The sequence below is a fragment of the Tubulanus polymorphus genome, chromosome 3 (genome assembly GCF_964204645.1).
Source record: "Tubulanus polymorphus chromosome 3, tnTubPoly1.2, whole genome shotgun sequence".
Lineage (NCBI taxonomy): Eukaryota > Metazoa > Nemertea > Palaeonemertea > Tubulaniformes > Tubulanidae > Tubulanus > Tubulanus polymorphus.
Window position 1 is genome coordinate 18376703 of NC_134027.1, and position 129590 is coordinate 18506292.

The window sequence follows — 129590 nt, forward strand, 5'->3', positions numbered from 1 at the left end:
GCGTAATTATTATGTGATTGATTATTAATTATACAGTTTGGGGATTCAATAATCTTAAATAACAGTTATAGCAGTTAATATTATTGCAAACAGTGAGGTTACTATAAGTGGAGATGAGATAGGTCTTTGACATACATTTAACGGATGATTTACTTAGAAGGTCGATAACGTTACTAATTGGTAATGTTCTCCATATATTAGCAAGATATTCTTTCGGTGATTTTGTTTCTTTAAAATGTGGGTTTGTAAGTGAAGAATAGTTGTGATCGAGGTGAATGCTTTTAATGATTAGATAATTTGTTGAGAGAAGATCTGCAGTAAAAAAGTTTTTGAAGTATTTTGGAGGGTTGTTTTTGAGTGTGTCATAGATGAAAAGGGTGGCTTTAAGTGTGTAGAGATCATTTATTTTGAGAAGATTAAGTTGTTTGAAGAGTGGTTCAGAGTGGGCAGTAAATTAGACTTAGTAATAATTCCAGTTATTTGTTTTTGAAGTAAAAGACATTTTTGCGTGTGTGGTGAGTGACCCCATGATAATATACCATAGTTTAAGTGAGGAAGGACAAGTGCATTGTAGATGAGGATGAAGTGATTTTGATTTAGAATTTGACTGCATTTATAGATGATACCCAGGCCTTGTGAAATTCGTTTGTGAACTTTTTCTATGTGGGGTTTCCAGTTAAGGTTTTCTTGTAAAATAATGCCTCAAACAAATAATCGCAACAAACTTAATGAGATAATTAAACTTTCGAAGAAACTTCATTTTCAAAAAGCACTATCTCTTTCAAATGGGAATATTAAAAATACCTGGAACATTTTCAAAACTATCATCGGTAAAACTAACTATAAGTCTGACATTATCCACATCTTCAACATTAACAATGAAGAAACCTCGGACCCTCATTTAATCGCTAACTCATTCAACAAACAGTACAACAACATAGGGCCAAATCTTGCCAGAAAATTACCTACTCCAACGCAGTCATACATTGACTATCTAAATCGTACACCTAGGCACAATACTCATTTTCTCACGCCAGTCACAGAATTGGAAGTTATTCGCACGGTTAACAGTCTTAAATCGAAACACAGTTACGGCGATGACTCGCTATCCACATTTCTGCTACAACAAATTATCTTACTAATTTCTTCCCCGCTAACTAATCTTATAAACCAATCATTTAAATTAGGTATATTTCCAAACTCTCAAAATATCAAAAATAATTCCACTTCACAAAACAGGGGATAAATCGAGCTTGGAAAACTATAGTCCAATATCTTTATTAAACTCTCTGTCGAAGGTTTATGAAAAGCTCTTGCATAATAGATTAATTAGCTATTTAGACAACAAGCTTTCCTCATCTCAATATGGTTTCCGAAAACGCCACATAACTGAACATGCTATAGACTGGTCGCCTGTCCAATTCTGCGCCACCTGCATTCGCAGTCAGAATAGGACAGCTTAAACCCGTCCGCCATCTTCCGCGGAATATACGGATCCAATCAGATTTCAGTATTTCATCACGTGACCAATGTAACATGGCCGCCTTCAGAGTGTCTCGATTTACGTTCCATGGAGCTCTTAAAAGTCGATTTTTACATCAATGGAAGAAAGAAACTTGACCAAAACTATCAGGTAACGCTTTTGCGAGAACCTGTACTGCGTTTGGCCTCGAAGATATCGACATACAAGGCAGTATGTCTCCGTTACAGCATCATCAAAATCTACCCTGCTCATAGGAACGGTCGTCAATCGACAACACCGACGAACTTGAGATGGAAAAACCAATTTCTACTGACTGACCTACTGAACTGAACCAGCCATGCAGCAGAGGCCACGACACTGGCAATTTGTTTGTTCACTTAAGATGACTGATTGATTGTGTAAAGAGCTGGAATTTATTAATAACTACACGAGCGAGCATGCAATTGGAATTGAGATTGGATTTAGGCCTACTTTCTGGTCAAGACTTGGTCTTTGTGATTCGAGTTAAGTTAGAGATATCAGTGTCGTTCTGTTGTCACACAATTTGCCATGTTACAAAATACGTATGTCACCATCTTGTCAGGCAGTCTGTATATTGAATAAGATTTTGTACTAGAAAGTGGACAATAAATATAGAGAACGCGTTCTCAAATGTTTTGATACTTTCTCAGTTTGTATCAAAAATATTGCTGATTTTAGGTCCTGAAAGTCCTGAAAAATGATAAATCTACAGTGTAAAATCGTCAAACGTGTCATCTATACCACAAAACACTTTATTTCCTGACCAATTTATGATGTTTTGTGTGGGCCATAGACCTCAATATCTGCCTGTGATCTCAACTTTCAATTAAGATTACGTAAGCTACTCGTGCCCAAAACGCGGCAGGCGCACAATAGAAAGTTACGCGCAGGGTACTTTTATTGTCGCCGACATAGAGGACCGATATTTTGCTAATTGGATTCGGGAGGTTTAAACCTCCCAAGGTCAATTTACTAAAATTGTGACCTTCAGGGAGATTCTACGAAAGGCCGATCGTAATCAATTTTGGTTGAACTTGATACCATAATGCTCACTGGTTTTAATGTCAAACCATGAAGTCCATATTTGGTAAGTTGTAAATTACTTAAAACCAAAAGAAAAACCCATTATTGGATCGAGTTTTTCCTAATTACACGAATTACTTGAAATATCTAATAAATGAAATGTATACACAATACCAATAAGAACAACCTGATTTGATTCTGTTCGGAATTCATTCCTATATTTTCGTCATAAAAATCGGAGGCAGTATTTCTCATTGATTTTTTCAATAGCGTCATTTCAGCCATGGACTGTAAAAAAAACGTTACTGAATCCATGGTTAAGCTCGTTTTCGAGTCAAATATTGCATTTGATTCATTTCTCGTTGTGGTTTTGTCAAAGCTATATTTTCACATCACAGTCCGATCAGTAATACAAATAGCTATTCAGTTACCAACGGTATAGCCAATAATCTACAGAACCACCCGAATAGCGAAAATTAGCAAATTGTACCAGTGATACCAGTTTTTGTCATGATTTTATCGAACATGTCATTCAATAATCGATGTGATCGGGTAAAAACTCGCCCCGTAAAGGTCCCTTTCAGTAAAAATCCCCTAGTTAAATATACCCCAAGGTAAAGGCCCCTGGTAAAAAACCCGAATAAAGATTTTTCAGTGTCTAGTTGGATGTTCTTTTCTTGTTCCTCTGTATACCTGTATACCTTCTCTATCAGATAGAAATGTTGTTAACTGCAACTATCCGTTAATCAAACTGTTGAATTATTTTTGATAATCGGGAGTGATGAAAAAGTTAGGAATGAAAATTAACGGTTTAGCTACTTATATTTAGTTTAAAATCATGTGTTCTGCTTTAACAAATGCACTGTTGTATCTAAAAATATTATTTGACCCGAGTGCCTCAATCAGGGCTACATCAACAGTCCATCTCACTGATTATTTCATCACAAATAATCACTAGCCATTGAAATGTTTAATCCTCATACAATACAATACAATTATCTCAAATCTAAATTTCATGAGATAAATGCTCCTAGATTTCATACGTTTTATTCCAACTGTTGCGACAGTCATATCAAAACTGAACTATTCATATCAATAGACGTTAAACTGGACTGTTAATATATGGAAAGTCTTTAAGGCCATATCATATATCTGAAGTGCGCTATGTTTTGCCTTGCAGTAATAATTTGATTTGTCACATGATTACTCCATATCTTCATATAATTTCCAAATAAACGAATACATTTCCATTGTTATGTTAAATGACATCAGCAAAAGCAAATAGACACAAACTACTAAACTACTGTGTTTAGGATGGTTTAAGAGATTGGACGCCGATTGATACGAAAACTAGATTTCATGCAATCATTTTCTTTCTTTAAAATCGTTGCGAATTAACCCGCGAGTGTTCGACCCTGGACGAACGGTTAATGGAATTTTATCGGGTTAGTCTTTCTATAGCCGACTAGCTATTGAATACCAGTGATTAAGCCATAAGTAAATAACGAAGTTACTTGGGATGTTTAATTAATTGATGACAATGTACAAGTAAAACCAGGCCTATGAGACACCCGTAATGTAAAATGATATCATGCAAGATATTCATATAAGCGTATTTTAGTCCTGATTTGAATGAATGTACCCACATTTTAGGCAATGAATCGAGACTTGGTTTTATCCCATAGCGTCAGCGCTAGTACATGCTTGAGATGAGATTGTTGGTTTATATTTTGAACTCTGTAAAGAAGTTTTGTACATTTAAGCGTGATGACGCACTGTGATGAACTATTGTACGAAATAACATATTAAATTCAATGAAAGAATCTTAATGTTCCAAAAGGAATAAAATAAGTGTAGTTAAGATTAATAGTTTTTTTTTTTTCTTAATGAAAACCGATGATATAAAATAATTTAGGTTATTATCCCCAAAGTGAAAATCCCCCGGTAAAATATTCCCAATATTTGATTTAACTAACATAAAATCAACACAATTTATTATGTTTAAAAAATCTCAACTCATAGATTCTAGATTTTATTGCACTTCTATTAACTGAAGATGATAGTAATGATGTATAGATGTATAATATGATGACCGAACGTTTGATGAGGAATAACTACTGTGGTTAGATACAATTCTCATTCTTAGGATACGAATCGGTTGATTGAATTCGGTCATTTAAACTACTGGCTAATTTACAGTGGTCACTATTGAAACGATTAATTGAAGTGCCCTTGAAATCAAGATAGATTCCTGTTGCGTAAATTAACTAATTTTCAAGCGACCACCTTCTATTGTCGGAATTCGGCTAGCTCTTGGTTAGCCAGAAGTTTTACCATAAAGACTCAGACTAGATGATTGAATTAAATCTTTGAATAAAAATATTGTCACTGGAGTAAATATATATTCCTTATTACACTTTCAGCAGTGATCATATGTTAAATGTAAATTGAAGGTATTACTGTCATCTAAAGTTAATAAGGTATTAGAATCGCAAAATTTAAGTTGTTCAAAACCAACATGAAAATGAGAAGAAAATACACAATATCCGTGTATGGTGAATAATGAGACAAATCCCACAATGAATTCAGCTAAAAATCAAATGTTCTACGAGCAATGTTTCGGCTAATGCTATTAGCCATCATCAGGCCCCTGTCAACATGAACATATTGATACGTAAATCGAATCCATATCATAAGCATACTATACCACAAGTAAAAAAGAGTTATTTATTTCGAATTAAAAGATAGTATGAATAAAAATATGAAAAGATAGTATGAATAAAAATATGAAAAGGTAGTATGAATAAAAAGTTCATTAATTTCATTTATTCTATGAATTTATTTAAAGATTTATTTCAACAAAATAGTTCAATGCACAGTTCAAATATATTGCAGTTGTATGTAACGAGGTCCTATTCTGCCTGTTCCACAGTAGAAGTTTCCTCCAAATATCGACTCTGAGAGCCCAAAAACCAGTAAAAAGGCGGACAAAAGATATTAACACAATCACCTATTGTTCTGTATTTTCGAGAGAGAGGGCAGCACCCTCCAGTTACAACATAGAAAACGACTGATGGACATATTCCATCACACCACCCCCCCTTCAACTTGTTCAAACTCCTATTTGAACAGGAATATATAGTCAAAATATCTACACAAATTAAATTATAGTCCTTATTATAGTATATTAAGCTCCAAACTTCTCGGCTCTGGATACAGTAGACATCTAACATGGCGTAGTCGTTGTTTCGCATTAGGGTTGCATCTCAGTGATGATAATATATGCAGCTTTCGATCTCCACTAATGGTTTGTGGTTTGTTTTCGGGGCGCACCTAAGCGTAGTGTCTAACCAAAAATATCTATACCATCAAAAGGTAGATACGGCCAATGGACACTGCACTTGGCTTGCCCCTCTGCCACTGTTCCTCGTCCTGGGAAGCTGAAAAATACAATCAAAAGAAAACGGAAAGAAACTGTTCGCAATGGGGTGTGCTACATCTGGGGGGTCACGTGTGGTAGTATTTGGACTGAATGGCTTTTTGTCACTAACATTACAAAGAATAAGCGACTCCAGGTGAACCATCGTTAGGTACCGAAGGAAACACATTCAGGCGCGATCTACCACACGGATTATTTCCCGACAGACATAGTGCATGGCCGACTTTTTGTAGTGGATCCCCACAAAATCAGAATCCGGGATATCTGGATGGTCGGCCTGTTGGAACCCGGCACGGAGGGCGAAGACGTTAACCCGGTTGATGTTGTTTACCCGATTGTGGTCACCACGCCAGCAAGGAGGGACAGGGGTCTGTAGGTGGAAAAGGGGAACAGAAGGGTGCTTGCCCTTGAGTAGCGCCAAAACTTCCGCCAACTCCTCTGTCGTCCTGCCATAATCGCCGGCATGGTTCATACCATGCGTGACCACAATCGCTCTTGCCCTAAAGGATACATGTGGGAGGTACTCCAACAAATCACCGAGTCGTTCACCAGGGTGGCAAATTGGAATCAAACCGCCGCTGGCCTTTAGCCCCGTAAACATCGAGTCTCCCAGCAACACGATTGGTAAGTCCTCAACTGCCCTCTGTTTCAAGTCTCCAAGTTTCGACCAGATGTACGAGGAGTCACCACCACATTCGGCCAGGGCGTTCACTAGTTCCTGGCTGATGTACTCAAATGCAGCTGTGCTCATCTTCGGCCGAAAACGTCGGGTCTTTGTCGTCTTGAGACCGGTTACTACCGCACCGGTTACTATGCGACCAGGATCCTCCACAAACGACTGTTCTACGGCAGAGTTATAAAGTCTGCCCATCTTGGCTCTCAATTCGCTGAGGGTCTTGTCCTGTCTGTGAAGGGTGGAACAGACTTCTTTCGAGACCTGCCGTTTAAGGGTCTGTGTCGCCTCGTGGAGGCTAGATAACTGGTCTAACTCGATACAGTCCATGCTAGAAACGATAAATAGTTCAAAACATGAGTTGGCTGCAACGACAAGACTAAATGGCGGAGATTCCGTTCATTCAGATACCACCCGAATCATGCAAGGTGGGTGGTCCCAAGCATACCATCAGGAGGTGCAAGGGGTCTGAAATCCTAGTCACCACCAGTTACAAATGATAATAAACTGTCTACTAAAACTAAGTAAATATATAGGCAGGGTTATATACAAGGGTACTAAATATATATATAGGATTTAACCCTTTGATTTAAGGTACCGGCCCATTTCTAACCAGTAGCCTTTCCTCATGTTAATCCGGGACCGAACTTCGCGACATTTCTGGCAATTTTGGATCAGTTCTATATCAAAAATGTTGTTCTGCTCAATCTTGTCCGAGGCGACTGGAGGTCCTATAAGTGTGTTTGGATCCACCAAAGGGTCTGAGGCCCTATTTTGGTTGGCTAGCGAATCATCGTTATTGACTGTACATGAGTTTACGAACCGACTAGGGCGCCTGATCCCTACTCTGGGCCTGAGTCTTCTGTGCCCCTCAGTGTTTGTAATGTTCAAAGGCCCAGGCTTGGAGCGGTTTTGAGTAGGAGGCTCGCGATGGTTTTGGGTAGGGTTTGTTACAAGAGGTTCTTGAATAACTGCCGTTGTCTCGGGGTGTGACCGTGTCCAGACACAGTCTTCATCTTCCTCCCCCTCGTCGTCATTGAGGGTTGGTTGCTCCTCGGGATCGGTCATTTTAACCGGTTCCTGTCTAGGTTTTTTATGACCTATGGTCACGGTCTCACTAGACAGGAAGCACGGTTTCATATCATTGAAGTGCACAACCCGCTTTCTCTTCACCGCCCTCGGATCGGCGCCTGGTTCCAGGACAACCCTGTAATTCACCTCCGATAGTCTCTCGGTCACGACGTAAGGCCCTTTCCATTTCCGGTGGAACTTAGATGCCTCGTCCTTCTTCAAGAAATGGCTCATCAGCCACACGCGATCCCCGACCTTGTAACCCCCGCGTTTTGCGAAACGGTCATAGTCCATTTTCTGACGCCTTTGTGCCACCACTAGTCGATCACGAACAATGTTGTGTGACTTAGTGAGGCGGTCAGAGAGGTCCATGCCATACTTAGTCCTTGGTTGGTGGTCCTCGGGCAAGCCTACGCTGATGTCGATTGGTAGTGACATTTCCTCGGCGTACATCAAGTAGAACGGCGTTTCAAGAGTGGAGTGCTGGACGCTTGAACGAAATGCCATCAAACACGCTGGTAGTTCCTCGTCCCAGTTTGTTCCACACTCATTGACGGCTGTAGTCAGCATGGCCTTCAGGGACTTATTGAAATTTTCCACCTGCCCATTGCCCATAGGATGGTAGGCAGTGGTTCTGGTCTTTTCAATAGCCAAGATCCTACACATCTCCATGAAAACTTTCGACTCGAAGTTCGTGCCTTTGTCCGAGTGGATGGATTCAGGGCAGCCGTAACGGGTGACCCACTCGTTCACAAGGGCACGTGCCACCACGGAGGCCTTTTCCGTGCGAATTGGCCATGCTTCGGGCCACTTAGTGAATGCATCTTGAGCCACTAGAATGTAGACATTGCCGCGGCGGGTTCTCGGTAATGGGCCCACGATGTCTATATGTACACGCTGGAAGCGTCGCCCTACCGGTGTAGACATCATTGGGGCTTTTGGTAGTTTGGACGGGGACTTGCACTCTTGGCAAGTTTTGCAGCCCCGAACAAAATCCCTGACCCTAGCTGAGAGGCCTAATACCCAGAATCTTTCCCTAATTTTGCACTCTGTCTTTTTGGTACCGAGATGTTTCCCGGCAAATCCCTGATGTATGACTCCTATGGTTCCATCAGTCAGTGAAATGGGTAGTACCACTCGGTGTCTCGTTGAGGTAGCCCCCGGAAGTGGTTTAAGCGCAAGAATGCCATCTAAAAGCTCTAGTCGCTCAACCAGACTATAGAGGCTCCTCGCTGTTCTACCACACCGTTGCAGCCGTTTCTTGTCCTTGACCCCATCTCCGGCCAAGAACTCCCTAATTTCTGATATTTCGGGGTCATTTACTTGCGCCTCGATTATTTTGTTCCTGGACAAGCCAGTGGAGTGCGCTGTCAAATCGCCCTGATGTTTTGCAGTCACCTGGTATATAGATGGACCAGTGTCACCACAAGTTGGGCAGTCCCCATGTTTCCTCTGTCTCTTAGGGATGCGAGACAGGGCGTCTGCGTTCAAATGTTTGCTTCCAGCTCGATGTTCGATCACGAAATCATATTCCGACAGGCGTTCAAGCCACCGAGCCACTTGGCCCTCAGGGTTTTTGAAGGTTTGTAGCCACTTGAGTGCTGCGTGGTCTGTGCGAACTTTGAATTTCCTGCCTAGTAAATGGTGGCGGAAGTGATCAATCATGTCAACCAAGGCCAACATTTCGCGCCTGGTGGCACAATAGTTCTCCTCTCCACCTTTCAGCGTGCGGCTACTGTACTCGATCACTCTCTCAGAACCATCGTGTTGTAGTTGTGACAGCACCCCTCCGATAGCCCAGTTAGAGGCGTCACAGTCCAAAATGAACTCTCCAGCACCCTCCGAGAAATCTGGGAATGCCAGGATAGGGGAGCTGGTCAGCTTTTCTTTCAGTCCGTCAAACGCTAGTTGTTGCTTGAATGTCCAGACGAATGGTTCATTTTTCCTCGTAAGGCGGTGTAGCGGGGCTGTCAAGTCGGCGAAATCCTTGATGAATTGTGAGTAATATGTCACAAGACCAAGGAAACTACGCAGTTCGGTAACTGACGTTGGGGTCGGCCAATCCCTGACTCTATCGCATTTGGCACCGTCGGTTTCGACACCGGCCTCGCTTACTACATGCCCCAAAAACTTGAGGCGCCGCTGGAAAAGCGAGCACTTCCTCGGTTTTAGCTTGAGACCGGCTTTCTGAAAGCAACGAAATACCTCTTGTAATCGCGTCAGATGGGTTGGTAGATCATGACTAAACACTACTACATCATCCAGGTAGATAAGGCATGTTTTCCATGCAACATCATCCAGTACCATTGCCATCAGTCTGCTGAATGACGCCGGGGCATTACAGACTCCAAACGGCATGACATTCCACTCAAATAGATGGTTTTCAGTCGTGAATGCGGTCTTATGTTTGTCTGATTCCTTTATTGGGACCTGCCAGTATCCGCTAGTTAAATCGAGGGACGAGAACCAGGTTGCGCCCGATAAAGCCTCTAGGGTACTGTCTATTCGACCTAATGGGTGAGCGTCTTTGACTGTTGCGTCATTGAGTCGGCGGTAATCGCAGCATAGACGCAGGGAACCGTCGGCCTTTTTCGCTAGAACTATTGGGCTTGACCACGGGCTGGTGGATGGCCGGATCAAGTCGTGTTCTAAAAGCTCCTTGGTCGTCCCCTCAACAAAAGCTCTCCTACCGGGGGGTAGCCGACGGGGATGTTGTTTTATCGGTGGGTGGTCACCGGTGTCAATCTCGAATTCAAGCGAATCTGTTCGACCAATGTCAAAGTCTCCCATCGAGAATACTGACTTTAGCTCCCGTATGATGTCAACAAGCTGTGTTTTCATGTCAGTGGGGATTTCAAGCTGGTCGATTTTCAATTCTCTCAAGAGGTCCTTGAATTCAGTATTGTCATCACCCTGCAGCTGGATTTTTGGAGTTGACGGGTTTTGAGCATGGTCGTCGACAGTCATGATGTCAACTGACTGTAGGGGGCAGAATAGACCAATAGTCTGGCCCCTGTCGACTCTACAAGCCTCATCCGAGAAGTTAGCCAGCCGAACCGGTATCTGGTTTGCCTCCGGTACCACCAGTGTTTTCCCAGTGCAAAAATTATTCCGTCCACAGCTGCTGATCATCCCTGAGGTCGAATTATTATGAGCATAACTCCGTTTCATGTATCCATTTACCACCACCTCGGATCCAGCTGGAATGATTTGGCTCTTACTGATAAACACCCTGCAAGCGCTCGCGCGTTTGGGGCTCTGGCGGACAGGCACCTCGCTGAGGCTTCCGAAGCGGAGCACTTTGTTACGGTAATCTATGTTGCAGCCATATTTCTCGAAGAAATCACTTCCAAGCAAGCAGTCTTGTGCCAAATCCTCACTGACGATCATGGGGACATGAAATTCTTCAGTTCCAACTTTCAGACATACATCAGCTAATCCACGTAACTCCATTGGCTGACCGGTAGCCGTTGTCACGATTCCTTCGATTGGCCTCAGTGCAGCGGCTTCACCAGTCGGGCTGCTAGAGTCCCATACCGAACCTCTAATGATTGTGCAGGAGGCACCAGTGTCCAGGAGTACCACCGCTTTCGAATGGTCATTTACTACGGCATCACAGAAAAGGCCCGAGGCGTGGAGCCTCACTGTTCCGATGTTTGTAACTAAGCTCGTCTGGGCTGGTTCTGTCCCTGTTGTTTGAACCTTGGTGTCGCGCAACTTGTGACAAGTGTTTTCCGTAGCCGGACTGGGAGCCTCACTGTTCTCCGAAGGGTCACGTCGATTTTCTTCTATACTTTGGGTATGTTGTGGTGGTCTAACAGTGATGGTTCTAGTAGGATGCAGACCATCAGTAGGTGTATCTCCACTAGAATCACATGCCGGGCCAGCAACCACATATCCATCTTGAGGTGTCGTTTGAATATGGTTTGATGGTCTCACGGTGGTGGGGCTAGTATGATGGTAACCATCAATAGGTGCATCTCTACTTGCATCGCACGTTAGACCATTTGCCGTATTCATCCGATTTTTCCTACGTCTTGCGGGGGGTATATACAGCGGTACAGGGGGGACTATTTCCTGATGGGGTTTCCACTGCCCCCCTGAAAACCCCGCTTCTCGTTTCCCTGGTTTCCCTTAGGTAGGTGGCAGTTACTTGAATAGTGACCACTCCCCCCGCAATTATAGCATTTAACTTGTGGGCACAAGTTTTTGGGGTGGTCTGCATCCCTGCAACGCCAACATTTGTCATCGGCGGGTGGTCGACGATTGCCATTACCAGAGACAACTGCTTCCAAATGGCCTACTCGAGTCATCAGCGTTCCCATCATCGACTTCAATTCGTCGAGTTGTTTGGTTATGGCTGAGCTAGTCGAGTCGAGCTGGGTCTGGTTAACGGATACTTTTTGTTTATGAGTCGTGCCCTCAGTCAACCGTCTCGCTGTTTCCAGAGTCCGTGCTTGAGCGACTGCTGCAGCCAACGAACTTGGCTGGGCCGCATACATTGACTGCTTCGCTGAGACGGGTAGGCTATTACCTTTAAGGAATTGGTCTTTGGCCAATTCATCCTGCAGCTCGAAGGCAATGCCAGGGTATGCGTTCCTTGCCAGCTCTGCTAACTCGTCGGCATAGCGTTCCACAGATTCAGTTGTCTTTTGGTCCCTCCCTTTCAACAACATCTTAAAGTCATCCACAGTCTTTGTTTGTTGGAAACGGGATGATAGCCGCCGACAGAAATCATCATACGACAGGCTCGAGTCGAGACGTAGGTTCGAGACAGCCTGGTATGCCTCATGGTCAAGTCGCATCATCAGGTGTGATTTACGCTGTTCGCCCCCGTTGATGCGGGAACTAATCTGGGCCAGGTCAGCGAACGCGTCAAACCTTTCGAGCCAAACGCGGAAATTGTGTCCCATGGTATAGGGCTTGGGTGCCGGAATATTGTGCATTTTCGGGGTGGGTGCATCTCTCGTCACGACCCTCTCCATCACTTCAGTCAGTCGCTGGAGGATGGAATCCTCAGATGTTTTCAAATTTTCGGCTTTTGTCTTCGTTGGACGGCCACGTTTTGGTTTTAACGAGAGGTTACCCTCCCCACTAACCAGGAGGTCATGATGTGCAGCTCCGGCCGTTGGTGACATAGGCCTAGATAAGGCCAAGGGCTCACACACATCATTCTCAACATCCGACATAATTACTATTCTTTTATATAAATGACACAGAAAATACAGGACCGCAAATAAATGTAGGGGAAACAGGCACTTAAAAATACTAAATATGTACTAGGAATTACGAAGTAGGTAAAAAAATACGTTAAGTACACACAAAAAGTAACAGTAATTTACACAGACTAAACGGAGAAAAACGTGTTCACCGCTTCAACTCAATTTCAACTGGTTTTTTCACAATCAAATCCCACTACGCTGCCACCAGATGTAACGAGGTCCTATTCTGCCTGTTCCACAGTAGAAGTTTCCTCCAAATATCGACTCTGAGAGCCCAAAAACCAGTAAAAAGGCGGACAAAAGATATTAACACAATCACCTATTGTTCTGTATTTTCGAGAGAGAGGGCAGCACCCTCCAGTTACAACATAGAAAACGACTGATGGACATATTCCATCACATGTATTGTGGAGGAATATGTTTGAATAAATATCGTGCTTTCAAATGTTCTTGAAAAATCGTCAGGTGAGGATTTTACCTAGGGGATTTCTACCTACAACCATCTAAAATGCCCCAGGCTCTAAATCCAGTAGGTTTATGGCGAAAGGTTAAGATTAGGAATGTATTAGCAATATAATTTTTTGAAACAGTATTTTGTCTCCCGATGATTTGATTTGCAGGTCAGACTTATTGTTGACCAAAGTTCTTAAAGTGAATTGCTTTAAAGTAATAAATATCAATGAAACAATATCATAAATTTTGAAGTGAGTTATTTTGTAATAATCCAATTTAAGTGCACTCCGATGCATGCTAAATTCTTATAAATTCATTTATAAATTTAATTTATACATTTTCCCTCCTCACTTATTCATTCTATATTAGTTTTACTAATGAACATAACAGTGGCTTGTGCCTAATGTCAATAAGCAGCGATTGGGTGCCGCCTCTCTGTGTTAATCTATCACGAAAGATTTAACTCGATTAGAGCCGCTGAAAACGTATTTCTTTGCAGCCTAGAGTTTATGCATACATGTTCTAAATCAAGACAATATGCTCTATATCAGAGCCTATACTAAAGCATGCACTCATAATTCGTTTAAGAGTCCGAGGCTTAATTGTGAGAGTTGTTATACAATGAGTAATTAAATGGTGGGATTACAATGGGAGAGATCATTTCATCAGCCACATCGTTGCCCCAGGGAGTTAGTTATATTCGTTATAGCCAAAATACCTTGACCATGGACTCTAAAACGCTTTAATGTCTAAATCGTTTTAGAGTCCATGACTTGACAGAATATAGAAATTTGCCCAGAAAAAGTTATGCATATTCCAACAAAAAAGAATCAATAAAGACTTATATTTTGAATTTAAATGAAGAGACGAGTAGTAGTTTAAAGGTTAACTATTTATTCCGACGCACGAGCTTTCGCTTTTTATATATAGAAGCTTCAATGAGTGAATTATTAGAATTGGTACATTTAGTAAATTTCGGAAACAAAACCTAGTCTTAAGAACTACCAAGTTTCAAAGAATTTTGTTCCCTTATGATATTGAATGGTGTGAAATTGAAGTGTCCCTAATGAAATATCTTTATGTAAGTTCAACTAACTTACCCAATTAGTGATGATAGTTGAATAATTAACAAAATAATAGTTGGAATATCGTTTAGGACAAATTAGGATTTTACCGGGTAAGTTTTTTCCTAATAGGCTACCTTTTTGAAGAGCATGCATCCTGAGATACGTATACAAAAATTCGTTTGACGCTAAATGCAGAGTTTTCACGGTAGAAGATATTTGGACATCAATTAATCACGTGCAGGGGATGAAATGACAATTTGTCACTGCTGAGCTTATTTTCCTTCACTGAACTTTTTCTAAGTTTTTTCAATATTCTCTAATCCGACAGTATATACGCTGCGTACTAACTGTACACAATTTCGGGTTTGGGTTGTTTTTGAAAAAAAAACAGATACCCAGAAAATTTTTGGGTTCTTGAAAACGGTCAATATGTTATAGCAGGTTAATGTAAAACCGCATAGAATAGCTACAATAAACAACATGTATCCAGGAAAATATATATTTCAGAACACGATCGATTTCACTGAATTTAGCCTCATCATGTAGGATAAAATGAACTTCTGTTGATATTGCGATTGTGCTGTCGTTAGCTGTCCCATAGCTTATTCGACTCGCTATCGAAAGTAACACAACAATGGTCACATGTGTCAATGAACTTATCGCTATTCGAAGTAATGTGCGTATTGAAAAATTTCTCAAGCACTTCGAATTTCCGATTGCTTAAACGCCAAATTTGCATTCGAAATATTAAGCCGATCTATTCTAATTCATACCTGGTCGTGTTATAAGCAATTCAAGCGTTTAGTTTGTACTTTAAAATAAAATGAAATAGATTGATTGATGAAATACAAATCAAGTCAAACAAACTCAACTAACTGACTACTGCTGAGTTATTTGTATTTGATGAAAGAACATATTCTAGTTACTGACATTGGCTCGAACCTTGATTATTGTCTAAGTTGTACTATAACTAACATGCCAATGGATGTGTACATGCGCCTCTCTGATTGGCTAGAATCCTTGCATTCGATAGAAACTGACGGCATCAGTGAACTAACGGGGAAATTAGAATTGTATGTTTGACCACGGATCCTTTGTTTTTGAGTCAATGGTTTTGGATCTGGTTTTATCGTGAGTTTGATTAACGTACATTGTAGAGAACAATGGTGGGGATTCGAATAACGTGCATCCTTTATTCAGAAAGAGTATCATTACGTATATAAATATAGAAATTATTACAATAACTTTAATCAGAATTATCTCATCACGCAGAACCAGTGAAATAGCCGTTGTAAAGCCGCAAAGTAAATTGAATGAATGAGTAGGTGCTCACGCATTTGTTTCCATTTCATAAGAATCAATTCCAAACAGATGAATCAGATTCGAATTTTTGCTTCTTCGTTATGCGAAGTTTTTTTTATATCAGAGACTCTTATACGATTTAGGTTTTAGAGTCCATGGCTATATGAATATCTTATGATTTCTCAACTTTCATCAAATACTTAGGAATGCCATTGAACGTTTGGGTAAAAAGTTATGCTAAATTTGATTACCATCGGCTTTTTAGATAATCTCCACGAAGGTCACAATTTTAGTGGTTTGACCTTGGGAGGTTTAAACCTCCCGAATCCAATTTGCGAAATATCGGTCCTCTTTGTCGGCGGTAATGAAAGAATAAATAGAGCGTTTCTAGCGCAAGTTTCTATTGTGCGCCGACCGCATTTTGTTCACGAATAGCTTACGTAATAAATTGAAAGTTGAGATCATAGGCGGATATAGCGCTCTATGGCCCACGTTCAATTCATAAACTGGTTCGCAAATAAAGTGTTTAGAAGTATAATTGACACGTGTGTACGATTTTGCGCTGTAAATTTATCATTTTTCAGGACTCAAGGACCAGAAATTGGCAATATTTTTGATACAAACTGAGAAAGTATCAAAACATTTGGGAACGTGTTAGAATTGCCAGTAAAAAAGAGTTTGTCGTGATGGATTTTATACTCAATTTCTAGCAAAAATCATGTAGGCCTATGGTCCATGAGGAGAGTAAGATATTGCAAATATCCAGTTGATCTGAATTACTGGTCTAGCCCAACTTGCTGTCTGTATATCATCAGGAATATATGTAGAGATGCTGCGTTGGATCCAACTGATATCAAAAATTGACAAGGAGTTCAATCAACTGTTGTAAACTTTATTCAGACTTTAGTCATTTTCACATCATCAGAAACACAACAATTGAGTGAATATATTTTCAATATGGTTGACAAAGAAACCATGTCGCCCTTCAGCCAAGTTCCCTCAGAATGACTATCACAGCTGATCCCTTTTTCTTACCCACAAAATTAATAAGTATCAATTCAGTAGTGGCTTGAATTCCGAGTAATATCAGCGAATTAATTCGATACTCACAGCAATTAATACCTTTTCTTCGGTCTTTAAATTACCGTTTGTTTGCTGATTACATTTATGATTCATAGATTATCAGCTGATTTACTGTAATCAATCATTCAAGTGCGATTTTGATATTACTCTTAGTTTCGCTTATTCGATGAGACGCCATTTTAACCCGGAAGTAACTCGATACTGACATGTTTGACATGCATCGAAAATGTCAAATGGAGGATGGGATCAACCGAGGCGTTTTTATGAACCAGCATTATCGGAATAGATTAGCTATTTGGAGTATGTAGCCGATTAGTGTCAATTATCATAACCGAGTATGTTGGTTGATAAAAACGCCAGCCATAGAAATTATCCAATATGGCGCTGGTGCGAAATTCGAACCGAAGAAAAAAGATATTAACGATTGCATTAATATTAATGCAAGACAGCCAGTTGGCTTCGCTACCGCAGGTTTATCTGGAGAAGCAAGTGGAGGAACTTTTGAACTATACCGCATCTGCAAATACCGTTCTTACTAATAGTGAAACGATAAAACATTTGATATTAAAATGCAAGCTGAGAGTTGAAAATTACTGTTGCTACACTGTTGCTAAATATTGTGATGACGAATTTCGAGCGAGATTTAGGATGTCGAAACAAACTTTTAAAGTGCTTCTTCAGTTCATGATTCCTTATATCGATGCAGAAAATGAGATCCGAGATTATAAACTTACCATACAGAAGGAAAAGCAGTTATTAATTTACATACATTATGCAGCCACATCAGATCCTTTAATGAGAATTGCTGATCTGTATGGAGTATGTGAAGCAACAGTGTTCAATATTATTGGTGAGTTGTTTTAATTAATGTGCATTAAATTTATAAAAGAATATTATAACTATGCCAGTCACTAAAATGATACAATACTCGGGGTCTCATGACTGTGAATATGTATTGCTTTAATTATGATACTGTTATTTCAGGGTTTATTTCGTCGGTAATCGTGAAGCACATAATGGATCGAGTAATCAAGTGGCCACAAGGTGAACGTCTGACTCAGGTGATGGCTGGATTTGAAAAGAAAGCAGGATTTCCAAAAGTAGTGGGTGCAGTAGATGGAACGCACATACCAATTAAAGCACCTATCAAAAGCCCTGAATCCTATATTAACCGGAAAAAGTTCCATTCATTAAATGCGTGCGCTGTGTGTGATGATGAATATCGGTTCACTCATGTAAATGACTCCAGAGTCTTTAAAAATACTGAAATTTGGCTTGCTGCTGAGGACATGGTTAAAAGGAGAATTCTATTCCCTGAGAGCTCACATCTCCTTGGAGATTCTGCTTATGAACTGAATGACTTTACTATGGTACCATTCAAAGACACTGGACATTTAACTCGGAATCAAAAAGATTACAATTACAAACATAGTATTTCACGTGTTGCAATTGAGAATACCTTCGGAATCCTTAAAGGGAGATTTCGAAGATTAAGGTACATCGATATGCATAATGTGGATAGACTTATTTACTTTGTAATAAGCTGTTTTGTATTGCACAATGTGTGTCTTGCAACTGAAGATAATATCGATGAACTGTTGAGGGAGGGTCGCGGACTTGTTGCGGATCACGATATGCTCGATATTAATGAGGCAGTTAGGCCCAGTGCAGATGGCAAAAGGCATGCCATTGCAATTATTTTGTCTACTTTGTGAGATTGCTGGGTAACGCACAGCTCACTTACTGTTTAGATAGATTAATTACAATGCAGCACAGTCTGCTCTGGTCAAATCTTAAAAACCCGAAAATACATATGTTACTTGCATTACTAAGAATCCTCTAGGTCATTTTTGATTTTCAAGAATAAATTTTTTTTCCATTTTAAGAATCTTTTGTTCACTTTAGTCAACACGTGAGGTACCAGTATAGCATCGGTGCAGTGGATAGCAAATGGTTAAAGGTTTTTCGTGCCACATGACAGGATGACCAATGCCGTGTGATATGACATTCTTTCTGCTCGAAGTTAAGGAAAACAATCAAAGTATGCAAATTTAACAACTGATTTATTAACAAAAAGTAAAATCACTAATGATATAGCTTTATCAAACAGTATATAAACAAATGAACCAACATGTCCCAACATTTGGATAAGCACATAATGTAATTAAGCTTTACAGCTGTATCAAGAATATGCAATTATAAAAACATACTCCGAGAGCTTTCTGACAATATTAACGTTTTACACCTTGTCAATTAGACACTTAGGTAATTCAAGTTTTTTCTGCTCTGATGCCTCCAATAATTCTCATTTTTCCTGGCTCTGTTGACGAGATGCTTCCATGTCCTCCAACACCTTCAGGAATTTAGACTGTCGCTCTGACATACGTTGCTTTTGGCGACATCGTTTCGGAAGAATATTTGGGACGGGGATCTCTTCCTCATCGCTAGAACTTTGCATAAATGAATTGTTAACGATTGGCATGTCACTTTCTGCAGTTGATTCAGTCTGCGAAGTTGATGACAAAGGAAGTTAAAATTTTTTCACTAAAGCTGGTCTGCTATTAGGCCTAGTGCCCAAGTAACTATCTAGTTCTTCATAATATAGGCAGGTTTTCGGTTCTCTACCGGTTTTACAATTGTGATCGCGCGTTTTCCTATATACTTGAAGTATGTTGCCCCATTTGGTCTTCAATTGGAGCCATGTATAATCGAAACCTTGCGTTTTCATTTTCTTTGCTATGTCCTGCCACAGAGTTTTCTTTTTTGTCTTGCTGTCATTGAATTTGTTTTGGAGTGCTTTGTGGTGATCTATCAGAAGTAAGACTGCTGCACGGGGTATCTCCTCAGCTAAAACAAAATATAAATTAATGACATATTTTTCAAGGTTTTGTCATCGCTCGAAGCAAATAAAGTGAATCAGTCTATTTACTTCAAGTGATGACACAGGTCTTCCATAGACACAGGGACTACACGCCTGACAATTGTAAACAATGCGCTAAATGAATAATATATGGTATTAACATTAAAATACTGATGAAAACTAAATAAAATCTTACACTTGACACCATTAGTGGCATCATGAAATGTTCTTTAGAATGGATTTCCTGCAATTTTTTATAAAACTGCATACCCGTTTTTCGAGCAACTGAGTGGCCTGGTGGAACTGATGTGCTAGCCTCTCTTTCTTGGATAGCTGTGTCGCGTTGCTCGCTTTTCGGATTGATTTCGATTCCTAAAAAAAATCAATATTTTCACAATTTTTCAAAAATCAGATTGTAAAGTCCATTGATAAGCATGATTCCAACAAGTTCCCTAAACCTACCTGCTGAGGGTACTCTAAACGCTTCGCTATAATTTTCAGCTAACTGGTTTATAGTCTCCTGATCTGAAACACAAAATCAAACATGTCGGAATGCATGCAGTACGGTCCCTAAAAATCGATTCGCCAATTAGGCCTTATCTGAACCGGGTTCCTCGGGTGACGGCATTGATCAATATCATTATTTTTTTCTCTATCCAGATGCAGGCCTACACGACTAATAAGCACGTGTTTAATAAATCCTGAAATACTTTTTTACTTACCGCCTTCCATTACTTTCTGATATGTTGCATGATCTAAGGTAAATTTTACCATATTACTATCAATTTCTAATGAAAATTCATAGCATGCCCTGCAAAGAACCAAACACATATGTAAGTATGTAACCCAATGAAATAACTAATAAGCCAATCTTGATGATATAAGTGTATATCACCAGTGAGTAAACTTACACAGACTACCCAACTAGCCCTGTGTGATGAATCATTGAAATTAATTTGAATTTGTGAACCAACAACACAAACCTCCCAAAATCTTTCTTCGGATTGACTAATTCCCCGAAAACATCGATTGAAAATAAAGAAACACTCATATCTCAAGACCACGTTATATAAATATATTGAAAGTCACGTCTGATGAGAAAGTTCACGCAATTTACTGTAACTGAAGGTAGAGACCGGCAACCAGTCTAAACATGCTCAAGTTCAAGTTCAAATTTATATCACAGAAAGCATGACAGGCTATCATTATGAGAATGCCGGTTTGCTAGCGTATCTATTTAACACCCGTATTGCTCGGGTTAGTTTTACTATCAACGGGTGGCGCTGTATGTAAATTTCACATAAATCAACGACTTTCGGCTATTAGCGGTACTTAAGACCACTTGAAAACATCATAGTCAATTACGGTAGTAGTGAACATAAAAAGATACAGTACAAAGATACAGTACGGTGTACAGTTAAGGACATGATTCCATAGGACCCATACCAGAGACATTTTGTTCAGACAAGGACTATTAGTTAAACACTAATCTTCATTTTCAGCAATTAACGATCTGGTGAATTAATTAGTGATTCGGTCTTTCGGTGGTTCGAGATAAAATGCCCGCAAAATAAGAACCTAACGAACCAGGGCTGACCACAAATTGCCCAACAGATAAATTTTCGAAACGACACAATCCAATCATGTTTGGTAACAAATGTGGCGTGGACCATGGTCTTTTAACTGACCAATGCATGACCAGTACTGACCAAATAGTAAATTATTTGTTTGCAAACGATTAAGTTGTTTGGTGTCAAATATGATGTGGGCATTAATCTAAAAATTGTTTAGCTGACCAATGCTTGACCAGTACTGACCAGTTACCAGTGCTAACCAGAACCCCCATAAGTAATTTATATGTTTAGTGAATCCTTCGTTGGTACTACTAGCTCTTACATTTAAATTTGTCGCTTGAAAAAGTCTTGTCCGATTTTTGTTGTAGGTAGCGAGCTAACTTTGAAATTCCGCTAAAATGCATAAGATTTTTACGTAGGGTTTTGAACGAACAACGTTTCCATTTGTAATTGTAACGTGCGCATTTGAGCCTGTAACGTGCACATTTCACTCGCGTGAACGTGCGTATCGGTACCAACATGCGAGACTTGTCAAACTTTTACGATCAAGACTTTTAAACTGAACAAAGAAGATATCATATCATATTATATATACATGAATAGATGGAATGATAATGTAGTAGTTTTAAATGTTTCGTAGCTGCTGTCCACTGACCACAGATCAAAGCTAATTGCCTGATATGAAATATATTTTTGTTATAGAGATGTAGTAGATCAGTGAGAATTCAAACTTATGGTTAATTTTGAGTGATCACAACGCTAACCTATAGAGAAAGCTGTAAGTCCTAAGAAAATATGCATTAAGTATAACATATCTTTCAATATAATGATGAAGTATTCAACTAGCCATCACAACAATAGTTTGACTTATCTTATTGAAAAAACCGGAGTGTTAATGGGAAAACCTTGAATTCGAAACAATTCCACACTCAATCGTTTACTTTGAAAACACAATTTGCATTTCGTGGACATGTATTTTTTTCTGCACCAAAAGCATGAAGTATATTATCTTTGCTTGTAAAAATTTGAAATTTTGGGGAAGATTTTTGGCCTCGTTAACCTGTGAACACGTCCTTCGTATATTTTCTAAGACCGACCCTTGAAATAATGCTGAGAGTTCCGAGGATAATTTTGGTAGGATGTAAACCTAGGCTGCTTCGTATCCGTGGAGGGTTGCTAATACACAATAATCATAAGTACCATGAGATTCGATAGAATATCGTTTTTCAATCATACGTACACGAATTACGCGATATAAAGATAAATAATATGTTCATATACTTTTTACGTCTTACACTGTATATTTCTTTAGTAGTATAAATAAAGAGTGGATCAGCAGGCCACCTGAGACCATTCCACGATCTAAGGTCAGTTGCCAAAAGTTAGTAAGTTTACCAGTGGATAGTTTATAAATGTTATATAACATTTATAATGACAATTAAATTTTCATTGCTAAAATAACTTTGTACTTGTTGACTCAAAAGCAGAGAATTGAAAATACGATAATACGATACGAAAACTCAGTGTACAAATTCAAAAAGATTATCTCTAGTGAGAGATCGAACGTTGTGTCGTAATTTTCTAATGATAAAACATGGTTTGAAATTTGAAATGTGTACATAGTTGATCTTTTTCAATGTATTTAGTCATGTATCATATTGGATGATGGTTAATTTAAACTATCTTTTGAGAAACGGGTCCCAGAGCTGTATCCTTTACTCCTGTAATAGAGGATGCAATCTATTTGCGACAAACAGCTAGTGCAAATAGCTAGAAAAGGTAACAATAGTGCATTGGCAAACTTAGAGCAAGCGTACATTGGTTGTTTAGGTTTTTCGAAGGGGAGAATTTGTGGGAAAATTAATCATTACTGAGATATATCCGTGGCGAGCTTTTCCAGGGATTTAAAAAGTTGAGCTGTACACAAGGAATTTTGTGTAGTCCAATATCCGTGATTACCTCTGGCGTGGAGAGATACAATCTAAAACCAACCCTAGAGTCAAATATTTTACCACAATTTTTTATGATCAATAAAAAGATTGAGTAATAGACATTCAAACAGTATTATCTAAATTCCACTCCATTTTAAACTCATTCATCTCTTCACAAACCCCAACTTGTTGAACAGTCCACATTAAAATTAGGGACCACTTTTCTTGCTCATCTACACTGGCTACCAATCTAACAAAGGATTAAATTTGAGTGTTTGATGTTATAACAATATCAGACTGAAGTATGGATTCGGTTTCTACTTTTAATTGAACATTTATATCACATATAGGGCATCATTTTTACCAGTATATATTGAATAACCTATCCATATATCATCTTCAATTTTATAAAATCTGACTTTTGAGATGTCATTCAATCAATGCATTCGCATGCGGTCGTCGCTTTCAATAGCCACCACGGACTGGCTCCTTATTATTTCTTTGGTGATACCATTGGCGGACGATCCCACACGTTTCTTGCTCCAGCCCTAGAATGCTCAATATTCGTCATGAACCCCGATTTGAGTTTAAATTCAAAATACTCCTAAAACACACCTGTTAACTAGATTACTCTAAAACACCTTTATGTGCAAGAATCAGTGAAATTGGCGCTTTATCAGTTGTATTCATCATTCGTACCCACGAGTCTCGTATCGTATCCTATTAATGTGGAGACCCATCCTCGTAAAGAGAATGAATAGGCTCTGTTGCGTTCATATCATTTGATATGAGGCTACGTGTCATCTTCAATTGAAATCACGTTGTTTTTTTAAAGGGTGGGCGAGAATATATTCTCATGTTTTTGTTTCTCTGAATGTTGCTATTTAAGAGTTCAATAATTTCAGTCTACCAAACAAAGGATTTTCCGTATGTTTCGTGACATGTTTTTCCATAACCCTAGGAGAGCATTTTAGGTATTTTTTTGCGGATGACCGAAAGCTGCTGTCCCTTTCTAGTAATTTGATGATATCCGTCGAAATCTAAATTCTAAAAAGGAATCAGGCATATCTTCTTTATTGACTAAATATGAACTCAACAACAAGTGACACTCCCTTCAAAGGCGCCGAAGTAAAATCATGTGTCGAGTGGAGATGATATTGTGTCAGAATTTCTTCAAAATCGGAGAAAATTGAATATTTTAAAAATAATCATTTTATATGTATATTTAAATCCGTTATAACTGGAGCAATTTTCATGAAAAAAATATCTATGGAATCAGCGAAATGTAATTAAGAGGAATACTATGTTTAAAAAGTTATCAAAGACATTTGAAATAAGTTTTCTGAATTCGTCAACTGTTAAACTAGTAACAACCAGATGTGTTCCCATTAAACCACCGACCGCGAGCCGAGTCGATGTGAGATGTGCCCTACACTGAAAATCTCAAGTGCTATACAACCGGTTTTTTAGGTGCCTCTGAATGTCGGCCGTTAAAAAACTGAACAATTCCCATTTGGAAAGGGCCTACGTAGTTAGAGAAAATTCAAGATGTGTATATCGTATGAGATACAGGCTCCATATTTCATGTGCGTTTGGAATTTAACCTTGTTTATAACGAAACACGCATGTATTTATGCTATTTTAGATTTAAAAAGAGCGCACGAAAGTGTTTCATGAGACCCGCAAATAACGTCAAGTTATTTATGCATTTTTGATTTATATGAATAAATTTCGCTTCGAAATCTTAAAATTTCTCAGGTGGATTATTCAATAAATTCACAACAGTCCATTATGGATTAGTTTGACGCCAATCGTTCTTTTAAAGATCTTTCTTTCTCGAAGAAAGATTTTCTTAAAAACTTTGATTATGGCGAATCTTTTATGTGTCCGATAGTTAAACCTTCGGGTATTATACTAGAACACAAATTTTTAAAGATATTCATAACGTACTGAAGGATATCACAGGTTATACCCGAACATATGGGCTGTTCGAATATCACGGATACCGGATACCGGACACCTAAATACCGGATACCGGATACTCGAGATTGCGGAGTATATAGCGCGTCGGGTCTAAGGATTCGTTTCCGTGCTGTTGTAAGTAGTACTGCCGCGACACACAATTCATTTATGTCAAATTGTTACAGCGGCTACCCAACTTATTTGTCTTAATATACAGCCTGCTTTCACGTTTTTAGTGTCATCATCGATCTCAATATTATACATATTTCTTTCTGAATACTGTTTTTCTTTGGTTAGGTGAAGTTAAACGTTATATTCATTTTTTATTATCTTACTTCACCGGTGATGGATATGTATTGGTGGCCCTTTTTGGTTTTTCTGTAAAATCCTTGAATTAATAGGACTGAGTACTGCTAGGCCCTATATCTCAAGTTGGAAGGCCATAAGCGAGTCTGGCAGTTCCTACCATAGTTCGAAGTGACTATTTACCCTGATGTTAAATTTGATTCTAAAGATCATGAAAATATAGATCGTCAATAACGCTTGACTTGATTAAAATGGCCTTCTTCGTGAAACTGAATGATAAAGATATTTTGTATTGTACAGTACCTCTGCCCAAAACGGTAACGGTCTATTCGGTAATCCGTTCAAATTGGCAGAATGATAAAAAATATTTTCTGTCCACTGTGTGTTACCGTGTCTGTCGTATGTAATCGTGTTATTACTCGGAAGCAATAAATCGGTATTGAATTGTCTAAACCGGTAACATTTGTATGCTACTGTACTTGAAAAGCATAAACCGATGTATTATGAAAATAATATAGGCCTTTTATTCTTCTACTAGATCTCACACGAACTGCCGTTTACCGCTGATCATTAGACCCGATGCGCTATATACTCCGCAATCTCGAGTATCCGGTATCCGGTATTTAGGTGTCCGGTGTCCGGTATCCGTGATATTCGAACAGCCGAACATATTGATACACCGGTCACAATCCTCTCTTTAATCGTTATCTATTAAAATACTTGAGTAAGGCCCTGGCGAGAGAACGTGTCCGTGCACAAATCCGAATGAATAAACTGAAATACCGGATGATGATATTGAAGATAATATATTTTATTTACCTTGAACCTGAGAATGATTTTCCTAATCCCTATCATATGAATCCCTATCGTTCCGAAGCTTCTCCTGTCCTGCTGTCGACACTCGTCTTACTAAGGTACAGATTCTCCCGATTGACTGCTCTCTCAAGATGCGGGTCCCTTTTATAGAAAGAATCGGCATTCTTAAAATACCGACTCTCCCACTCGACTTTTGGCAAGGAGCAGCAACCTTATTGTCATGACTGTTTTGGTCATATAGAATTTGGCCTTAATGATTCGCTGATCTAAAATTATTTTCAAAACTGATTTGCTAAACTAACTTTTTCCTTCCAACCCTCCTGTCATGACGCGTTGTGATTTACTCACTCCTTGCTAGTCGTTGTTGAGAGAGCAGCTATTGTCTGTGAATTACCAACGAGCGCATACAGACAACAGAAACTTCAGACAGCTAGTTTTAACTTTTAACACAAATTAATTTTTCTAAAACATTAGCGATTATAAACAATTTGTTCTTAAACAACATCTAGATTGCTCAAATTAATTATCTTTTCAAAACTTTGTTTTCTTTTCTAATTACAGTACAAATTCATTGTTTCTTTTTTAATTACTATAATTAACTACGATTCGGAATACATTGTGATTGATTATCAATTCTTAAATTATTTGAAATACTTATACTAATTATTTTATCAACAATTTAACTAATTCTATTTTAATACAGGATAAGCAAAACAACCACATCTTCCTAAACTTCCGGATTTTCCTTTTACGGAAAGTAGCCGGGAATATCATCAAGTATCAGCGTGATCCCTTCACGAGCCTCATTATAAATACACTCCATTGTTCCGACCCAACCAAATATGGTTCCAACTATTTAAAAGTTTTATATAAAGATTTTCTGAATGTTTGCCAGATCCCACAGCAGAAGAACCGAGAAAGAATTGTTGTTTATAGACTGATTTATGGTTTGCGTTGGTAGATGAAAGCATCAAACAAGAACTTTCGTAATTCTTACTACTAGTACGTTCTTGTCTGACGGCTTTAACGTAACCCCCACGCATACGGAAACAACATTAAGAACATTTCTAAATACTACGAAACATTTTTCAGTTACTACGAAAATCTAGCTGTGGATCAATATGCAGTTGGATAGATCTTTTTGTTTCGACTCGCATGCGACAGTAAAAACGGTACTTGATATAATAAGTGAACTTCATCATTGATATTTTCACTAATCTACTTGAATTCCAAAAAAGAACTGACAATGAAATAGGGTTACAGACTGATATCGCTCCAAATTTCAATTCCTATGAACACTTTTAATATAAAGAAAACTATTAACGAAACAGTTTTTAGAGGCGAAGAATCCGCGTTACCATCGAATTTTCAAAACTTGAAGGAATGGTTAATGCCTCGGTGACCACTGGTCTAGTACGCGGTTTTCTGAAATGAAAGTGGCCAAGTCTAAAGAACAACTATTGTATCACATGATTACAAATATTAGGAACTCAATGCGTTTAATGATTTAATTAATTGGTATCGCGCAGATTGGTTGAAAGACGGGTGTTAGTCACCTTGTGATTTAATTGTTTTTCATGCATCGATTAATTAATCTTATTATAACTTATTTGTAGGCGCATCCCGCAAACATTTTCTATTCGTTGAGTTTTCAAACGCGGTACTGTTCAGATGATTCGAGTCAAGCAGTAAAAAAGTTTATGTATTAGCATTACTATGCAGTGAAAATAACGCACTGCGGCAAGTGAGGTGCTGTGATCCAGATGTGTAACCCATTTATGGGTAATAAATTTCCATCATGTCAACGCCATTCAAAAACAGTAGCAAAACTTTCTGCTGGTTTCTAGAAATAGCAATACGACGACAAGCACTTTCGAATTCGACCACGATATTTGAGAAGTTTCACTGGTGGTCAGTGATGGTCAATTTATGAATTTTAATGGCGAATCCTTTCTAGTTTCACACCAAAAGCGGTACCGGTATATCGTTCTTTCAAGAACTTTCAATTGGTCAGTGGTGGTCAGTGATGGTCAATTTATGAATTTTCAGTGGCGAATCCTTTCTAGTTTGACACCATAACGCGGTATATCGTTTTCATATTCGAGAAGTTTTAATTGGTCATTGGTGGTCAGTGATGGTCAGTGATGAATTTGCAATGATGATTCCTTAGAGGTTTGAAAACAAACATTACATGATAAATTTACGAAATTCGAAGTCAAGTGGTCAGACTCGGGGATATCTCAATTGGTCAGTTACTGACCATCATGGTGTCACCATTGTGGTCTAAGCTCAAATGAAACATGTGGAACCGACGAAGGGGCCCAAAAGCGTTAAGTCATTTCCTGGCGTGACGTGATCCAAAAACGCCCTAACTGGAAAAGGCAGTCTCTCAATTGGATGAAACCAAATCGGACAGGACAATTAAAATTTGGGAAGGCCACAGGTAGTGGTCTTTCTACGAAGCCCACGCGGTGAGCGTATTATTATGAAATCTTTTTTTAAACCACCATGTACCACGAAGTAATAAGCATCGTTGTAAGCACTTGAAACAGCCATTAACCACTTGAAACTGTCAGATCAAACATCATACCGCATCCCCGCAAAGAGGGGTGGTTCAGCAAACCGGAGTTTTCATTAGCCTCTCTAGACTACCCCGCCAGTACGGGTAGCCGAGCAAACCGGAAAACTCATAATGGTACACAGGTTGAGAGAACAGTAGCTTTCAGTGTGGGCCAAGCAAATTTGCTAATTTGGCATCAGACCACAATTAGGTTAATCATTAATTAGTAGCTCGAAGATGCGTAGGGCCGGACCAAAAATAGTACCTAGAGTGAAGAAGAGGTCCCCCATAAATGTTGCCATAATTTCTGCAAATGGGATAGGTAACGAATTTCGGTTATATGTATGAAATCCATTGATCCTGAGAGACAGATTGATGATGAAATAAGGGATTCCCTGGACTTTTTTTGCTTGGAGTAAGGGTACCAAACACGGTGGGGGATTCCCTTAGATATTTGGCTCGGATGTACTGGCATATCTGTACTGGGATACCCCTCCTTTCTAAAGGTTTGATTATTTCAAAAGTTAGGTTGGGTATGTGTGGCGAAAACCACTTCAATGCGTAGCTAAGATGCTGGCCTATGAGCCATAAGCAGGATTTCCCCTGAATTTACGCGCTTATATATGAACTAAACTCTTAAATTTCTTGTTTTTACTATAGGATATAGAAGATTTTGGAATAGTGGTCTGAGCTCATTTGCTATCGTTTTGTTGCGCCCTCTTGTCGAGACGCCATCTTGAATCCGAAGAATTGCACCGGTTTATAACCTAAATTCGCGAGCGCTCAACAGCGATATGGATGCCCTGTTATTGCATATTCTCGGAGCTACCCATTTTTTGTCCATTTCTCCCAAAGCGGCGAAGCTGGTCAATCTGAAATAATCGAGATAACTCGGACTTCCTGTCTCCCTGTTTCTGTGCCGTTTTCATCAAATTCTCGACCCGTAAACAGGTAAAGTCGCGTAGATAGGCCTAATTTCGACAGGGGCGTCCCCAGGAATTTTTACTTTCTAACGTTAACTGTTGTTCGTGTGTTTTGTTGTTGCCGTACCTTAAATCGTTGGTGGTTAGTTCACAGGGGTTTGGCGATTGGCGCTTTTACGGGGTCATCCTTATTACCGAGATGACGTATTTTACCGAGATGAACAGAGACGAACCGAGATGAAATGAAATATAGCATATTTATTTATTTCTTATCGATTTTAACACTTGAAATCATGTTATATCAGTAATAAATACCTTCTAGAGTCATATTTTACATATTTTTTTTATTTAAAAAAATTTTGACTTCAAATACGTAAACTCGGTTAGCAATAAAATTTCATTGAATTTGATTGATCGACGATCTTATCTTGGTAAAGTTAAGTTATTTTTCTACAAAAATATCCGACAAAATATGTAAAATATGACTCCAGCAGGCATTTACTGATATAATATGATTTCAATGGTAAAAATCGATAAGGAATAAATAAATATGTCATATTTAATTTCATCTCGGTTGATCTAGGTAAAATACGTCATCTCGGTAATAAGGATGACCGCTTTTACGAAACTGAATCTTTGTAAATATATTGAAAGTCACGTCTGATGAGAAAGTTCACGCAATTTACTGTTACTTACACAGCACCCACTTCTCCGGAGAACGCCATCTTTGATGGATTAGGTAATCGGCTAGTCAGTAACCTGTCTGAGGTTTAGTTTCACAATCGGATATTTTCACAAACCACAGTCAGGAATGGGAAGGTCATTTTTGTATGAAATCTTCGTCAGCCAATTTGACTGACGAGTAATTTGCCTGGCATTTCATTGTCTCTTAAGATATCTGTCTCATTTTTGTTGTAATCGACGCACAACAGATTCATAGTTTGTCTGATACCTATAACACCTCACCTGACGATCTTAATCCATGTGCAAATCGGCCGTAAAGTGAGAGTAAATTTCCGTCGGGTCAACAGCTGCCATTTTGAAAATTACTGGAGGTGCTGGCACCTGTGGACTGAGGCCAGGACAACAGCACAAACTAACGAAGCGAAACGACGAAATTGAAAAAATTAAGAAATCAACACTTATTCACATTTTTCTTTTACCAGAATTTATTATTTCATTATTTATTATGGAAAATACGAAGATTTGAAATATAAGTTGGAAAACTATCAAAAATAAAAATTGTCGTTTCGTCTTGGAAGTTTTATATAAATCCTTGTAGGTCCCCTTGTCTTATCATGCCACATGTGCAATACAGAGAAATGGCGGCCAATGGCGAAATTGGTGGAGAAATTAATTAATTTCTCAAAATAATGTTGATTAACCACTCGAAACATACATAAAATTGGATTATTTCGAAAGGTACCTGTGTTAGTTTGTGAATTAAGCCATTAATTGTGGACTGAAGTGAATAGAAAGTATATTTTTGAAGTGTTACTTTTTTCAACCGTGTTTTGGTCCTTGTCATCCCTAACGTTGGTATAAGCCCATCCGATTATAAAAAGCTTACCACCAACGATTAGGTAACTAACTAGTAATCGGCATACTTGCTCGCCGAGCGAGTATGCTGAGTTAGGTATGTTCATGTCCGCGCGGGGCGCCACTATCGATTTTTACTACGCGTTTTGACATCGCGTAGTAAAATCATTCATAAAACCTGTCTATCAATGCAAATGAGCTAAAATCTTTTGGAATCAACCAATTAGATCGATCTTAATCACTTGGGGGTTGGTTTAGTGTATAAATCCGCATTTTAGACGAAGAAAATAGAAATCGAAATATACCCTTTTTCAAGAGCAAAATTCGTCAGCTTAGGACCCGGAATAAGCGACGAATCATCAGGAATCGGAAGGTTTAGGATCTTAAAATTCAAATAGTGAAGACCGCATGATTTTAAGTTTTGCGTTGAAGCGAGCGATACAAAATGGCGGCCGGCACTTGTTATTGAATGACGACGCGCCGCGCTGCTCGTGAATGTGATTAGATCAATATTCAACAATTATTCATCGGTCTAGCGGTGAATTATTGTATTTATTTTCCGATTCATAATTATTCATCGCTATATTTTTTTTTGCGCGCGGATCGCCACTACGCTCCCGTCGGTAAAGCGGCTGTTGAAAGAGGGAGGCGTCTAATGGGATGAATTGAGGCTTGTGACGGGCAAAAATAGAGGCGCGTGATGGGACAGTGAGGCTCCCGAGGGGATTTTCCAAAAGTAGCAAAATTGAAATATATATAAAATATTGTTGAAATTTAGCTCAAAACAAAACAAACGGATTATTATTTAGTTATTATTAGTAGTATTATTACTATTGCTTGGTTTATGTTTCTAAACTGATTGATTTTATAATGATATCATGAATATATTTCAAATTTCAGCGTTTTGAGCTAGGCCAAGCCTAATTTTCTGCTTTTCTTAACTAAAATCCATCTAGCAAATAATATATAAAATATATTGGTATATTTAGATCAATTTGCAATAGGAGCCTATGGCTATAGACCTAACTGACAGGCCTTGATAATCATGTTTATTCATTTCAAAAATTATGTAGTGAAAAAAATAATTTCATCTGAAATCATATCAATATTTCTCAATATTTCACATTTTTTCTTGCCGTTACCATGGAAACCTAATATAATAATCTACATAATAATAGATATTCCTAGATAAACTTAGGGCAAACATAAACTATTGATAACTAGTTATTCTATCCCCTTTCTACATCATAACTTTTGATCTAACATCGATATTTTCATTATTTTACCATTTTTCGGCTGGTTTCCATGGAAACCATAGGCATTTGGAATCAGATGAAAATTTTGGGTCTTTCAACTGTCACCTGAAAGTGCTATGAGTGTATTGCTCTTTAAATTTCTAGTCTATCTCTTTTAGTTTAAGAGATATTGAAGTTTGTTTACATGAAATATTGCCTTCTTAGATCACAGTTTTTGTGTATTGAAACATGAAGACACTTTTCGCTCAAATTTTCAAACTTCAATTTGCGATATCTCGAAGACTACTGAAGATAATTCAAAAATTTAAAAAGCATATTGTTATTTGAGCCCTCCCCATTCCAACCAGCTTTCTTTCAGTGAGATTGGAGCTATTTGAATTTTTTATGGATATAGCTAGCTGAGTATGTTAATCGATTATGATAACCAATGTTCTTAAAAATGACGGATTATGACATAATCCATGCCCATAAAAACGTTTTGCATACTCGATTTAAGTTTCACGTTTACGGCACGTGGTTTAGTGAATCCGATTTGGTAAATCAACTCGTTTATGGACGCGGTTTAGTAAATTGATTTATTAAATCGACTAACTTGCTCGGCGAGCAAGTTAGTGGCGATTTAGTCAGTGAAATCCAACATGGCGTCCTCTTCGACCACGGGCTAAAGACATCTATTGCAGACCATCATCTATCAATAATTCGGTCACCATTGACGCCCATTTTCTTTTGAATCGCGACCTTTAAATTGATAAATTGATTCGACTCATTTACGAAAAACGATTCGATATACTAATCCTTTCGTTTTCCAACATCGAATCGGCACCTCCGCATAAACGGTTCGATCAATTACATTAAATATCATTGTTTCAGATTCAAAATGTCATCAGCAATTCATACATTGCCATTGGTTAATTTTAATATATCTTCACTAGAAAGATTTAGCCTGGATACTGTCATTCAGTAGATTGCGTCAATCACGAGAGGTGCGGATCTGCACTTTTACCAGTTTCGATAAACAATTGGTCGTTAAGGATCAATATCAGACGGTCGTCACGCTTTATTATATAAAATCACAAGGGATGAAACGCAGTTCAAGTTGTGCTAGTCAGTAAGCTGTCTGTGGTTTAGTTTCACATTCGGATATTTTCACAAACCACAGTCAGAATGGGAAGGTCATTTTTGTATGCAATCTTCGTCAGCCAATTTGACTGACGAGTAATTTGCCTGGCATTTTATTTTCTCTTAAGATATCCGTCTAATTTTTGTTGTAATCGACGCACAACAGATTCGTAGTTTGTCTGATACCTATAACACCTCACCTACCAGGATTTATATAAAACTTCCAAGACGAAATGACAATTTTCATTTTTGATGGTTTTCCAACATAGGCCTATATTTCCAATCTTGGTGCTTTCCATGATAAATTATAAAATAATAAATTCGGGATGAAGAAAAATGTAAATTAGTGTTGATTTCTTAATTTCCATGTGCAAATTGGCCGTAAAGTGAGAGTAAATTTTCGTTGATTCAACGGCGGCCATTTTAAAAACTTGTGGAGGGTGCTGGCACCTGTGGACTGAGGCCAGGACAACAACACAAACTAATGAAACAAAGAAATTGAAAGAATTTAAGAAATCGACACTAATTCACATTTTTCTTCAACCAGAATTTACTATTTAATTATTTATTATGGAAAACACGAAGATTTGAAATATAAGTTGAAAAACCATCAAAAATAAAAATTGTCGTTTCGTCTTGGAAGTTTTATATAAATCTTTGTAGGCCACCTTGTCTATCATACCACATGTATGCAATGCAGAGAAATGGCGGTCAATGGTGGTATTTGTGGAGAAATTAATTTTTCAAAATTATGTTGATTAATCACTCGAAACATTCATAAAATTGGATTATTTCGAAAGGTACCTGTGTTAGTTTGTGAATGAACCCATTAATTGTGGACTGAAGTCAATAGAAAGTATATTTTTGAAGTGTTACTTTTTTCAACCGTGTTTTGGCCCTTGTCATCCCTAATGTTGGTATAAGCTCATCCGATTATAAAAAGCTTACCACCAACCATTAAGTAACTAACTAGCCTAAAATATGACTCAAGCAGGTATTTAATACCGATATGAAATGATTTCAAGTGTTAAAATCGATAAGGAATAAATGAATATATTATATTTCATGTCATCTCGGTTCATCTCTGTATGTTGTATCTTGTACATTGTTTCATTGCAATATTAAAAAGTTGGTTTTGTGTCTAGATTTCTAAATCCAGTGTAGCAACCTTCTAATTTTAACCACCTTCAAGTATCTCGCCAACAAATCGCCACAATGCCGATGGCAGCCATGACTATTTGAATTTGTGCTACAGGTGCCATTTACCCCAGGATCTGTCCCTGGTGGCATTGAGATTGTGAAATATGTATCCAGCTGGGCACTTAGTCCCTTGGCCCCTAGTTGTCTTGGTATCTGCTGTCATCTGTTTGTCAGCAGAATAATTATTAGGGTTTCTGTGATGGGAAGAAAAAATGTCAGTTAGCCATTATTGGGGGGGGGGGGAATTCTACAAGTCTGTGTCTATGTCAAGATGAACAATGCAGTGGTGAAATCCATAGGGGGGAGATTTGAGGATTTGTGGTCTATAGGCCTACTGTAAAACTAAAAGTACCACAGAGTAGTGCCTGTCACGTAAACTTCATTTATTGCTCAAAGTATCACTCACAGAGAGCTTTTACACAGTTTCATTGGCGAACATGTGTGAACTATACCATTATGGAAAATAGGGTAGGTAAGAATGTCGTTGACCGACTGTAACTATGCTTTGTAAGGAATGTAGGTATGGCCTATGCGCTATTACTACTACACTACATCATCAGCTACGCATTTTATTATTAAAAGCAATCGTTAGATTGAAATAAACTAAAATTAGAACACTATAAAGTCTTTAGTGAACTAATAATTAGTTTCTTTTCACAATCCGGAATTTTCAGGATCTGAGGAAAATAGGACCACTTTTGGCTGTCCATTTAACGGTAAAAATACAGCCTCATGGAAAACCCGAATTAAATCACATAGTATAATTACCTCAGTGAGAGGATATATGTGCCCTATTTAAATTTGGGCCCAAGGATCAGAGGTCTAGGTCACTAGAGGTCATTCGCGTGAAACCTTGTTAACATGATTCGAGAAGAACCATTGATAGCCGGACAATGATATTACATAGTAGGATTACCCCTGGCGATTGATTTTATGGTCAAAGGTCAAGTTCACAGAAGGTTATTTATGCGATACCTTAAAAATGCAATTCAATATGAACCATTGATAACAGGACTATTCTCACTACGTGGCGCTGCGGACATACGGAAGAAATAAGTTTGGCTTTGGTCTTCCTCGCTGTCGGACGTGCTTTTACTGTTGTGGTGGTTCACAGTTTGGCATTGTTCTGTGACCGTGTGTACTTATGTTGAACTGTGTGGCTTCCTTTTTGCAGTTCGGAGCCTGTCGTCCGGGGTATTCCACTGTGTGTGGAATAGGGGATAGTCCACTGTGTGTGCATGGCCAATGTGTTTGGACTTTGATAATTTTTGATTGCCCACTTCGGTGGTCGGATCCAATGTGTTTGGACAAATTCTATAGATACGAATATTTTGATTGCCCACTTCGGTGGTCGGATCCAATGTGTTTGGACAAATTCTTAGATACGTATATTTTGATTGCCCACTTTGATGGTCGGATCCAATGTGTTTGGACAAATTTTGAGGCTACTGTGTGTGGCTGTTCACTGTGTGTGGACTAGAGGATGCGTGCCTTGCAGGACTGTGTGTCCTGTTGCCTACTGTGTGCCGGCTGGGGGTATGCCCCGGAGTCCGCTGTGTGTGAGAAAAGATTGGAAGAATCGTTACGTTTAATAAAGAGTGATAATGAATAAGTGGATTTTAGGGCAGGGAAAACTCGAGCAGAGAAAACCCGAGAGGTCAGGGTTGTTGGTTCTCCATATTCAATGTGTGTTTCGGTATAGTACGCCCTACTATTGTGAGATTTATTGGGCAGGGAGTTCGCCTATTATTTCAGTTTTCTGATCCGTTCCGGTGATTTTATTTAGCGCATTTTCGTTTCCGTGGGTAGTTTAGTCGCGCTCAACGCCTGATTTAGTTTGCTCCATTCGTGCGGGACGTGTGTCAAATACCTTACATTTTGCAGTTTTACGCGAGCACTCAGATCTTAGTATTTTCATATTTCTTGTTTACGCAGCTTCGTGTTGTGTTTGCCCTTGTATTCCACAGGTTTTTTTTTGTTGGTCAATTTGTCTTTTACCGTTTTCCGAGGTGGAAATGAAATTGCAAAAGATTTGGCATCTAAAACCTGTCGATTGTTTATGCTGGTAATAAAGTTAGGTCGTTGATCAGTTTCAATGTGTTGTTTATATTGCGTCCTGTTTTCAATTCTCTAGTTGCGGGCCTCTTAGTGTCCGTTGTCATGGCTTCGGTCATGTTGGCTGGGGGGTTGGTTTAGTATACTCCTTTTAGTTGCCTTGGGATACGGTACGATCTGCTTTGAAGGTGTGGATTCTATTCTCGACGATTGTGGTTACCGTTGGGTAACTATTGGGGGGTTGCTTTTCCTTCCCTCTGGTCATGTGTCCGCGGTTGATGATGCTTACAAACCATTGTGCGTGTACATTTGAGCGTCTAGGGAGGTTCAGTCCCGTAAGGCTTTTACATATGATCTCAATATTGCTTCTGTGCGATTGCCGTTTTGATCTAATGTTTAACTCCCCTTTTATGGTTTGGGTTTGGGTTTTGGGATGTTAGTTTTGGGGTTTTATGGCTTGTCTATTCGGAGTGTTTGGTGCGTCGCTTGGGCAGTACCGGTTTTTCCCCATATCTTATATTTCTGTAGTATGCCCGCACAACAGGGAGTGAGAATATTATACTATTCTCACTACGTGGCGCTGCGGACATGCGGAAGAAATCAGTTTGGCTTTGGTTGAGTTGGTTAGGCCAGCTGTGCTGTTGAATGGAGTTTATTAGTCCGGGAGTCAGAAAAAAAGAGAAAAAAAAAACTTTATTGTAGGTTGTCGCTCCTTTGTGCGAGCATGCTGCGGTCCCGGTTTTTCCCCATATCTTATATTTCTGTAGTATGCCCACACAACAGGGAGTGAGAATATTATACAATTCTATTTCATAGTACATGTATGCTTTCCCCCAGGGAGAGTATGTGCCATGATTTTGGCGTTCAAAGCCAAGGTTAGTAAAAGGTCCTTTGCCTTGTAAATGTAATTCATAAAGATCCATTCATAGCTGGACAATGATATTTCATAGTATGGTTAGCCTACCCCTGTATACACTCATCATTTTTTGGTATCAAAGATCAGGGTCTTCAAGGGTTATTCTCAACTGGCTTTTGCGGGGGACGTATGTACATAGTATCGAATTGCCTTATAACTATCATTTCAGGAGTACGTTCGAAGCCTTGGATTAGCTAATTACTTAAAATGGATGGTGACGCGGAAGGATTTTTGGATTTGCTGCAACAAGCAGAGCAGTTAACTGCTGACATGGATACTGGTGAAGATTTACCGCGAGTTGATCGAAATCTTTCACAAATCATGGAAGTCGGACAAAGATTGTGGACTCGTACTGCACATACAATTCAGGATAGTACAGACGTTAAAGCGTAGGTGTTGCTACAATTTCATGGGAGAAATTGAAGATTTCCGGGATCTTTTTATAATTGTTATGCTGAAATGTTGAATTTTTTCAGATCTATACTGTTGGGATCAAAGGGATTTGATGTTCCAAAAATATCACAAAAACTAGAAACATTGAGCACGGTGAAAACATTTGAACCATTGGAACCTGTGAGAGATACTGATATTCAGGTAACTTTTCTATTCCAAAAGGGTCTAATACCTGCGTAATAAAAAGTAATTTTACTTAGCCAACTAATGAGGGTTATGTGATAGCTTCTCATTTGTTGATTAGCCCACTTGGGACTTTAGTCCCAGCGGGCTATTGCGTTCACTTTTCGTCCGTCGTCCGTCCGTCCGTAGACGGAATCCAGTTATTTTGGGAAGTTTTGAAGACGCTTCAAGGTAATGTCTTGATATTTGGGTTACACATGTATCTACCCAAGACACATCTTCAGCCCAAAAACTGGCCCTGTCAGATTCAAGATGGTCGACTGGCAGCCATTGTTGTTCGCCAAAATCAGCACTTTTTACACATTTTTGAACTTTTTGAGGGAAATTTCGAAGACGCTTTGATCAATTACCTTGATCTTTTGGATATATGTGAATTCCCCCAGGGCCCATCAGCTTAACAAAAATTGGGTCGATCGGACTCAAGATGGCCGACCTATGACCTTTTTAGTGCCCAAAAATGTTAATTTTGGCCCAAATTCTGAGTCCTGTGGCTTCCTACTGGTTTATCATTTCTCATTGCAATTTGTGATGGGTATTCTTTGGAAAGGGATGTTTTATACCTGAGACAGGTGTTTTTCATCAGCCAATTATGACGTAATTGGCGGCCATCTTGGTGTCAGCAGTACTCATTCGTAAGTGGGAAAAAGTTTTTCCACATTATATTGATACCTAAGCGTATTTTGTTACCACAATCATTTAGAAAGTTGTAGCTCATAACGTGTTCTATGATTGTGGTGAGTTTCAAGGTCATTGGTTTTTGTATATGGCCACCAGGGGGCGTTGAATAATGCAATATCTTAGTATTTCTATATTATATTCGTATCAATGCATATTTTGTAACCACAATCAATTGCAAAGTTGTAGCTCATGACATCATCTATGATTGTGGCAAGTTTTAAGGCCATTAGTTATTCTATATGGTCACCAGGGGGCGTTGAATAGTAGAATAACTTAGTATTTCCTTATTATATTGGTACCTAGGCATATTTTGTTACCATGATCAATTACAAAGTTATAGTTCGTGACATGTTCTATGATTGTGGTGAGTTTCAAGGTCATTGGGTTTTGAATATGGTCACCAGGGGGCGTTGAATAGTAGAATAACTTAGCATTTCCATATTAAAGTGGTAACGAGGCATATTTTGTCATCACAATCAATTACAAAATCGTAGCTGCTGACATGTTCTATGATTGTGGTGAGTTTCAAGGTCATTGGATTCTGTATATGGTCACCAGGGGGCGTTGAATATTGAAATTGTTAGATTGTTGAGCATTTGGAACCACTTCCCAAGTGGGCATGGTGTCCCTGGACCCCTAGTTTGTATGTTGAATCAAGTTAATTTGGGAAGTTTTTAACACACTTTGATGTATGCCTATTCACTTGGTATTCGGTGTTCACACCGGACGTATGTACTCATGATAGCCTAATTGATCCGATGAGATTCAAGATGACTGACTGACAGTCATAGTTTGTTAGAATGGGAACTTTTTAGCTGTTTTTACCCTCAAAAGTAGCTGCCCATATTACTATACGTGCACTACATAGGAAAGGTGTGTCACTGACATCTCAAAATCTGATAAAAAAACATGTTCAACCAGGTCATAGCTACTAAGTACATGCATAAAATCGCAGATGCTCAATTGCTCAAAGAAAGAAAAACAATTATGGTTTCACAAAGAAATGAAGGTTTTTTATTTACGAAAATCCTATGTTCTCGAAAATTATAAACAAATAGCTCCTTTTAGTGCAGCGTTAATCACAAGCCTTGAAGAAATGCACATGTTGCGGAACATTCTACTCTTGCTTCATTCCATTTGATCTCTGCAAATCTGCAGTTGTTGTTTGGCTCCAAGATATCGATGGTCTGCCTAAATGCGTTTCTTCGGAATGAGTTATTGCATTACAAACTGTTATATTTATATATGGCAGGACTGTCTGGTAATATTTTTGACAATTCGATTCAACTGCTATTTTGTTGTTCAAAGCCCATGGACTTGTCGAAACGAATCTCGTAAAAAAATCATACATTAGAGAATGAAATAGTGCAAGAAAAATGTTTTTAAATCCCTGACCCTTATTCTTTTCATGGCAATTCCAAAAAGGAGATCAAGATATGAGCCTCACAAAACTTTCAGGTTTCATTTATACAGCTATCTGTACCTGTGATGTGGAAGGTTACGTCGTTTGGATGTCGAATATCTAGCATTTTGAAATAGGGCAGTATGGCAAATGTCAGTCAAATGATATTACTATTGAAATGTATGAATCTGATTGTTTGATTTTAGAATTTTATATCAGTGTCAATAACATATCAAACCATAGATACATGTCGTGATAACTACAGTAATATGGAGTTCTGAATAATGTACAATTAAGCATATCTCATAAATACAAGAAACATGATGTATCTTTCATTATCTTCTCACCCTGAATGAAGGAAATCTCAGTCTAAGTGAAAAAGCTTAAGAGGGCTGTCTATGTTTGAAATAAGTTACTTACAATAGGCACAGTACAATGTTATTACTTCAGGAGGCCAAACCATCTATTTGTGGCCATATTGATAATCATCTCGAGTATTAGCTCTTGGTGGCACAAATTGTGACCACTGGATATACTGTCACCCTGATATAATTTGCATATTTCGTAATCATATAGATCTACAATGTCATATCGAACAGTTCATAACATTTCATAGCTCTACTACATATTAATAATAATAATAATATAATATAACATGACTATAGTGTCAATATGTGCTTTAAGGTCGTAATCAACATGTGACATTACTCAATATGTTTTCATAATAATGAAAATGTAAATGAAAAATTCAAGGCATTCTCAGAGGACATCCCTGTGATCATTTAAAGAAAATTCTTAAATTGGAATTCGACACACCTTTGGTCCTACTAAAAGTTCCTTATTTTTCACGTCTACTTCACTCGCTGGACTTGTATGAAGAGACGGTCTGTCAGCATCGGTAGTCTTTGTTCCATAAACAGTTTCAAACCGTTTGTAGAGTAAGTCTTCTGTCAGGACGGGATCGGGCACAAAGTGTAGATCATCAAAGTCTTCTAGTCGTGAGGGATTTATGGTACATTACCAGCAATCTTTGGCCAAATTTGATTTACATTTCTCGATCTAAAATATGTAAAACACATCGTAGCTTATTAAATGATGAATCACAAAAGCACAATCAGTCATCCACTCTTTAATTCTTCCAATCTATGGTTAATAGTCTAGTGCTGCAAACTAATCACTAACCTACAGGGTTTTACAAATTAAAGGGTGGATTGTAATCCTTAACTAACCACAGTTGGAAATGTTACACATTTCACATGGGACCACCCGTGACAAATGTTAGACATAGCACCTGGAAGATGTAGTGGCGCCTCTGGCAGTGTTTGTTCATAAATTCTATTAGCTTTGGACACTTCTCTTCATCCGCCTTCTTAAGTTTATCTGGCTCCAGAAAAAATATGGACAGAGCACTGAAGAAGTCATCAATCGTCTCTTGTTTGGCTGCTGAATACACCTAAAATTTAACAACAAAATATTCAGAATGTATAAACAATAGTGTTGTTTCATTGGAAGGTCAAATGTCTTACTGTGACCAATACAGCCTGTTGATAAAGCCAGGTGTCAGCAGGGAAACTTAAAATGAATGCAAGTTGGTATACTGCAATGGTGGGAGCTCTGTGGTTTAATTGAATTTACATATATCTACTTCACAAAAAGAAAGTGTTTCAGTATATGCCTAAAAAGTCAGTTTTCCAACCAGTCGACACAAATTTGCAAGAATAGTGAGGGGTGGTGGGTTGTGATGATCAGCTACACGAATTTCACGAACTGGAACCTAACACCTGAGCCATCAGATCGACAGCAAACAAGAGCCGAGGCCTCCTGAGTAACTACTGGTGAACATTCTACAAAGATAAACGGCTGATTTTCTCATCCAAGCTATTATGCACAGTGCCTTGTTCATGACACCAACAGCCGACAATTTGAATCAAATAAGTAATTGCAATATTCCATCAACGATGGTGGACGCTTGTAATTTGAAAAGAAAATATAACACTCCGCCTAACTCGGTTCTATTTGGACCGCTATTTATTTAATCAAGTTACCGAATTTTGACTCAAGAGATCAGGGAATTTTAGCCTTTTAAGTTGGGGAACTGAAAGTATGTAATGGAATTTCGCCGATGCAGTCGGTTTACCAACAGGGTGGAGATTTCTGTACGTAAGTTAATATAGTGGGTTCAATCTTATGTAAATTGTCTACTCGTATTGGTACCTAGGCATATGTTATCGAAATCAATTGCAAAATAATGGCTCTTGACAGGTTCTATGATCTCGGTGAGTGTCAATGTCATTGGTTTCAGTTAGTATTTCAGTTTAAATTGGGACCTTTCAAATTTTGTAAGCACACGTAACTGCAAATATGTAGCTTTAAACCTGGAGCCTAGTTATTGATTCAATTTGTTTTGTTAAAGCCTTTGTAATTCCATTATTTTCATTTTTTTGTTTCAGGGGTTTCTAAAGAATGAACGTGAGAATGCATTGTTAGCCACTATTGAACAAACTAGAAAACACGTAAGTTCAATGGTTGTACATAAAAAGCGGATATGTAGCTGGCAGATAAAGATTTATGTAAACCATATGCGAGGTAAAAAAAACCCACATAGCCCTTCAATGAAACATCTCTGCGATACGCAAGCCTCGCATAAGGCTAGAAACAATCTATCATCAATTCAATGTTATTCAGCAAACAAACCAATTTGAATTAATTTCATTCGGCAAACAAACCAATTTGAATTAGATATCATTTGGCATGAATCATAGAAAAATGAAATGACAAAGCATTTGTTCTTGCCACATCCTCTCGCAATGTCATCGTAAATGCGAAAAAGATAATTAATCAGTTCCTGTATATATTTTTCCTTGTATGATTGAAAAAATGTTGAAAACCGTGCTGAAATGTATACGGAGCCCAGTGTATAAGAAATAAATATTATTATTATTTATTCATTCCATATCAGCCAATCCAAAGAACACTCTCGGATACATGTTCTTCGATTTATGATAATATCAGCATCGTGGCTTAATGGCCCGTGGGCCTCTTGAATTATGGCCGACATTTATCTACTGATCTACTTCATAGCTCCATGTCACTTAGTAAAACTCTACATATCAATAATTGTATAGTTTCGCGCGAGCAGGAGAGTGTACTGCACTGCCATTGGCAGGGAATATAAATATCCAGGGATATCCCTGTGTGTTAGAAATAAAAGAAATCGATGCCAACAAAGGTCACAACACTGCGCTCAGCACACTGAATGGATGAACGAGCAGCCTCAGTTTTCATGGGCTTGCAGGCTTGCAAGCACATCATGCTATCAAAGGATTGATAACTTGCTTGTGGAGTTGATAACTTCCGTTAGAAACTTTCTTGGACTCTGATATTCACACAGATTTAACCCTTTCAATGCTGACTAATCAATACCCTATAGGCTGGAGATAATTTGAAAATTTTGAAAAATTCCACCTTATTGTGTTGAATAACGGGAATACCACTATAGTGCGTCTACACCGCGGCGCAGTGTAGCGTAAGTTACTAATATCTCACTATGTTTGACAGGTGCTGCCATCTTTCAATAGAGATAAAAACTAATTACTAATTACATCAATACACAGCCAATGCGCAGTGCAGTGTATTTGCAAAATCCATCACTGATTTATACACCGCACTGCAAGGGTTAATGCAGTAATCAAATCTAGGTTCCGTTATCTTTTCTTTGTTTTATGATTTTGTTTAATCGGTTTTGTTATTTCGGCAGTTGACACTAACCTTGTTTGAGCGTACGTGATCAGTCTTGAAATTGGTATTCATGGGCGGCATAGTGCTGAAGACAATTCATTCTTTATTGAAACAAATTTCACGATAAAACATTTACTTTCACGTTTTTAGCCCACTTGGGACTTTAGTGCCGGCAGGCTATTGCGTTCACTTTTCGTCCGTCCATAGACGGAATCCCGTTATTATGGGAAGTGTTAAAGACGCTCCAATGTAATATCTTGATATTTGGGTTACCCATGTATCTACCCGAGACATCTTCAGATTCAAAATGGCCGACTGGCAGCCATTGTTCGCCAAAATCAGCACTTTTTGCACATTTTTGAACTTTTTGAGGGAAATTTTAAAGACGCTTTGATCAATTACCTTGATCTTTCGTATATATTTGAATCCCCCAAGGGCCCATCAGCATGACAAAAATCGGGTCGATCGGACTCAAGATGGCCGTCTATGAAATTCCTGTAGCGTCCTGTAGCTTCCTACTTGTTTGCCATTTCCCATTGCAATTTGTGGTGGGTATTCTTTGGAAAGGGATGTTTTATACCTGAGACAGGTATTTTTGATCAGCCAATTAGGGCGCCATTGGCCGCCATCTTGGTGTCATCAGTACTCATTCGTAGGCGGGAAAATGTTTTTCCACATTATATTGATACCTAAGCATAATATGTTACCACAATTAATTAGAAAGTTATAGCCCATAACGTGTTCTATGATTTTGAATATTACAATAACTTAGTATTTCTGTATTATATTCGTACCTATGCATATTTTGTTACCACAATCAATTGCAAAGTTGTAGCTCATGACATCGTCAATGATCGTGGTGAGTTTTAAGGTCATTAGTCATTCTATGTGGTCACCAGGGGGTGTTGAATGGTAGAAAACTTATTATTAACTTAGTATTTCCTTATTGAATTGGTACCTAGGCATATTTTGTTTATAAGAACCCATCGCAGTCTTTTGACTAGGGGATATAAATGTACAGTTGACGCTAAACGCCGATTTCGGTCAAAACCCCGCAACACACACGGACCCTGTACAGACAGGACAGAAAGTACTTAAAAACAAGAAAAGCCTGTCCCACCTTTACGCATAAATCCTTGGTTCTATCTCTCCCACCTTCCAGGTGTGATAGTAGTAATGATATCTCATATATTTCCACATACTACTAGACATTTATGATGTTCTAAAAATGTAAAAAAACGCTGAACTCAGGCCGCCCGCGTTTTCAGAATCGTCCGTAGCATACATATGATACACACATGATACCGATTCAAGAGTCCTCTAGAATCAAATCAGAATCACTAGAAAAACTAAGAGAATGCTAAACAATTTTTTTTATTAATTCTTTACTGTTTATCAACACAAAAACGATGTCTGACTGAAGGTCCACGTGTATAACAATATATATATATATAACATATCTTCGTGTTTACTGTTACGCTCGCATGAAACCGACCTAGTTGCCCAGCCTCTAACGGCCCTGCGGGCCTAATTTTCTTATAATCATGCATATTTTGTTGCCACAATCAATTGCAAAGTTGTTGCTCATGACATCGTCAATGATTGTGGTGAGTTTTAATTAAGGTCATTAGTTATTCTATGTGGTCACCAGGGGGCGTTGAATGGTTGAAAACTTAGTATTTCCTTATTAGATTGGTACCTAGGCATATTTTGTTACCTTGATCAATTGCAAAGTTGTAGTTCATGACATGTTCTATGATTGTGGTGAGTTTCAAGGTCATTGGTCATTCAAGAGTCCTCTAGAATCAAATCAGAATCACTAGAAAACTAAGAGAATGCTAAACAATTTTCTTTATTGATTCTTTACTGTTTATCAACACAAAAATGATGTCTGACTGAAGGTCCACGTGTATAACAATATATATATATATAACATATCTTCGTGTTAAATGTTACACTCGCATGAAACCGACCGTGTTGCCCAGCCTCTAACGGCCCTGCGGGCCTAATTTTCTTATAATCATGCATATTTTGTTGCCACAATCAATTGCAAAGTTGTAGCTCATGACATCGTCAATGATTGTGGTGAGTTTTAATTAAGGTCATTAGTTATTCTATGTGGTCACCAGGGGGCGTTGAATGGTTGAAAACTTAGTATTTCCTTATTAGATTGGTACCTAGGCATATTTTGTTACCTTGATCAATTGCAAAGTTGTAGTTCATGACATGTTCTATGATTGTGGTGAGTTTCAAGGTCATTGGTTTTAATATATGGTCACCAAGAGGCGTTGAATATTGAAATCATTAGATTGTTGAGCATTTGAAACCACTTCCCAAGTGGGCATGGTGTCCCTGGACCCCTAGCTTTTTGGTTTACCTTTGTCAGCGATATGATGATGGCATTGAGCCAATTCTTGTAAAATCGCGGTACGTTTTTTTATGTGAGCATTTGTTTCATTAGTTCACGACTTAAACGACGTATAATCGATGCGATTGAAGACATGACGAAACTCCGTCGATGACATGGTCAACTGAGTTAAAATTCTACGAAAAACTGTTTTGGCCGGAAAATTCTTAGCTCTCGCGTATATAATTGCAATGACCTCGATTGGGGGGCGTCGTCTCTACGAGCGAATGGGATTGGCTGTTTTTTGGGATATACGGGGAATTCCGGCGCTACTAAAATAATTATGGGAAAGCCATAGAATGGCGTACTTTTCATTGGACTAGGTGCCGTATACGTGTGAATTTCAAATGCTCATTGCTGGTGCGGATGTAATTATTTCACACATCCGCCATAGGTATTGTTTCATTTTAATACCAGGTGATTGTTTTGATTGAGGTGTAAGCGAATATTTACTTACACGAGGCCTCCACGTGCCCACGGAGTGCTACACGACATACACACAAGCGCCTACAGTACACTACTAAGGGTGATGCTGTAACGCGTGCACGTTTGACATGAAAATAGGCTGAATAATCGTAGCAGATGAGCGCTGTTTTCTGTTCGATAGAATTTGTAATAGATTGTAATTTCTTGTGACCTGAAAATACTAAGCAGCAAACTATAAGGTCTGTCGAGGTCTGAATATTGTAGTGGTAAATTCCAGGATTTAAAACGATCTAATAGCCGATTTCTTCTGTACCGGTATTTTAGCTTCCGCGGCCAACATTGGAAGAGGTTTCCAAGACCCGATATTCAGCCACCCTCTGATATGTGACATCATATGAATTTTAGGCCATCCCAAAATAATGGTCTGTTTGCCGTAACCCGACCGACCCGACTTCAAAAGTACCGAGTGAAAACCTTTTTCTGGGATTCATTGAAATAAATTTGATTTTTGATAAAAACGGCCGACCGACCGACCCACTGCCGACGTATGAGCTACGTATGTTTGAATTCAAGTGAAAACATGCCTTGACATGTGGCCTAATTTAAGTTTTTCCAGGAAACTGGTAGTGTTCCAATAAGCTGCCATTCATTCTAATAGTGACTATATAAAGCTGGTAAGGTAAAAGCGCGCACATATTCAATGTACTGTTTCATTTTTAACACAGAGATGATGCTCTGGACGAAGTTATAATTTTAGAATAATTCTTGAAATCTACGCTATTAGACAAATTTCCCGTGCACAACGTAGATGATTTTTTTGTGATATTGTTTCCATGTAAAAAAGCCCAAAGGTGAAAAAGTTGTTATTTTTTTGGCCAAGAATTTTGCAAAAAAATTTCTACCTACCTACTGACTCATCCTGAAAAGTTGGGTCGGTGTTACGGCAAACAGACAATTATTTAGGGATGGCCTTATTTGAATATTTTTTGACGCCTTATAAAACGTTACCATTATGAAACCTAAACAATGTTAACCATTCAGCGTCATTTTACAAACGACAACCGTAAATCGATGTGCAAAACGTCACAGGTTTATGTGTACACATACAAGCTATTTGGCAAAATATTATTGATAAAGATGTAGAATGGCTCCCTGTGATTATATAATGACCTCTATTTGAACGTCGAAATGTTATATCGCATTGAATATCATGATAAGACGTATTGTAATAGTAAATGATGTATGATTATATCAGGAGCGGCAGGCATAAATAGAAATGATAAGTAAATCGGATTATTCAGTTAAATGGCGGATGTATACACGATTTGGAAGTCTGATATAAAAGTCAGACCCTGACATGGGGATGCTAGTGGAATGACGAAGCTATCTACGATCTGAGTAGGGCCGGCGTGAATTTCATCGGCGGCTGCAAGCGGTCTATATAAAAACGTGTAAACAAATAATTTCAGTATTCAAATGTTTTAGAAAATATGTTCGATATTAGGGGTATGCAGGTTTCACGAGATTAGCAATCTATAATAGCATAGCTGTCATATACGGCTCCGCGTCCACTGATGGCATGTGTACAATTCAATTCAATACTTTATTGATCCTTAATACATTGAAATTCCGGGATGAAATTCCCAAATTCAATAAAGTTACAAATTTTAGAATAAGAAAATACAAAATACAAGACACATGGGTAATTCATACAGAATAACATCAATAAGTTATTTAAATGACGATGTCTACTTCAACCCAGACCCAACTCTAGGATATCGAGTGACAGCCAAACTGGGACCGGGCTGGCTGGCTACACGATATGCTCGAAGCAGACTTCAGAAGAGCTCTTTCTTCAACCATGGAGGCAATGAAGTTGCAGACCAGCTTAGAGCAAAAGTGAATCGAAGTCGGTCACAGGTTGACAATTTTTTTTAATTAGACCAGTCGAAGACTGTATCATCTACCCAATCGCCAAATCTCATAGTTCCCCAAATTTCTTAAAACTTCGATTTCAAATTTGCAATTCCACATTAGCTTATCCCAGAAATTCTACATTTTTTCGCAGGCGTCAAATAATTTATTAAAGTTAATTTTCTTGTTTCATATTGTGAAACATATTTTTTTGAAAATATTTAATAGTTTCCCTGCCGCGCCTACCTGTACCCTACAAAATTTTGGACGCGGACCGTAAAACAATTTTATATCTTTGGTCTTATTTGACTACAAAATAATTCTTTAAGAAAGATAAAATACAATATAAACTTGTGGAACTTTGAGGTCACGAATTAAAAAGATTTTTCACGCAATGCCCTTATTCCAAACAACATCTAGCTTTCAAGGTAAACCACACTTTGCCCATGGGCAATTTATTTGGAAATAGATTCTGAATTGAATTGAATTGACTGGTTCCCTACCTCTTCGGAGAGCCAGGGGGGTAACTTTATCAGATATCGTAGTGGAGTGTTGAAGGAAATGCAAATTGTTCTTGCTTTATGTCTTTATGATTTAAAAAGAAAAATCATGGCTCCTATCTATTTTTGTGTTCGCTCCCATCACCTGAAGCAACTAATCAGTTCAAAGGTCGATTAATTCTACTACATAAATACAAAACCACCAAGCTTTCAGTATAACCCTGTCAGCAAGTCCCTTTTTAAAATTTAATTCTTGTTCTAGTCTCCTATGGAGATGAAAAACTTCATCATCATAACTTATCAAAGTCACCAAAATATTTTGCAAATCGAAATTGATAAATGCTTCCTAAACTTGAATGTTAAGATTAAATTATATAACAAGGTATGAGAACATGGATCTAATGCACCTAAGGATAGGGCTAACTATTTCACTGATTCATTGGATTTATTTCTAAGTGCGCTGAATCCATGTGAATTTTAAATATTCTAAAGAAAATGTATTATTTGATCGATTTATTGATAAATTTCGCTACACATATGCAGTAATTATTCGTAGTATTTTTTGAACTGCGGTAACGGGCTTTGGCGATCGTCATCGGTGCTTAGATGTAGTCTTGCAGCTTTAGTACGGATTTGCCCTGGGTACCCGAGCTGCAGACTTGATAGAAAAATATACAAAATCATGACGATTGAAACGTGAAGCAACGATTGAAATGAAATTATTGACTGCTGGATGTAATACCCAGGGCTACCAATGTCTCCGATTTCGGCGGAGTTTGCTACGGTAAAACCAGTAGAACTCCGGTGCTACGGGAGTGGTGAAAAAACTACGCTCGAGCGTCGATCTCATTCCGGTACTCCGCCGAAGAGTCAATCGAATACGCCCATAATCAATTTCACTCCGGTGTTCCGTTAGAATGCCAATCGAATATGCTCAAATTTATTTCACTCCGGCGTTCCGTTAGAATGCCAATCGAATACGCTCAAATCAATTTTGTCATTGTTAAATCCTATCCACAGAATGGTAGTCTTTGGTTTGTGCGCATGCGCAGTTATCAATAAGCGATCATGAAAAGTGATAGTCGGAGGTTGGATTTAGTGTTCACCTGTTAACATGGCGGCATCGTTGTCTGATTTGGATTTTTCGGCAAACGAATCGAATTCCGATGATGATGAAAGCGAATCGGAAGAAGGTGAAGTAACTGCGAGGAAGAGAAAATCCAAACAAGGGACTAGTAACGAACAACAGAATAAAAAAACCGGTGACGCCAATCAAAAATTCAAAGCAGAATATACGTCCAAGTATCCGTGCATTGTTCCATCTCAAATATCAAATAGTTATGCACTGTGCACTGTCTGTAACCTTGATTTTCTTGTTACACATGGTGGGTTAACAGATGTCAGGAAACATTGTGAAGAAAGCAAAAGTCACGAAGCTAAGGCAAAAGCGTCTAAAATCACTCGCTATTTCACATCTAATACTCCAACAGCAGACGAATTGGTAACCCTAAGGGCGGAGGTGATGTTCATTAATTTTTTGGTCGAACACAACATAGCTTTCGCAGTATCAGATCATGCTACACGACTCTTTAAAAAGATGTTCAAAAAAGATTGTGCAAACTTCTCATGCGGGAGAACAAAGTCTACCGCAATCATGCGAGTCTTGGCTAACGAGGTGAAAGCACAAATCGTGGAGCAAATGGGCCAGAACCCATTTATTATTGGGACGGATGGATCCACATTTAACAATGATACTTTCTACCCGATAGTGGTTAGATACATAGATGCAAATGGCAATATCCGCACGGAACTTTTAGCACAACCAATGCAAAATGAATCGCATACCGGAGTTAGTATATTTGAAGTGATCCGAGATGAATTTTCAAAGCACGATATAGATTGGTCAAAATGTCTGGCCCTAGCTGCGGACAATACGAATACAATGGTCGGCAGACACCGAGGAGTGATTAGGTTTATTAGAGACAAACATAAAGACTGCTTTTTAGCCGGATGTGTGTGTCATCTATTGGCTTTGGCTACTAGAAAGGCAATTACAGCCTTCCAAGGGGATATTGATTTTGACAACATCTTAAAACTCACAAATTGGTACCTGGAAAAGTCAAGTAAACGAAAAGCAAAACTGTCCAAAATTCAAAGAGATAATAACATTCCTGAGCAGGCTATAATTAAACATGTACCAACTAGATGGCTTTCTATGCGGCCTGCTTTGATCAGACTTCTAGATCAGTGGAGGGCATTAGAAATATTCTTCAACGAAGAATGTGCTGTGAACGAGCCAGGTGACGAGGGGCAAGGTGATGATGATTTAGTCAACCCAGAAACAGTAAAAGCAACAATAAAAAAGTTTTCAATAGGAGGAAAACAAGATTATATGCTGCCTTCTTGGTGAAAGCACTCGAGGTAATTTGTGTTAACAGTATCAGTAATCAATAGAATATTTAATCAGTCAACAACAGGCCTAAGGTTTTGAAATTTTAGGCTAAACAAAAATGATACCTTGTTTTTCTGCTTGTTTTAAAACTGCAATAAACTTTTATCTTTTAGAGTCTTGAGTTCACAAACGAAAGTCTGCAGACGAATCATGGCACCATACACATCGTGAAGAGGAGTTTGGAGAGATTATTCCAAAAGTTGCTGGTCTGTTTCACAAAGCCTGCTGCACTGAAAAGTACTGCCTGTGTCTTGTCCACTGATTTCACCAGCAGATATAACATAAAGGTTAGTAATATATTCCTCATTTAGAGGGGGGTTCCAGCAACCAGGAATCAATTTTGTTGATTCATGGATTTTTAGACTAATACTACCATACTAGTCCCTAGCCCTCTACTAGTTATGGGAGTTGCTTGGTATTTTACAATCGCTCAGATCAACTCCAGGCCATCATTTTTGACCAACTAATCAAGAAAGCATAGCCATAATTTTTTTTTTAATGTGGTAGGCCCCTATTAAATGTTCCTTTTCTAAATCATCATCTGGGCAGAGTCGTCTTTCGTCGATGTTTGTACACTCTGTTAGATAGCTGGTGAAGATGAGGCATTTTCTGCACTTCCCATGGGAGGGCGGGAGGAGCAGTATTTTCAGACTGGTTCATCATTGATCTTCAACACATGACAATTTGAAATCAAAGATAAATTGATTGATTGATGTTGACTTTGTTTTTTCCTCAGTGAACAGATATAAACTGATTAGAAAGTGCTACATTTTCAATCTCCTCAATCAAAGGGCTTAGGCCAATTCTCGCTTTATTTTGTCAGTATTGATTACCTCAAATAGCCTTTCTAATCGGGGACGGGTAAGTGTAGTGCACTTACAAATTTGTAAAAAGATTAATACCGATGTGTAGTTGGTATAGTCTGTATTATTTAACCCTATCGTGCCTAGGGTAAGATAAATCACAACTGCCTGGATACTACTGATAATCTGTCCCAGCTTTAGTTTTGTCTAGCAAGCTGGTGCTGCCACCTGGTTTTCAACCTTACTAATTCTAAACCAGCTGTGTAAATAGCGATTTTATAATGTTTTGGCCTGGTTTGAACATTGTATGATTTAAATTGTAGGACAAGAAAGATATAGTAATTGGAACCAAGGCCATGGAATGCCTCGCATTGGTGAATAATGACACGCTATCAGCATTCTACAAAGCAGTTGTCTTATTTTACCAAGCAGCATGTTCTTATATAAAGGATAAGATCAACCCTGAAAAAGAACCATTGTGGTATCATGTTCAGGTAAATATCTTCACTGAAATTGATAAGCCACGATGATCAAAGGATGGCTTAAGTTGGGTGCCCTACAACAAGAAAGGTTACTGTCGAATGTTTAATTATGACGACAGTAAGCTTTGCCTTTGATGCAAATTATTTAAATCTATGAATGTAATATACATACTTTCTTTTGTCCCAGGTATAAATGTCATTTGCTCCATGTATTTTGAAAAGAAATGTATCTTCTTTGAAATTTCTTTCGCTTCAGGTGGCTGATATCACAAGAAGGCAGAACTCGTCATTTGCTAGTATTAAATATTTCCTCGAGAGATTTGGTTGCCTGTCAGATGTTATTGACCAAGATGAGTTACATATGGAGTTCCTGGACTTCCAGTCATTACAAGATTCAGAATTACCTCAAGAGTTGTTTACCATTCCATCATCAAAAGACATCAACGAACCACGTCCAATTGAAGATCAGTGGAACATGTTGGGGAAATTAACAGATTTCAACCATGCTCCAAGGTATTATTATTGCCTATTCACATTTTCATTAAAGTTTATTTGCACTGGTTCATTTTCTTTTACCCCTATAGTCAACCATTAGCATTATGAATCACGCCCGTCCCATCCAATGTTAAATGTCTCCTAAACCTTTGCTGATTTAATAAGCTACCACATATGTTACTACCACTATCTCCACATATGTTCATGCCACTTCACAAATCTTTTTAGGTTCAAGCAGCTAGAGAAATTTATGATGTGTATACTTCTTATTCCGGTATCGAATGCCCCTTGTGAGAGGGTGTTGTCCACTGTTAAAAAAACAAAACGATCTTCAGGAGTACATTGAAACCAGAAACTTTGGAGTCGATGATGATCCTAAAAGCACGCGGGGGCAATTGTTACAACTCTAACCCATCAGAAGAACTTCTAAGAAAAGCTAAGGCTGCAACATTTCGGTACTTACAGGAAAAACATTAATTAGTAAATAATTAAACTGTTTCTAGACATTGAATTCTCAGAAGAACCAAGGAAAGTAGTTATCTACATGAGTTTATTATTAGCCCACTTGGGACTTTAGTGTTTATTTTTCTGCAGTTGTGTTTGTAGATAAGTTAATGGAGTTGTACTGTTGTATGTGCATTTATCAGAGTTTATTAGTTGGTTAGTTTGTGGTATATGTAGTATTAATCAAATATGGACCATGTGCATTACAGCCTTTGTGATGAAAAAAAAGTATTTTTTGATAGCAATGATAGCAATAATGCGTAATTCTAATGTGTGTATATTCCTTTGTGAAGGAGAGTTTAACAATCAATTTTTTAATAAATACAAACAGAATTTTATCATTATTTCGTGTTTTTCTTGGTATTATCTGGTCGTTTCGGCTGCTACTGAGAATCAGTGATTTGCTACTATCACTAGACTGTTTGATTTTGCCCTGCTACTGACTGAAATAAGAAAACTACTATCAAAATTGTATTGTGTTACTACAAAAAAATTTTGAAGTTGGCAGGTCTGAATACCAATAAACTGACGTTTGTACTAGCCGCACCGTTTTCCGCAAATTCAATTCAATGTTAGAGCGCTGTTGATGTTAATCTTGCTCTAAAAGTAACTGGTGTGAAATATGCTGTCACTTATATGATTTATCGTTATCGTTGTATGTATTTGTAATCATTTTTAAAAATCAGTAAAATGAAAGAAATTATAATCAACAAAATATAGCTGCAAGGCAGCAATAACAGATTTTCTGCACAATTTTCGTATTCTTGTTTATGTCTGGATACTGTCGACCACGATTGCGTGTATGCTGACGCAGCTACACCATGCTATTGAAAATGAGAATTTAGAATCCTGGGGCTGGTGGTTTTATAAACTGGTATTAATTTTAACCCAGGGGTTAACTTAATAAAAAATGAATTGAGTTAGCCCCAGGGTTATAGATAATACTTCTCTATAAAACCGAGCCCTGTTCGACGATCAAAGCAGTTTTATAAAAGGAAGGTCTACAAACAGTCAATTTGGCCTACCTGAAACCATGGATTACTGGACCAAATGGTTATTTGACTCTGAAAAATCGACTTTTAGGAACTGATGCTGGTTCATTGGTTATTGACCGCGACCAGCCACTTATTTTGACTCATTGAATTGATGTTGATATTTGAGAATAATATTTGTTTTCTGCTTATTTTTGTTATAGACATATGAGTCTGTTACTAATCACTGGTGGAAATGTCAAATGGATGAATGGGAACGTGAGAAACAGAACATATTAAATGCCTTAGTCGGTTCAGGTGAATCTATAGACCTTACACAGGATATAGAGGTAGAATTATTGAGACAACTTCCATTTAGTTATACACTTACATGCCTATACACTATAGATTTTAACTTGATTACTGCTTTTTTAATCTCTTTTAGTCAACTCCAGTTAATCTGATAAATATGCAAACTCGCAGTGCTCTGGATAATATTGAAATGGCATATGCCAGACAGGTAGGTTTAATTCATATTTTTGCTTTTCGATTGCTGATGCATGTTATCCATTACCAACTTTACAACTTAGAACCAATGGTTACCGCATGAAAATGTCATTTCCATTCGAATCACGAAGGTACAGAGCCCCAACTTTCAGCGACCTTGACACCAAACACGTGAACTATCTAGGTGCGCGAATGTTGTTATGACATCATAATACTCTGAATAAACAACACCGCGCTTTCTCGCGATACGCGCATGGAAGGATCTAAAGTCTATTCTGCGATGTATTTTCAATAATGTTTATAAAAGAATCCATTTAAAGACTGTAATTAACATGCAAAACATGAAATTGATTGAACAGAGATGAGAATTCCCCGCGGATCCGCGGTTTCCCGCGGATTTCAGTATTGAAAAATATCAATTTTCCAAATAGTCTAAAAATGATGTAAAAGTATGGGGGGGGGGGGGGTGATGATCTCACTCAATTGGTCCGGCGCGATCGGTAATCAGGTGAACCGTAAAAGCGTTCAGTGCCTGTTTTACTTATCGTCACGTAAAAGTATCGCATTTCAATGCATATTCATTGCAACACAGTGATTTTGTATGTACATTTGTACTACGATGAGTTTGTATGTATTTTATCGATCGGTTGCAGACACGCACGCACAGCAACAGTAGTAACGTATATAGGTCTACTTACTGTTGCTGCGTGTGTGTGGCGAACGTTTTCGGATATTATACACTACTTGGTGATGATTTTTAGTGAGCATTCATCGGCGCATTTTTACTGCAATAATTCAGGGCTCGACCCGTAATGCATGAGATGCTGAATGTCATCAAATGAGGATGTACCACATTGGAACTAGCCATTACCTTCCAAAATATAATAGTCGTTCATGGGTTCGAGATCGCTCTAAGTGCTCGGAAAACGTATTTAATTTCTAAAATTTTCTTGGGGGAGGGCCCCCAAACCCCCCCGAAATAGCTTCGTGCCTTCGGCGCTCGCTAGTGCTGACGGCTACGCCGTCAGCTGGTTCGCGTATGTCACTCAAGAAAAATAACCCGCGGATTTTACAGGTCGGCGTTCTCATCCCTGATTGAAAGAAACATAGCTGGAAGATTAGTTTTAAAAGTTTGATTGTTGTCAATCATCAATTACCGCTAGTCAAAATGGCGGCCGTCATGATAAACAAGACGGATAATTTTCTTTAAAAGGGCAAATGCCATCAAAATTGTACTTTCCGCGATTTCTTAATCAGAAGAAACTTAAATATACATATAACGACCTGAGATGTGACTTATTGAAAAAAGGAGCAAGAATTAGCGGTAATTGTTAGCGGAATAGTCATCTATTTATCCTTCACTCTGTGTGTATAGTTCATATTCAACCCACGGGTGGCGCTATTCATGATGTTAGTTATGAAAATCAACACAAGCACGTGTGCGGGCCAGTACGCGAAGCCTATGTATAATCGATAAAATAAACACCATTTGTTCACCGTGTTCACCGTATTCACTGACCTACAGCGCTACTCACTTATGTACGATTATCATGTCATATACAACCGTAGCAACACTATACTATGGTTAGTGTTTATTAATTCAAATCACTCCCAAAATGATAAAATATCGCATGAAATGTCTAGTGAAATGTCTGGAAGCCGCGAGCGTTTGTCAGAGATGACGTCAGAAACACGCACCTGCTAAGATAAACAATAACAGTGAGCATGCGCTGAAATTGCCGATTTAATAGTCATATTTCGCAGTAATGGCTGAACTAAAATTCAAACCAATTCCATATTTGATATTTGATACATCACAATTGAAAATGAATTTTACACAATATTCCATTTTGATGGCATATGCTCTTTAACTGATTGGATCTGGTATAAAATGTAGTATTTCATATCACAAATGGCCCAAATCCGTTTAAAAGAATAACAGTACCGCACTCAAGGCACCAAGGTTGGAATATGGCTATGGATCATGATAAAATAGCGCACTACGACCGATAAAATATCAGCTGTCGGTACTTGGTCATGGTAAGCCTACGCTGTCGGATCGAAATGGAACCTGATTCCTGAAGAAGCCAAGGTCCTAATGAGAAGAATAAACGAAACAAATGTAAGTGTCCTGCAGTCAATTCTACAGTGTCTAATTATCTTCCAGTGTCTACTCCTCCACACCTTTATGTAGTCTACAAAAACATGGACAAGCCATACTTTAGATTAGGTTCTCATCAAACAATCTACTGGGGGTTGGGTGTACGTGTAGGTAGTGTACTCACTGCTACTTAGCTGATACTTATCTTATTTTTAGGCAACAGTTTTGACAGACCACCTAACTACTAGTTAGGCCTAATGTTTTTTCCATGGACGCGAAAAGTAGGCCTAGGCATCTTAGAGTCATAAGTAGTTAGGCTAGGAACATTCATGTCATTTATTTGCATTACTAAGAAGTCTTTCCACATGCAATTATTTTTATTTCAAATGTAACGTTTCTTTTTCAGAGAATTTAGCCTGTTAGAGGAACCCGAGAAATGCTAATTTTGAGGTCAACTTGTGACTAGATAAGCCAGGTTTACAGGATTAGAGAGTAGGCCTCAATGACTGAATGGTGAATACCGTAAAAACCGGCGTATAAGTCTACGCGGCGTATAAGTCGAGGTCGATTTTTAGACCTACATTTCATGATTTTAACATATATCCGGCTTATAAGTCGAGTCCCTTCTCTTAGAAGAATAATTACTTGTATCATTATATTGAATAGTTTGTTTTGATAACGATGTGCGTTTTCACGCACGCCGCCGCGCGTCAGCCTGATTGCTGCTGTGTGTTAATCAATAGAATGTTACACACACACTCAGGTATAATACACTACCATACAGTGATACAGTAGTGTGAGTCACACGCTATATATAGCCTAATGTATTAAGCGCTGCTATGAGCGCCCATATATGAATACATCGTTTTAAATGAAGCTGTGTCAAAATGAAAGGTTTTTTTCATTAAATAACTTTATTTATCATGAATAATTATTGTAACTGTTATAGCAGTGAGAAGATGAACACTGTCTTTTTTGTCTGGTAGAATCAATATTTCTTGTGACCTGAAAATACTTAGTAGAAAACTGTACTCGGAGTATAAGTCGAGGTCAATAATGTAATGGTAAAATCAAGGATTAAAAACCCGACTTATGCGCCGGTTTTTACGGTACATCACCTGTAGTCATTGCTGCTGTATTGAATTATTTATCTTTCTGCAATCAATTGATTTTTTTGTTTGATTTTATTCATCTTTAGGTGATGCAGATATCAAGTGCAAGGATATGAAGTTGAATCTTTAAACTGGAGATTGTCAAAATTTTACTTGTTTCCATCTTTTCACTTTTATGTTCGAATAAATCTAAACATATAAAAGAGCTTTTTCTTATGCATATTCCTGAAGTCATGAATAATTCCTATTCATTTCTACTAACAAGAAAAAAAGAGAAGCTTCGTCTACACTTGCATCTTCTACCAAGGTTATGCATCTACACTAAGCTCGAAACACTGGTTGAATGCAGAAGAGCCAGGTTTTTGAAAAAGGAATTATTAAACCTATTGAGAATCTACAGATGTGGATTCAGTTACTGGAGCTGAATTAAGTGTAGATGCAGCCCTGCAAATGCTGGGTTTTGATGAACCTGCGTACTTCGAAACGGGTTCAATGAGCTATGTAGACGTGGTTATATGTATCGAAGTCAGAAAAAAGCATATTGAAAGTGCATCAATATTTTATTATGCCCCGGCTCAACTTAAGTTGAGAGGGGGCATATAGATTTACCCCTGTCTGAGTACGCCGCCGCCGCAAATGACGTTAACAGTCGAGACTCTGCAATTGTTGACCGATTCATTTCAAACTTGGTAAACGAGTAGGATATCACTTGGGCCAGAACCCTATTTAAAATTGGGTCGATTTGATTCAAATTATGGCCACCAGGGGGCTGAAATGAAAAACAAAGTTAACAGCCTAGATGCCGCAATTGTTGACCGATTCATTTCAAACTTGGTACACAAGTAGGATATCACTTATGCACCAGTCAATGAAAGTTCCCGTCCTACGGGGGCCGGGAAACGAAAAAATTAGTGGCGACGCTAGGATCGCTCAATCGGAACTTTTTTCCCGCTACTGGTAACGTTATTTTTATCGCTTCCGTAGCGCTATGGATCGCCTACACACAGGGGGATTCCTGTGCTATGGATCGCTTAAGTATGTGGAGAATTGTGCGCTACGGATCGCCGTGTGGTACCAGGAATACTTGAACACTAAAACTGGTATCTGCAGTTTGAGAACCGTAAAAATTCTGAAATTCGATTTCTCTAAATGATGTCATCAGAAAAATATTACAAACCAATGTTTGAAAAAAGTGATCTAATTGAGCTCTTTAAAATGGTAAAAATACGAATTTATGGAAACAAAAAGTTTGTTGGTGAAGATGGCGCTAGCTAGCGCTGTGGATCGCTATGGTTCGACGTTGCGGGTGAGGACATCAGCGCTATTTGGCGTTGTTGATCGGGTCCGTACACAAGGACTGGTCACTAAAGCTGCACTGATACCGGTATGCGATCCACTCATCTTTTCACTGGATCGCCTCTATCTCGGCGCTATGGGTCGCTAATTTTTGTTTCCCGGCTTCCGTAGGGCGGGAACTTTCATTGACTAGTGCATTAGGCTAGAACCCTATTTATAATTGGGCTGATTTGATTCAAATTTTGGCCATCATCGGGCTGGCATAAAAAACGTTAACAGCCTAGATGCGGCAATTGTTGACCGATTCATTTCAAACTTGCTACACAAGTAGGATATCTCTTGGGACCGAAGCCTATCTCAAATTGGGTCGATTCGATTTGAATAATGGCCACCAGGGGGCCGACATGAAAAATGATGTTAATAGGCTAAATGCCGCAATTGTTGACCGATTCATTTCAAACTTGGTACACAAGTAGGATATCACTTCGGCCAGAACTTTATTTAGAATTGGGTTGATTCAATTCAAATTATTGCCACCAGGGGGGCGACATAAGAACGACGTTAACAGCCTAGAGGCCAAAATTGTTGACCAATTGCTTTCAAACTTGGTACACAAGTAGGGTATCACTTGTGCCAAAACCCTATTCAAAATTGGGTCGATTCGATTCAAATTATTACTAGAGGCTGCAATTGTTGACCGTTTCAAATTATGACTATCAGGGGAAAACAGCCTAGAGGCTGCAACTGTTGATAGATTATTTACACTTTGTACACATGTTCGCTAATATCATTCTTATAGAAAAAATTGTGGCCATGATATTTCTAACGCATTTACCACAAACCCTGTAACTTCATGTGGCGGTAAATTTCAGGCCTGTGGCATTCGAGGCTTTGCCTCATTCTAGTTTCCAACCTAAAACTACGAGACATAGACGGTCTGAGAATGCTGCAAGCTATGTGAGAAATTTCGGTTATTAATTTGTAAAATGTATTGATATGATATGGAAGGCCAACTGCTGAATTCCATTGGTACCATCAGAACCAAATGCGCGCTAATTGCCATCTACCTGAAATATACAAATGTCAATATTATGTTATAAACAAATAGATATGAAAAAAATGCAAATTTCTGCTTGATACAACTTACATTTGAATGGGAAAAATCGGCTATAAAACATCTGCTATGTCTGACAAATAACTAACGAATGCTATAAAACAAAAAATATATTATCTTAATCCTTTAACTGGCAATCGGTCGCTAGTGACCGATTTGAATAGACAAGCTATAGTGAATAGAATAGTCAAGTATTGATTTCAGTGAAGCATTCTAACTCATTTTCCTATCAGCAGATGGCGACACCAGACGGCAGAATATCGTTAGTAGTAATGGCCAATGCACTAAAGACGTTCTCTAGTGAGTTTGGCTGATAATTTGGACTAAGTAATGAAAGATTCTGATGATAATTCGTATTGGGATGAATTTCATGACATTTTTTATTATGGGTGGCCCAAAAATCTGGATGACCTTGGGATCTGTGACCTTGGGGTCAGACCCTGAAGGTAACCCCCAAAATTCGCAAACATGGTATCACTTGAAAGCTTGTGAAAAGAGCTTTCACAAAAAACATACAGTATGGGGTTATCCCTCATATCTACTGAGTTATTAAGTTTTCCCCTTGCAAGGTCCAAAATCACTCATAGGCCGAAAAATACTTGCCGGTTAAAGGGTTAAACATAAAATTAACAATTCAAAGACTTGTGGCAATCGTCCAACACATTATACATAGGTCCCTAGTACGCTAAACACTGACTGAACCAGACCACCTGATGTCCTCTCAAGCAAAATTGAATTCGACCTTAGATGTGAGACGCATGAAAATGAGCCGTAGGCTGGTTTTCCACGAGAAACGGATCAAACAAATTTATTTCCCCTCAGCCGTTTCCACATCGAATGAGGATGTGCCACTTTGGAAATAGCATTACCTTCCAAAATATAATAGTTGTTCATGGGTTCATGGTCCCTCTAAGTGCTCGGAAAACGCTTTTAATTTCTAAAATTTTCACTCTCGTGAGTGCTGAGGGCTACGCCATCAGCTGGTTCGCTTGTCTAACTCGAGAAAAAAACCGCAGATTTTATAGGTCAGCGTTCTCATCTCTGATTCGAACCCCAATAGTATATGGTTATCTAGACAACGAATTCCTCAGAATACTGTACAGAATTCAATATCTTCCCATTTGAAATGCTTGGGTATTTGGAGTATGAATTTCGGGAGGCCAAAAGAACACGATTTGGTGTCCCACATCATCAAATCTTATAGTATTATGTGGACGCCTTGACTATTTACTACAAAATAACAGGAACTTGTAATACATGAAAATAAATTGGAATGAGCTATTCTGTATCGGGATGAATTTGAATTTTCCCTTGAATTTTCTGAGGAGTAATAGAAACTATGTGGTGAAATTCCTAGACGTATCGGCCCCACTCCGCGCGGTTGCGCCACCGCGCAGGATTTAAGCGAAGCAGCAAACACAAACATGGCCACTCTCTCAATTTTCAATGATAGAAATCGTGTGATCATTTCAATTATTTCCGCTGTTAGGGTTTTAAGGCACAATTTAAGTTGATGATGTGATATGGCGATGTTAATTAATGATAATTCCGCAGTGAAGCTAGTCACGAACAGTGCCGATTGAGTGTACAGCTGCCAAAAACACTAAAATGTGCGTAGTTGCGTAACTATTTGCAGTGAATTGCAGACGAAACATGAAACATAACGGCCGTTAAAATAAATTAAAATATACCAATCGCAATTGTAAAATAAAAATGAGATAGAACCTAAGTTAAAATTCTGGCCATTTCTGAAATGTTATTACTAATTTTTAGTCAGTGCCGAACGTTAAGTTTTCCAACAATAATGAGGGGTGGTATGTAGTCATGCAATTCAAGTCATCATTTATTACACGTTACTTCCGTGTTGTTGAAAATCTCGCGAGTCCTGGACCAAACCCCATTGAACAATGTGATCTGTGTGCTGGCCACAAATGCACACAGATCACACTACACTACCCATTACACACTCCAGTACCCACAGCTTTCATATATCCATCCAAATATTTAGAGTGTCTTTCTTCCTGGGTGCTAATGGGATAACGCTGTCATAGGAAATATTTCCTTACATAGAATTGGAATATTACCAGTCTTCTGTTCAGAGTAACATATTGAAACCTGACAATCTGTCTACTCATACTAGTGCCTATGCATATTTTGTAACCACTATCAATTGCAAGTTTGTAGCTTATGACATGATTGTGTAAAGTTACGACGTCATTTTGCCATCCCATGTGGGGACTAAAGAAGACAGCTTATGCATGGTCCTCTTGAAACTTTGCATGATGCAGCTTGGAATTCTTTATGGATTTTTTTCGAAACGGGGTTTGCAGATTGGGACCGGTGAGATGACCAGCTCGATTGAAAATGGAGCTTATTGTCCTTCCTATATGCTCGATAAGGTGGCCATCTTGAATTTTTGTTAATTTCTTTATGCAATGACCGATTTCTCTCAAATTTTGCATGAGGAATGGTGCAGGTGAGACATCAGAATGTTAGCCCATATTTGGAATTTCTTGATATTTTGTTTTTTTGTATTGTAGGTTTATGTTTACAATGATCAAGTGATACAACATGGTATTAAAGAGAAACTCCCAACGATGTTCAGTCAAGTGGGTGAAAAACTTGAAGATAAGGTAGAATAAAAATAGAACCTATTAACCCTTAGAGCATCAGAGCTGGAACCTGACGACTTTCCAATTTTCAGCAATAGTCGGCTTTGTGAATGAATTGCTCTCATAATTCAGCCTACTCCAGTATTGTTAGATGGCGAATGATATGCATTTTATGTCTTTGTTCATCCGTTCTTCTGTAGACGGAATCCAGTTATTTTTGGAAGTTTTAACGATGCTTCAGTGTAATGCCTTGATAGTTGGTTTACACATGTATCTACCGTAGACACATCTCTGGTCCAAAAACTGGCCTGGTTAGAATCAAGATGGCCGACTGGCAGCCATTGATGTTTGATCAATTTGACCGATCTAAGCTTTAAAATTTTAGATAATTGGAAAATTTCCTTAGCTTTTAAGTAATTTGACCTGACCTGTCATGACCTAAGTCATGAATAATCACTACCAGATGCGCATGTGCTTAACAGTATGTAAAATGACAGGTGCATCCTCGCTAAAATAGACCCGGAATTATCAAAACATTTGGTAAAATATCGAGCTGTGTATTAACAATTACTGTGAAGAAAACAAAAATATGGCGCATTTTTAAATTTTGGTCACTGACATGAAAGTACCATTGGCGTCTAGGTAAAGGAAGAACTGTAGCATATTAACTTCCACTAATCGTTGGGTATGATACATGTACGAGTGAGGGAGGTAAGTCTTCAGTTTCTTAAATAAATTAATGAATTACATCGAATGAAAAGGCCTTGTTTTTCATGACTGAACCTCGTTTGCCCAGTGAATCGGAATATTAACTCCTTTCAGCTGTTTTGTTTGCTACTTCAGTAATTTAGAAGAAAAATATAATCTGCCTCCCCTTCACTACTCAGTGGACTCGCTAGCCTTGGGATTGTGCAATACCGATTAATGATGCCAATGAGAGCTCTGCACATTTATCGACTTTCTTCCCCTTGAGTTGAGGGTGGCCATATTATATTTCTAAATGATAATATACAAACCGGATATTTTAGTGTCGTATAGCAACTCGCAATATTTGGTCATGCTTAATTAGTTGTTAGCATCAGTAACACATACTGGTAAATATTTTCTCTTTCTTTAGGTATTCCCGGAGAGAATTGCCTCATTCACTACGGATTTATGAGCTACATATGTTTGAAATCAAGAGTGCATCGTGTGAAAACATGCCTCGAGTGAGGCCTAGTTTAAGTTTTCCGGGGAAACTGGCAGTGTTCCAATAAGCCACCATTCGTTCTTAGTGGCTATATTAAAGCTGGTAATGTTATTGCGCGAATATATTCAATGTACTGTTTCATTTTGAACGCAGAGATGAAGCTCCACACACAAAGTTAGAATTTTAAAATAATTCTTAAAATCTGGGCTATAGACATATTTCCTGTGCACCACACGCAGATTTTTGATATTGTTTCCATTTAAAAAAGGTGATAAATTTGTTTTTTTTTTTGCCCTAAAATTTTGCCAAATATATTTCTACCTACCTACCTACCGACTCATCCTGAAAACTTGGTGTTATGGCAAACAGATGTATTTTGGGATGGCCCTATCACTGTACCCCTGATCATTGTGGTAAGAATGTAAAAATAAAAGCTGATGTTGTTCTAAAATTGTATTATTCAGACAGGTTTATATAATAATACCATTCCGAAGACCTATTTGTAGAAAATGTAGGAGTATAAAAACCGCCTTAAGTCTAGGGTTTAACCCTGTTTTCCCGGAAATTTTGAATTCGGCTATGTCAAGATATCTTTCTGTAATCTGTATTATTATTACGTTGCAGAATCCGATATCGGCATCATTACAAACGGTTATTTCCTTAAAATATTTCTGGCCATGATGAATTCTATTTCAAACAAAATGCATTCGCGTGCATGCCCGCGATACTAGAGGAGAGCTCGGCCTCCCCTAAACACAATCAGTAGCGCTGTGAATCAAACTTAAAAAACAAATCGCTAATTGCTGATCGGCTATTTCCGCCTGGGGTTCAGAGTTCTCCGTGCAACATTCACAGACATAGATAAAGCGAGAAGCCTGTAAAATAGTATCAACAACTCATTTATTAACTGATACAAATTACAAAATGAAAAATTTTCAGCTTATCAAGACACAGATTTTTGGGACAATTGCTGGTAGAGCAGCTGGGGACAATCTGGCATCATGTCAATCAAAGCAAAGCTGCTAATTATAAAACGGAATTGAGTTGTGTAGAAAAAACAATATACAATATACAATATCCGTGAGTCCCTGGAGTCGGTGTTACGGCAAACAGACAATTATTTTGGGATGGCTTGATGTAGATTTTTTACGACGCCATTCACTGCGACCACCAGCGACGATTATGTCGCAATGACTCATCGACCTACGCTCCCTTGGGACGGGTTGCGACTGTCAGCAAAGCCAGTCACAAGGAGTCGCACGTGTTCTACTTTCTGCGTGGCGACACAACCGTCACAACCGACCTACGCGCTCTTGCGACTGGCAGAAACTAGTCGCACACAGTCGCTGACAATCATATCGCAACTGACTTGCACCGAAACTTGCAATGCAACGCGAGGATCGCATCGCGTCACAAGGCCGACGTACGTCCGGCTTTAAGTTACTGCGGAGCCCCAGAAATATCTTTTTTTTTTTCGTTCAAAAGACCTTTCACTCGAAAAATTCTTTCGTCGATTGAACCAATTTGAAAAAATCGTTAGAACAAAGTTTAATCAAATTTTTTTGTCCAAACGGAAGGTTTTTCGTTCGAACAATCGTTCGAATGAACAGAATCATTTTAACTTCAACAGAATTTTCTTGTCAGAACATTAAGTTTTTTCGTTCGAACAAGTATATTGTAAAAAGTTTTTTCTCCGAACCAAAAGTATTAAGTACTTCGTTCAATCGAACAGAATGGTTTTCATTCAAACATTCTTTCGAAAAAAATTTTTTTCGCTCAACCAAATTTTTTTGCCGGGACAAAAAGTTTTTAATTTCAACAATAACATAGCTTTCTTTCGAACACATTTTTTGTCAGAATGAAGAAAAGATTTGGTTCAAACAAAAAGCGTATTGTTCGATCAAACAAATTGTTTTCATTCGAACAAGATTTCTGCCGGTTGGTCTCCTTACCGGCGGCAATGAAATGCTGTCGGTGAATTTGTTTCTATTATTGCCATAGGTGATATAAATAACCCGCGGCACACCTGGTTCACAATATAGGTCAGCCGTCAATCACCTGCAGTTCTTGACGCTGCATTATAAAATATAAATTAGCGCTGCCACTTGACCTATTTATCTAACTTCAGTCAGAGCTCCATCCAGATTTACTGATAAACAATGCGCAGCATACATCTATAAGAAATACAGGCGGTGTCAGCAGTGAGCCGCGCGTGTGTCTGTGTATACCGTATTTTCCGGTGTACAAGTCGACTTGGTGTATAAGTCGAGGTCAAATTTTCAGTTTAAAAAGTTGTACTAAGGCTATAGTCGGTGTATAAGTCGAGATCCTGTCATCATGTGTTTACATATGTCACTCCATTCTCATAGTAGTTGAGAGTCTTTACCACTGTTTGTAATTAAACATTGGGATCTGTTGTTTCTGATAGTAAATTACCGGATGAGTGCTCATTGATTGTATCCACGTGTTGAATGTATTGTATATACATTGAATGCTGCGTGCCTGTAGTCTAGTATTAGACTGCTGTGTATTGATTATTGGCACGCTGCCACAGCAGCGCAGCTATATAAAGTGCTTTACAGTTATACACGCGCGCGCTTTTCTTTCTCATTTGATTTTTAATATCAGTTAATTTTGAACCATTTCCAAACTATAAGAAACTATTTTACTATTTTATCCTAAATTCTAATTGGTATGCGTGTGTAGCCTAACATAAATGAATATTCCATTTCATCATGGCAACCTTGAACTCTTAAACATCGCCAGTTTAAACGATATTGAAAGTGTATTCGGTGCATAAGTCGACCTACGTTTTTTGGACATGATTTTTGGTCTCGAAAAACTCGACTTATACACCGGAAAATACGGTATAGGTTTCAATAATCGCATGTATAGAATAGTCACGGCGATGAATAAACACATCGGCTCGGCGACTATTGTGCTTAGGGTTTTTCAGCCTCCTACATCCTCAATTAAGACAAACGAATTGACAAATCAGTGAATTAAATTATCTGACGAAGGGTAATTGGGCGAGTTTCATGAGATCTAGCTTATGTATTTTTAGGCTAAAAACTGTCATCGGCTTAAATTCAGTATTGCATTATCCCCTTCAAATTTGTTTAGTTTGGAATGGTTTTATCTTTTATTAGCCCACTTGGGACTTTAGTCCCAGCGGGCTATTGCGTTCACTTTTCGTCCGTCCGTCCGTCCGTAGACGGAATCCAGTTATTTTGGGAAGTTTTGAAGACGCTTCAATGTAATGTCTTGATATTTGGGTTACACATGTATCTAACCTAGACACATCTTCAGCCCAAAAACTGGCCCTGTCAGATGCAAGATGGCTGACTGGCAGCCATTGTTGATCGCCAAAATCAACACTTTTTACACATTTTTTAACTTTTTGAGGGAAATTTTGAAGACGCTTTAATCAATTAGCTTGATCTTTCGGACGTATGTGAATCCCCCCAGGGCCCATCAGCATAACAAAAATTGGGTCGATCGGACTCAAGATGACCGTCCTAAGACCTTTTTTAGTGCCCAAAAATGTCAATTTCGGCCCGAAATTCTGAGTCCTGTAGCTCCCTACTGGTTTGCCATTTCTCATTGCTATTTGTGATGGGTATTCTTTGAAAAGGGATGTTTTACACCTAAGACAGGTATTTTTGATCATCCATTTATGACGCAATTGGCGGCCATCTTGGTGTCATCAGTACTCATTCATAGGTGGGAAAAAGTTTTTCCTCATTATATTGATACCTAAGTGTATTTTATTACCACAATCAATTAGAAACTTGTAGCTCATAACATGTTTTACGATTGTGGTGAGTTTTAAGGTCATTGGTTTTTGTATATGGCCACCAGGGGGCGTTGAATAATGCAATTTCTTAGTATTTCTATATTATATTCGTATCAATGCATATTTTGTAACCACAATCAATTGTAAAGTTGTAGCTCATGACATCATCTATGATTGTGGCAAGTTTTAAGGCATTAGTTATTCTATATGGTCACCAGGGGGCGTTGAATAGTAGAATAGCTTAGTATTTCCTAATTAGATTGGTACCTAGGCATATTTTGTTACCGCGATCAATTGCAAAGTTGTATTTCATGACATGTACTACGATTGTGGTGAGTTTTAAGGTCATTGGGTTTTGAATATGGTCACCAGGGGGCGTTGAATAGTAGAATAACTTAGTATTGTCCATATTAAATTGGTTACGAGGCATATTTTGTTATGACAATCAATTACAAAATCGTAGATGCTGACATGTTCTATGATTGTGGTGAGTTTCAAGGTCATTGGTTTTTGTAATTGGTCACCAGGGGGCGTTGAATATTGAAATTGTTAGATTGTTAAACATTTGGAACCACTTCAAGTGGGCATGGTGTCCCTGGACCCCTAGTTAGTTTTATGATTTATTACTAGGCCTACCCCTAATTTGTATCACATCTTAATAAAATAAGTATCTTTGTTGTTCTTGATTCTCTCATTCTTTCTTTTTAATCAATAACTGACATTGTATTATAGAAGTACCCCTAGCATGCCTTTAATGGTTTTTAGTTTGTAACTCTTTTATTCCTTTTATTCTACCCCTAAGTAAGATTAGTTTGTCAGTCTGGACAAGACTGTATATATCATTATTTCATCACAACATATTAGTATTACTGAAGTTGTTATAGTCAGCACATCATCATAGCTCTGCCATCTGCAAAGCAACGAAAAATTGACTTGAATCAACGGAATAACTTGTCGAATTTCTTTGCATTGTCAAAAACAACAAGAGATCAGCAAAATACGGTTAATTTGACGATTGAATCACCAACGCTTTCATCTTTGACGTATGAATCTTCAGCTGCTCCGGATACGTCTATTTCAGTTCCAGTGGTCAAAAACTGGAAAAATCTGGTCAAAACATCTACGGTCGTTAAGTGGAAACTTAACTGTATTGGATATTCCGCAAACGCATATATTATGATATGATGTGATGACTTACCTACCAATGAGTGACTAATCCATAATGTATCCCTACTGTAAATATGTGTTATATATATATGCAATATTCGTAAAAGTGACAATTTTGTTCTGTGGTCTTTCAATCTATTTAGTATTTGAATCCAATTTGATTATTTGATAAGATGCTGTTTTAATATTATCATAATCATAATCTTATTTTTAGTATATAAGTTAAGAATAAGATGTGTATTTCTTTTCTATTTTGTGTATATTTAAACTCTGATATCTTTAATAAAATTCTCCTGTACATTTATTCTGTGTCACATTTTTTGCCGTGGGTTTTTCGATTTACGGAGGCAAATTGGGATTCTAAAATGCTGATGGTCTTTGGTGAAATGCTCTTGCTCCAGGTCTGATTTTCCCAAATTCGAGGCCTGACATTACAACATGCAACCATGAAAGTTGCAAGTTATACTGACTGAGGTCAACGAGGAGTCAGAACCGCCATCAAGATAAATTTCGTTCCAGTGAGTTAAGTGTCAGTCACAGAGGCATTTGCGATGCAAAGCCTGAGAAACAAGTGAAATTCAAAAGATTTCAGAAGTTCATATTTTTATTTTCTTTTATTTAGAATGTAAAATTGTATGTTCCCTAAAAGAATTGTAAATAAAGATTTACTCAGCAAAGTTTGTTGCTTTTTAGAGCATTTTATATTTGCACTCGTTATTTCAATTTATGAAATGACATCATCTTTTATTGTATCGTGATTGTAACCAAAAGCGAAGGCTGGTCTGTCCTATATGATGTTATTGACATAAGTAACGAGACGAGTAGTACTGTATAGGTTAACTATTTATTTGACGCACGAGCTTTCGCTTCTAATGAATAAAAGCTTCATCAGGTGAATGAGTCATTAAACCTGGTTAACACGGCTACTCTACGGATGTTATTGACAGTCTACTGTACACGCTTTTGGACATACCACTTTGATGTGTGGAACACCCAAAAAGAAATTTAAAAAAGAAATTCCTACCTACCTTTAAAATCTTACAAGTTGGACCAGAAAATTAGACTTTATTATTTTATGCCTTTGTTTGATATCATTGTTGGATCATTGGGCATGGTTTCCCTGGACCCCTAGTTAGTATTTTCATAATGTTCTATAATTTCCAACTTTGAACTAAGTAGGTTTCCCTCTAAATTTCCTTTCTTATTAGCATAAGAAGCCATATCAAACACTGTATGAAGTTTAGATTAGGGCAATGTCTGGGTACATTGCAAGTATGTGGCTATGGTGCTCAAAGGGTTAAGTTTTGTATCGGTAAACATCTACACTAGGAAGATTTATCTTTGCTTTCTGGCACTTTGCTAATTGTAATTCAGTTATTGAGTTTTTGTTTTTTGTTTTTATAGAATGTAATAGAAATATGGAGTATGGTAAACCATATGATATCGTTACCAGTATTAACAGCATCTGATCTCATCAGTGAGCGAAACAGTAAGAAAATACAGATGATATTTGTGAATCAGGCAAGAAAATATCTGGAAGAGAGGTAATTACAATAACTCATTGAAAGATGCACTCCTATCCACTCGTTTCGCTATTGGCTCTAGGCACAACATATCAAAAATACTATGGGAACTAGCTCATGGTAATTTCGGAGTTCGCTTTGGAGCCTGAGCCCAAAAAGTGTTGTCGCCTATAGCTTGTTCTGCATATCAATTATCAAGGTCTGGGAACTCATCAATTTTTTCGATCCAAAAAAAATTGATAATTTGGGCGTTTAAAATGATGTTTTGGACACTGTTATCGTACTAATGACAACATATAAATGTTTGATACATTGTAGCTTGCATTTATGAGCATCTAAAACCTGCCTTCATTAAAACATTTATAAATCAATAGCTACATATTATAAAAATGCATGGATGCACGTGATTTACGAGATGGTAATGCTTGAAAACTTGGATTTCACTAAGTTTCAATATGACATTTAAGTGGTGAACAATCTACACGTAAATAATCGTTGCAAATTGACAAATTTACACACTTCTTAGAGGCCAAAAATATCAAAATTATGACAGAAAATGTAGGTTTATAGAGTTAAAAGTCATTGATCTTGATTCCCCAGACCTCCCTGATAAATGATTTGCATAAATGAAAATCTTTTGGTAGGGGGCACTAAAGTGCAATGGTGCCAAATAATTGCTATTCAAATGAATGTGCCCTTCTAGGAAAATCTGTGACGATCAATAATATGCTGACAAAGATAACATGTATATCAGCTTAAAATCTGTTTCCATTCCACAAACGTTTGTATAGGCGTAAAAAATCCTGACCAGGGGCGGAGCTTAACCGTATTAGCCATATTGTCCAATACGGTCTAGTATTTGAAGTGCCCTTTCGAAATTTTTCCAGCAACTTTTTAGCCCACTTGGGACTTTAGTCCCAGCGGGCTATTGCGTTCACTTTTCGTCCGTCGTCCGTCCGTCCGTAGACGGAATCCAGTTATTTTGGGAAGTTTTGAAGACGCTTCAAGGTAATGTCTTGATATTTGGGTTGCACATGTATCTACCCAAGACACATCTTCAGCCCAAAAAATGGCCCTGTCAGAATCAAGATGGCCGACTGGCAGCCATTGTTGTTCGCCAAAATCAGCACTTTTTACACATTTTTGAACTTATTGAGGGAAATTTTGAAGACTAACATAACAAAAATTGGGTCGATCGGACTTAAGATGGCCGTCCTATGACCTTTTTAGTGCCCAAAAATGTTAATATTGGCCCGAATTCTGAGTCCTGTAGCTTCCTACTGGTTTACCATTTCTCATTGCAATTTGTGATGGGTATTCTTTGGAAAGGGATGTTTTATACCTGAGACAGGTATTTTTCATCAGCCAATTATGACGCAATTGGCGGCCATGTTGGTGTCACCAGTACTCATTCGTAAGTGGGAAAAAGTTTTTCCCACATTATATTGATACCTAAGCGTATTTTGTAACCACAATCATTTAGAAAGTTGTAGCTCATAACGTGTTCTATGATTGTAGTGAGTTTCAAGGTCATTGGATTTTGTATATGGCCACCAGGGGGCGTTGAATAATGCAATATCTCAGCATTTCTATATTATATTCGTACCTATGCATATTTTGTAACCACAATCAATTGGAAAGTTGTAGCTCATGACATCATCTACTATTGTTGCGAGTTTTAAGGACATTGGTTATTCTATATGGTCACCAGGGAGCGTTGAATAGTAGAATAACTTAATATTTCCTTATTATATTGGTACCTAGGCATATTTTGTTACCATGATCAATTGCAAAGTTGTAGTTCATGACATGTTCTATGAATGTGGTAAGTTTCAAGGTCATTGGGTTTTGAATATGGTCACCAGGGGGCGCTAAATAGTAGAATAACTTAGTTTTTCCATATTAAATTGGTAACGAGGCATATTTTGTTATCACAATCAATTACAAAATCGTAGCTGCTGACATGTTCTATGATTGTTGTGAGTTTCAAGGTTTCGCATTGGTTTTTGTATATGGTCACCAGGGGGCGTTGAATATTGAAATTGTTAGATTGTTGAGCATTTGGAACCACTTCCCAAGTGGGCATGGTGTCCCTGGACCCCTAGTTTTAAAGGCATATACATATGTTTCACCAGCCGCTCGCTTATTTACCATGTCCGCTGATGATCATATTTGATTTTTAAAGGCAGAGGCACAGTTTTGAACTGTTATCAAGGGGCACCTGTGGTTTGGAAGTGGGCACTCACACACAGAGGTGGTAGAAGAAAGGGGCGCCATTTGCAGAAATTTAAACTGAAGGGGCATGCTGACATTGTTTTGCCTAGTGTCTAAGAATATAGGGGTACATATGGTTAGGATTAGGGCACATGCCATATAGATAAAGATGAAGACATGAATTTTGCAGATTTCAAACACTGAAGGGGCACTAGCCCTATTCTACTTAATTTTCTAGGGGCACTTTTCAAGATTATCAAGGCTCTTGAATTTTTTAAGAAAAAGGATTGAACTGGGCATTTTGCAGCTTCATTTTTAGCCCACTTTTGTCCCAATGGACTATTGCGTCCACTTCTAAAGAGTCCATGATCAGTCAGTGTGCCCTAAAATTTCCTTCCAATACTGTCTAACCCGAACCATGGATCTGCCCCTGCTGACACCCCCTGTCCAGGAATACGTCAGGTATTCGACGTCTACGGCAGTGCTATGGCCGGTAGGCAAGTGCGGATCCAGGGGGTAGCACCTGGGGCACGTGCTACCCTCTAGGTTTTCAGTTGGTCCCTAAAATCATTCCCGTCAAAAATTTGGTACCACCTGAGGACGTCGAAAGGCTCCTATATATATATCTTTCTTTGGTTGAAACAAGCTCAAATCCTTGGAAATCTCATCTGCGGGGGTTTATTTTTGGAAAGAGGACGAGTAAAACGACAACAACTAAATTTCTGTTGACTACGAGAAGACTGTTTTTAATGGCTGACCGGAAAATGAGTACATATACAGAATACGCATGCGTAGAGCTGAAGCCTGTCGGGAAAACTAGTAAAACGAAAACTGACACCCGAAATATCTGAAATATTCCCGACAAAAACATGTACTTTTACGGTTTTAAAATTCTTGTAATTTTCTTTATCTTATCATTGCGTTGGTTTACGACAATTTGAAAAGCACTCTGCATGAAGATTTATATTTTTTCTGTTCATTTAGAATTTTAATATTTTTGTAACACTTTTCTGTAAAAGGAATTCTGCATTGAATTGAATTAACTGGTTCACTGTCTCTTCAGAAATGCCATTTAACTTTATCGGATGATGGTAGTGGATTGTCATTTGAAGGAAATGCAACTTATTTTTGCTGTTTGTATTTATTATTTTATTTAAATATCTCCACCTGAAGTGAAGTCACAATATTAAGTGGCCAATTGGCAGAGACTGAGTTAGTCATGATTTTTCCATAAGCTGTGTATTTTTCTATACAGAAAAATTCAACCTAATGTTCATAAGTAATCTAGCAATTATCAACACATGATAGATTCCAAAAGACACCACAATATTCAAATAACACCCATCTAAAAGCTGGCACTAACTTCGTCCATGTCTATAAAACCATAAAGTCCCCAGAATGTAACATTCCATGTTATGATGTAAGACAAAATTGATCGCCTAGCTCTTTAAGTGATCAGCTCAAAGTTCAATTAATTCTACTACAAAAAAACAAAACCATTAAGCTTTCAGTACAACCATCTCGGCAAGCCCATTTTTATGGACTTACGCTTTGGCGAAGTCCATATTGCTATAGCATATGAAACTTTCTTCATGTGGTACAAAATCCCGTACAAAATAACTTCCAAACGAGGCTCTGTTTCTCTTTGGAACTTTCCAAACATTCAATGCAGTAATAGAATCCCTAACTCTATTGAATTTCATAGGAATCCGTTACTTATTTATTAATTTAGATATTTTCTATTCATTTATTGTTGGAACTTTATTTCGTTTCGGAAGAACACATGCCCTTTTACGTATATTGATGCTTCACACACAAGTGCGGTACATATATTCACTGCTATGTGGTGTATTGATCTGTGAATGTATATAAAAAGCACGCCTAGTTTTCCTGGAAACTGCAAATGATTCAATTGCCAGGGTTCACCGCGGGCGGCCGTGAAAAGCAGTGAATTTTATAGAAGGGCATTAGAATTGGGAAAGGGGGAAGTGAGATATTATTCAATTTACGAAATAAATTGTCTAACAAACTTCTCACACAGTGTATGAAATAAATAGAACGTGAATTTGTCTATTTGAGTCAGTGGGGAAACCCACTACCATGTATATTCATGACAAATCATCATGGAGTTGTGTGTGATGGAGATCGTATCAGTAGACAGTTTTTCATGAAAACCTCTTGATTCAATCAAGGGGGGCATTCTTGGGCTTTTTTGATCACTTGGAGCACGGATTCTCTGAAATTCTGCCACAAACTTCATGCAGAAGATAGGTATGCTTCTCCATTCATAATTTGAAAAAAGACATTTTTATCTTGATATTTTCCATCCTTGATTTCGATCTAATTGTAAATTTGTCAGTTTTCACCCATCATTTGATTTCAATCCAATAGTTTTCACTCTTTTTCATGTGTTCTGCGTAATAGAGTTCCGATATTTAATTTTGATGCTGATTAAACATACGCTCATGTAAATTTAGGAAAGTCCATATTAAGAATTTCGTTTCTAGTTAGAATTTCTTTTTGTTTCATTGTATTTCAAGAAATGACAAGTAATCATCTGATTGATAATGAAATATTTAATTTATGCCTCACATAGTACATCCTAGAAATTTGAATGGAAGTAGAATGCCTTGTATGGAAATTTCTTAGAAATCGAATGATGGTCAAATTCCTAACTGTTAGACCTCACAAACTTGTGAATGACTGTCAAATGCCTAACTTATGAAATATATAGGAACTCGAATGCCTGGAGAGGGGTTGTCTGGATTTTTCTAAACGCCCGCATTAGACACTTGAATGATTCAATATACATACAACTAATTGGACTGATGCTAAGGGCAGTCAATACATTCAACAGGTATCTTAATTGGAAATTTATACACTACACACTACATATCACGGCGCTCACCGTATTTGTGATGATCCTCAATCAATCTGAGATACATGAATGGCTGATAGACGAAGTTTATAATAACGCTGATTTATTGATAATCAGTGCAGTCATTTAATCTGAAAAATATGCGGGTGCTGATTTTTGCAGACAGAACTTACTTGTTACGCAAAGAAATCCTTTCGCACAAAAAATGCATAATCCTACTTATTTATACGACTTGTAGGATGAAAATTGGGTTACTAAATTTCCATTACAAAATCCAACATACCATTCCAACTTTCAAGCCCCTTTGGTTTTAGAATAATTTCATAAACTGAGATTTATACTATTTAGTTTCAACTGCATATGTTCAATTATGTAAGTATTTCATTTCCAAAAATGCTAAGAATATTCTTAATTTTCAGTTACAAGAAATTTATTCAGACAACTTTATCTGGTAGTTTACAACAAGCTAAACTTGGTGGAATTCCTGGAACTTATCATCTTGTTAGAGCATTCTTGAATGTCAAGCATCCTGCTACAACTCCTGGATTAGAGGTAATTGAAGATTTATTGGATTATTTTCTTTCTATTTCTAAACGAACTTAGTGTAACATGATGTATTTTGTTGAAGGAGGGACTTGTTGATGGACATCCTCTATGGGCAGTGCTTTATTATTGTTTAAGATGTGGCGATCTTAAAGCAGCGATGAATGTAGTTACTCCCCAACATCTAGGAGATGTGTATCCATTCTTAGAGGAATATATTAACAGCGATGAAAACAGGTGAATTTTACAGTATGGTGATTTAATTAACATCATGTCTGACTTGATACATTGCTGTGCCTTCACGCAATGACACTTTGTTTTACTACATGTACTGCATGTATGCCTCAATTACTATAGTCAATATGCAGTAGTCAATGACAATCCTGTTTGCTCTGGTCAGACATGACTAGTATTCAGTGGCAATGGTGATGCAATAACAATTAACGATCTTATGATGTAGTGAAAACCTGTGGAACAAGGGTTAAGATATGAGCATTTTTGTGTTGAATCCTGAGATTAAGGAACTGGAAAATACAAAAATGCACGAGAAATATGCATATGACTATAGGCCTGTTCCAGTTAGTATCAGCCTGACGATGATCTCTAGGGTGAGATCGAAACGTCGTGTCTTTTATTTTTGATTGAATAAATAAATTCTGGTTTTTAAATTCTTTTAATCTGTAAATAGTGGGATTTTATCTTATTATCCGTTCACCACGTTTGAGTGTGGTTATCGTTCTGTTCCAGTTATTGTATTTTTACCTTCATGACGTAGTCATGTAGGTTATAAGATGATAGTGAGTCGATGACGTCATTTTCATGTCGCCACTAATAACTTGTTGGTGGGAGTTCAGAGGTAGATTTGTCAAACGAATAAATACTTAAATCTTATTAATGCAAGGTGTGAAATTTTGCTTTTTTAAAATATTTCCCTAAATTATTAGAAAATGCCGATAGTAACACCGTGGGAAAGTTTTTATCGTTGAATGGGCGAATCACGGCGTGCACGGAGTGCACCTGTGATAAGGCGGAAATAGTTCCATGTGAAGGAAAAAGGTTTTAATGATTAGACGTTCAGAGGTGGTTTATCAACTTTTTTGCATCTATAGTGCTGCTATTTTCCCAATCAACTTGCTAGATTTCGATCGTTTCTCATAAGTCAACACTTGTAATTCAAGTGTGATTTTGATGTGTGTAGAGATACATCGTGACTAGCGTATTGAATGGCGGCGCCATGTTTAAGCTGCGCATCGATCTTTGAATAGTGGAATTATAGGGTGGAATTATCTTGATTGTATCCATACGAAGTTTATTAAAGGTTAGTGTCAACAAATGGTCCATTACAGTCCCTCTAATTATGTGGAGAGATGCTCTTAACCGGCAAAACCGTGGTCTGTTTCGTGTAATCGTCGGCCTCTACTTTTAGAGCCCACTTGGGACTTGACTTTTGTAAATTTTTTGATAATCAAATGATACTTTTGTTTTATGTAGATTAAGCCCTAACAGTGAGAGTCAGTTAAAACTACAATATCGGCGCTCTATACGTAACAGCACTGATCCCTATAAACGAGCTGTATACTCTATAATAGGATGTGCTGATCCTAATGATAGTCACCATGAAATAGCTGAAAAAATTGATGACTATCTGTGGATCAAATTATCTCAAATCGGTTACGACGATAGTGAATCATCTGATAGAATGACCTTGAACCAATTACAGAAATTATTGTTAGAAGAATATGGTAAGTTAGTCGAAAATTCTGTTGAATAAATGTCAATCATATTTGTCAATGAATTTGTGAATACCTTTATATATTCCATCAGGGGAGAACCATTTTAATGCGAATCAACAACCAATGGTATATTTCCAAGTATTGTTGTTAACGGCACAATTTGAAGCTGCTCTGGCGTTTTTATCAAGATTCGATCGTTTGAGGTGTCATGCAGTTCACATAGCTTTGGCTTTATATGAGGTTAACTTATTAGCTTTACCTCAAACTACACAAGGTCAACTTTGTAAGTTCATTCTTAAACCTCAGCTTAATCACCTGCAATACATTTAATCTTAAATGATTCATTTCAGCTTCTCAGTTTTGTGATCTGCTACTTCATGGGTAGGATAGTAACCACTTTTGGGTTGAGACGCTAAGAATTCATAGGGCATCTTATCCTATCTTCCAAGGGTGTGAAAGAAAAGCCAGCCAGATGCATGACTCCCCAGATGTCTTGGTCTGTGAGAGGCCCACTCTACAATGACTGCTTGACTCTTGCCAAATGATAGTATGGGCACAAATTACATTCCATACTTCCAGCAAAGTATCTAAAGAGAACGTAATATAACCTACGGAACAAGGGTGGCAGAGACATCTCACTTTTTGGCAGACCTTATCTTACACCTGAACTATTGAGAGCACAGGACCGTTGGTCCTCTAGTATAAAAAATAAATTCTGCCCACCCACATTGATATAATAAGCATACCGTCATCTTTTTATCATTTTTGGTTTACCTTTGTCAGCAGTATGAGGTTGGCATTGAGCCAATTCATGTAAAATCGTGGTACGTTTTTTCAGGGTTCGTAGCGATCCTGGAAAGTGCTTAATAGTGCTTGAATCACAAAATGCGTTTTCAAGGCCTTGAAAATGCTTGAATTTTCAAAATTTCAGTAAATTGGAAGTCCTTGAATTTTTAATGTTGTCCAAATTTTCTCAATTAGTTTGTTGTATTGACTTCAATACGCCCTTGCACTGCCAACCACGTGTGAGAGTGCTGTGACTCTGTACTGTCAGCGTGCTATAGACTCATATACACTGCTGACTTGTGTATATATACAGTACAAATGTATTAGGCACGTGGCTCACTGCTGACAATGCGTATACAAATCTATTAGTAGACACGTGGCCGGCACTACCGCTATCGCGCGCCGCGTATATACAAATGCCGTTGTGATGAAATAAACAAACAAAATATCTCAAAATAATTCTAAATAGATCATTGGTAGTAAATAATGTCCTCAAATTAATATAAAGACCGTTCTTGATTTTGACGATCTTTGGAGCATTAACTATCAAAAAGTGATTTTTTATGTCAGGGTATCCCGAGCTGATCATGATTAAGCGTTAAGCTGTTATCATTTAGACGTTTAAGCCGGTCATCGAAATTTGTTGGATTCAAAATTAGATAGGCCAGTATGGGAAAGTGCCATTTCTCTGACGCCTGGTTGGTGCATGAATCATACAAAAGTTGGATTCAACGCAGACCAATTTCAACAGAAGCTAGGTGCAAGATATGCGCCAAAACCATTGACATACCTTCGATGGGAGAAGCGGCTCTAAAGAGTCACGCGGTTTCAAGAAAACATCAAACTGGTGGGGCAACATATCTAAAACGACGAAGCTATCAGCTTTTTTTGAAAACAATAAAGATTGTAACAACAACAGGTAAGTTTATGAAAACTTCTCTCTTCTGTTGTGGTTAGGTCTAAACAATTGATCGGATATTTCTTATTAGCAATTACAGGCCATTGTGATCATAATATTCAATCCATCCCATTGGTTTATCACTACTTTTGAACGCAAAAAATATTCAAAATTTCTACCAAGGTTTTTGTCGTTAAATCGTGCTCCTAAGGTTAACTTTGAATGAAGTGAGGCTGCTTCTTTTAGCTTTGGTGATTGAAATGAGCAAGGAAAGCTTTTCAATTTTATACATTTCAGAGCTTCTTCGACAACCTCAGAACCAGCTGCAGTCAGTGGGCATACCAGCCAAAGTTTAAATAATTTTCTGACCAAAGAAAATGTACTGCGGGCTGAAATAGTTTGGGCGCTGAATGTTGTCTATAGACATTATTCTTTTAAGTCATGTGAACATTCCCCAAGCGTTTTCAAGTACATGTTTCCGGATTCAGAAATTGCGGACAAATTTACCTTTAGCGAGAGAAAGGTGTCTTATCTGGTAAATTTCTGAATTTATCTTAAGGACCTGATTAAGAACAAAATAGGAGAAGGTCCCTACGTCTTGTTATTTGATGAATCGCTCAACAAAAGAACACAGTCAAAGCAGTTAGATGTTATGTTTCGTTCATGGGATGGAGACAAAGTTAGGTCGCATTACTATAGATCAGCTTTCATTGGACATGCTACGGCAGCTGATATGTTAAATGTGTTCACGGCAGAGTTTGATTTGAATTGTTCTGAACTGTATCAATTGTCCATGGACGGTCCGAGCGTAATTGGTGTTTTTATGATAAACTCAGTAACTATTTGAAAGATGAGTATGGTGTTGATTCTGGGTTGTTAAACATAGGATCATGTGGATTGCATATTCTCAACAATGCATTCAAGTCTGGGTCAGAAACATCGAAATGGAATATTGAATCTCTCTTGACCAGCCTTTATATGTTATTTAAAGATGCTCCTGCAAGAAGGGAGGATTTCATGAAGCATTCAACGTTATTTCCAAAGAAATTCTGTTGTCACAGGTTAAGTCAAAGATTTTATGTCTTCCCTCATCTTCAATCCAGAGCAGAAGTTTAACTCATTCATGAACTAACCTAACAGATACGGCAAGAAAATTTAATGCTGCGTTATTGAAAGGCAGCTTATAACAATAGTACCCAAGTGTTTATTTTAGTGTCAGTGCCTTCCACACCCACATTGATACCAGTATTAAAATAAGCTGCATTCTTTTAACTCTAGTGTTGGTGAAATTAGTGCTGTTTCTGGAATCCATTAAATACAGTTATTCATATGACCTTATTCAATGATTAATTTTAGATGCCATATTTTTTGTCAATACTTGTTACAGATGGTTAGAAAACGCCCCCGCCGCCGAACGTGCCATACAGATTTGGCCTGCTGTTCAACAGTATGTAGAATGGGTTGAGACTAAGTTGAAGAGAGCTTCACAACCAACATGTAATTCATATCAAGTTGTAAAAAATGCTGCATCACACTCCATGACCATTCGCACCTTCAAGCATTTCTCTCCGTAGCAAAACAAATAACTCCATTCATGACAATGTATCAATCAGACAGCCCTATTATGCCTTTTATGGCAGGAGATTTGTCCGATCTTGTTCGGAGACTTATGAAACGTATTATCAAATCCAGTGTTGTTGATGATGCTGACTCTATACTCAAAAGCTTCTTGAGATTGACCTGTCCAATACTGAGAGTCATTCCAAAATTGAGGTGGGCTTTAGTGCTGAAACAAAGCTGCGTGAATTGACTGCCACAAAACAAATATCTGAACGTCAAATTCTAGAATTCCGCAGTGAGTTTCGTAACTTTGTTATTGCTCTTCTGAAAAAATTACTACTGAAAGCACCCATAAAATATGGTTTTGTAAGAAATATTCAGTGCCTTGATCTATAGCGTTTAGCTAACAATCAGGATGTGTGTAAAAAAGAGTTGAAACATATCCTTACAATATTAGTAACAAACAAGCGTGTGAAAGAACAGGACTGTGATGACATTCTAAGCAGCTTTGATTAGTTCTTTTTCTATGTTAATAAGAATAAGTCATCATTTAGTTCATTTGATAGGAAAAAAGACTATTTGGATGAGTTCTTTTAATGCACATGGGAATAAACACTTCCCAATTCCCAAAATTGTGGAATGTTGTGAAAAGCCTATTGCTTTTATCGCATGGTCAAGCCTCTGTTGAAAGAGGGTTTTCCATAAACCGGCAGGTGGAAAGGGATAATATGGCTGAAATGACCTACAGAGCTCAAAGGCTCATTTGTGATTACGTACTTAGTTTTGATGGTGATGTCACAAAAGTTCCGATTCCCCCTGAGCTGGTAACACATGCTGGATCAGCGCATAGTCGTTACAAAGACTTTCTCAAGGAGCAAGCTCCCACTCAGTTATCAGATAAAGATTTAAAGCGCAAGAGAGGAACTGAGAAATTGAATGAGCTTACTGCGAAAAAACAATGCCTGGAAACTGATATTAATAGTCTGAACGCCTCTGCTGATTCATTGGCTGATGAAAGTTTAAAATCTCGCAAACAAAGTGAAACTCATGAGCTCATTTTAAAATCTGTGACCATGAGAAATTCGGCTAGAGACAAGTCACATGAGTTGGCCGATGTAATTTCAGCCATCGAAACTCAAAAGGAGCAAATTAATCGATTGTAAATAGGTCAATGAGCTGTAATTTAATTTTGTATAATTTTGTTATTTTTGCTTTCGATAGTATGGCTTTTTGATGGCGAGGTCTGCCTGTAGTTCCGTTGAAACGCTTACAGATTTCTTGTTTTAAAGTTATTAATTTCTGATACATGTAGTAAATCTTTCTAAAAATAAAGCTGAAAGATTCCAACGTTATCAAGTGCTCTGCTATGCGTGGATGTTTCTTTATAATGATTTGCGTTTGTACTTCTTTTGAATTTCTGCAATAAAGGAATTTTCATTGCAATAAATTCGCCTTAAATACTAGTGTTTATATGGTATTTTTCAGAAAATGGTACTTGAATTTAGTTGAAATAGGTCCTTGAAAGTACTTGAATTAAGTTGGGCCTGCAGGCTATGAACCCTGTTTTTTTTTATGTGAGCATTTTTTTTCATTGGTTCTCGGGTTAAACAACGAATAATCGATGCGATTGAAGACATGACGAACCTCTGTTGATGACATGGTCAACTTTGTTTGTATTCGACGAAAAACTGTTTTGGCGGGAAAATTCTTAGCTCTCGCGTATAGAGTTGCAATGACCTCGATTGGGGGGTCTCTACGAGCGAATGTGATTGGCTGTTTTGGGGATAAACGGGGAATTCCGGCGCTACTAAAATAATTATGGGAAAGCCATTAATGGCGAACGTTTCATTGGACTAGGTGCCGTATATGTGCGAATTTTAAATGCTCATTGCTGGTGAGAATATAATTATTTCACATATCGCCATAGGTATTGTTTCATTTTATACCCGGTGATTGTGTTGATTATGATTGAAGTGAAGCGAATGTTCACTACACAAGGCCTCCACATGCACGGGATTGCTTAACGTTAGACTGTTGCACACACAAACACATACTCATACAGACTACTATATGATGCTGTAATGCTGCTTGGCGCGTGCACGTTTGATATGATAACAGGCTGAATAATCGTCGTAGCAGAAGATGAGCGCTGTGTCGTCTGTTTGATAGAATTTGTAATAAATTGTAATTTCTTGTGACCTGAAAATACTAAGCAGCAATCTATAGGTATAGGTCGAGGTCTGAATATTGTAGTGGTAAATTCCAGGATTTAAAATGATCTAATACTACGCCCCGGTGTTTTAGCTTCCGCGGCCATACATTGGAAGAGGTTTCGTTTCCAAGACTCAATATTCAGCCAGCCTTCAATATGTGACATCATATGAATTTTATTTGAATATTTTTATCAAATTGTGAAAAATATTTTTCAGCGCCTACCTGTACCCTACAAAATTTTGGATGTAGACCATAAAAAAATGTTTATCTTTGGTCTTATTTGACTACAAAATAATTCTTGAAGAAAGATAAAATACAATATAAACTTCTAGAACTTCAAAGTCACCAATTAAAAAGATTTTTCAAGCAATGCCCTTACTCCAAACAACCTCTAGCTTTCAAGGTAAACCACACTTTGCCCATGGGCAATTTATATTTCTCTGTGAACTTATCGAGAAAAGTTGACCGTATAAATATCATCAGCACCACTGGTGATTCAAACCCATATCAACGGATTTATTTCTATTTTTTTTTTTTTTAAGTACATTAATATAAAAACCGCCCGCCCTTATCATGGTAAAAAACAAAAGTGTGTCGAGAAACAAGGCGAAACAATCTTTTTTTGGCTTTAATTTAGTTACTTATTCGTTGTTGGAACTAAATTTCGTTTCGGAAGAACGCCTGCCCTGTTATGTATATTCATGCTTCACACACGCGTGTGTCACATATACTCGCTACTCTGGTGTATTGATCTGTGCATGTATATGAAAAGCACGCCTCGCATGTGGCCTAGTACATTCTAGTTTGATTTTTGCCTATTTCTAGTTTATATAACTTAGAAGCAAATATGCAAAACAGTAAAAGAAGACCACAAATAAAAATATAAATTTAGCTGCTGTTCAACAGATTGTAGCATTCATCTGTGTAAAAAAGAGTTTTGTTGGCGTATTTTGACCCAGTTTACAAATGTTTGGCTTTGTTTCATGGTTCACGATAATGTTGTTTCACAGGGCTGCTACTTTTTTGTTTTGGCTCAAAATCTTTTGCAAAATGCTGAGGTCTAGTTGCTAAGATTTGAATCTAAGAAACTATTTTTCAATGCCAAGGTTGGCATTTGACCTTGACTTGTACACCAGCAAATGTGGTACAGATGGTTCTCTCAACGCTGCTGCAGGAAAAGCTAGCGCTGGAATCTTAATTCCTTTACAGGGAATTGAGGTAATTCTTCCATTGCCACCGTACTCTATCCTGAATACAGAGTTCATCACAACCAGTTGGTCCTAGCCTTACCATCAGCTACACACTCTGACAGTAAATTTGTTAAAGTCTGTTCACAACGAGTTGACGTGCGGCTTTTTCTCCACATCAAAGAGCAGCTACTGCTGTGAGCTGTGAGATAGCTGCTACACACATAATCCATTACAGATGTGCTGACCCACTGCAGCCCAGCGTCCACCAAGAGTGCATAACTACACACACACATAACTTGCATCTCCAACCACTCGGTTCTTTAATATTACACAAGTCAGTTTAAAATGCAAATTTGGTTGACAAATTCATTATAAATACCAGCGATGATTCTTCGTCTGAATCAGATTCAAACTATATAATATGGATGCATCCGCAAAAGAGAGTGACTGGATAGATTGGAGTTCAATCTGTGCCATCTTATTATCTAGATATAATATAGTGCCACTTCTCTATGAGTGAAAACCACGAAAATATCAGTTGTCTAAATGCCTAGAGCTCTGTGAAAAAATGTTACAAAAATATGTGACTTGACATGTGTTGACATGTAAACCCAGATATATCTTCTTTCCTTGAATATTCTGTGAAATGAGCAAAATCCTCGAAAATTCTCTCCTTTCTAACAACTGCAACTATTTTATCTGGATCACTGCCAGGCCTTGCCATCCATCAACTCTACGTCATCATTCAATAAGAGTGTATAAAACAACAAGATAAACTTAAATTCTTCTATATTCCTAAGACTGCATGTCTTGTGAAATCTTGCTAGTTATTCACTCTTGCTGAATTTGTGTACAAAACCATAGCAACAAGCCACTTAACTGGCTCAGCATGCACCCCTGCAACACAGTTCACTACTGTAAACTGATACCCCTGTGGTCAAAAAGCCGCACGTCAACTCGTTGTGAATAGACTTTATACTTACTGATTCCATGTCTTCTCTCCAAACCTTGCAAAATTCCGAGCCCTCAGAATATTACCATCTTTGTCTATCCATAACCTGTCTTATCAAGAACATTTCTGGGATAACAATGAGTGAGCGAAGGAATAATGCCAAATTGGCTTCCAACAGTGGATCTGTCAACAAACCAACTTAGTCCCTGTCATCACGCCAATTCCTCGTGTTCAAAAAACATCTTATGATATCTGGTATGATCAATCAAAATCAGAAAGTACAGGTTTGAGTATGCTATGCAACACTCGAAACTGTCCTGTACAGATTTGATATGAATTAGGATTTGGCCTGCCTTAGGAGCAGTTGAGGAAACAAATGTCTCCTCATATTTAACTGTCAAGAACTGACTTAAAAGCAGCAATATAATGCTCACCTAGGTCTTGAAACTATCCTGAAAAACCAAAGCAGTGAATGGGTATCATTGTGCAAATTCATCATGGAGAGACAATAATGGATCCCTTCTAGAGCCATGCTGCTGGATGTATGAATTTTCAAGTTTTGAGTTATATTACCAATATTTGACTTAATTAGTTCATACAACTGCCACAAGGGTATTACATAGTGAAAAAAACTTCATTATCCTCAGAGCTATTGTCATCATGCTTTGTACAGCGGTACATTGATGCCATGCTTAGTATCCCTTATTAATCCACTATCTTGTGCAAGGGATGACCTCTACAAATTGCTTCCTACAAAATAATACAACTGATTTCGATGAAACTCCATCGGTTTCATAGTAGTTGCATTGAAACCAATAAGGTGGAGCACTCATTTTTGCTGCTTTACAGCTATGTTTTCTGTTAATGTTTCATTACAGTGAGTGTAAATGAATCTGACCCAGCTCCGATGAGAAGATTGAATTTTGCCCGATTAATCATGATGTATACGCGGAAGTTTGAGGCAACAGATCCCCGTGAAGCTCTTCAATATTTCTACTTCCTCAGGTTAATAGACAACAATCTTACTTAGTTTCTATGTAAGAAGTTGATGTGGCCCATAACCTTACTTCATTTCTGTTATTTTTTTTTCAGGAATTTGAATTCAACGTTATTTGCTCAATGTGTCTGTGAACTGGTGCTTGAAACTAGGGAGGTATGTGGTATTGCATCTGTGTATTAATCCTTTCGTGGTGAACTTATTTGGCTGAAATGTTTGGAATTGTTCTGTGGGGTTGAATCCAGTCAACACTTGCTATGTTACATTATTACCCCTTGGCCGTAGAACGTGAGCAGTATTATCATTAGAATGATAATGATAAATATAGCTGCAAAGCAGCGATAACAGGTTTTCTGCAAAGCCATTCAGGATGATGGGAATTATAAAAAATTAGAATACCGATACACAGAATAAAATGCATTGACAGATTCGAACCTAATATGCAACCACTGTGTAAACGTCCAATGCTTTGAAACCGAACTTACACGGACATACAATTAATGAATATGAATTGCTTCGACCCGGCATTTATTTTGGCATTAAAACTTTATGATACTGTATTAGGGTCCGTTCATGTTATACGTTTCGATCGTTTTCCACTGATCTCTTCGAGTCCTTTTCAAGAAATGACATGAAAAAATACAAACTAAACATATTATACTATTACTAATTACAGAGAATATCATGCAGGTATGAAATGGCCTAGTTTACCAAGTACAAATTAAACTCATTATCATCATGAAGATTGTGATGTTGGGTTTTTATTATTATTAGGACGTTCGTTAGACGAACGTCCTTATGTGATCGGTTTGCCGGTTGATGACGCACTTCCGATTTGGTTGACAGACGTTTAAGGTCGTTTTAAAGCCAGTTAGTTAGAGATTTCCTCAAATTCTGCATCAGAAATGGTGTCTTCAAGTTGGGATTGAATTTGGTTAAAAATAGTTGGTTAGTTTTTGCTGTCCCCTCTTGAAAAAATGCTCTTCACACCGTTTATGTGACATCACACATCACGTGTTGCTTATGACGCAGAAGGTATAGTGATCGACAGATTTTTAAAATCGTTGTATCGTGGATGTTAACTTTAGAGGACCGTACGAAGTCTCTTTAAAGGTGAGTGTCAACATATATGGTGACTTAACTTAATTCTTTGTGAGCGCATAGAGGCCCTGTGAGAATCTAGAGACGTTCGCAGCATTGAAAATTACGCAATGGTCCGCTCGACACACACACACATGCTGTCAGTTTGGCCTACGTGACTAAATACAGCCGCCATGAATCAGAAGCAATCCACTTCAAATTTTATGAAGTGAATATCATAATTATTATTTATCCGATATACACCAAAAAACCTTTAAGAGAAAGGTATTTGGCGTCGGATTCTGTACCGAAAATCCCGGATTGTTACACTGCATAGTTTTTTTAGTAGGGTTCTTTTAACATCTTGCCTATGAGCCATTTGATTGACACGTGGGGCGGGGCTTGCGATCTGCCGATGACGTCAGATGTAAACAATAATATAACCACGTGCATCGCGCACATGTGTTAACAAACCTGACAACAAATTAGATTTTTTGGCGCCAAAACTTTTTTGATTTTTTCTTTTGTCCAATGATTTTTCAATTGGAGCCAACTGCTATGCCATTAGATTGTACAATCAAGTATTCACGTTTTATAGACTCTCTCTGAAATAATTCTTGTCCAGGGGACATGTATTGAAATATCCATTGTCGTTGTTTTTGTTTTTTTTTTATTTTTAGGATATAAACAGCCTAGAAGAAACATCATCTGGCAGACACACATTTGACTACAGATCATATCCTGTTATAAAATGTGTTTAATAAATATTTTACTCAAGTTTTCTTGCCATTAATACTTCCTGACTACTTTTATTTTATGGTTATCTAAGTGCAAGGCAAACATTGGTGGGGTTCCTTTGGCCCTCCGAATATATAGGACCAAAAGGGGAATTTTATGCCATTTGGATTTATTTTTGCTTAGAAAATCTATTCAAATACTTTTTGGCGGGCACATTCAAATTCTGAAGGGTAGGACTAGTCCTACCCCTAAATCCACTTGCATTCAGTCTCAACGTTAAAACCTTCACCGGCCTCCTACTCAATTTTTTGAATAAATGTAAAACTTATGGCAGAATTTATGGTTGATTCCTCGATTTTGAATCCCAAAGAATAATTTTTGAATTACGCAGTAGGATGACACTTGAATAGCCGGTATTCAAATTTTCCAATCAATGTGGGAGGTGTCTGGGTCTACATGCGTTTCACAAACGAACGTCCTCTTTTAAAGTTTCTTTCTAGTTTAATTATCTTGATACTCCTCCGAAATTGTATGGTTGGATTGTCTTGATTGGTAAACTGAACAATTTTTCATTATTAGGCCAGAAAAAAATATATTCTGTTACTAGTCAGGCCCTTCTGCACAAAATGATGCGGTGATCTGGGTTTTTTTTCTCGAGTGCGATGGATTAGTCGACAGGAACAAATCCGAACGGACGTATAGTAGCCGGCCCTTACAAAATTGATATCGATATCAACATGCTTTGTTTTCATTCACAATCAGACAATAGCAATGAATAGTTGGACTAAACTTCCGCGTTTGACGACGTCGGCGCGCGGTGCGCGAATTTCGTAGCCGATTTTTCTTTCCGAAAAAAAAAATTTCGACTCGGGGGTTATAGATCGTCGCGCGCGCTGACCAGAAACAGAATACATTTTTTGTTTGGCCTTATCTAGACAGGATGTGACAAACGTGTGAACAAGTAGAACTCTTCTCAACCGACAAATGCAGGACAATCCAATGAAGCATCTTCTCAGTTCTTATGTAGAGCTATTCCGAAAAAAATCTTTGCTCACTGCGCTGTCTCTCCAAACGCTCTACGGAATAACAATCTTGTAACTAAGTTTTTAAATGAGACGATATAAGACAAGTTAGAGAAGCCTATTATCTTCACTGAAATCTGAATGTATTCTCAACACTTCTTAAATCATACATGTCTATGCAATTATATGTGTACATTTAATCCCAGTAGAAAAATAGTGCCAGTTACGGAATACGGGATATCGACAAATTCAAGTTCTGAAATTTCTCATTTGATGGCGCTAGTCAGAACTGGAAATTGGAACCTCAATCTGCCATTATCTAGTTCATCTGCAATAAAAATCTCTCGCTTCAATTTCTTGTTTTTATTTAGCGATGTTTTACTAGCTATACATCGTCATGTGTAATCCTTTAAATATGATATCCTGGCAATGTGTTGAATTCGATATAACCTCACTTCAAATCAGTTTTCATATCAGGTCGACTTGGGTCGAACCACGTCGCTAATACATTTGTATATATGTGCGTCAGCAGTCAGTCGCACATGTGCGAATATAGGTTACTGTACTATATGGCTGCTGTGTGTGTTAGTAATCACCTGAGCGAGTCTATGTATAGTACAGTGACTCGGTGATGATATTAGTGTATACACAGCGCTCTCATACATCGGAAGGCGCGCGCGTATTGTCAGCCTCATTCATCGTCAATTAAGACAAACTAATTGACAAATTGAGTGAACTAAAATCTCCTGATGAAGGGCCTATGCTTATTGGGCGAAGCTTTATGAAATCCATGTATTTTAGGCTAAAAAACTGCCCTCAGCTCATTGGCCAAGTCGGCTTAATCGCTGGAAAATTCGGGAGGTTGTGTTGTCATGAACGCCTGGCTCGTACGCAGCCTCTCTTTTTGGGTGGGTGCGAATTTAGAGAGGGTGGTACTTATTTGATTTTGCGGTGGACCTACTGCGAGCGCTGTAGGCGCAAAGCTTCTTTAGGGGGGGTGTAGGGGGCCTCCCCCAAGACAATTTTGAAAATAGAAATGCATGTTCGTTCAAATTTTAGTGAATATTTCATATAAAAATGTCACTGAAAAAATGTAATTAATCCTCGAATCATTTTCAGAATAAGTTTTAATTAGGTCTTATAATCCAACAACATACACTGGTGTCTCAGCGTTTATGGAGACTTGCAAATTTTTTGATAACAGTGTCTATATCTATATCATAGTTATATGTATGTGAGCAAGAAATTTTCTTTGACAAAAAATAGTGAAACTCAAAATTTTATAGTGAGGGGGTGCGTTCCCCTGGGTACAGGCCTGTATAGACTAAGTTTTGGCGTGACAGTTGTTGATGGTTTGCGCATTTGATTAAAAAAGTATTGATTTTCACTTTTCAAAGGTGATGATAAGTCTTGATTTTGACCAAGGCCTGACAACTATGAACCCTGATTTATTGCAGGCTACGCTGATAAATTTGAAATAAATTTATGCAATAAAATTGATTTTAGAAGGACTATAATAATCGCAGAACCATAATAAAACTATGAAAAGTACCAGGACTCGAACCGACAATCAAAATTGGGCCGTCAAGTACTGCCACCATGTGATACCTGGCAACCAGTCTTTACATCGTCAGCTCTCGCAAAATGTTTTTTTTACAATTTTAGGACATTAATAGTGATTTCTAGCCTTTGCAATGAGGTTTTATCGTATCCAACGTAAGGGTAGGATATCATATTTGAAGGATTAATCATGACGATGTTTAGTAAGTAAAAAAAAACGCTCATTAAAAACTTGAAGCGAGAGATCTTTATTGCAAATGAACTAAAACATGGCGGATTTAGGTTCCAATTTCCGGTTCTGACTAGCGCCATCAAACAAAAATTCAAGAACTTGAATTTGTTGATTTCCCGTATAACCACAGTAGATTTGCACTCTGTGACTTAATAACACTGCATGACACAATAGACATAAATGACCACCAAAGTGCTTGACTATGGTGCAAGTCCCGGGTTTCTGAACTTCGTGAAATGTCCGGATTCCTCAGATTTTTTCAGAATCCCCGGACTTTACCCATAATTCCCAGATTCTGAGTAAAAACCGGAAAAGGTCTCAGATTGGGAGCGGACAATTCATTTCAATATTTTATTGACCCAAAATATATGTACTTATTGTAAACTTCATGTTAGGAGCAAAGTATGTAAGTTTTCATATTTGGAGGCTTTAAAAGTTGACCAATGTAATTAACGCATGTGGAAGGTGGGGGTTAAAATACCAGAATATTGCAAATTCTGGAAAAAAATGATTATAATTTTTGTAATATATATCATTATCTCTTTTGTTATTCTTTAATGGTTACGTTTGCTATCGGTGGTCAATTTTGAATTCAATCTATCGCGATGTTCTGCAATATCGGATCGGAAAATTGATAAGAAATAGGAAATTTCAGACTATGTTCATCTCCGGGGCCGATAAGCCAGTGATGGGTGATCGAGTGTCCTGCATTTTCTAATTTAAACTGAAAAATCTGCGGAGAGAGTGGCATTGCATTTTCAATATAGCCAATAATACGCCGTCATTTGATTTTATAAACGTTGAATAAAATTTAAATTAATTTTCCGGGTCCAGTTTTCATGAGCTTGCAAGCCCATATTGCTATCACAGGGATTGATAGCTTGCTTGGGGAGTCGATAACTTTCGTTAAAAACTTTCTTGGGCTCTGATATTTACACACATTTAATGCAGTAGTAAAATCTAGGTTCCTTGTGTATATTGGCTATATCGGTTGTTGTTTTCTTTGTTTTGTGATCTTGTTTTATTTTTCTGAATTGAATTGACTGGTTTGACTGGTGCCCTGTCTCTTCAGAGAGCCAGGGGGCGATAGTTAGTGGTGGCATTTAACTTAATCGGATGATAGTAGTGGATAGTCATTTGAAGGAAATGCAATCTTGCTTTATGTCTTTATTATTCAATAAGAATATCGTGGCTCCTATCTATTTTCGTGTTCGCTTCTTTTCACCTGAAGTCACTGGAGTTAGTCACGTTTTTTCTTTCAGCTGTAAATTTTTCTAAGCGCCGAGCAAAATTATTTCAGCACAATCTTCTTAAGTAATCTAGCAATTATCAACATATGATACATTCTGAAAAGTCACAACAATATTCAAATAACAACCATCTAAATGCTTGCACTAACTCGGTCCATGTCTACAATAAAACCATTCCGATTCCCAGTCCGCTGATGTATGTGATATTTCATGTAACAATCTAAGACAACACTGATTTCTTCAGAAATGCAAATTTTAGTCCCAAAAAATTGTAATTTTTGTGTCATTCACTTTCAAGATGGCTGACCGGTGGCCATATTCATTTTAAAAACCACTTGCAGAGTGCAGTATTGAAGTACGTCTTTCTCTTTTACAAGATGTTCTATGATTCAAAGGGATTTATCAATTTCAATTGTGTGCGCATGCTTTTGGCTATTTTTGATAAACATGGTTGCTTTTAAAGGAATAAGTTATTGTGATCTAGTATGTAATCTACCTTAGCAAATATTATCAACGGCCGAGGGGTAATGCTAGCTAGCATTGCTCTTTTTGGCATAATGCTATCGTCCTCCACCACGAAAAACACATACCTGGTAATTGTAATGATTATATAAAATATTCAAAAATTATATGTTTTTGTTTTTGACAGTTTGAAATGCTTCTAGGAAAGTTAGAGAGAGATGGCAGTTTGAAGGTAATATTTATAGACAGTCTGTTCTATAGTTGGTGTAACTAGTGATTCTTTATCAGGTGGCATGCCAGCTAACACATGATTTAAGTAGAGATGATGATTCTGGTTGTGTAGAATAATTTAAAAAAGACAATCTTATTTTGACTACTGGTTAGTGAACCTGTGTTTTTCTATTGCAATATGTTTCTATGAACCTGTTTCACAGCCGTGATAGCCCACCCACAACTATCCAACTGAATCCTTTTCAAATGCGTTTTGTGCTACCCAGCCTTCATTATTTGTGACATCAGACCCTTCAAGGCATTTTAAGAAACTGAATAATACAGGATATTGGCTCAATGTTACTCTTTTAGTACTGCAGCGGGGTAAATTTCTTATGTTGTTTGTCTTGCAGCCAATGTAAACAATTCTTTTGCCCGAATCTCCTGCTATTTAACCAATTAGCACTCAGGAATTTCACAATGTAGTGTCAATTACTCCTCGGAAAATTCAACGGAAAATCCAAGTTTGTCACGATACCAAGTAGCTCATTTTTATGCCCCGAGCTCGACTTTAGTTGAGAGGGGTATATAGATTTACCCCTGTCTGAGAAAGACGCCACTGCAAGTGACGTTAAAATTGGGTCGATTCGATACAAATTATGGCCACCAGGGGGCCGACATGAAAAACGACGTTTGCAATTTGTGACTTATTCATTTCAAACTTGGTACACAAGTAGGATATCACTTCGGTCAGAACCATATCTAAAATTGGGTTGATTCAATTCAAATTATTGCCACCAGGGACTGTTTTACTGTAGTGAACTTTTTGATAAATGAACAGGCAATGGGCCGTTAATTTTTATGGACTTTCGCTTCAGCGAAGTCCATTTTGTTATCGCATATCAACTTTCTTCCTTTGGTACAAAATAACTTCAAAACGAGGCGTAGTTTCTCTTTGGAACTTTTAAAACATTAAATGCAGTAATAAAAGCTCTAACCGTATGGCATACGGTACAAATTGGCAAGCTAGCATACCCGTACCGTAAGTGATACGGTATCACTTAACCCTTCTTCTAGAAGGGCATATCTATCAGTATCAGCCGGTGCTGCCATCTGCATAAAATCCAAGATGGCAACAGCCAGGAAAAAACAATTTAGCTGGATGAAATGGTGCAGCAGCTCGTATATGATGCTGACAGTGATGCTGGTGACTTGGAATTTGGTAGTGAACAAATTGAGAGTGATAACGAATATGACAGCAGCAGTTCAGATGATGAGACTTAGTCAGAAAATAGGTTTATAGTGCCAGCTATGATTTTGATGATGAAAATGAAATCAGTGACAATTTTTTTATACCCTGTTGATATGGTTGTCATGGCAACGGACACCAATAACAAAAATGAAGAACCAGAAACTGTCCATCCTCAAGGTCACATATATCCAATTAATTTGTCTTATTTGTAAGCCCAATGGTTATCAACACCATGGTATACAATGTATCAGTGTCAAATACAATTTTCTGAGGCCTGAAATTATACCCCAATGAAACCCCTTACATCTGGCCTTCCGACATATCATGGTAAATGAGTGGAAAAATAAAATTTTTAGTGGTTCGTAGTTTAGTTTTTATTGCTTTGAAATTTTTACTACATAAGGTAAGGATATATGGCATACAATTTCAGTTGGAATTGAATAGATCAGTGCATTTTGCTGGGAGACAGAGCAGTTTATCTGAAACTTTATCGTGAATTTTCATCTTCAAGTTTTCCTAGAAACTGCAAATGATTCAACTGCCAGGGTTCGTCGCGGCTGGCCGTGAAAAGCAGTGAATTTTATAGAAGGGCAATGAAATTGGGAACTTGGAAATTGTTCAATTAACGAAAATAAATTGTCTAACAAACTTCGTACACAGTGTATAGAAATTGTCACACCATGAACGTGGAGAGTTTCTATTTGAGTGGGGAAAACCCTCTACCATGTATATTAATTATGAATCGTCATGCAGGTGTGTGTGATGGAGATCGTATCAATAGACAGATTTTCATGAAAACTTCTGGATTTAATCAACGGGGACATCTTAGGCTTATTTAGGCCAGCCGTAGGCTGAGCCTATTACTATACAAATGGAGCGAATTTAAATGACGGTTTCTTTGTAAAAGTAAAAGAGTAAAGGCTGTTTGACAATGCAACTGAGCATATAGTCATACAAATCATTCATTAGAGCATTATCCATTCTCCAACCCCCATGAAGCTAAATTTTGAAAGAGGGCCTCGTTAAAATTTATATGAGCTTTTTCGCGAGAATCTGATCTCAAAAATATCTGTTTTGAAAAGCCAATCAGAAAGCAAAGACTCCTCTATGATTGGCTTAGCCGCAGAAATCAGCAGATGTTCACGTGAACCCGTGGTATCGTCTACCGTTGTACTTCTGGGTTTTATTTTAAGATCTAGAATTGTATTTCAATATCGATTTCTGTGAAATCTTTAGTTGATTTGGTTTTTGGGAGGAATATTTTTATTTGTACTACAGAAAATATCATTGACAATTGTGCAAAGTCCGGGAAAAAAAGCTGCTTCTCAAATCGGATGGATGACCTTGATATGCTAATTAGCCATGTCTCAAACTGCAAATTCAAGCAAATTTTATTCTGCAAAAAAATATCAAATCCAATTCAATTTTACTTTATTGAACAACGTAAAACAGCAAATCCAATTCAATTTTGTTTTATTGAGAAAATTTCAGAAAATTCAATTCTATCACATTCAAATCAATAAGACCAAGGGAAAACATTTATTTGAGGTAGTTGTTCCTGCCAGCTCCAGTCGCTGTCTGTGCTACTTATGAAAATACGATTGAATTGTGTAAATTATTAGCCTGGGATTGACTAGTCTATGAGTTTGGAGTGTATTTGGACAAATTTAACCCACAGAATGCATCATTTGCCATTTTATAAAAAGCTGACAGGCTGGCCATAGTGCCCCTTGGGGCTCTTGTTGATTACTTGGTGCACGGATTCTTTGAAATTCTGCCAAAAACTTCATGCCAAAGATAGGTAGGCCATATGCGTTTCCATTCATGATTCGAAAATAAGATATTATTTCTTGATATTTTCCGTCCTTATTTTCGATCTAATTATCTATAAAAAGTCAGTCTTCTCCCATCATTTGAATTCAGTCCAATAGTATTCACTATTTTTCATTTTTTCTGCTTATAATCTCTAATCTAGAGTACCAATGTTAAATTTTGATGCTGATTAAACATATACTCGCGTAAATTTAGGAAAGTCCATATTAAGAATTTCATTTTCTTGTTGGGTATTTAGGATCGCTAACCAAGCTGGAGATTGTTTATTATTATTATTATTTATTTATTTTCTGAAAATTATAGCAATTTATAACAAACAATTTATAAATTATCATATTTTTGCACAAATTCAGTATAAATTGACATAATTTATCAGAGGGGAAGATATAAAAAAGCATAGCTTGTAGGATATACCACCCCAAAAAAAAGTGTTACATTAGAAAAAGAAAAAAGATTCATTCATACTTCCATGCACTCTCTCACACATACAAAAATGTACAAATCTGAAAAGTAACTTACTGCACAATTCATTAAAAATTTAATGCGGGTCATCAAAAAATCTGTATGTATCTAATCAATAGGAAGAAAGCAATTTGTCCTTTAAATGTGTTTTAAAGCTTTTGATGGATGGCAGGGTTTTTAAATGAAGTGATAAACTATTCCAAATTTTGGGTCCATTTACTTTTATAGAAGATTTTTTTAAGTTCGATTTAAACTGTTCATATCTAATATTTCTGTTGCTATCAAATCGAGTACGTTGTATAGTCACAAATGGAGGGAAGAAATTTTTGAAAACATCAGGTAGTTTGTTATTCGTATAAAGATACATAAACTGTCCACTTTGCCAAAAATTGATATCATTTAATTTTAAGATTTTGTTTGCTTTGAATAAGGGGGAGGTATGGGCTAAGTAATCTACTTTACAAATTATACGAATTGCTCTCTTTTGTAATTTAACCAGGCAATCAAGGGAAGCTTGATATGTATTACCCCAAATGATGTTACTACAATATGATAAGTGACAATATATGAATGAATGATATATCTGTAATAACGTTTCTTTGGACAAAAAATAACTGCATTTGCTGATGATACCAATGAATGGGGCTAACTTTATAGATATAAGATTAATATGCGATTTCCAAGATAGTTTATCATCAATTTGTAGACCTAAAAATTTTGTTTCTTTAACCTGGGTTATGGGAATGTTATCAATATTTATAAGCAAAGTTTGTTTAAGTTTTGCTCTACTGAAAAACAAAAAATGAGTCTTTTTAAAATTTAAAGAAAGTCTGTTCGCACGAAACCATATATTTAATTTATGTAATTCAGAATTAACAGAGTTGGTAAGAGTTTTGATGTTTTTTTGACTTGTGAAAACATTAGTATCATCAGCAAACATGGTAAAATTCAACATATTTGAGGCTTTATCAATATCATTAATATATATAATGAAAAGAACAGGGCCCAAAATCGAGCCCAGAGGAACTCTGAAAGGAACGGATGTAAGATTAAATACAGTTCCATTAAAAGAGACCGTTTGAAACCTATTCTTTATGTAGTTTTCAAACCAAGTTAAAGCTACTCCTCTGATTCCATAATGAAAAAGTTTATACAATGAAATATCATGGTTTGCAGTATCAAAGGCCTGTGAAAGATCTAAATATACACCAATGGTTGACATCCCATTGTCTAAACTACTAATAATTTTGTCAATGGTTAGCATAATAGCCATGTAGGTGGAATGATTTTTCCTAAAGCCAAACTGTTGAGGAGAGATAATTTTATATTTATCCAAGTAATTTAGAAGCCTATTATATACTAATTTTTCTAGTATTTTTGAAATGCAAGGTAAAACAGAAATGGGTCTGTAGTTAGTTAATTCCTGGGGGTCTCCTGATTTGAATAAAGGAATTATCTTAGATTTTTTAAACAACTCCGGTACAATACCTGTAGACATACTTCTGTTGAAGATGTGACAAAGCGGGATAGAAATAACATCAATAACCTCCTTTAAAATTTTCTGGCTTATACCATCATGTCCAGCACTATTTTTATTATTAAGACTTAATACAATTTTTTCAATTTCAAAAGGAGATGATGGCATAAAAAATAGATTATTAAGATGCGAAGGTCCCAAAAAATCAGAAAATGACTCATTTGTGGATGGAATATTTTTGTCTAAATTCGGTCCGACATTAGCAAAATATGTATTAAAACCATTAGCAATAGAAAAATCATTCGAATAAAATATGTCCTTGTGTTTGACATTATTAGGATAATTTCTGTCATTTGACTTTTTGATAAGGTTGTTTATTATTTTCCATGTATCTTTTGGGCACTGCGCATCCTTGAACAAATTTGGATAGTACATTTTTTTGGCTGTTCGAACACAAGTATTATAAATATTTCTATATCTAGTGTATACCTCTCTATCATGTTGTCTATGGGTTGAAACGTATCTTTCATATAAACGGTCCTTTTGTTTTAATGAGTTTAGTAAACCTTTTGAAACCCAAGGATGTTTTTTATCTTTGTAAAGAAGAAACTTTCGAGATATAACAGGAAGGAATTCATCATAATATTTTATAAAAGTATTAAAGAATAACGAGTAAGCCAGATTTGGGTCATTTTCATTCAAAACATTACTCCAATCTACTGTCATTAGTTTACGTTTAAAGGAAGCAATAGCAAAATTTGACATCATTCGATACTGTACAGTTTTAACAGAGTTACATGTATGCCTTATGCTAGGAATAACAAAAAAAAACAGGAAAATTGTCTGAAATATAATGCCTTAATACACCAGATAAGATGTCAAAATTTAATGTAATATCGGAAAATATATGATCAATACAGGTTGCAGAGGATTTCGAAATACGAATTGCTTTATCAATTAAAGGTTGAAAATTATTTGACAACCATGAAGACAAATAATCATTGGTAGGGTTATGTGAGTCTACTTTCAATAGATCGATATTGAAATCACCCATGATAAAACACTTTTGAGATTTTCTTATTTTTTCTAAAATAGGTGCAAAATTCAAATTAAAATGTATAATACTCTGATCAGGTGGGCGATAAATAAGTCCAACAATACATTTTGAGCTGTCTTCAGGAATTGTAATTTCGATAAAAAGGCTTTCAAACACTGGGGTTACAAGGGAAAATTTGTCAATTAACCTGTGCTTAACCGATTTGTGGATATAGAGGGCAACACCTCCTCCCCGTAGATTAGTTCTACTATTAAAAATACCAATATAACTATCTAAATTGTACATACAATCATTATCATGATCAGACGAGGTCCATGTTTCAGAAATACCAATAATAGAAAAATTATAATTTAGAGAGTTTAGATATATCTTTAGATTTTCAAAGTTACTATTCAAACTTCTTATGTTACAATGTATTATTGAAAACCTAGCTTTTTCAAATGAGGACAAGTTATCATAATAGTTACAGTTTGATTCAATTGTTGTAAAATCATCCATGAATAATCAAATACATTGCTAACTTATAATATAATAAACCCCTATTTATTAATGAATTATGACTAACATGCACGCTAAGAACATCAAAATATAGATAATTAACCTGATAGTACATATTGGAACAAAACAATCCTACCCATAATTTGAAGACAAAAATATATATAAATAGATTTGAAAAATTCATACAAAAAAAAATGTTAGAAAGAAAAAAGAAAAATAAATAACGTAATGAATGCAGTTTACTTAGGAAATTTAATGAATGCAGCTTTAATTAGGAAATTTGGCAAGGATAGAATCTAATCAGGAATAAATGTCCCTTTATCCAGAAAGTTCAGGGCATATGATATGATACTGACAAACTTAAATACTGTGTGTTACTTGTTCGTGTTGAAGCGAATAAATCCAACCAAGTAATCCAATACAAAAATTGTATGTTATACGAATAGTAATTCATACGAGTCATGAATAAAAACGAAACCATAAAAGTCTGTTCATCCGATATTCAAAAATATGAATATATATATTATCAATTGGTTGATTCGAAGCTGTAAAATCCAGATTGAATACGTATTAAGTTATGAAATAGTTCGAACTAATATCACACACTATACAGTCAATAAATTAAATCCAGTGCACGGCGATATATCTAACTAAAGGACTGATACAACTGTAAACGTTCTTTTTCCCCATTTTTCAGTCCATAGACTTTTCCCTTAATAGTCCATATACTGGTAAATAGCTTTGAATTTCTAGCACGCTTAACTAGGCTGGCGATTTCAGGACACAGGTCCTCACGAATAACGATTCCTGTACCTTTCAGTTGCGAACGCTTACTTATTATATCATCTCTCATGTTGCGATTTACAAACCGAACTAAGATTCCATTTGGTTTTTCTTTCCCAGAAGTGTCATAGTGTGAATTTTTGGATTTCACGCGGTGAGCAACTTCTATATCCTATGCTACTAATTCTTTTGCAAGAGATAATTTTTCATTTAGAAGTTCTGTGTCTACTGTTGTACAGTTTTCGTCGGTGTTCTCCGATACTCCAAATAGTCTGATGTGATTTCTGCGGGAATATTGGTTGTTTCTACTGCAAGAGTACGTGCTTTAGTGATTTCACTATGAAGTATCTTATCCTCATTTTTGAAGTCTCTCAACAGATTAGCATTTTCCGACCTTAAGTCATTGATAATTCGGTCCTTTTCAATAAATTTCTGCTCAAGGTCATACAATCTTTCTTCTGTTCTAAAAACAAGATTTTGAATCATTTCGGAATGTTTGTTTAGTTTTAACTCCATTTGATCTATGATTTCGGACTTTATGTTAGACAGACTATCCATTTTGGATGTAAGAAGTTCAACCGACTTGCACAAGAAAGAAAGACTACTTTCTACAGATGAATCTGAGTCAACTGTCGAGCTACGCTCCTTCCGTTTTTTTGTAGGAGGTCCTCGAGAGCCTTTGTTTTTGGGATTTAAATCATTGTTGCTTTCTCCCAAATTTTCTTCCATGAAGACCTCAGTATTAGGATCAATCGAATCCCCATTTATTGTTGATTCAAGACAATTTTCTGATTCATTTTTTGATTCACACAATTCACTATTTGTAGTTTGTATTTCGGTTGATTTTTGACTTTTTCTTTTGTTAACGTCGTTAGGTTTATTATCATTCTGCTTCAGTAGATCCTTCAAGTTCGTTTGGTTCGACATGTTACAGGCTTTGAGAATATCAAAGTGCCAGGAAACGCACACGAATATTCACAAGTATTCACCACAGTTAATATTTAGCACAGTAACTAGTCACGGTTCACTGATCAAACACAGACTTTTGAGATTGACACTTGAATTTGAAAAATTTCCACTATATACTGTTCACCATAACATATCACAATTTACTGCTAAATCCACATCCAGTTAAAAGTTTTATCCATATACCACTGAAACAATCCCTGAATCTCTATCTTTTTGATAGTATAGTTTATGACTTACATTACTGCATTGTGTACATACGAATGACTGAATGTCTCCATGAGCGATGTATAGTCTACTACCGGTAGCCTACTAATCAAAGTTGTATTCACATGTTTTAACCGACACTTGTTGTTGCTGAGGTTGTAAAGATCAAGTTGAGAGGAGTTTGAACGTAATTTTGGTCAAAAATAGTTCGAGTTGAACGAATATTCGATTTGAGCAATTTCGAGTAGAGTGAATTTAAATGTATGGTTTAACTTAGGAGAGAAAAAAAATTCAATATTTGCTGAGTTGAACATTTCAGTTCAACATTTGCTGATTTGCTGGATTTTCGACTTGATTGGATTCGAGTTTAGAGGAGTCTACAGTACTATTATTGACTTTGAAGACGGGCAAATTTCAGAAAATTCAATTCTATTCCGCATTCAAATCAGTAATTATCATTAATGTAATGTTATTTCCAGCCTGGAGCCATTGATAAACTAAAAATCAACTCTAAAAAAATCATTTCATTCGTTGCCAAGAATACCGAAGATAAAGGAATGTTTGAAGAAGCAGTAAAACTTTATGACCTGGCATCCGTAAGTTTACTTGAGAAATGTTACAAACCAGAATTTGTCATCATTGGCGTGAGTTTATTTGGAAGTGTGTTTTATTCTTAGAATTCAGAGAAAGTTCTGGAGTTAATGAATAAATTATTGAGTCAAGTTTTATCACAGCCACCAACACCTCAATCATCTCGGGATCGGTTAAAATGTCTAGCATTGGCTATAGCTGAAAGGTGAGTTCTTGGATGATCCTTAAAAGAAGTTCCCAGAATCCATACCTCATTAGTGATTCCCAGGATTGTACCATAGGCCTGGACCCAGTTTCACAAAATCAATTACAGAATATAGCTGCAAAGCAGCGATAACAGGTTTTCCACTAAAAAGCCGCAACATGCGATTCAGAATGAAGGCAATTGTACAAAATTGAAATACATATATTGCATTGACAGATTCCAACCTATCGTGCCACCACTATGTAAATGTGCAATGTGATTCTGCTTTGAAACCGAACTTACCCGTGACATGAAATCAATGTACAGTAGACCTCAGATCTCTGGGGACCGTGGAAAATTATCCGAGGTGAACGATGTCCGACCAGATCGGTGTTCACCATAATAAAAAAAGTATTTTTAAAGAAAAGTGTTAAAAGGCTTAATACACTTAATTAACCTGTGTTTGAATGATTTTTGGGATTTTTATCATCAATAAACGGGATTTTAGCCGACAGATTTTTTTTCTTATTCTTGATAATTATTATCTATTTCATAGAATTCGATCACTTCTAGTTTTTTTTCAACGCTGTGTGCCTGCAGTTTCTGCTTCGAATACGTAGAGAATATCAATGAGTGAGTGAGCAGCATGAATGAATGAGAACTATGTGTGTGATTGAATGTATAAATGAAAATAATACTGTAGAATGTAGGTCAGGTCACTCAGAACTAAATACATGTTCCAGTCAATACTCGGAATGAACCATAAGAGAACACACGCGCGCTCTCAGTGTCCGAGGTGGGCGATAAAAAGATCGTTTGTTCCAGTAAAAACCTCCGAGTTGAACGATAATCCGGCTCCGAGCCAAGCGATATATTTTAATTGAGAATGTGCTATAGAAAAAAGGGTATTTATTTTTGATCCGAGGCAACCGATTATCCGAGACGGTCAGCTCCGAGGCAACCAGAGTTGACTGTATATGAGTTGTTTTGAGCATGCATTTTTTGGCATTCAAACTTTATGATATTATCACGCTTTAAAGAAATCAATCTGTTCTATCAAAATCTCAATCAGTCGATATGCTGAATGAATCTACTAGTGATGACAATGTATTAGGGATGTTTTTTTCTATTTGAGAAACAAAATGTTTTATCGAAATCCTATAAAACTCGCCTAACTTGGACTAATTGCGACCGTAAATTTTTGTTTGAGTTGCTCAAAGAATCTGAGTACAAATCGATTTTTTGGGCTCATTATTAAAATGTACTCAGTAAATCCTACTGGACCCATGGTCCTTTATTGAAGTTTTCAAGGGAAATTACACATTTTTGAAGTTTTCGGGGAAATTTTGAAGATGCTTTGATCGATTACCTTGATTTTTCGAATATATTTGAATCCCCCAAGTGCCCATCAGCTTAAGAAAGATTGGGTCGTTTGGACTCAAGATGGCCATCCTATGACCTTTTAAGTGCCCAAAAATGTCAATTTTGGCCCGAATTCTGAGTCCTGTAGTGTCCTACTGGTTTGCCATTTCTCATTGCAATTTATGATGGGTATTCTTTGGAGAGGGATGTTTTATACCTGAGACAGGTATTTTTGATCAGTTAATTATGACACAATTGGCAGCCATCTTGGTGTCATCAGTACTCATTCGTAGTTGGGAAAAAGTTCCACATTATATTGATACCTAAGCATAATTTGTCACCACAATCAATTGGAAAGTTGAAGCTCATAAAGTGTTCTATGATTTTGGTGAGTTTTAAGGTTGTTGATTTTTATCTCGGGCTTTCTCGGGCTAACCCGAGATGTTGTAATGGGTCCAAAAATCGAATTTTTGCTAACAAATGAGGTTATAACTTTGACACAAAGTCATGCAATCTACTATGTTTATGTGCAAAATGTAGCTTCATCATGCGGCTAAAATCTGTTGGAAATGGAATTTTGAATATCGCGTTCATTTAAGAGAAATCGACGAATTTGTGGCGATTTTTAAAGAAATTTCAAGGAGCATTTTGTTTCATAAAACGGCTAGAAGGCCGATGTACAACGTAATATTGAAGTAAAATAACTGCTCCCTGCGGTTGGCTGAGCTCCCGCTGTCAATCAATGTAAAAGGGCATATTCGATTGACGCAGACAAACCGGTCTTTTAATCTTCTCATCTATTAATCTGCTTGGTTCTAGTTTCTCATTTCCCAGTCATGGGAGAGTCTTATATGTTTATTTTTAATTTGATAGCCGTAGTATCGATTCCGTCTCCCCATATCTATTTCATTATGCAAATAACCGAAGATTCAACCGATACACTACTTCACGGAAAATTATGCGCGCACAATCGAATAGGCCCAAACCTCGTGTATACGGGATATCGGCAAATTCAAGTTCTTGAATTACTCGTTTGATGGCGCTAGTCAGAACCGGAAATTGGAACCTAAATCCGCCATGCTCTAGTTCATTTGCAATGAAAATCTCTCGCTTCAAGTTTTCAATGAGCGATATTTTACTTGCTATATATCGTCACACGTAATCCTTGAAATATGTTATCCTACCGCTACGTTAGATATGATAAAACCTCACTGCAAAGGCTAGAAATCACTATAAATGTCCTAAAATCATCAAAAAACATTTTGCAACGGCTGGCGATGTAAAGACTGGTTGCCAGGTATCACATGGTGGCAGCACTTGATGGCCCAATTAAGATTGTTGGTTCGAGTCCTGGTACTTTTCAAATTTTTATTATAAATCTACAAGTTTAGTCCTTCTAAAATCAATTTTATTTCATAATATTATTTCATATTTATCAGTGTCGCCTGAAATAAATTTACCTTAGAGTCTTGAACTCAACAACAAACTGATGACACCCGGCACCAGTCATTACTTCCGTTAGCTGCTTCGAGGGTCATCGCTAAATTTGTTATTTTTGGTAGTTTTTTTACATTTCTAGTGATCTTTAGGGTCCAAAGTGAGGTTTTGTCGAATTCAACACGTTGTCAGGATATCATACTCAAAGGATTATGTGTGCCGTTGTATAGTTAGTAAAATATCGCTAACTAAACACTTGAAGCGAGAGATCTTTATTGCAAGTGAACTAGAGCATGGTGGATTTAGGTTCCAATTTCCGGTTCTGACTAGCGCCATCAAACGAGTAATTCAAGAACTTGAATTTGTCGATATCCCGTATTGCCGCGATGATTGCTGATTAGATTTCGATGATATTGTTCACCGAAATCAGCAGATTTTACACATCCATGAAGTGTTCAAGGAAAACCTTAAAGATGCATCAATCAGATGGCGCCTATACATTACAAAGATAACATTCTGCGCCCGAGATATTAAGATCCATGGATCTCTTGTTGTATAATGGCTTCCAAGGGGCGTTGAATAATTACTTAGTTAATAATTACTTAATAACTTAGTTTTTCTATATTATATTGGAAATGAGGCATATTTTGTTACCACAATCAATTGCAAAGTTGTAGCATGACATCGTCTATGATTGTGTTGAGTTTTAAGGACATTAGTCATTCTACATGGTCACCAGGGGCGTTGAATAGTCGAATACTTTAGTATTTCCCCATTTTATTGGTACCTAGGTATATTTTGTTAACATCATCGATTGCAAAGTTGTAGTTCATAACATGTTCTATGACTGTTGTCAGTTTCAAGGTCATTGGGTTTTGCATATGGTCACCAGGGGGCGTTGAATAGTAGAATAACTTAGTATTTCCATATTAAATTGGTAACGAGGCATATTTTGTCTCAATCAATTACAGAATCCTAGCTGCTGACATGTTCTATGATTGTGGTGAGTTTCAAGGTCATTGGTTTTTGTATATGGTCACCTGGGGCATTGAAAATCGAAATTGTTAGATTGTTGAGCATTTGAAACCACTTCCCAAGTGGGCATGGTGTCCCTGGACCCCTAGTTTATTCCCTGAGGGTGCATCAGCATAAGATACAAGATGGCCATTCTCATTCAGGGGCTTCTCATTCATTCATTGTCAATTTATAGCAAATTTGGTTTTACCCCTTGGCCGCAGGAAGCAAGGTGCATTGTCTTCACCTGTGTCCAGCCATCCAGGCGGGTGGTCGGACAGATATGCAGACGTTAATCCCTCTACAGGCTTAAGTTTTTGGTTGATTTTATTGGTATGTTTGTTATAGGTGTGAGGAGGATGAGCCCTACTGTTTTTCACTTATAGGTCATCCAAGATGGCCGTCACAGTCATTTTGGTATATGAAATAGCAACTTTGGAGCTTGTCGCAGCTCTACAGTCTACAGCTTCTGAGCAATTTTCTTCTTACGTGGTCTGTGTTTTTATGGTAAAAGGAGGATGAGCTCTATTGTTTTTGACATATACTTGTCATCCAAGATAGCCACCACAGTCATTTTGGTGTCTGAAATAGCCATTTTGGAGCTTGTTCCCGCTTCATAGCCTACAGTTCGTCAAGGTCAAAATTGTTGCCGCCATAGTCATATTGAAACCTATTTTTTAGTTGAAACTTAGTGTCGGGTTATGTTCCCTATTTGTAAAGAACCCCGCCTGTTGCCGCCGCACTACTCTGGCAGTTGTGGCACCTTTGTTTATATTTCTTAATCCTTACCACATGTTTGACCTAGCAACGTTACTTGACCACAAATATTGTTCTATTTCTGGACCCCGCTTTTCACATGGTGCCGTGACCAGGATATGAGTCGAAAGGAATATATAAAAAGTACACAACGCATTGTCCAACACCTAGCTGAAAATGAAGACCAAGGTGGAAAAGAAACAGATAGAAGTTTAAGCTTGTAAGAAAGACCGGGAAATCTTAGTAGTGGCGTTCGAGACTCAATGCGGAGGTATTGCAATGATTGTAACCGGTGCAAATGTAAGTCAAAGTGATTATTATGAGTTTGCATTACGACCGAAATTTTAAGAGATTTATTCGAAGAATATGATGGATTAAATGATAAATTGAAAGAGCTACTGAAAGAAACGGAAGATTACAGAGCAGTGTGTCAGAGAATAGTTGTGCAGAGAATCAAAGACAAAAGACATCTGGTTCAACTGAAAATTTTCCTGTAAGAGAACAGAGCGAGAGAGCCAGAATATAACGAACAACCGATGAAGGCGGTGAAAACAGTGCAACTCCCAAAATTGAAATCGCCTACTTTCGATGGTAGCTTTACGAGATGGATGGCATTTTGGGACACGATTCAGTCCGATGTTTTGTCAAGTGATTTTACTGACATATCTAAATTCAATTATATAATGGGTCAACTCGAGGGAACGGCACGCAAGGCGGTAAAAGGAATTCATTCATCTGGTGCTTCATTCATTTGACTACTCTTATCGAAATATTAAATGAAAGATTTGGACAGCCAAGGAAAATTATTCGTGCACATGTTTTGAATCTATTCGACAACACACATCTGAACCTCAATTACGCATCAACCAGCCACTTTTTAACCAGATAAACAGAGATTTGCGGTCGCTACAACATCTGCAAGTGGATATCGACAAATACGCGCCAATACTCGTTCCTTTGCTGGAGAGGAAACTACCGAAAACCCTCCTAGAAAAGATGGGTACTTGCGGTCAAACTGCACATTTTGACCTCAACTTGTATATCATCGCGTTCACAGAACAGCTGGAAAGCCTCGGAGATCAAATTAACGAACAGGATATACCAACAGTTACCAAATATAGCACATCCGCTGGTCAACCCCTCGTTTAATCGAAATTCAAAAATTGTCCGTCGTACACATCTCTACGACCACGTGTTCGCAAGTTTCTCTGTCCTCTCAATGCATAGAAATCCACGATGCATTGAGAGGACAGCGAAACTCGCGGAGATGTGGCTGTTGAGATGTGTACAACGAATTATGAGGACTTAGTTTGCAATATAGGTGTCAAACTGATAGCCACATGTGACGAAAAATATTTAGAAATGTTTATGAAAAGTTCCGTGATGGAATTCCCTGGCATCACTGAAGACGCCGCGTCGGACAAGACATTTCTCGATGAATATTTGAAACATGTTGAATTTAAAGGTTGAGGGGTATCTTTACGTATGTCTAGTTGTGCAACTGCAGGTTCCTGGAATCATAACTGAGGGGTTCTTTCCAGACCCATATGCTAAGACCTCTTGTTTCACAATAGTGAGTATAATTTTGATAACTGATTATCAAACAATTGATATTATTTTACAGATATCGAGACCTAGGATTTGAAGGAACCAAATCAACCACTAGCACATTTTATCTGCTGCTAGATTTAATGACATTTTTTGATGGATATCATGCAGGTCACCTTGATCAAGCCATGAACGTAAGTTAGCTAACAATCAGAATTGAGTTAATATAATATAAGAAATTTGTAGCAAATAGAATCATCATCAAAAGGTAAATTTAGATCGGGGAAAGTGGGTCTGCAATTAAGTGGTTTGGTTATATTCTAAAGCGGGCCGCACACTAGCTTCAAAGCCGCTAGACCGCGCCAATTTACCAGGGATATTGACGCTAAAAAGTTTTCCCGCACACTAGCAACAACAACGCAGCTTCAAGTGCTGTCTCTACCACTGTTGTAGGTCACATGGCCAATAAATCAATAATATGATTTCAACGCATTGAAACTAAATAGGGCTAAATCTTGCGATACTGACGCAGAATTAGACGCATACTCTGGCGTACTTGATGCGCCCCATCAAGAATATCAAACATGCTAGATGTCAGTATCAAAGCCGCAAGTGACAAAACGCCTAAAAATTACCCCCGCACACTAGGTGATTTTGACGCCGGCGTCGATGCAACAGCTTTGCTGCTAGTGTGCATGAGTTTTCACTTTAAAATGCCCTGTGCACTCACGCTCGGCAGATAGAATCGCTTTATTTCATTGAATAGTTTTTTTTGATTGCCTTTTATATCTGATGAATTATTATTATTATTATTATTTTGCCTATTACTATACAAATGGAGCAAATTAAAATGGCATGGTTTCCAGAGCTAAGGCCCTTTGACTGTGCAACAGAGCATATATTCTTACAAATCATTCATTAAAGCATTATTCATTCCCCAAATTGAATTCCCCGAGCTGAATTTTGAAAAAGGGCCCTGTTAAAATTTAGATGAGATTTGTTGCGAAAATCTGAACGCAAAAAAAATTTTAACAGGCCAATCAGAAAGCAAAGACTACTCTATGATTGGCTTAGCGGCAGTAATCAGCAGGTGTTCATGTGAACCGGCAGTATTGTGTACTGTTTTACTTTCGGGTATTATTTTGAGGAATGAAATTGTATTTCAAGATCAATTTCTGTGAAATCTGTAGTTGATTTGGTTTTTGGGAGGAATGTTTTTATATGCACTACAGAAAATATCATTGACAATTATGCAATGTCCTGGCGATGTCTGTCCTGGATCTTGATAATAGGCTGTCTTTGGTCTGTGCCTGAAATCCTTAACATAATGTTGATATCCTGGTGAACCTTGTTGCTTTTTCTGGCAAAGTCTTGGTGATCAGGTTTATAAGGATAGCAATTGCCAGTCGATTATTTGAAGGGGTGGACAATTGACAGCTGTATTAGCCTGATTGAAAAGCTTTTAAAATTGGCATTTTTAGAAAGTTTGAACGAAATGGCTATAGGACTGTATCGTAATTCTATACGTTTATTTAGTATTTTTTCTTTTCAGACAATAAGTCAGTTGAAATTACTGCCATTAACAGTTGATACTGTCGAACAAAAAGTCAATGCATTCAAACATTACACAGATGAGGTATGAGAATTTCGTTAACTCTGAAGCTATTGAGATGAACATGAGAATAAGGTCATTTTGTGATCCTTGGCCTAGTTTTACAGGAATGCTTTTTTTCAAATCATTTTCTTCGTAGATAAGACGAAGTCTGCCGGATGTTTTACTAGCTACTATGAATATTCTATTCCTTCAGTATAAGAAAGCAAGGTCAGTATAGAAAAGGGATGATACATAAAGTACGTTAACATTGCTTGAAAAGACATTACCAGAGGAATTTTCAACTCAGGTATTACCTGAGGAAATTGTCGGTAAACTCAACATAAGTTGCGCATTACTCACAATTCATTCATTTACCAGCGTGACTTATTTTATCATGTAGAACCTTATGGTTGTCTTGAATCCATGTGTATGTTGCTGGACAATATATTAAATACCATTGGTTCATTCTGCTTCATGGTCATATCCTAGCGAAATCTATGAAAGTTTACTTGGGTACCAGCGGCTGTAGCATTTAAAGTACTTACGGTTTACTCTGGTAATAGTTTACTCGGGGGGGTCTCCCAGTTAAGATTCACTTTCCTTAATAGGTAAATGCTCCAATGAAGACTGATTTACCCAAGTAGGATGTTATGTAAATGTAGTAGAATAGTGGGGAAATTGGTACTTATTGCGCAGTCCCTTAAATGTTACTGCAGCTTATATTTTTCATTTCTCTGCATAGATCATCAGGTGTCCAGAGTCCAATGCAAGCGCAATCTATCGGTAAAGAAGACGGAGGAAAAGATTCTGTAAGCAATTTACTGTTGACAAGTGGAACCTTGTTAACACAATTCTGGTGACAAAACCAGTTTACTACGATTATTTCTGGAATGTCCCATTTAAGATATTTATGTGAATCAAGCTTTGGATGGTAGGGGCCATTAAGTACGCACACATGAAAATGGCTCAAAAGTAGAGGTCCTACCTTTGATGTACGAATTTGTTTTGTGCTCCTACGTATGTACGTGAAAAACTATAAGACCGTTAAGACTATACAACTATAAGACTATATAACTATAAGACTCCTAAACGTCAAACTTACATCTCTGCAACGTTTGTCAGTGAACAAATTTTTGACATGATTGCAGGAAGCAAAGGTAGAAAATCTATTCAAAATTTTTTCCACAATATACGTTAACAGACCCCGGTTTTACGCGGGAAATTTCTGTTACTGCGTACTGTCAGTCAATAAAGTTTTACAATGATTTGATGTGTCATTGCTATTATTCTGTCACTGCTACAGTCAAACCTTGTTACGAGATCGTTTTCAATGAATAAATTTCCTTTAATTCCGGTATTTCCTTTAATTTCCATCAGTTTTAACGAGATCGTTCACAACGAAATATAGGATAGAACGAAGTAAATTTTGTGTCCCAATTTTATCGGTTACAACATAATTCCACGAGACCGTAATAGAAATATTGATCTATCAAACCCTTGTGTTTGATAGCACAGAGCGTTGCTTTATATACTGAACCTCCCGTAGTTACTGACAACGTAGCAACAATACATACACCTTATCCTTTCATATTTTCTATAACGGCGCCTCATAAACGCATGCATTTGAATAGGCCACTAAAGTCAAAATACTTCAAAAAGTTGACGAAGGAATGAAAAAAGTGGACGTATGTTTTAATTTGAAGGCTCGGAGCGGCTCATCAAACAGATAAACTCAAGCGAATTATTAGTCCAAATTAGTTTCTTTTTTGGTTTATTCAGCTTATGGTAGGAAAGGTGTGTTGGTCGTTTCAAAGCGTGTTCAGTGATACGTTGCACGAGATCATTTGAATGGTCCGGCATATAAGTTACGGTGCCTTAGAACTTTCCTTGAGTTGATAAGTTATAAAACGCTCATTTCGACTATATGAGCATATGTTTAGAAGCTACAATTTATTTTTTTCTCAAACCTTTACAACAAAAAATGCCCCCAAATACGGGATATTGACAAATTCAAGTTCTGGAATTTCTAGTTTGATGGCACTAGTCAGAACCGGAAATTAGAAGAACCTAAATCTGCCATGTTCTAGTTCATTTGCAATAAAAATCTCGCTTCAAGTTTTTAGTTAGCTATATTTTACTTACTATATACATTGTCATGCGTAATCCTTTCAGTATGATATCCTGACAATGTGTTGAATTCGATATAACCTCACTTCAAACACTAGAGATCACTAAAAATGCCATAAAATTACCAAAAAACACTAATTTAGCAATGACGCTCGAAGCAGCTAACAGAAGTAAAGACAGTTTACTCTTCTATTCAAGTTTCTCGTTTTGGCTGCATTTATTGTGGGATTTCTCTCGTTAACATCTTACACGGATATTGTGTACCTTTTTGTCTCATGGTGGATTTAATTTCCAGTTCAGACTAGCGCCATCAAATGAGTAATTCCAGAACTTGAATTTGTCGATATCCTGTATATGTATGTTTATTCTAGGTTTAGTCTTAATTCCTTTAGATTTGATTCTACCATGATTTCTTTTCAGTATATCAAATATTTACGGCGTCAGGCTCGAGCTCTTATCACATTTGCTGGGATGTTGCCGTACAGAATGCCAGGAGATACAAATGCTAGACTTGTGCAAATGGAAGTTTTAATGAACTGAACTTGAAGCAATTCTTACAGGAACTCTTAGAATATAAATGTTATCTATGTACCAGTACGTTCTACTTGATAAGATTTCCGATAATCTGCCAGTCTCGATAATCGATGATGCATTTATTATGTAATTCTTTGATAAATAGAATATAATCTCAGTGGAAATTTCATATCATTCAGTGTATTCATATTATCAAATCAATTCACCATCTTCACATAAGATGAAGGAATGATTGTTCAACTCAAACTATTTTCTACCAAAATTCCGTTCGAACCCCTCTTAACTGAAATGTCTGAATGACCTCCCGGCAATAAACACAAGTGTCACTAGAACACGGCCGTTTGAGAAAATTCATTCCCTGTGCATTCCGTAAGAAAATCGATTCTCGCATATTTTCATGCAGCCAGGACTCTACATCAAATCGGTCAATAGACCATCGCATCATCACAATCTCCAGCATGGCTGGTCCAAAATCCCGAAAATTAGCAGTCCGTTGCCCGTATATGTGTTAATCGATTTTCTCATTGAATGTTAGTATGTGGTAAGTTTTCGAGGGAAATTTTGAAGACGCTTTGATCAATTACCTTGATCTTTGATTTATATTTGAATCTACCAAGGGCCCATCAGCATAAGAAAAATTGGGTCGATCTGACTCAAGATGGCCGTCCTATGACCTTTTTAGTGCCCAAAAATGTATATTTTGGCCAGAATTCTAGGTCCTGTAGCTTCCTACTCATTGCAATTTGTGATGGGTATTCTTTGGAAAGGGATGTTTTATTCCTGAGACAGGTATTTTTGATCAGCCAATTATGACACAATTGGCGGCCATCTTGGTGTCATCAGTACTCATTCGTAGGTGGGAAAAAGTTTTTCCACATTACATTCATACCTAAGCATATTGTGTTACTATATTCAATTGGAAAGTTGTAGCCCATAACGTGTTCTATGATTTTGGTCAGTTTCAAGGTCATTGGTTGTTGTATGTGGTCACCAGGGGGCGTTGAATAATACAATAACTTAGTAGTTCTATATTATATTTGTACCTATGCATATTTTGTTACCACAATCAATTGCAAAGTTGTAGCTCATGACATCTTCCATGATTTTGGTGAGTTTTAAGGACATTAGTTATTCCAGATAGTCACCAGGGGGTCAAGCGCAAAACGACCCCCTAGAAAGTCAGAATACTCACAATTTGGTGTTACATTGTCGATATTCATAAATAAAGACTCTGTAGATTACTATATCCATCATTAAAACCTTTATTATGCTTCTTATTACAATCTAAATGTTTGAATATTCATTAAAATCCAAAAATATCGAATTTACGGGCCGTTTTTGAGGTCAAAATATCAAAATTAGAAATTACTTCCGGGATCGGATTCTCGAGTATCGGCAGTGCCGTGCGCTAAGAACTACGTCTCAACGCGCTGCGAGGTGCTTGTGACATATAAACAAACTTTGAATGCGAGATAGGTTGTCGACTACAATCGCCTACGGCAGTTCCCCAGTGTGTCGACTACAGTCGCCTACAGCAAGTTAAGGGTTAATAGATGGACACTGGCAAAATATCCTTTAGTACCAATACAAAATAGGCAAATTGTATATGATTAGGGTTTCCGCCGCTTCGCAGAAACCCTGTTGTAATTCTCGTGATTATTACCTTTTCCACTTTCCAGACAAAATTTTTTCATAAAATGTAACTCCTCTCAGATTCGACTACTAGCAGCTTATAAACGCAATTTTCAATTCTGACAGAGGCGTCCGACCTTTTCGAACTTACGTATAGTAATTTATCATGAATTAATCGTGTGTAAAATTTCATAATCGGTAAACGCATAATAAGGGACCGTTCTATGGCATGGAAATACTGTCAAAATTAAAATAGCATTTTTGACGCGTCAAATTCACTTTATTCAAAATGTTATCTCATTCCATAATGCATTTAATAAAGATCTATATGGTCCAGATGGTTTGGGTTAAGGTTAGGTTGAGGGCCATGTGTAGGTAAAACATTCCAACTGTATTTGGCTGCCTCAGTGGTCTAGCAGTGTCACTGTGCTAGCGCTTGCAAGCCTGAGTTTGAATACTGTTCTTTTTTGTGTTGTATTTTTTCTACAGATTTTTTGAGTCGAGGGATTAGTGTGGGATTTTAATCAGAGCAAATTACTATGGGCAAAATAGTGCCCATATATAACAGGAATAATGCCCCGTCTGTGATCCTGGGGCCAGTTGCACAGTTGTGACTTAAGTCCATAATTGGTCTTAATTATTAAGACTGGTCTTAAGTTGTTAGATTGGCTATAGAACGAAGTTGGTCTTAGACTGGTCTTAAGTCTAAGCCATGACTATGCAACTGGCCCCTGTACCCGAAAACTGTCCTGATCAGAATCCAGGAAGAAAGTCACTAAATATTTGGATGGATATATGAAAGCTGTGGGTACTGGAGTGTGTAATGGGTAGTGTAGTGTGATCTGTGTGCATTTGTGGCCAGCACACAGATCACATTGTTCATTGGGGTTTAGTCCAGGACTCGCGAGATTTTCAACAACACGGAAGTAACGTGTAATAAATGATGACTTGAATTGCATGACTACCTACCACCCCTCATTATTGTTGGAAAAGTAAACGTTCCGCACTGACTAAAAATTAGTAATAATAATTAATAACATTTTAGAAATGGCCAGAATTTTAACTTAGGTTCTATCTCATTTTTATTTTACAATTGCGATTGGTATAAATTTTTTTTAAACGGCCGTTAAGGCTTCATGTTTCGTCTGCAATTCACTGCAAATCGTTACGCAACTACGCACATTTCAGTGTTTTTGGCAGCTGTACACTCAATCGGCACCGTTCGTGACAAGCTTCACTGCGGAATTATCATTAATTAACATCGCCATATCACATCATCAACTTATATTGTGCCTTAATACCCTAACAGCCGAAATAATTGAAATGCACACACGATTTCTATCATTGAAAATTGAGAGAGTGGCCGTGTTTGTGTTCTGCTGCTTCGCGTAAATCCCGCGCGGTGGCGCAACCGCGTGGAGTGCGGCCGATACGCCAAGATCGCCGACTGCCGAAATCAATTTTTAGCCCACTTGGGACTTTAGTCCCAGCGGGCTATTGCGTTCACTTTTCGTCCATCGTCCGTCCTTCCGTCCGTAGACGGAATCCATTTATTTTGGGAAGTTTAGAAGACGCTTCAATGTAATGTCTTGATATTTGGGTTACACATGTATCTACCCTAGATACATCTTCAGCCCAAAAACTGGCCCTGTCAGAATCAAGATGGCCGACTGGCAGCCATTGTTGATCGGCAAAATCAGCACTATTTACACGTTTTTGAACTTTTGAAATTTTGAAGACGCTTTAATCAATTACCTTGATCTTTCGTATATACTTGAATCCCCCAAGGGCCTATCAGCATAACAAAAATTGGGTCGATCGGACTCAAGATGGCCATCCTATGACCTTTTTAGTGCCCAAAAATGTCAATTTTGGCCCGAATTCTGAGTCCTGTAGCTTCCTACTGGTCTGCCATTTCTCATTGCAATTGCTGATGGGTATTCTTTGGAAAGGGATGTTTTATACCTGGGATAGGTATTTTTGATCGGCCAATTATGACGCAATTGGCGGCCATCTTGGTGTCATCAGTACTCATTCGTAGGTGGGAAAAAGTTTTCCGACATTATATTGATATCTAAGCATATTTTGTTACAACAATGAATTAGAAAGTTGTAGCTTATAACGTGTTCTATGATTGTGGTGAGTTTCGAGGTCATTGGTTTTTGTATATTGCCACCAGGGGGCGTTGAATAATACAATATCTTAGTATTTCTTTATTATATTTGTACCAATGCATATTTTGTTAGCACATTCAATTGCAAAGTTGTAGCTTATGACATCGTCTATGATTGTGGTGAGTTTCAAGGACATTAGTTATTCTATATGGCCACTAGGGGGCGTTGAATAATAGAATAACCTAGTATTTCCTTATTATATTGGTACCTAGGCATATTTTGTTACCATGACCAATTGCAAAGTTTTAGCTCTTGACATGTTCAATGATTGTGGTGAGTTTCAAGGACATTGGGTTTTTTAATATGGTCACCAGGGGGCGTTGAATAGTAGAATAACTTAGTATTTCCATATTAAATTGGTAACGAGGTATATTTTGTTATCACAATAAATTACAAAATCGTAGCTGCTGACATGTTCTATCATTGTGGTTAGTTTCAAGGTCATTGGTTTTGTATATGGTCACCAGGGGGCGTTGAATATTGAAATTGTTAGATTGTTGTGCATTTGAATCCACTTCCCAGGTGGGCATGGTGTCCCTGGACCCCTAGTTACACATTATTTTTTAACTTTCAAGGGAAACTTTGAAGCCATGCTTTGATCAATCAATCATTCTTATATTTGTATCTACCAAGTGCCCATCAGCCTATGAAATGGTTCTGTCGGACACAAGTTGGCTGTGTGTTACCTTTTTTGTTCCTAAGACGGTCGACTGATTTTGGCTTAACCTTTTTGCTCTACACGAACCTTGCCAGACACTTAAGTTTGTGGTGTAATTCATGCTTGAATTCAGAGACCTTCATCCATTCCTTGCAAGGGTTTGATTGCCTGAGGGGGGGGGGGGGTCAGAACAACGGGAGACGGGAGGTACGTAATTTGTGAACGCTCCCATACGCGGAGAAAATAGGCCGCCAAAATATTTCCTCGATCAACGATTTTTTTCACTTTCACGTGTGGAACCGGAGCCAGTTTACCTCCATAATCATGGTCGGGCCTAGCCAACCATTGATTGCTTCCGATGATCACAGGTGAGTCGACATGTATCACATTTACATTTACACGTTTGACATGTACATGTTACAAGATAAAACCACCACTTTACTTCACCAAGAATCTTAGTGTCTGATGTACCACAGACACTTAGACACGAACGACATTTTCTCAATACTCTTAAATCACTGTGACTTTAAACCACCAGAAATCCAGTTTCACCAAACCGATTGTGAAAAATAAACTCTCTTTACAAACCTCAAACATTCAGTTTTCTTATTATTATGTTGATTCGGAGGTTCCTTCATCATAGTCCGTGCTTGATGCGATATAAATAGGGCCTACAGAAATAGCAAAAATGACACCATTTTTTTACTTTGAAACTAGGCATTGTAACACTGTAGTTCGTTAGCAACAAGACACTTGAGCGATGCGTGTCTCATCGCTAAACAGCGCATCATTTTTGTATCTTAAATTTAATCGTACTAAGATCAGATTTATCGTCAAAATGATATAATGAACTAACGTAGGACATCATAAGGTTAGTGTAGATAGTTTATTCATCAAAATCGGTTGTTTATTTGCTGAGATATCGCAGTTTGAACACGGACAAAAAAGCCGACCAAATTCTGGTCGGCAACTGTACAGCGAATTTGAATGCACGCGTCTGGGTGGTTGGTTACACTAGGATCGTAAGAGCGACGGAGATCAATGGTGGAGACAACCACTGCCAGTGCTGGGTTACAGGATAAACATCACAGGATAAAAATCACTCGCAGTGAAAAGACTGCAATTTTTGCTTATTTCGAGTTGGGGCTAACCTTTTGTCGGAAGATTTAAAGGGACGCTAGTTAAAGATGATAAAGCGTGTTTGAAATCAATGAAAGCATTTTATTTTAGAGCATTTTATTTAAGCCATTGCAATATATCGGCAGTGGAGCTGCCACTAAAAATGATGATAATGTATGTAACACAATCTATCGTTAAAAACAAAACTCTTTAAGTGCCTTTCTCAAGTATAACCATCATAAATTTCAAAGAAAAATGGCCAACAATTTGGGAGGAACAGGTCTTGGAGTTCCAGGCAAAAATCACGTTTTTACATCACATGACAGCTATCTTGCGTCCGATCGACACGATTTTTGTTATGCTGGTGCACCAAGGAAGATATATGACAAAGATCAAGATAAGTGATCAAAGCATTCTTAAGGTTTCCCTTGAAAATTTCAAAATTGTGTAAAAGGTGCTGATTTTGACGAACAACTATGGCTGCCAGGCGGCCATCTTGATTCTGATCGGGCAAGTTTTTGGACAGATACATGTCTAGACCAACTGGATTCTGTCAACAGATGACCGGAGGGCCAGACGTATGAAAAGTGAATGCAAATAACCCGCTGGGACTAATCTGGCTAAAAAGTGGGCTAAAAATGAAACACATACATGATCTTACAGTAGGACCTGAAACCAATTCAGAACAAAGAGGTAATTTATTAAAATTTGATGTATTTACAATTATTCAGATTATTACACAGTCACATTGTTGAGTTATTACGGGTAGGCTTATTACAACAAAATGCAATTGTTTCATTAAAATCAATTATGAAATTATTCAAAGGAACTCAGATGGGACAAAGTTTATGATCAGTAGACTATTCTTAAAAATCGAATAAATTGGGACCAGTTTTTATTGAGTTGAACAATAGAATGTAATTCACATTCGAGTTAAGTGCAGTCTACTGTATTTATGGATGTAACAAGGTTCCACTGAACAACATCCATACATTGTTTAAAACATTAATTCATAATATATATTTTTCAAACACATACATTTTAATGGTCCTCCAATTTCAACCATTAATTCAATAATCTAGTTTTCAAATTGGAAATCCTTAAAAAAATAAATACACAAAAACCTACCGTTCAATACTATGGGGAACATTTTTTTAGTCACAAGCAACAATAAAAAACATGTCTTTTTACAAATACTCGCTCTAAAAGTGTCTCACTTCATGTTTAAGGTATGTACTGACCATTTAACAGGGTTCATAGGGCTTCTACTTGGAATTCTATTTTCATATCATGTGCCGAGATTATAAATAACAAACTCATAATTTGAAAAAAGCCATACATTCGTTAAGAAATTATCTACAAGCTATAACGCCTAACCGTGTCACACCAAAAATAATGATTCATTATATGTCCATTATCTTGATTGGGTCCACCTATGCAGGTATCGATTAACTGAAGTATGGTACTCACCCTCTCAGAAAATCAATTGACTAACATTTTATTTGAGAATAAATTGCAATTTTTACTTGACTCAAGGACACAAATATTTTATCAACTTCCATTGAAAGCCACATCGTTGAGACTTCATTCATCCATCGAATGACGATTATGTGAGGTGTACTGACAGCTGATTTGATACCTGCCCTATCTGCTATAAATTTGGCTACTATGAAAAAAAGATTTTCTGTCACCATATGCATAGCATCTGCCTATAACCTGCTCCAGTTTGAAAATCATATTACATGTACATAAAGACATCACTTAGACATTTAAAAAAAACATTAGATGAATCTATGAACACCAGGGAAATGCTACTTTCTGGAGCTGGACTTTTTTGTGCAACATTTATGAGATGATATGATTCTGTGAGACAATTCAATTAGCTACCAATACAGGATATGGACAAATTCAGGCTCTGGAATTTCTCATTTGATGGCGCTAGTCCACACTGGAACCTAAATCTGCCATGTTCTAGTTCATTTGCAATAAAAATATTGCGCTTCAAGTTTTTAGCAAGCGTTATTTTACATCCTGACAATGTTTTGGATTCGATAAAATCTCACTTCAAACGCTAGAGATATCACTAACAATGTCAAAAAGTTATCACAAATTTAGCAATGACGCTCGAAGCAGCTGACGAAATAAAGACTGGTGCCCCATGTCATCACTTTGTTGTCGAGTGCATGACTCGAAGGCTACACTGATAAATATGAAATAAAATAGATTTTAGAAGTACTGCAATCAAAGATCCATAATAAGAATATGAAAAGTACCAGGATTCGAACTGACATTCAAAGTGCTGCCCATGTGATGATACCCAGCAACTAGTCTTTATATCATCAGCGGTCTCAAAATGTTTTTTGGTGACTTTAGTATATCTATAGTGATTTCTAGCCTTTGGAATGAGGTTTTATCGTATCCAACATAACGTGAGGATATCATATTTAAAGGATTAATCATGACGATACATAGTAAGTAAAAAATGCTCATTAAAAGCTTAAAGCGAGAGATCTTTATTGCCAATGAACTAAAATGGCGGATTGAGGTTCCAATGTCCGGTTCTGACTAGCGCCATCAAATGAGTAATTCCAGAACTTGAATTTGTCGATATCCCGTATTAGGTGAATCATGGATTTGTTTGCCACGTGATTCTCTAAGGTTGGTAAAGAAATGACTGTTTCTCATCTCCATCCATAGGCAGGGATGAGAACCAGGGAGTATGAAAAAAGCAGGACTTTGGAAAATTTCTGTTTATTGCCGAAATTGCAGCTAAAATGAAATAGGCCTAAGTGAATGTCATAGGCACAAAGCTCAATGTGGGGCCTATCCAAGAAAATGTTTGAATTCGAGATACTCTTAGATTGATTTGGGACCATTCATTCATTATATGTTGTACGTACGCCGATATGACATCTGTACGAGTAATTTCTATTAATTACGAAAGACATAAGTTAATCGAACACTTAAAGCATTAAGAGATGCGTACGAAATGAATGAATCATTGCTTTTAGAATATATTTTGAGAAAAAATCGAAATCAAAATACAACTACATGTAATCATGAAATCACCTAAGCTGCACACATAGGCTAGTCAGGTATGGTTTCGTACCATGGCAGTCTTGATGCCATCAGGTTCGAATCCCTTCCAGGGAAGGTGATAAGAATCAAGGGTATTTCTTTGCAATGCCTTAATGGCCTATATCGATAAAACAAATCATTGGAGATGCAATTTAACTATGAGATTTTAAACCTCCATGAATAAAAAAACCAAACTATTAGGCTAACTACTCCTGGCCAGGGCAGCTGGGGCCCTCCCCCAAGGAAATTTAAAAATTCCAAGGGGTTTTCGATGCAGCTGAGGTCCATTTTCCAGCTTTTGACTAATGACAAAAAAAGACTGCTGCCACGCAGTTGATTGTTCGTTGTCTATGTCTAGAGTCAATGAAAAGGATGACTCCTATTTGAACAACATCCCTCAAATACTGAGTGAACCAATTTCTGCCAATTTTCTCGAAAAACCTCCTTCAGTCCTGAGTATAATCAAACTAGGTCATGATGTTATCAAATATGGCCGACTGGTGGCTTGGATTCTGAAATTACACATTTCAGTCAACCCAAAAAGTTTTATGAATAAGAGCGTTCTTATATGTCAACTGGCATGACCTATCAAATGACCTATCAAATGACCAAACAAGGAGCCTATCAGCTTAGAAAGCTCCACTGTGTGATTTGACGGAAGAAATAGAAGCTGCAAAACTGTAGGACTAGTAGCAATTTGAAGAAATAGAAACTCAAAGCTCTGTAACTTTACAGGCCGTGGTCATTCATACCAAATTTGGAATTGATCTGATTAAAACGCTAGGACTAGTAGCAATTTGAAGAAAAAGTTGACAGACGCACGAATGAATGGGCGACTACGGCTGACCCCCTAACCCATCAGCTCCGTTGACCTTCGGTCACAGCAGCGCTAAAAACTAGGCTATGATATTATCCAAGATGGCCGACAGTGAATGACTTAGTACCTGACCAATGCATTCACATCTTGTTCTTTGTTTTGAGGGTAACTGCAGAAATACTGCCTATAACGCACAGATAACAGTTTAATAGATTACTTGTTATGGTTTTATAGTTATACAGTAGACTCCGCATACCTCGGAGTCATACACCTCGGAATATTGCTTAGCTCAGAACAAATCTGAAATATTTTTCTTAATGCAATTATTTCTCAAATGAAAATCTCCGAGTAGCTCGGAGTTGCATACGTCGGATTATCGCATACCTCAGAATGATTTTTTTATAAATTGAGTCCTAAAATCGTGTACCTCGGAAATTCTGAACATCGTCCCGACAATATTTTTTCAAAAACGCATCCCTAGCCTACCGCATTGCATCATTTTTCGTTAAAGGGGCTGTTGCAAGAATGCATATAATCAGCTGATGATCGTAAGAATTGGAAGCGTACCAGTCGTGCTAGTTCTCGGCTGTCTTTAATACGAATAGCCAATTGAATGGATGTAGGCGGAGCTATAGACTTGTCACTGCACATCAAACCCACATGTTTTTAAATTCTCTCAACTGGGAAGGAGGGGCTTTACTTGGTGTACTACAGTACGATGTTTCGATTGAAAAGATGACAAGTCAAATCTCTCAGGGGAGGGGATATGAGGTTTTGATTGAAATAACAATAAAAGCCTGTCGGATATGGTACATTATTCAACATAGATTAGTATAAGAAGGATAATTTGAGCCCAAGTGTCAGCACCTCGGAAATCGCATACCTCAGAAAAAATTTTGCAGTCCCAAGAATTCCGAGGTAAGCGGAGTCTACTGTAGACAGACAGCCATATTTGATAACATCATGACCTTGTTTGATCACATGGTACACCATCCCATTTCACATTCTCATATGAAAAATAAAGCACTAGGGAGTGTTCACAAATTACGTACCTCAAAATCTCCCGTTTTTCTAACCCCCTTGTACCACCTTTGTACCAAATTCACTGACCCCCCTCTTATATTGATGCAAAGAACACAGATCAAAACAAAATATAAATACCTGATTCCAATGATGTACCAACAAGTGCGTGAAAGATCGATACTGGTACCAGAAACAAACTCCTGGTACCTCTACATTTTGTTATACCAAGCACACAGAACAAAAGTCTGATATGAAATAAATGACACAACACAAGAATTAAGCAAGTATCAATCTTGGTATGTACCAAGATTGATTAATACCCCCTCCCTTAAAGTAAGTACCTTTTTTGCTGACCCCCTCTCCCATGTACCACTTAATACCAAAATTCAGAAATCCCTCCCAATTAAGGTATGTAATTTATGAATGCTCCCCTACATGGAATATTATATCAGTTGGTAGACAGAAATATACATTTTCAGAATCCAAGATGGCCACCAATTGTGGTATGTCAAGTGTTCACAAGAAGCCTGAGTGGCGAAGCAGGCTAGAAAATTAAATAATTTTCTGATAACTCATGAACACTCCACAATAGATGGTTGAGGTTAGATATACTCGGTCAGAGTCCTAAAAGTTAAGTCAAGAATCTGAAAGCGTTAAAGAGTAACACGGTCCTGAATAATTCGAGGTCTCAATAGGACAGTACCAGTTGCCATCCCTTGTTCAAGTGTTCAGTACTTTGCTTTTATGGAAAGAAAATTAAAATCTTCTAACTTAACCTACAGGCACTGATGTCCCCGTGGTGGCAGATAATATATGGAAAAAATTAAATTGTCTCACAACAAAAGGTTTGGTTTTCCATGGCTTGTATGAACCCTGATTTGATATAATCACGCCTACTGGCCTGATTTTAATCATGTGTTCCGAAATCTCTTACGATTCATCTTTATCAGTTTCTGCATCAGATGCAGCATCTTCAGATTCATCTAAACTTTCATCATCGTCCTCACGATCTGATGTGTTACTTGTATTTACAGAATTCGTCGAAGATGAATTTGAATTTTGAATTTTTGGTTTATAATCAGTTATTATAACGGTCACATTGTTTACGGTTACTGCCATATGCTGAGCACTTGTGCGGTCTATATTTTTCAAACGAGGTGACCTGTATGAAAGATAAAATACATGTACAATGAAGCTGGTCATCTATCTGTAACAAGTTCCTAATATTTCAAACAAAAAGAGAAAAGTTATGTCAATTTGATTACCGGTAAGTTATTTGAAACTTGTTCATATTATATAGGACTATGCATAAAATAATAGCTAAGCTTGGTACTAAGTATCCTCGGCATTACATACAAGCGTTTTGCCGAAGTCAAATTTGGCCTGACCAAAAAAGTCAGACCAGGCCCCCCAAGAAAAGTTGTGTTACTAATTAAAACATGTGAATTGAGATTCCGCAAGTGATTCACTTGCGCGCGGTGAATCCCCCGACCATTTCCAAGACCATTTACCTGTATTCTTTGTTAAAACTACAGTTTAAACTACAGAATTGAATGACGTGAAATTTTGCTATTGTTTCTTTTAAACATAAACTTATGATAATAGTCTGGAGTTATGTTTTGAATGAAATTGAACAAAATTTGGCTTAGGCTACTCTTTATTCTATAATACTTTTATGAAATAACTGTTATAACTCGAAAGTTTCTTCTTTACAAACATAAACATGAAATGAAATTCTTAATATGGACTTTCCTAAATTCATATGATGGTGTATGTTTAGTTTAATCCAGTATAAAAATTAACTGTCAGTATATATACTCAAGAGTCTGAGCATAAATAATTCATAAGGATTTCATCATAGACCTACTCCTTATTCTAAAGATTTAGAATACTGAACTGTCAATCAATATGACCTACGGTATATGTAACTCTGCATGCAGCCCCCTTTCCCCCACTTGGCACTGTAATAAAGTTTCTCATAATGTACACACGGAATTCTTCTCAGCTGTTCTCGATCCTGTTTCTAGTGGAATCTTTACCACAGTTAGACAATCTATTTTGATAAATAGAACAATTTCCAAAATTCACTGTCCTTCCTATAAAATTCATTGCCTTTCACGGCTGTGAATCATTTTTCAATTCACTGCTTTCACAGTCCGCGACGAAACCTGGCAGTGGAATAATTTGCAGTTTCCAAGAAAACTTTATCTAGGCCACACGCAAGGCGTGCTTTTCATATACATGCACAGATCAATACACCTCATAGCTGTGAGTATACTTTATGCGCTAGCTTGCTGCTAAGTATTTTCAGGTCACAAGAAATTACAATTAATTACAAATTCTATCAAACAGAAAACAAAGGACTCATATTCTGCTGATGAAATGTCAAACTTGTACGCGCCAGCTAGCAGCGTGTTACAGTATCAATAGTAGTCTATACTTTAGTAGTGTGAGCATGTGTGTGTTTGTGTGTGTTCGCTAACACTTCAATGTCAATCAAAACAATCACCAGGTATTAAAATGAAACCATACCTATGGCGTATATGTGAAATAATCATATCCTCACCAGCAATGAGCATTTGGAATTGGCCAATGAAACATTCGCCATTTTGGCTTTCCCATATTTATTTTGGTAGCGCCGGAATTCCCCCGTATATCCCAAAAAGAGCCAATCACATTCGCTCGTAGAGACAGCACCCCCCCCCCCCCATCGAGGTCATTGCAATTTTATACGCAAGAGCCAAGAATTTTCCCGCCCAAAACATTTTTCGTAGAACTCTAACAAAGTTGACCTAGTCATCGACGGAGGTTCGCCATGTCTTCAATCGCATCGGTTATACGTCGTTTAAGAGAACCAATGAAACAAGTGTTTACACAAAAAAACGTACCGCGATTTTAAATAATTGGCTCAATGCCATCTTCAATATCGCTAACAAAGGTAAACCAAAAAGTAACTCGAAGAAGCCGTAAATTAGTCATTTATCCTTGAGTCCGTGCGTATAGTTCACATACAACCCGGGGTGGCGCTATTTGTGATGCCAACTATGACAATCAATGCAAGCACGTGTGAGCACTAGAACGTGAAGCCTATGTATAATCAATAGAATAAACATCATATGTTCACTGCATTCACAGACCTACAGCGCTACTCACTTATATATCATTATCGTGTCATATACAACGGTAGCAACTGTATACGATGGTAAGAGTTTATTAATTCAAATCACTCCCAAAACGATAAAATATCGCATGAAATGCCTAGTGAAATGACTGGAAGCGACGAGCGTTTGTCAGAGATGACGTCAGAAATGCACACCTTCTAACATAAACAATTACAGTGAGCACGTGCTGAAATTGCCGATTTAAAAGTCGTATTTCTCAGTAATGGCTGAACCAAAATTCAAACCAGTTGCATATTTGATATTTGTGAATACATGACATTTGAAAATGACTTAAACATAATATTCTATGTTGACAGCATTTGCTCTTTAAAGTTATAATGTCTACATCAGAATATATTAGACCAGTTGCATTTGTGTTTTAGAGGAGAATATTGAATAGTTACCGGGACTGTAATATGCTAGAATGAAATCAAATGTTTGTCTGGGGTTAAATTAGTACTTAAGTGTTCATATATCAATTTTATATTTGATTATTAACCCTTTTATAGACACCGTTTACGGATGTCAAGGAGCCGTGTTTGAAACTGGTGCATTTCATATTTTATGAAGGGTTTCCAGTGGTAAGGCCTGGGTAAAAAAAATTACTAAGAAGGACTTTTTCAGCAAATTTCAGACCCAAAAGGAAGGACTTTTGGACTCAGAAAGAAGTTCTTTCCAGTGAAATGAGGGCCCATAAGGGCACATTTTGGCAATGCCTTCACTGGGATATTAGTCATTTAGACCAGTCATACATTTCAGGGTGATTCCATAATACTTTCCTGTAGGCTATATTCAATCTTACTGACAATTGAATTAACAGGCCTGAGTAATAAAATGTTTCAACAGTCGAATTCGCGACAAAATTCACGACAGAATTTGCAAATTTGGAAGGACTATTTTATCAAAAGGAAGGACTTAGCGTCAATAAGATGGACAAAAATGATGTTTGTCCAAACTTTTTCCAAAAGTAGGACAAAGAAGGACTTAGAAGGACCGCTGGAAACCCTGAGTCGATTTATTTGTATTTCTTTAGGTATTTCTATAATGTATTCAACGCTCTGTAGTATGATTGTACTGTGTTTGAAGCATATCAAATCCTGCAATTCATCATTTTGTTAAGCAACATTTTGCATGCTAATGAACAGCACTGTATTCAAACCTGTGAATTCTTGGCTAGGTATCGGTCTGGTTCTTTCTATACGTACTTGTACGGTACAGTAATTGTAAATATTCATATCAATTTGAATTTGCTGAATTTCTAACTAAATGTTGGCCTTTTTGAATGCGAATTGTTAGTCTAAATTTTGTAGAAATTGTAGCAAACTTCACTCAGTCATTTTGTCGTTGTTCTGTCGTAAATAAATGAGCGTATTGGAGCTATGCATAATCATTGTCGTCGTTTGTTTTTGAGAATTAAGAAAACCACCTACATGGCTTTTACCAAAATTTATGTATTTTTGCTATTAAATTAAAAAACATAAACTAAACATACGGTTTCCTTTGAACAGACTTTCTTTAAATTTTAAAAAGACTCATTTTTATGTTTTTCACTAGAGCAAACTTAAACAAACCTAAAAGTTAAGTCAAGAATCTGAAAGCGTTAAAGAGTAACACGGTCCTGAATAATTCGAGGTCTCAATAGGACAGTACCAGTTGCCATCCCTTGTTCAAGTGTTCAGTACTTTGCTTTTATGGAAAGAAAATTAAAATCTTCTAACTTAACCTACAGGCACTGATGTCCCCGTGGTGGCAGATAATATATGGAAAAAATCAAATTGTCTCACAACAAAAGGTTTGGTTTTCCATGGCTTGTATGAACCCTGATTTGATATAATCACGCCTACTGGCCTGATTTTAATCATGTGTTCCGAAATCTCTTACGATTCATCTTTATCAGTTTCTGCATCAGATGCAGCATCTTCAGATTCATCTAAACTTTCATCATCGTCCTCACGATCTGATGTGTTACTTGTATTTACAGAATTCGTCGAAGATGAATTTGAATTTTGAATTTTTGGTTTATAATCAGTTATTATAACGGTCACATT

At 37.5% G+C, this 129590-nt stretch overlaps 3 protein-coding genes across 7 annotated transcripts in view; 1 reads left to right on the forward strand and 2 right to left on the reverse strand.

The window, feature by feature from the left end:
* Positions 1 to 18880: 18880 nt before the first annotated feature.
* Positions 18881 to 26722, reverse strand: LOC141902556 (uncharacterized). 2 transcript variants are annotated; one of them, XM_074790338.1, is made up of 5 exons: positions 26290 to 26722; positions 20420 to 20508; positions 20160 to 20222; positions 19968 to 20069; positions 18881 to 19684 (listed from the first exon to the last, which is right to left on the reverse strand). In XM_074790338.1, exons 2-5 carry the CDS (start codon positions 20469 to 20471, stop codon positions 19368 to 19370), a joined length of 534 nt encoding a protein of 177 aa, XP_074646439.1. In that variant the 5' UTR covers positions 20472 to 20508; positions 26290 to 26722; the 3' UTR covers positions 18881 to 19367. The 2 variants fall into 2 exon arrangements, with proteins under 2 accessions (XP_074646439.1, XP_074646440.1); XM_074790339.1 differs by having other exon boundaries at positions 19534 to 19684; positions 19894 to 20069.
* A 2985-nt stretch (positions 26723 to 29707) lies between these two features.
* LOC141901106 (nuclear pore complex protein Nup93-like) lies at positions 29708 to 114049 on the forward strand. Of its 4 annotated transcripts, none has more exons than XM_074788185.1 (22): positions 29708 to 29797; positions 38024 to 38243; positions 38331 to 38448; positions 43021 to 43083; positions 55487 to 55612; positions 55708 to 55782; positions 63933 to 64025; positions 71561 to 71700; positions 77191 to 77323; positions 77400 to 77551; positions 78806 to 79056; positions 79139 to 79330; positions 87526 to 87652; positions 87740 to 87800; positions 94176 to 94220; positions 103213 to 103329; positions 103411 to 103529; positions 109702 to 109819; positions 111178 to 111261; positions 111377 to 111447; positions 111962 to 112028; positions 113767 to 114049. In XM_074788185.1, the coding sequence occupies exons 2-22, from the start codon at positions 38062 to 38064 to the stop codon at positions 113884 to 113886; spliced, it is 2454 nt and encodes an 817-aa protein (XP_074644286.1). In that variant the 5' UTR covers positions 29708 to 29797; positions 38024 to 38061; the 3' UTR covers positions 113887 to 114049. The 4 variants fall into 4 exon arrangements, with proteins under 4 accessions (XP_074644286.1, XP_074644287.1, XP_074644288.1 ...); XM_074788186.1 differs by lacking the exon at positions 29708 to 29797 and adding an exon at positions 30377 to 30508; XM_074788187.1 differs by lacking the exon at positions 29708 to 29797 and adding an exon at positions 31037 to 31191.
* Positions 114050 to 129153: 15104 nt separating this feature from the next.
* The window catches only part of LOC141901393 (YY1-associated factor 2-like), a 19602-nt gene continuing 19165 nt past the window's right edge, over positions 129154 to 129590 (reverse strand). Inside the window, exon 4 of the mRNA XM_074788601.1 lies at positions 129154 to 129590. This exon is cut by the window's right edge and continues 61 nt beyond it. Within this exon, the coding sequence (XP_074644702.1) occupies positions 129420 to 129590 (171 nt within the window). The 3' untranslated portion in view covers positions 129154 to 129419.

Excerpts from the sequence above, each read along its gene's own strand:
- LOC141901106 (XM_074788185.1), top strand. The coding sequence starts at position 38,062 with ATGGATGGTGACGCGGAAGGATTTTTGGATTTGCTGCAACAAGCAGAG. Across the intron at positions 55,783-63,932 it reads AAATGGCATATGCCAGACAG|GTTTATGTTTACAATGATCA; the intron begins GTAGGTTTAATT and ends TTTGTATTGTAG. Across the intron at positions 77,324-77,399 it reads CTACAACTCCTGGATTAGAG|GAGGGACTTGTTGATGGACA; the intron begins GTAATTGAAGAT and ends ATTTTGTTGAAG.
- LOC141902556 (XM_074790338.1), bottom strand. The coding sequence starts at position 20,471 with ATGGTAAAATTTACCTTAGATCATGCAACATATCAGAAAGTAATGGAA. Across the intron at positions 20,223-20,419 it reads TCAGAAAGTAATGGAAGGCG|ATCAGGAGACTATAAACCAG; the intron begins GTAAGTAAAAAA and ends TTTGTGTTTCAG. Across the intron at positions 20,070-20,159 it reads GTTTAGAGTACCCTCAGCAG|GAATCGAAATCAATCCGAAA; the intron begins GTAGGTTTAGGG and ends GATTTTTTTTAG.